Here is a 107137-nt window from a genome sequence, read left to right on the forward strand (position 1 = left end):
AAATGAGTGTTTTTATTATTACCATGCACAGACAATTCTAAACATCATCAGAGATGTTTTCCAGGTTCCTAGATCTTTTGTTCATTCAAGTTCCAGAATATTTCCAGAGTTAACTGTTGAGTTTTAATGATATATGTGAAGCTCCAAGTTCACACTTTTTATTATTCATTTTTTAATAAACTTTATATTGTACATGTAGAAGTTAGTTCTGCAAACTCCCACCCGGTTCAGCCCTGACATGCATATTTAGCTACAAGCGTCTGTTTCGAGAGTGAATTCCTAATGCTCCAGGACCTCTCCAGCTCATTCAGGTGCAGTTTCCGTCTCTAAACCTCTGGGTCTCATGTTCTTAGGTCCCAGCAGGATACTCAGAATAAGCAGCTACAGCCCAGAGGCTGTGAGGGCGAAAAGACAGAGCTTGAGTTACTTTCATCAGCACTTAGAGTTTTCGTTTTCACTTGGAGTTTCCATTTTCACTCAATATTTCTCTACAGTGAAGGCAATCAAAAACTGCTAGAACTGATCCCAGAGAAATAAAGACCTCGACAGTGTTGCCCATTCTGGAATGTACTGTGAAATGGGATTTTTAAAAATCTCTGCGAGGCCGGGTGCAGTGGCTCATGCCTGTAATCCCAGCACTTTGGGAGGCGGAGGCTGGCTGATCATGAGGTCAAGAGTTCGAGACCAGCCTGAGCAACATGGAGAAACCTAGTCTCTACTAAAAATACAAAATTAGCCAGGCGTGGTGGTACATGCTTGTAATCCCAGCTACTCGGGAGGCTGAGGCAGGAGAATCGCTTGAACCCGGGAGGCAGAGGTTGCGGTGAACCAAGATTGCACCACTGTACCCCAGCCTGGGCAACAAGAGCGAAACTCCGTCTCGAAAAAAGAAAGAACTCTACTAAAGTTATACCTACATTGAAGACGTTTTCTAACATTTTGTACCCATTGCTTCATCAAAAAGAAACTTTACAAAATTGAAGTTAATAAACAATGCTCATCCATTCCCTAGGAGAGAATATGAGCTGACTATTCAGCCCACTGTGTTGAAGCCTGGCTATTCAACACAAGTCCATGAGGAAGACCAATGTTGACAAAATCACTTGACACAACTGCAGAAAAGAAAGCTGAAAATAGAAACCATAATGTCATTATCCATTATCGTGACTGATCAACATGAAGGAAAGTTTTTATCACTTTTCTGATGCCATTTTTCCTCATCATGATTTCATACAGAAAGGTCATTGCAAGCAAATTCTCATCTGCATTTCCTTTTTTTTTTTGGAGACAGAGTTTTGCTCTTGTTGCCCAGGCTGCAATGCAGTGGCGCACTCTCAGCCTACTACAACCTCTGCCTCCTGCGTTCAAGCAATTCTCCTGCCTCAGCCTCCCAAGTAGCTGGGATTACAGGCGCCCGCCACCACACTCAGCTAATTTTTGTAATTTTAGTAGACACGGGGTTTCACCATGTTGTCCAGGCTGGTCTTGAACTCCTCACCTCAAGTGATCCACCTGCCTTGGCCTCCCAAAGTGCTTGGATTACAGGCGTGAGCCACTGCACCTGGTCTTGCATTCCTTTTTTAGTTATTAATATTATTCCTTTTGTTTCATGATTAGTATTGAATGTAATTTTGTCATGTAGAGAAGGGAAGTGTTAAAAAATGATCTGTCCCTGTGTGGAATACGCCAGGCATGTCACTGTTTCAGGAGAGTATTCCCCAGCCCTTCCTGGCTGTGGGTGCCAGTGGTCAGAGCAGGTCTGTGGGCCAAAAAGTGCAGATACGGTTGGAGCTGAGCTTGCATGCTCAGAAATGGGAAGAGTCACAGGTAGGGTTGCCAGAGATAAAGAGAGAAAATAAACACACACACACACACGCACAGGCACACAGGGCCTTCATAAATTAATAATTTATTAATTTTATTATTAAATTTCAATATTGAATAAACAATAAATAAAATTTTCAGATAAGCGTGTCCCATGCAATATTTAGTATGTATTTATACTAAAAAAAATCCAAATTTAGGCTGGGTGCCGTGGCTCACACCTGTAATCCCAGTGCTTTGGGAGATCAGTGCAAGAGGATCTCATGAGCCCAAGAGCACGAGGTTACAGTGATCTATGAAAGTAAATTAATAAATATCCCTAATCAGAGTTCACTGGCAACCTGTACAATCTGTATTTTTTAGCTGGGGTCTTGCTGTGTTGCCCAGGCTGGAGTGCAGTGGTGGGATCATGGCTCACTTGATCTGCATTTCATCTGGCAATCCTCGTGGTGGGGACACAGGCAGGGCAGTGACTGCCAACGCTGCACTACCTCCACTTAACATTCAGGAGTTTTCACAGGAGAAGTCCGAATCCCCATGGTCACCCGAGAGAGCAGTTTGTGGTATGGCAAGCCACATTCCTGCAGCACTTGGCTGGAGCTGAGACAAGGCTGCGGCCATCAGGAGGGCCTGAGCCTCTGCGGCCCACAGCTGCTTCCCCAGCGCCTGCCGTCAGGGGAGGACGGGGTGACCACAGCAACGTCAGGAGGAGTGGAACTCACCTGACCACTTACCACGTGCCAGGCACCACGGGACATGCCTGACACGGGAAGGCATCCTTAACCACTCACATCTCTGTGGTTCAAATGTGCTATTCTCCTACCCATTCTACAGATGAGGAAACTGAGGTTCTGAGAGGTTAAGTGACTTCCCTGAGAGCACACAGTGAGTGGTGGGGCTGGGAGTCAAGCCTGCAGCTGTCAGACCCTGGAGCGAGGCCAGAGGAGGAAGGAGAGGGACGGGAGAGACCGGGCAGGGGGTGGGCTGCAAGGCTCCAGGATCCCCGTTAGAATCCAAGAAGCACAGGAAGCCATTGTCTCCCCTAAGGCTGTGATTTCTTCCAGCCCTTCCATACCCCTGTGGGTCTCATGGCCCCCACTCCGTTGGCCATCTCCCCTAAATCCCCGAGGCCTTAGGGTCTTGATGTCGGTTCCAAGGGGCTGGTGTGAAAGGCCTTGAGGTACAGCCAGGTCTCAGAGGATTCCAGAAGCCCCGAAACCTTCCAGTCCAAAGGAGGTGCTCTGAAAGCGCAGGGGGGCAGCCAGGGCCAAGAGTGCGCATGTCCCGAGGCCACACACACTGCTGGGCTCCCCTGACAGCCTCTGCCCGGCCAGTCTGAGGTGTGGAGGATGTCTGGATAAGGCACCAAGGCCATTGGGCAGAAGTCACCATGCCAATCCCCGCAGACGTCAGCCAGCCACTAGGGGCTCACCCTTCAGGTGAACACCTGCGGGTGCCAGGCCTGTGCGCAGCCAGGAGGGAGCCCGCAGGTGGGAAGAGGCAGTGCAGGCTCCTAGCAAGACAGGAAAGCTGCGGAGTCTGAATGACAGCTGCGAAGGAGGCCGAGAGCCAGAGGCCTCAAGCCTGCTCCTGGAGCTGCTCTCTGCTCACACACAGCAGCTAAGGCCAAGCAGGAGCTCAAGGGGCCTGGTCCCTCTCCCACCAGAATCCCCCAGAGAGCAGGGCAGTCTGTCTTTCCAGCGGGGCTTGGGCAACAACTTCCTCCCAGGGAACTCACATTCTCACACGGCAGTCTCTTCTGGAGCCCAGAGCCAGCCGGTCCAAGCATGCACAGTCCAGCTCTCCCTCAGCTGGCCCTTTGACCTTGAGACCCATGAACCCCGTTCGCCCTGCTGCACTGCCTTCCAGAGGTAGAATTCTTGGATTCCAGCTTACCCACACACTGTTCAACCCAGCCCCTGATATCACAGACGAAGAACTGGAAACTCAGAGAGGTTAGGGGGTTTCCCAAACCCACACAGTGGCCCAGGGTCCAGACTGGGCTTCCCGCCAACCAAGGACCATTTGGTTTGTAGCAAAATGCTAGTGACACGTAAGTCCTGGATGGAATTCTGACTCCCTGACAGGGGGCTTCCTAGCAGTGCCACTCTCCTCTCCTCTCCATCTTGCCACCCGACCAGTCATGCTGAGCTCAGGACTTGAGGATGACTCATACCCACTGTCTTGCAACACCTTTACCTGAAACATCCCCACTCCCACCTTGCCTTAGCTCCAGCCCAGCCATAAAACACAAGATGCCCCTTTCATGAGAGGGTCACCTGCCTACTGTCCCTTGCAGACCGGGGAGCTCCCTGATCAGTGTTTGCTGTATCCCCAGTGGCATCCTCTCATTCAGTATGCAGTAGGAGCATAATAGCATTGAGTGAATGAATGAAATAGGATCTAAAGTCACTTTTGGTGGGAGTGGTCAGAGAAGGCGCTGGGGAGGGTGTGGCCTTGGAGCCAGGTGTGAATCATAGGTAGGATTTTAATAGCCGAGAGCAGAGAGGAGGGCATGTCAGGTGACGCACAGATGAGCAAAGCCCCAGCGCGGGAGAGCACAGGTGTTGCCAGGGAAATGGCACCCAGGGGAGGGCTTACTCGATTAGATGATGTCTATCAGGCTTCTCCAGTGCAAAGGTACTATTTTCCCCTTTGTCATGAATAAGTATTTTTGAGATTATGCCATTATTCCATTGCTCACCACATGTTCAATTGATTCATTCATTTGCTTATATCTGCAAGGACTTATGCTTTCCTATTCCTTCTTTGGATTACAGTCTGTTATTACGATTGTTTATGTTGATGCTCACAGCATCCCAATTTTGCCAATTCAGGGTGGCTTCTGGATATCTGTGACACGTCCCAACCCTTCTTTGAGGCCACCTGATTTCATGGTGCAACACAGGATTCCAGACGCTTCCTCCAAGGAGCCTGGTGGAGGACAGCATGAGAGGCCAAGATCTGGGTGGACACTGTGCTCATGGCTGCTGGGGGGACGCTGCTTGTGGCCCTCTCAGCGAGCAGAGCCACCTACCCACACATGTGTTTTTGTATCCACCTATGTGTGTGAGTTCAACCCAGGCCTCCCACGCCAAGTGAGCACCTGAGAATTCATCTGGTTTATCCTTTTCTGACTTTGCGATGCCACCCACAATGAGTGCTCTCATTCCTGGCACCCTCACTAATAATACTTTACCTGTTATTGGGCCCTGAATGGCACCATCTTGGGCTCAGCTGCTGCCCCTCCCTGCACAGACCCCCAGGCCTGGCTGTCCTGCCGCATCCCTGGGCCTGTCCACCCAAGGCACTTGGCCGGGTCCCTGGAGGAGCAAGCTGTGTTCCGTTTCTGCAGCTGCCATGGAATGCTGGGAACAAAAAGTCCCCAGGGGAGTTCCGCTTTGGGTGGTGAGTTTGGTCTTCCAGGCAGATCAACAGAGGACGGCGATGCTCCCATCCTGTGACCAAACAAGGGTATTAATTGCGGAGAAGACTCTCTTATTAACTCCTGCCATCCATGGGATACGCAAGCTGTGCAGATGAATCTCTCTTCTTTCTTCTCTCTCTCTCTCTCTCTCTCTCTCTCTCAAAAAGCAAACACCCCTCAGGGGTGGTAATTCTTTAAATAAGGAGAGGAAATGAAGGAGGTGCCAGGCTCCTCCCTTGGCTGTGGGTGGAGAGTCAGCTCTACCCTGGGCCTTCCCCGGGGGTGCTGAGATAGAGACTGGGGGCTGACTGCTGGAGGGGGACTGGAGCCCCCCAGACTCTTCGCCTACTTGCCCAGCTCTGCTACTGCCTCCTGGCGAGGCCTTAGGCATTGCCACCATTTGGCCTCTCCGCATCTGAACATGAGGGTGTTGAGCCCCTCAGAGCTCCCCTGTGACTGCTCATATTATTTTGGACACAAAGATGAGTCCGGCTCTTTCCCTGACACGGCCGGCTCGACTCTGCCACGCCAGAGTCTTTGAGGTCCTTGAGGTCAGAGGGCTTGGGGACTGCCAGTTGCTGTGTGAATGGCTTCTCTGAGAGCAGTTGTCCCCTCTGTGAGATGTGCCAGCTGTTAGGCTGTTGTGCGGATGAGCTGAGATAATGCAGATAGAAGCGCCCAGCATATGCTGACACAGGGATTATCAGCGTTCAACAAATGGAAGCCAGGATCATTTGAAACCCAGCCAGATGCTATAGGAGTCCATTTGGATGCAATGTCCAGAATAGACAAATCCGTGGGGACAAAAAGCAGATTGACGGTTGCCAGGGGCTGCAGAGGGGGGATGGTTAAAACGATACATTTCATGTGGCGTGTATTTTACCTCAATTCAAAAAAGAAAAATCCAGCCAGAGACAGAACGGCATGGTCCCCAGGAATCAATCTTTGTGGACTGAGAGGATGCTGAGGTCAGAGTGTCAATTCTCTAAATGGTTTTCAGCCATGTGTGAGGCTAACTGTCAGGGGCTCCTCCTGGCCCAGGGTGGGGACACACATCATCCTCTCTTCCTTACCTTGCTGGCAGGGCCAGGCCTCACAGTGTCTTCCCAACACACGTCCACACCTGAGTTCATCCAGACCTCCACTCCTGCACAGCCTGCACCCTCTCCAAAGCAGGGAGGGTGAGGAGGGGGTACAGTGCAACGCTCAGGCTCCGATGCAGGTTGCGGGTGCTGGTCGCTGCCCTGCCTGAGCAGGCTGAGAGCCCCTCTCTCGGCACTGGTGTTTCCAGTGCTAAAGTGGGAAATGGACGGATGTTTTCCAAAGTCACTTCTTGCACCTGAGTTCACCCAGGGCCCATGGGTGGCTCAGGCCTAATGACCCACTCCCCATGTACAGGGCATTAGTGCTGTTCTAGAATGTGCCCACACACAGCTTCGTGGGCTGGGACCTGTGCAGGTGGAAGGACCCCTGCTATCCCTACCTTCAAAATCTTTTACATTTTTGAACAAGGGGCCCTACAGTGTCATTCTGCACCAGGCCCTGGAAATTATGTAGCTGGGCCTTGGGGACCTTCTCAATGAGGACAAGTACTGTGTCCCCAGCCTGTGAACAGTACCTTGCCCACAGCAAAGGTTGGGTGTGTGTGGACTGGATAATAAACTTTCAGGTTCACTGCGAGGGGTGCCTCCCCACTGGTGCTCCCAGGCCTGGCCTTCCTGGTGACCCCATGGACCATGGGAGGGAGGTGAGGTGGGGTATGGATGCTGCCCGGGCTCCTGATGCCCTTAGCATGGGAGGTAAGGCAGGGTCCCGAGAACTGGGCATCGAGGTGTTCCCCTGCCACTTGCAAAGCCCTCTAGCCTGGCTGCATGTGGGATTCAGCCAGGAGGAGTGCTGGAACCCGGTCCCCAGAAGGGACCGTGCAGGGTCAACCTCAGAGGACTGCCCTGCTGGAGGAAGGTGCCCCAGGAGGTCAGGGATGAAGGAGAAGGAAGCTCAGTAACGAGCCCAGGTAGCCCCAAGAAGATGACCAGGTGTGGGAGGGAGGCTTGGCTTGGCAGGGGAGCGACTGTGAAAGTTTAGTGACGCTGGTTTTATCTTGTTCTAGTTTCTCTAAGACACCCACGGGCGTTGCAAAACCATCTTCCACTCAATCATCCATGTCTTCAGCTACAACCCCAAGAGTGCTCGAAAACAACCCACAGTTTGGCAGCTCCTCAAGAGGTTACAGGCCTTTCCGCTCGGCTGTTTTCCTGCGCAGGAGCCGCAGGGCCGTAGGCAGCCATGGCGCCCAGCCGGAATGGCATGGTCTTGAAGCCCCACTTCCACAAGGACTGGCAGCGGCGCGTGGCCACGTGGTTCAACCAGCCGGCCCGGAAGATCCGCAGACGTAAGGCCCGGCAAGCCAAGGCGCGCCGCATCGCCCCGCGCCCCGCGTCGGGGCCCATCCGGCCCATCGTGCGCTCCCCCACGGTTCGGTACCACACGAAGGAGCGCGCCGGCCGCGGCTTCAGCCTGGAGGAGCTCAGGGTGGCCGGCATTCACAAGAAGGTGGCCCGGACCATCGGCATTTCTGTGGATCCTAGGAGGCGGAACAAGTCCACGGAGTCCCTGCAGGCCGACGTGCAGCGGCTGAAGGAGTACCGCTCCAAACTCATCCTCTTCCCCAGGAAGCCCTCGGCCCCCAAGAAGGGAGACAGTTCTGCTGAAAACTGAAACTGGCCACCCAGCTGACCGGACCGGTCATGCCCATCCGGAATGTCTATAAGAAGGAGAAAGCTCGAGTGATCACTGAGGAAGAGAAGAATTTCAAAGCCTTCGCTAGTCTCCGTATGGCCCGTGCCAACGCCTGGCTCTTCGGCATACGGGCAAAAAGAGCCAAGGAAGCCGCAGAACAGGATGTTGAAAAGAAAAAATAAAGCCCTCCTGGGGACTTGGAATAAAAAAAAAAAAAAAAAAAAAAGAGGTTACATACAGCTTTCCGTCTAGCCCAACAACCCTACTTCTGAGTACATGCCCAGAAGAATTAAAGACAGGTATTCAAACCAAAACTTGCACACAGATGTCCATAGCAGCATTAATCACATTCACTAAAAGGTGGAAATAACCCAATGTCCATCAAAAGACGAAGGGATAAACACAATGGTGTGTATCTAGGCAACGGAACATTAATTAATCAAAAAAAGGAAGTTCTGGTACATGCTACAACATGGGCACCATATGGATGGATCTGGGAAACACAATGCATGGTGAAAAAAGTCGGTAGATTCCATTGATAGAAAATGTCCAGGAAAAGGGGCCGGGCACGGTGGCTCACACGTGTAATGCCAGCACTTTGGGAGGCTGAGGCGGGTGGATCACTTGAGGTCAGGAGTTTGAGACCAGCCTGGCCTGTAACATGGTGAAACCCTGTCTCTACTAAAAATACCAAAATTAGCCAGGCATGATGGTGTGTGCCTGTAATCCCAGCTACTTGGGAGGCTGAGGCATGAGAATTGCTTGAACCTTGGAGGCAGATGCTGCAGTGAGCCAAGATCGAGCTGCTGCACTCCAGCCTGGGCAACAGAGCAAGACTCTGTCTCAAAAAAAGAAAAAAAAAAAAAAGTCCAGGAAAGGCAAATCCACAGAGATCAGCCATACCAAGCTTCATCACTTAACTTGCTGTGTGACTTTAGGCAAATCATTGAATCTCTCTGTGCCTACAAAATAGATATGATGATAATAAAGCTATTTTGGGGGCTTGCTGAAAGAATTAAATGAGCTAATACTTGCAGAGCACTCAGAGACATGCCGGTTCATGGAAAGTCTCCTGTGAGTGTTGGCACTTTTCATTTTTAACTAGATTTTCAGGAAAAGCTTCACTGAGACGACATCAGACCTTGGACCTTGCAAGACAAATAGGTAGGGAGAGGGGCTCATGTTAGCCATGATCCACTGCAGACCAAGTTCTGGCCAGGGCTTCTACAGCCTTCCTCTTGGGGAATTCCCCCTAACAACTGTAAACTGGCTGATCTCATTGTTCTCAGTTTACAGAGGAAGAACTAAAGCTCAGAGAGGTTAAGAAACTTCCCTAGGGTCACACAGTTTACAAGTGGCAAAGCAAGATTTGCACTAAGTCTGTCTCAATGCCAAGCCTTCCTCCATAGCCTGTCGAGAACTCCTGGGGTGGCAGTTTCTTTGGAGCGATGATGGTTATTGTTCAAAGTTTCTGCAATCTGGTTACCTATGCTTTTTGCTTTTCCTTTACTTTCTTCTTCTCTCTTTTCTTTCTGTCTCTGTGTCTCTCTTTCATTCTTTCTTTTTCTTTTTTAATCCCATAAAAGGAGGAAGACCAGTAATTCTACTTCTAGGCATTTATGCAAGAGAAATGCAAACATGTCCACACAAAGACTCACACACAAATGTTCACAACAGTTTTATTCATAACAGCCTCGAACTGGGAACAACTCAAAGGGTCAACAGATCCACGGGTAAATGAGCAGGCTCTATTCATGCAGTGGCTTACTACTTTGCAATAAAAAGGAATGGACTACCAATACACAAGAAAACATGGATGAATCTCAAAATAAACATGCTTAGCAAAAGAAACCACGCCCCCCTCCCCCGCCAAAAACAAAAACAAAAAAACATACTGTATGGCTCTATTTACATGAATGTCTAGAACAGGCAAAGCCAAGCGATGTTGGAAAAAAAAGACAGCAGCTGTTTCTAGGGACTGGAAGGAGCAAGGGTGAACTTTCCAGGCAACGGTGACACCCTCTGTCTCGAAGAGCTTGAGCCTCACATGTGTGTGCATTTGTCAAGATGCATTGATTGCTACCCTTAAAATTTGTCCATTTCATTATGTATAAATTTCACCCTAAAAAAAAAACAGTTAACAAATACTGAACTCCAGTGAGTGACGTGCATGCTAGCCTGTCTCGGGGGTGCGGTGTCCATTTGCAACTTATTTTGCAATACATCAAAAATTTGATGGACAGATGAAGGGGTAGAGGGGCAGGGGCAGACGGTACAGTTGTAGGTGTTGGCTGCAAAGGTGTTCTCTGTATTATCCTTTCAGCTTTTCTCATGTTTGCAAATGTTCATGATATAGCACTGGGAATAGGGAAGGGAGGGGAAGAAAGGTGGGAAGGACAGGTTGTCCCATGCCTGGTCTCCTCCCTAGGGACCCAAAGCCTTTTCTCACACGCATAGGGGACCCCTGCATGTGCTCTAGAGACTCAGACCCTTAGAGCTCCCCAAGAGACTAATGGCACCTCCTTTGGGCTTGGCAAAGGCCCTGAGGAAGGGACCCCACAGGCTTTCCCCACGGGAGAAAAACACTCCTGGCAGCCTCAGGAGGCCGGTGGAGGCAGAGCAGCCCACTGTGGGGAAGCCTTCTTTCAACCTCTCTCCCCACTGCCTCCCCCTGTCCTGCCTGACGCCCGGGGTTTCTGCCACACAACCCTCAGGACAGAGGCAGAGACCATGAAGGCTGGAAGCGCACTCAGGGGTCTCCTCTTCTTACCCAACCTCCACATTTTGCAGATGGGGAAATGGAGGCGCAGGCTGGGGCCTCATCTCTCTTCACCTCCTGACGAATGGGGTCCCAGAGCATCTCCCTCAGTATCGCTGGGAGGATGACCAGGGCCCACAGTGCCGAGGGCGGCTGATGGAGCACGTGCTGTTGTTGCTGCCCATTTTGCAGTTGAGGCTCAGAGCCTTGCCTGAGGGTGCACACCAGGCAGCAGAAGCAGGGTCTGAACACTGAGCAGAGGTGAACAGGAGGGGGCTGATGGTGGAGGGTGAGCTGTGGGGAGTGCAGTACCCTACACTCGGGTTCTAGCCCAGAGGAGGGGGAAGGGCTGGGCCTGAGGACAGTGGGGAGCTTGTGCCCCCATCCTGGGGCTCTTGACGAGCCGTCAGCGCTGACATTTATAACTGTGCCTAATGTGCCGGCTGAACCCGAGGGAGCCTTTCCCTCTCTAATGTGCTGGCATTACCCAGCCTTGAAATGATAGCAATTACCCCCAGAGCTGGGTAAATGGCTGTGGGAGGAGGGGAAAGCTTCAGCCCTCTACTCACGGAGGTCGGGAGTTGGGTGGGGCAGGCACTCAGGTTCGCTCTCCCTCCTTCTCTCTTTCTCTCCCCGCCTTCCTCCTCCTGATCACCTCTCTCAGGCCCCTCTGGCTTTCTTCATTCTCATTCTGTCCTCAATACACAGCCCTTAATAGACTCATCATTTGTCTACTGGAGAAACTGAGGCTGAGGCTTACGTGTGCTGCCCAAGGTCCCCCAGGAAGGAATGGAGCCAAGATGCACATCCAGGAGCTCTGACTGTAAGTCCCAGAAACAACCCCATGGAAACAAGTGCAGCCCCTTCCACCTCACCTGCTGCGGCCCTGGGCCTCTGAGGTGGGCGGTGGGAGGCAGAGGCACATGGGACTGTGAGGCAGACAGCCGGCTGCAGCGTGCCCTGGTTAGGGACCTAGCCCAGGTGGCTGCCTCCGCCTCCACGTCCTCATGTGTAAACAAATGTTCATAGCAGCACTGTTCTCAATATCCAAAAAATGGAAACAACCCAAGTAGCCATCAACAGATGAATGAATAAACAAAGCGTGGTCTCCAGACAATGGACTATTATTCAGCCATCAAAAGGAATGCGGTTCTGACGGGTGCCACAAGGGCAGACCTTGAGAACATGTTGCTGAGTGAAAGAAGCCAGACACAAAAGCCCACATGGTGTGTGATTCCATTTGTATGAAATGTCCAGAACAAGCAAATACAGAAACAGAAAGCGGATAGTGGTTTCCTGGAGCTGGGGGGATGGGGAGTGAGAGGGCTGGCTGAGGGGAGAGGTTTCTGTTTGGGATGATGAAAATGCTAAAATGGATCATGGCAATGGTTGCACAAGTCTGTGGATATATCAGAACCCATGGAATTGTATGCTTTATTTATTTAGTTAGTTAGTTATTTACTTTTTTTTTTTTTTTTTTTCGAGACGGAGTCTCTCTCTGTCACCCAGGCTGGAGTGCAGTGGTATGATCTCGGCTCACTGCAACCTCCGCCTTCCAGGTTCAAGCAATTCTCCAGCCTCAGCCTCTTGAATAGCTGGGATAATAGGTGTCCGCCACCACGCTGAGCTAATTTTTGTATTTTTCGTAGAGACGGGGTTTTGCCATGTTGGCCAGGCTGGTCTCAAACTCCTGACCTCTCACCTAAGGGTGATCCCCCCACCTTGGCCTCCCAAAGTGCTAGGATCACAGGCATGAGCCACTGCGAAGCTGAAGCGAGATGAAGTCAGGTGATTTAGGGAAGATGAAAGGAGAGGGCCCAAGCTTGGGCTTAGTCCGGTGTCCGGCCTGCAGAAGGCACTTGATGACTCCACCTGCGACCTCGCTGCTCGGAGTGTGGGCCTGGGACCTGCAGCAGCACCTGGGACCTTGTTACAAATGCAGAACTGTGGCCCCAGCTCAGACTGCAGCCGAATCTACTTTTTTTTTTTTTTTTTTTTTGAGATGGAGTCTTGCTCTGTTGCCCAGGCTGGAGTGCAGTGGCACGATCTCGGCTCATTACAACTTCCACCTCCCAGGTTTAAGCGATGCTCCTGCCTCAGCCTCCCGGGTAGCTGGGACTACAGGCACACACCAGCATGCCCAGCTTTTTGTATTTTTAGTAGAGACAGGGTTTCACCGTGTTAGCCAGGATGGTCTCGATCTCCTGACCTCATTCGCCCGCCTTGGCCTCCCAAAGTGCTGGGATTATAGGCATGAGCCACCGCGCCCAGCCCCAGAGTCTACATTTTAATACAATGCCCAGATGAGTTCTGTCCATGTTAAAGTTTCAAAAGCACTGAACTGCAGTGATAATTCTATCACTATTCTAGCACAGTGATTCTCAAATTTGAGGGCTTGTTAAAACTTAGATGGCTGGACCCCACCTGCGGGATTCTAGTTCATAGGTCTGGGGCTGAGCCTGAGACTCTGCATTTCACCAATGCTGCCAGTCTGGGAACCTGCTTCAGGGCTCCTGCTCGAGGGTCTAAGAGGCTACCCAGGTGTCTCATTCAAGCATGGGGTCTAATAAGGTGCACCTGCCTAATTCCCTGTAGGGCCTGGCTAACCAGCAGAGAGGGCATGAACAGGACAGGCCTTGGGGACCAGTGGGGCTCAGCCCTGGGTGCACATGAGCCAGTGGGTGAGCTTTTACGGTCCCCATGCTGGGACCCCACTCCAGACCAACCGATTGGAATCTCAGGATCTTGCCTGGGCATCAGCATTTGGAAAGCTCACCTAGTGGCTCCCGCAGGCAGCCAGGGGTGAGACCCTAAGGTGCTGCCCAGAGGGTAGGTGATGTCAGCCATACTCTCGCCTCACCAGGGAGGGAGAGAGTAAAGGGAAGGGAACTCAAGGCACAGGGCCAAGGCCAGTGTCACAGACACATGCAGGCCTGGAGCCTGAACACCTGCTTCCAGTCCCCAGAACATACCTGATCTGACCACCCTGGGCGGAGGTGGAGATGCAGGTTACACCACAGCGGTGGTGCCCTTCTGGGCTCCAAATATGGAAGAGATTTGGGGGTAGGCGGAAGCCCTGGAACAGAGCTAACCAGAACAGGTTGGACTGAAACGCAACCGCCTCTGCCTCCACCTGCCCCTGCAGAGCACCTCAATAGTGCTCGGCTGCCTCCAGCCCACTTATAAGCTCCCACTAAGAACCGCTCTCTTCACCTGCGTCACCAGGCTGTTTTTCCCCATTAAGGCCCTACTTCCATTATGGAGACTCTCAACAGAGCTCTTTAAGACAGGATTTGGTTAAAGCCGTCCTGCGTCTAATGGGCTCCGGGCTGGGTAGGGGCACTCTGGTGCTAATTGCCTATTAGTCCATTTTGAGTCCACTTTGCAGCCAGGGACATTATTTTTGCGGCCGGACACAACTGGTTTCTCTGGAGCTCACTGCTCACTCGCCTTTGTCTGCCCCTATTTATCTGGAAGATCAGTGGCTCCGATGTTCAGGCTGCTGGGGAACTTCTCAGAGATCCTGTGTCTGCTGGTTTCTGCAGGCCTCTCTCAAGCCAAGGCACTTCCGTGGAAAGCTGCTGGCTTACTGGAAGGCAGAGAGCAACTCATAAAAAAGAGGTGCCCAGTGCCCCGGGTGGTAGAGCACAGGCAGGAGGACAGAGTCTCCTGTATAAATGAATAGAAATTGGGTTTAGGCATCACAAACTTTCTGTCGGGGAGTGGAGACCCAAGGAACCACTAGTTCATGCAGCCCCTTTGAACAAATTAGGAGACTCCTCTTTCTTGGGAGCACAGCTTGGTGGGAAGAACCCAGGCTAATCTCAGCTACCCTTGCTCCTCAAGGCAGGCAACTTTTGCAGTGCACAACCTAGACAACTGCACAGGGGGTGTTGTGGCCATTCCTGCCTCTTGTACTCCTGACACCACAATGGCACTGCAAACAGGCAGGTGGGACCATTAACATTGCTTGTCGACCAAGCATGCTCTTGTCAACCAAGCACTCCTCAATAAGTACTAATAATATAGCAGAGAAAGGTCTCTGCATTGCGGATCTGGTCTGTTGGCAGAAACAGATGAGAAAATTATCAGTTGTGAAGCAGACTGATGGGTGCAGTGCTTCAGGAAAAGCACTAACAGCTAAAACGTGCTGCACCAGGCTCTGTGCTAGGGCGCCAGCAAAAGTGCTCTTACTGAATCCTCTTGACAGCCCTGGAATGTAACACAGAACTTCCCCAGATGGCTCAGAGAAGACATATTTACAAAGTGACTACAGTCACACTTTAGAGATATTGCAAGTTTGGTTCTAGACTGACGCAATAAAGCAAATACACAATAAAGCAAGTCACACCAATTGTTGGTTTCCCAGTGCATAAAAGTTATATTTACACTATACTGTAGTCTACTAAGTGTGCAATAGCATTGTGTCTAAAAAACAAAGTACATACCTTAATTTAAAAATACTTATTGCTAAAAATGCTAGTGATCATCTGGGCCTTCAGCGAGTCATCGTCTTTTTGCTGGTGGAGGGTCTTGCCTTGATGTTGAAGGCTGCCAACCGATCAGGGTGGTGATTGCTGAAGGTCGGGGTGGCTGTGGCGACTTCTTACAATAAGACAACAATGAGGTTTGCTACATAGATCCACTCTGCCTTTCACAAAAGATTTCTCTGTAGCATGTGATGCTCTTTTACAGCATTTGACCCAAAGAACTTCTTTCACAATTGGAGTCAACCCTCTCAAATCCTGCTGCTGCTAATGTTATGTAATATTCTAAATCCCTTGTTTTCACTTCAACAATGCTCATAGCATCTTTACAAGGAGTAGATTCCATCTCAAGGAATCACTTTCTTGACTCATCCATAAGAAGCAACTCGGCTGGGTGCAGCAGCGAGCACCTGTAATCCCAGCACTTTGGGAGGCCAGAGCGGGTGGATTGCTTGAGCTCAGGAGTTCAAGACCAGCCTGGGCAATGGGCAAAACCCTGTCTCTACAAAAAAACACACAAAAATTAGCCAGGCATGGTGGCAAGCGCCTGTAGTCCCAGCTACTCGGGAGGCTGAGGTGGGAGGATTGCTTGAGCCTGGGAGGCAAAGATTGTAGTGAGCCAAGATCGCACCACGGCACGCCAGCCTGTGCAGAGAGAGACCCTGTTTCAAAAAAAAGGAAGCAACTCTTCATCTGTTCAAGTTGAACAGGTGAAGCAACTGATCATGAGATTGCAGCAATGCAGTCACATCTTCGGGCTCCACTTCTAATTCTCTTGCAATTTCCACGACATCTACAGTGACTTTCTTCACTGAAATTTTGAGCCCCTCAGTCATCCATGAGAGTCGAAATCAGCTTCTTCCAAACTCCTGTTAATGTTGATATTTTTTACCTCCTCCCATGAATTACAAATGTCCTTACTGGCATCTAGAATGGCAAATCCTTTCCAAAGGTTTTCAGTTTACTTTGCCCAGACCAACCAAAAGAATTGCTGTATATGGCAGCTATACCTGTTATGAAATATATGTGTTATGTAATAAGACTTGGAAGTCACAATTACTCCTTGATCCATGGGCTGCAGAATGGATGTCGTGTTAGCAGGCATGAAAACAACATTCATCTCTTTATACGTCTCCATCAGTGCATTGTCAATGAGCAGGAATCTTTCCTTTCTGAGCAGGAGGTCTCAACAGTAGACTTATAATAGTCAGCAAGCCACACTGGAAACAGATGCGCCGTCATCCAGCCTTTGGTTTTCCATTTCTAGAGCACAGGCAGAGTAGATCTAGCATCATTCTTAAGGGCCCTAGGATTTGGGGATGGTAAATGACAGTTGCATTAGCCCCTAACAAGAGTTATACTATCCTTTTGAAGCTTTGAAGCCAGGCATTGACTTTCTGTACTCTAGCTATGAAAGTCCTAGATGGCACCTTCTTCCAATAGAGTGCTCTTTCATCCTCACTGAGAATCTGCTGTTTAGTGCAGCCACCTTCATCGGTGATCTCCGCTAGATCTTCTGGAGAACTTGCTGTAGTTTTCTCCATCAGCACTTGCTGCTTCACCTTGCACTTTTATGTTATGGAGTGGGTTTCATTCCTTAATATGGAGTGGTTTCATTCCTCATGAACCAACCCGTGCTAGCTTCCAATTTTTCTTCTGCAGCTTCCTCACCTCTCTCAGCCTTTATAGAATTAAAGAGAGTTAGGGCCTTGCGTTGGATTAGGCTTTGGCTTAAGAGATATTGTGGCTGGTTTGATCTCTCCAGACCGCTCAAACTTTCTCCATACCAGGAATAAGACTGTTTCACTTTCTTATCATTTGTGTGTTCACTGGAGTAGCAGTTTAATTTCCTTCAAGAACTTTTCCTTCGCCTTCACAACTTGGCTAAGTGTTTGGCACAAGAGGCCTAGCTTTCAGCCTGTCTTGGCTTTCAACAGGCCTTCCTCACTAAGCTTAATCATTTCTAGCTTTTGATTTAAAGTGACAGACATCAGGTATGGTGGCTCATGCCTGTAATCCCCACACTTTGGGAGGGTGAGGCAGGAGAATCGCTTGAGCCCAGGAGTTCGAGGCTGCAGTGAGCTATGATCGCACCACTGCACTCCAGTCTGGGCAACAGACCGAGACCCTGTCTCAAAAATAAATACATAAAGTGAGAGACCCAAGACTACTCCTTTCACTTGAACACTTAGAGACCATTGTAGACTTATTAGTTGGCCTAATTTCGATATTGTTGTGTCTCAGATAATAGGGAGGCCCGAGGAGAAAAAGACAGAGAACAGCCAGTTGGTGGACTAGTTGGAACATATGCAACACGTTAGTTCACTTTCTTATTGGTTTATGGTGCCCCCAAACAATTACAATAGTAAGATCCAAGAGGACTGGCCACAGATCACCATAACAGACACAATAATAATGACAAAGTTTGAAATATTGTGAGAATTACCAAAATGTGACACAGAGACACAAAGTGAACCCACGCTGCTGGAAAAAATGGCACCGATAGACTTGCTGGATGCTGGGCCACCGCCAACCTCCAATCTGTTCTTGTTTTTTGTTTTTTTTGTTTGTTTGTTTTGGGGACGGAGTCTCACTCTGTCACCCATGCTAGAGTGCAGTGGCACGATCTCAGCACTCTGCAATCTCTGCCTCCCGGGTTCAAGCGATTCTCCTGCCTCAGCCTCCCAAGTAGCTGGGATTACAGGTGCCCGCCAACACGCCCGGCTAATTTTTGTATTTTTAGTAGAGATGGGTTTTCATCATGTTGGCTAGGCTGGTCTCAAACTCCTGGCCTCAGGTGATCCACCTGCCTCAGCCTCCCAAAGTGGTGGGATTACAGGCCTGAGCCACCATGCCCAGCCAAACCTCCAATCTTGTAAAAACAATGCAGTATCTGCAAACAGCAATGAAGCGAAGTGTAATAAGCAGGCCTGCCCACATTTGCACTGCCCTAGGCAGGGGTAAGGGAACAGCCAAGAGGCGTGGAGGCCCCCAAAGGGCAGCAGCAGTGGGCAGCTACTACCGCCAGGGCTGCCCCATTGTGACCCTGTGAGAGGCCGGTCCCAAGCAGATACATCCCCCTCCCTCCCATCCCCAGTCTGTGCTGGGAAGCCAGAGACAGGGAAATGCAGGCTGAAGGGGCAGCATCCAGAACAGCCTGGAGAAGGGTGGAGGCTGCACATGTGGTGAACCTGTGAACCAAAAACTATCTGAGACAGGTCTCAGTCGATTTGGGAAGTTTATTTTGCTAAGGTTAAGGAGCTAAGATGGTGCTATGATCACGCATCCCTGACACAGCCTCAGGAGGTTCTGACAACAAGGTGGTCAGGGCACTCTTGGTTTCATACATTTCAGGGAGAGAGAAGACGTCAGTCAGTATGTGTAAGATGTACATTGGTTCGGTCCTGAAAGCAGGGACAACTCGAGGCCGGGGAGGGACTTCCAGATCATAGGTAGATAAGAGACAAACAGTTGCATTCTTTGGGGTCTCTGATTAGCCTTTCACTGAATACACAATTTACCTGTGAGAGGAGGGTAGAGGAATAGTCACTGATACCTTAGTCTGGCTCAGTGAAACAACAGGGCAAAGGAGGCGATCAGAGGTGCATTTGTCTCTGGTGGGCAGAAGGATGGCTTTGAGCTCTGTCCGTCCCTCATCCAAGGAATTTCCTTGTGGGCAAGTTGTGAGGGAGGTATGTAGCTTTTTTTTCTTCAACTTTTATTTTAAGTTCTGGGGTACATGTGCAGGATGTGCAGGTTTGTTACATAGGTAAACGGGTGCCATGGTGGTTTGCTGCAGAGATCAACCCATCACTCAGGTATTAAGACCAGCATCTATTAGCTATTCATTAGGATAAAGAAAGTGGGCTGGGCCCAGTGGCTCATGCCTGTAATCCCAGCACTTTGGGAGGCCAAGGTGGGCAGATCACAAGGTCAGGAGATTGAGACCATCCTGGCCAACATGGTGAAACCCTGTCTCTACTAAAAATACAAAAATTAGCTGGGTGTGGTGGCGGGCGCCTGTAGTCCCAGCTACTCGGGAGGCTGAGGCAGGAGAATCACTTGAACTGGAGGCGGAGGTTGCAGTGAGCCGAGATCGCGCCTCTACACTCCAGCCTGGGCGACAGAGCGGGACTCCGTCTCAAAAAAAGAAAGAAAGAAAATGTGGCATGTAGGCTTTTTTTTTTTCAATCTTTGTAGCCATCTTATTTAGGAATAGAATGGAGGCAGGTTTGCCTGACACAGTTCCCAGCTTGACTTTTCCCTTTGGCTTAGTGATTTGGGGATCCTGAGATTTATTCTCCTTTCACAAACCTTATTTTATAAATGAAGACACAAAGATGGCCCAGAGAGATTCAGTAACTTGCCCAGGGCTGCAGAGCTCCTAAGTGTTAAAGAAAGTGTCAAAGAATGAGCAGGCAGCCACCATGCCGAACAGCCCCCAGAAACACAGAGGGCTGTGGAGAGATGACTACTCTGAGGGGAGGTTTGGAAATGACTTTTCCCAGAAGCTGAGAGCCAAGGCCAAGTAGGGGTGGAAGGAGGGAGAGAGTGGAGTAAAACTCCAGGTAGAAGCATCAGCTTGTGCAGGAGCCTGAAGACAGACAGAATGATTGCCACGTGGGGAGCCAGGCGAGTGTGCAAGGCTCCCAAACATTGAATGACCAGAGGTCACTCTTGTCGCCATTTTGGTTTTGGTGGGTTTTGGCCAGCTCCTTTACTGCAACCTGTTTTATCAGCAAGGTATTTATGACCTATATTTCATGCTGACCTCCTATCTTATCCTGTGATGATAAGCTGGTGACTGTCCTCCCCACCAGCTCCCATGTGCACATCTAGATGCAAGGGGCCCTGGGAAGTACGTTTCTGGCCCAGTATGAGGGAGATTCCTCAGACACACAAAGGGTGACTTAGAATGCCTGAACTGTCTGGGAATGCAGCACGGTAGGTTTCAGCCTCATTTTACCCAGCTCCTATTCAAGATGGAGTTGCTTTGGTTCAAACGTCTCTGACACTTCCAGAGCTGTAGAGGTAGGAAGCAGAGTTGTCAGTAAGACTGGGGGATTGGAACTGGGGAGGGAGAGAGGAGACAGGGTGACTGTTGGGCTTCACACTTGGGCAAGGGGAGGGATGTTTCCGCTGGAAACAGAGGAGGAGTAAGCTTGGGGAGGAGGCAGGTATCAGTCAAGATTCCTCCTTGCAACCCATGCCAGGCAGTTTAGGAATGTGAAGGATTAATGAAGGATAGAGTCAGCTCACAGGGTCTTCAAATGGCCCGGAGGGCAGGCCTGCAGCCAGAGGTCCATGCAAATCCCAGCCCAGAAGAGCATACCACCAGCACTGGGGCCAGATGCTGTGGTTGCCACCGGACCCTTGGCGTCTCGGCAGCCACCTGGCCAGGGCGGCTCACATGGTGTCTACAGATCCTCATGCAGGGCCAGTGACCGTCCTGCCTACCAGCTCCCGTGTGCACGTCTAGGTGCAAGGGGCCCTGGGAAGCACATTTCTGGCCCAGCATGAGGGAGATTCCCCAGACATACAAAGGGGTTCAAAAATGCCAGCCAGCCAAAAATCATGACTGGTGTTGACCAGACGAAAGAAGAGGCAAGTTCCACGTTGGCCCCATAGAGATGGAGGGGCCTGCAAGACCTCCAGGTGGAACGATTCAGTATTTCTAGGTGCATATACAGGAGAAGTCTGAGCCATGCCATCTAAGCCATTTTTCCTGGGAGATTTTAAGCAAAGCTTAAAATTACATGATGTTCTAACCCTCACTCAGGCCCTGGTTAAAAAGTATTGTGAGGCTCGGGTTTTGTGGATTTAGGAAATTGTGTATTCAGTTGTGGTCTGATTGATCTATTTTCTTAACTTTAAAAAAAAAAAAAAGTGGCCAGGCACAGTGGCTTATGCCTGTAATCCCAGCACTTTGGGAGGCCGAGGTGGGTGGATCACTTGAGGTCAGGTATTCAAGACCAGCCTGGCCAACATGGTGAAACCCCATCTCTACTAAAAATACAAAAATTAGCTGGGTGTGGTGGCACACACACCTGTCATCCCAGCTACTTGGGTGGCTGAGGCACGAAAATTGCTTGAACCCGGGAGGTGGAGGTTGCAGTGAGCCAGCCACTGCACTCCAGCTTGGGCGACAGAGTGACACTCTGTCTCAAAAAAAAAAAAAAGTTAGTCATGATTCACTGGCGTTTGGGTTTCAGTTGAGCTTGAGAAATTCAAATATTGATTCTTGGAGTCACAGAATTTCTCATGTGGGAAGAATCTTAGAGGGCCCCATTCATAACACAGAATCCACCACACCAAGGCCAGGGACCAGGGGGAAGGGGGCTGGCACAGCGTGGCCCTCAGAGAGCCTGGACATGCAGACTTGGCTCTGCCTCTGAGTTTGTCTCCTTGTGTGTAAAATGTGGGTGAGAGTCCTCCCTCTGTGAGCTGGTCAGGATCTAATAAAACAATTAAAAGAGAGAGAGAGAGAGAGAGAGAGACAGGGTATTGCTCTGTTGTCCAGGCTGGAATGCAGTGGCACAATAATAGCTCACTGCAGCCTCTAACCCCTGGGCTCAGGCAATCCTCCCACCTCAAGATCCCAAAAAGCTGGGACTACAGGCACTTACCACCATACCCAGATATTTTTTTTCTAAACTTTTTGTAGAGATGAGGTCTCACTATATTGACAAGGCTGGTCTCAAATTCCTGGGCTCAAGCAATCCTCCTGCCTCAGCCTCCCAAAGTGCTAGGATTACAGGTGTGAGTAGTTCTTTAAATCTCTGGCGGAATTCATCAGTGAAACCATCAATCCAGGACTTCTCTTTGTTGGGAGGTTTCTGATTACTGAGCCAATTTCCTTCCTAGTGAGGGGTCTATTTGGAGTTTCTATTTCTTTGTGATTTAGTTTTGATAGTTTGTGTATTTCTAAGAATTTCTTCATTTCATCTAGGTTATCCAATTTGTTGGCATACAAGTGTTCATAGCGTTTTCTTATAATCCTTTTTATTCCTGTAAAATCAGTAGTAATGTCCCTACTTTAATTTCTGATTTTGATAATTTAAGTTTTTTCTCTTTTTTTTCTTAGCCATTCTAGTTAGTTTTGTCAATTTTTGTTGGTCTTTTAAAAGAATCAACTTTTGTTTCATTGATTTTCTCTATTGTTTTTCTATTCTCTATATTATTTATCTCTGCTCTAATCTTAATTATTTCCTCTCTTCTGCTATTTGGGCTTATTCTGTTTTGTTTTTGTTTTTGTTTTCTAGTTCCTTAAGTTGTAAAGTTAGGTTGTTGATTTGAGATCTTTCTTGTTTTTTACCATAAGCATTTTTTTTTTTTTTTGAGACGGAGTCCCGCTCTGTCGCCCAGGCTGGAGTGCAGTGGCGTGATCTCGGCTCACTGCAAGCTCCACCTCCCGGGTTCACGCCATTCTCCTGCCTCAGCCTCCGGAGTAGCTGGGACTACAGGCACCCGCCACCATGCCCAGCTAATTTTTTTGTATTTTTTTAGTAGAGACAGGGTTTCACCATGTTAGCCAGGATGGTCTCTATCTCCTGACCTCGTGATCCACCCACCTCGGCCTCCCAAAGTGCTGGGATTACAGGCTTGAGCCACCGCGCCCGGCCTTTCCATAAGCATTTAACAGGTAGAAAATTCCCTTTTAGCACTGCTTTTGCTGCATTCCCCAAGCTTCAGTGTGTTGTTTTTGTTTTTATTCATACCTCTTTATTTTTTAAAAGTCATTTTATTTTATTTTATTTTATTTTATTTTATTTTGAGATGGGGTCTCACTCTGTCGCCCAGGCTGGAGTACAATGGCGCAATCTCAGCTCACTACAGCCTCCACCTCCCGGGTTCAAGCAATTCTCCCACCTCAGCCTCCCAAGTAGCTGGGATTACAGGGGCACACCACCATGCCCGGCTAATTTTTAGTAGAGACAGAGTTTTACCATGTTGACCAAGCTGGTCTTGAACTCCTGACCTCAGGTGATCCACCAACCTCAGCCTCCCAGAGCGCTGGGATGACAGGCGTGAGCCACAGTGCCTGGCCTGAAGTTATTTGAAATCCCATTTGAGCAGTCACTCACCCAGTCAGTGGTGTGGGATCTCCTGCCCTCTCAGACCCACAGAATGAACGAGAGCTTGGCCGTCCAGCACCACGTGGGTGAGTCCTGACCCTCCAGAGAGGAAGCCCAGCTGACATCACCCCGATCAGCACCCTAGTGTCTCTTGGCATTCAGCAGCATCAATCCCACAGTCTCCAAGGCCCCCAGAGCCCTGCCTGGCTCAGTCTTGGAGACACCAGAGCCCTATTCCTGCCTTCGCCATCATCTCGGTCAGAGGCCTCTCTGGGATGTCTCCAAGTACCTTTTCTTTTCCATCCCTAAAATCCAAAAACCTGATCGGGAGGGTGTAGATTCCCATCCCAGGGCAGGCAAAGTCCCTCCCTTGGGGGCTTCAAGCATAGGAGCAACTTCTCGGCAAGACTCTGTGCTCCGTCAATCAAAACGCATTTCTGAGCCCTGAGTTATGTGTTTCTATGCTTTTCATCCTAATTCAATTATACGTCTCTTTGAAGCCTCACTTGACTCCTCCTCCTGCAGGGCCTTAGAAGGTACTAAATAAATGTGTCCAAATGGCGGGTGATTAATGCATGGATGCCAGGGGGTCAATAGCAAACAGGGACTGGGGAAAGGAAACACCTCCAGGGACGGAGGACAGACAAGAGTGTGCCCCAGACCCCGGCCCCTCCGGCCTCCCTTCCCTCGCTGAGCCTTGGCAGCTTTGCCTGTCAGCCGTGCCGACTGCCCTACAGATTAGAACGCTGCGCTGATCCCGGCTCTGTGCTCAGTGGCTCCAGTACCTCGCATTCTACCCAGCAGGTCATCTGCTCTGGGCACAAATTCTGGGCAAAGCAGGGTCACATATTACAACCAGGGCCCAGAGAGGTCCCAGACTCACACAGCAAGGAATAGAGCCCCACGTCAAACCCTTGGGCTGCTGTCCAGCTGGCAGCCCACGAGGGTCCCTGAGAGCCCGCCTGGGTCTTGGGTTGCTCCCCTGCGGGACATTTCCACAGATGCAGAGGTGCTGGTCACAGCAAAAGAGACGCAGTCCCTTCCCACCAGGAGCTGAGACTCAGGACAGGAGGTCCCGTCCTGGTGTTCTATGCTTTTCCCACCAAGAGCCTCAGCGATCCAAAACATAAGCCCGGAAGTCGGAAGGGCCAGGGGTCATGCTGAGGCTGTGGCACAGATGACTCCCAAGAGCTCTCTTCCTCATCTGTAAAGTAGGATGCCTCCCCCGCACTCCCAGAGCAGGCAAAGTCTGTTCTCACCAACAGCTCCTCCCTGCAAAGCCAGGGCCTCTGCCCGAAGACTTCCCCTGGCCAAAGAACATGCTGCTGTGTGCCCAGGGCAAGCCCGAGGGCCTGCCTGGCAGCTGACATCCCAGGAGCAGCCCTCAACTAACAATTGATGGAAGCAGATGGGTAAATCCCCAGCTCCCGTACCTCTGGGCTGGGATCACCTGAAGCATGCTGTGCACAGTCTCCCAGAGATCCCCAGAAGGACCAAACCCCAGTTACCCACAGCAGTAAGCTTCTCATCCCTGCACCCAGTAATCAAATTCCTTCTCCTTCACCATCTCACTTCTCCACCTCACCATCAGTGCTTCCAGGAATCAGCTTCCAAACAAACTTCTTGCATTCAACTCCACATCTCAGGGTCTCCATTTAGACACAGGAATTGGAATTATAATAAGAGCTAATGCTTAACTGAATGTTCTCGATATCCCAGTCTCTCAACAATAAAATGGGAAACATTTCACTCTTATTATTTGTTTGTATCATGTATCAGTCAGGAGAGGTCACTTTAAGCTACAGTAACAAACAACCCCCAAATCTCAAGGGCTTAATACCACTAAGGTTTGGCTTGATGGGAATGGTTTCTCTCTTTGCAGATCTTCAGGGACCCACTCAAACTAACATGTTTCACCATCTTAAGACACCCCCATCTCAAAGGGAGGCTTCAAAGTTTGCCAAAGCAGGCAAGAGAGTAGCACACAGGCTTTTCCACCAGGAGTGGCATCGGTCACTTCTGTGCTCATTTCATTGGCCAAGCTACTCCACTCCAAAATCTCAACCCCAACTCTGGACCACAGCCAAGACTTCTGAGAGAAGAGCCATCCTTGGGTCTGCACCAACCATCTCTGAGTCAGTTACTACTTCTGTGTAACAAAGCATGCAAAACTTAGCAGCAGAGACAACACTATTGTTTCTCATAATTTTTGTGCCTAAGGAATTCCAGGAGGGCTCAGCCAAACAGTGTGTCGTGCGTTTGCGGTTCTGAGCCCCTGGCGGGGCATCTCTTCCTCCTGATGTTTATCTGTGTGGGCTTGTTGGACTTCCTCACAGCATGGCAGCTCGAGCAGCTGGCCTGCTTACGTGGCATTTCAGCAAACCAAGCAGAAGCTGCATTGTTTCTCACATTCTATTGCTCCTCAGCAAGTTACACATCCTCCCAGAATCAAGGGGAGAGACAGAGCCATGTGCAGAGGACGTATGGGCTAGACAGATTACTGCGGCCACCACACCCTGCCAAGGAGGAACCCTGTGCCACATCCTCGAGGTGCCCCCTCTGCCCCGTGATGGAGAACTGAGAGGCACCAGCGGCCTGCATGACAAACTGCTGTCCCTTGCTGGGACTAGCTCAGAAGTCACGTCGCCTACGTAGTTGGCCCCACCCTACATGTCAATAATGGGTTTTTTTTGGTACTGGTACATGTTCAGTTAGTATCTGGATTAGAGTACTTGAAAATTGGTGGCACTGAAGGAACTCCAAGTGTCATCAACCACATACATTTACCATGACATTAGATTCCTGCTACAGCTGTGTGAGGTGAGCCAGGAGGGCACTGCCACTCCCCCTTTTAAAAGATGTTAAGGCCGGGCGCGGTGGCTCATGCCTGTAATCCCAGCACTTTGGGAGGCCGAGGCGGGCAGATCACCTGAGGTCAGGAGTTCGAGACCAGCCTCAACATGGAGAAACCCCGTCTCTACTAAAAATACAAAATTAGCCAGGCGTGGTGGTGCATGACTGTAATCCTAGCTACTCAGGAGGCTGAGGCAGGAGAATTCTTGAACCTGGGAGGTGGAGGTCGCAGTGAGCCAAGATCGCACCATTGCACTCCAGCCTGGGCAACAAGAGCGAAACTCCATCTCAAAAAACAATAAATAAAATAAAATAAAATATTTTAAAACTGATGCCTGGCACAGGTGACCCTGAATGTGAGCTGCAGATTAAAGACGAGGGCTGCCAACTTCTGTTCCCAAGACCTCCCCAACCCCTTGCGAAGGGCTTGCAGGAGACCCTTACTCCTAGTTAGAAAGTGGAGCTTTCCAGGGGAATTAGCCAGATGAAATGAGAAGGAGCAGGTGGGGAACAGAGGAGGGAGCCTGCCCCCACCACACCCATTCCCTGCAGAAAAACGGCTTTTGAATCACCCAAAGTCTAATGAGGGGAATCCAACTCATCCCAACTTCTCTTTTCACATAGTGGAAACGGAGGCACAGGAGGAGAAGGAGGCTGGCAAAGTTCACTCAGAGGTAAGTGGCAAAGCTGGGGCCTGACTTGGGTTTCCTGGGACCCTGGCCTTGCTGCAAAACGCTGCACCCTCCCGGGGATGGGGGCAAAACACATGCCATCCTGCTTTCCGAACAAAACAGTGGCACCAGGCTTTTACATGTTAAACATTTGGTTTCTTTTTAAACGTTTTCGTCAGCTGTCCTCTGGGCTTTAAAAATAGAGCCAGTCAGACGCAGGCAGGAGCTAAGTCAGGGAGCCAGCCTGAATATTCAGCTCCAGGGTACAAGAGCACCACGAAAGGGCAAAGCCTGATTAATTAACCCATGTCCCCAAGCAGACACAGAGCCGGCGCCTCGTTCCACTTCCTGTGGCTTCCTCCAGGCCTGGGAATCTGGGGAAGGGAGGCCCTGCCCGAAGAGAAGCAGGGTACAGTGTCCAGGCCCAGCAGGACCTAGGCCGAGTCTCTGGGATCTGGAAGAAATGGGTCAGAATTTCCCCAGTGAGGTGAGATGGGCCAGCTACCTTGGGTTTGCCTCTTCCAGGAAGCCCTCTAAGTTTTCAAAGTGCTTCACTTCCCAGGAGAGCCATAGAGAACTACTTTCTCTTCCTTCCTGCTTGGCTCCTTTGAATACACCCTTTGCCCCACCCAAGCGGCTGCCCTACCCCTCCCTGGAGTTCAAGGCTACAAAAGGGCTACAGGGTCCTTGACCTTGCCTAACCCTGGGTTTCCCCTCGCTGTGAGATTGGCTGGTTGGTTCTCACAGCTGTTTATTTGCCCATCCTGCAGGTGCTCACTCTGTAGGGTGCAGACGAGGCTGAGAAGGGCAGGCTGTCACCTTGAGGGTGTTTATAATCACCCAGGAACAGGGGAACAGGGTGTGTGCATCACTGTGGCAGGAGGCTGATGACCCAAGATGCCATAACAAGATGAAGCCACAGGGGAGGGCCAGGCGGAGACAGGCAAGGCCAACAGAGCCCCTGCCACCTTGCCTGCTCTCTCACCTGCCCCGCCCCTGGCTGCTTGCACAGCCTCATGGACCTGCTCACTCCCTCCAAGGCCACCTCCCTCCTGCCCTGGGTTGTCACGCCCAACCCCCCTCTTCCCCATCACCACCACCTCCCCGGGCTAGCTGATTCCTACTGCTCCTTCATGTCCCGTTTAAATCTTCCTCCCTTCCTTAGGAGGTGGCAACGAGTGAGTCAACAAGGAAGGGCTCAGGAGAGGACAGTCCAAGTTTAAGCAGAAGAGGCTCTTTGAGAGACCTGAGACTTAGAGATGCCATGAGAGGGCTGAGCTTGCACACAGGGTCGGGAGGAAGAGTGTCTGGGAGAGGAAAGAACAGGCACAGGAGCTTGGAGGGGAGCACGGAGGCCCAAGAGGCGGTGCCAATGGACAAACGATGAGGACCACGGTGAGGACTTGGGCTTCTGCCCTAGTAAAGTGTGAGCCATGAGAGGGTTTTGAGCAGAGGAGGGAGGACAGTTGCCTTAGGCTGGAGGAGAACAGACCCTAGGGGGCAAGGGTGGGAGCAGGAGCCAGCTAGGAGCTGACCCAGGGCCACAGTGATGGCAGGTAGATCACTTGAGGTCAGGCATTCAAGCCCAGCCTGGCCGGTGAAACCCCGTCTCTACTAAAAATACAAAAAATTAGCTGGGCGTGGTGGCAGGTGCCTATAATCCCACCTACTTGGGAGGCTGAGGCAGAAGAATTGCTTGAACCCGGTAGGCGGAGGTTGCAGTGAGCCGAGATCGCGCCACTGCACTCCAGCCTGGGCGACAGAGTGAGACTCCATGTCAAAAAAAAAAAAAAAAAGGAAAGAAAAGAAAAGAAATCTTATTCAGCCACTAAAAGGAAAGGCCAGGCACATATTACCAGGTGAATGAACCTCGACTCCATGATCCTAAGTGGCAGAAGCCAGCCACGCAAACCCACAGAGCACCTGATTCCATTTATACGCAATGTCCAGAATAGGTAAACCTATGAATTAAGCAGGGTGGTGCAGGGCCTGGGGGAGGGGACAGGGAGTAAGCGCTGGTGGGTCTGAGTGGTGAAGTTCTGGAACAAGACAGTGGTGCTGCTCACACCACATTATGAATGACCACAATGCTACTGAATTGCGCATTTTAAAATGGTTCAAATAGTAAATATGTATTTTGCCACAATTAAAAAAAAATCAGCCCAAGGCACACCACCTGGCCATAGGCTGCATGAAGCCGTCCGGCCATGCTGGTGCTTTGCAGGCTTCTAGGTGGAAGGGTGCTGGCTCTTCCTTCCTGGGAGTCACGCTGTGGGGAGGAGAAAGGGGGTTTTCTCAGCCATGAGGGGCTGGGGGAGGGCCAGCTGGGCTGCCACAGCCAGGCAGCATGGGGTAGGACCATGGCAGGGGTGTCCGGCCTCTCCCTGGCCCAGCCCCTCAGCCACCCCCAGCTGCAGGACCCTGGGTGAGTGGCCCCCTCTCTGGGCTCCAGATGCCTGTCTCAAAAACAGTGTGGGGCCAGAGAGGGCAGCTCCAGGGGTCTCTCTCTTCTTGTCCGAGAGCCTGGAACCAGATGTCCTCTGCTGACTCATGGGAATGTTGGAACTGCCAGCACAGGCTATCCCAGGACCGTCCCCCGGGCCACAGCAGCCAGCGTCCTCCCCACGCCAGGCCCTCAGACCCCATGTTCCCAATGCTGGGATATATCCCAATGTGTGAGGCAGTGCTTCTTAATATTTCCTGGATCACATGCTTCTTTGAGAATTAGAAAAACCAACCACACTCTTCCCAGAAGAGCGCCCTGAGCAGAGTGAAGAGCCCGCTTATGACGTGGAGATTAAGAGCAGCTGTGCAGCGTCAGAGGGCCCAAAGCCCAAATCCCGGCCGTGCTGGGACTCACCGTGCCTGCGCATCTCAGGTTCTTCCATCTGTGAAGTGGGTGTGTTAATAGCAGCCACCTCAGGGATTAGATGAGATCATTCATGCACATCACTTAGGAGATGCTTGGCACTCAATGAATGTTGGCAAGCCCACACTCTGCAATCTTCCCAAAGAATGCCCCCTCCCAGCCTTCACCTCCCTCTCCCTGCCTCTCTTCTCCCCCTCCCTGCCTCTGTCCTCCCCCTCCCTACCTCTGTCCTCCCCCTCCCTGCCTCTGTCCTCCCCTCCGCGCCTGTCCTCCCCCTCCCTGCCTGTCCTCCCTTTCCCTGCCTCTGTCCTCCCCCTCCCTGCCTGTCCTTCCTTTCCCTGCCTCTGTCCTCCCTCTCCCTGCCCTGTTGCCCTGCCTTCCAAATGCCATCTCTCGTATCCATCCTCATCCCCATTTCCACTGCCAGGGAAGCAATGGCGTTTGCACCTTGTTCTTCTAATCCAACAAGCTTGCCAAGCTTGCCAAATTCTTCATTTGTCCTTTTTTTTTTTCTTTTCTAATGAGATAATCATACTGTCTACAAAACAACTAACTTTATCTCCTCTTTTTCAATATTTCAATATTGTAACCAGTCCATGTATATCTGAAAATAACTTTTTTGAACTGTTCAAGTCTGTCTATCTATCTATCTATCTATCTATCTATCTATCTATCTATCTATCTATCTTGTTAGAGGGTGGATATAGATTCTGATTAATTCTAGATGTTGGTAGAATAAGGTTAAGTAGGTGTGTGAAACTATTGAGGGAGGCCAGGCACGGTGGCTCACGCCTGTAATCCTAGTACTTTGGGAGGCTGAGGCGGGCAAATCACTTGAGGTCAGGAGTTCAAGACCAGCCTAGCCAACATGGTGAAACCCCATCTCTACTAAAAATACAAAAAATTAGCTAGGTATTGTGGTGCGTGCCTGTAGTTCCAGCTACTCAGGAGGCTGAGGCAGGAGAATCACTTGAACCCAGGAGGCAGAGGTTGCAGTGAGCCAAGACTGCGCCACTGTACCCCAGCCTGGGAGACAAGAGCAAAACTCCGTCTCAAAAAAAAAAAAAGCAAAAAAGAAAAGAAAAGAAAAGAATAGAAAGAAAGAAAGAAAATGTTAAGGGAAATCTCCAGAAAAATGAAAATAGAATGTATAACTTGTAAACTATTAGAGGGAAAACTGAAATGGGAAAAATGAAATCAACCCAACAAATATCAGGAAAGGGAAGAAAAACAAAACATGGGAGATAGAAAACAAAAACTTATATAAAAGGAATAAGTTCAAACATTTCAATAATCACATGTAATAAATGTGAATGGGTTAAATTCACCTATTCAGGAGTCTCCCTAGACAAAAAACCTATAGGACCTATATAGATTTGAACAGTTTGAAAAAGAAATTGTATTACATCTGTCAATTTCTGAGAAAAATATATGAAGGTCTCTCGCTCTAATTGTAAAATTGTCCATTTCTCTTTATAGTTCTATCAGTTTTTGTGTTAAATATTTTGAAACTATGTTAAGAGCATAAGATTTCATCACTTTTATTTTGCTGGTAGATTGTCTCTTAGCAACATGAATTCAGATTTCCTTTTTTAATCAAGTTTTTACCTTGAGCTCTGTTTTGTCTGATACTGATGTATGCTTACCAATAGCTTTTTGTTAGGATTTTATAAATTATATCTTTTTCTACTCTCCTATTTAGAACCTTCCTGGGTCATTAGGATTTATATGTGCTTTTTGAAGGCAGGATTTCTTTTCTTTTTTTTTTTTTTTTTTTTTTTTTTTTGGTCTAGGGAGACTCCTGAATAGGTGAATTTAACCCATTCACATTTATTGTATGTGATTATTGAAATGTTTGATCTTATTCCTTTTATATAAGTTTTTATTTTCTATCTCCCATGGTTTGTTTTTCATCTCTTTCCTGATATTTGTTGGATTGACTTCATTTTTCCCATTTCAGTTTTTCCCTCTAATAGTTTATAAGTTATACATACTGCTTCTATTTTTCTGGAGATTTCCCTTTACATTTTCACATATATACTTAACCTTATTCTACGAATATCTACAGTTAATTAGAATCTATATCCACTCTCTATCAAGACAAGAGCTTTAGCACACATTTACTCTCTACTGCTCCACAAACTCCTCAACACTTAAATTGATAATATCTAATATTTTAGTTGCAGATTGTTATTAATTTTCAAGCAATCAACACTTACTTAGATTTAATAAGTTTTGTTGGTTTCTTTGCTCATCATTGTTTCTTGTATTCCACTTCTTTTTTAAGACAGGGTCTTCCTCTCTCACCCAGGCTGGAGTGCAGTGGAGCAATCACAGCTCACTGCAAGCTCAAACTCCTAGGCTCAAGTGATCCTCCTACCTAAACCTCCCAAGTTGCTGGGACTACATGCAAACACCACCACGCCCAGCCAATTTTGCTACTTTCTGTAGACATGGGGTTTCACTATGTTTCCCAGGCTAGTTTCAAACTCCTGGCCTCAAGCAATCCTCCTGCCTTGGCCTCTCAACGTGCTGGGATTACAGGTGTGAGCTACTGCACTCACCCTCTGTTTCTTGGATTACTTTTTCTTCTTGCTAGGGCATATCATTTAACAATTCTCTCAAAAAGGAATTTTATCAATGCTAAACGTCTTAGACATTATTTTCCTTCAGGTTTTAAAGAAAATTTCTTCTTTTTTTCTGGCTTCTTGTATTCCATTATTTTGCAAGTTGTCTGTTTTCAGTCTGAAATATTTAGAGTCTTTTTTATCCCCAGTGTTCTGAAATTTCAACATGTCTGTCCAGCAGAGGCTCCCTCTTCATTTATCCTGATAGGCACTGGCAGAGTTCTGGGACATTGCCAGTCTCAGCTCTGGAAAATTTCTTCCCCTGCATTCTTTTGGTTATGTCTTCTGGGACCAGAAAATGAAACTTTGACTCTGTCCTCCATGTATCCTAACTTTTATTCTGTGCTTTCCATCTCTTTGTCCTTTCATGCTGCCTTCTAGAAGTCCTTAACTCAATCCTCTTACTCATTTCTTTGCTCGTCAGCTGTGTCCATTCTGCTATTCATCCCATTTATGGAGTTTTTTCAATGACCAGATTTTAACTTTCTAGATTCTCTAGTTGATTTTTTTGGGGATCCAATAGCCTATCCCATCTCTCCAGGGATACTGAGTACACCTTTCTAAGTCCTCATCCTGGTGCCTTAACTCCCTTTCCTTGGGTGTCAATTCTCTCATTGAGGAGTTTGCTGCCTGTCATTCACAGGCTCATCTCTGTGTCTGAAGCTCATGGTTAGCCAATCTGCAAGCATCACAGCTCTCTCCCACAGCCTGCCCCACTCGTGGGGTAGCAGAATGCACCACCAGCCGCTACCTAATGTTCTGTGCATGGGGGCCTCCATTCTCCCTAAACACACCAGCCTTCCAGGACAGTGCCTGCCCCTTCAAGCCTTGCACTCACATTACTTCTGATGACCACTCCCTCAAAACACAGATACCTGTGTTCTCTGCTTGGTCTGGGTGTGTGTGTGTGTGTGTGTGTGTGTGTGTGTGTGGTGGTGGTGGTCAGGAAGAGGGTTGAATTCACCTGTGGCTCCTACTGAGTACCTTGAACAATCATCCCATCAGGGCCCAGGGGCCTACAGTGGCCCCAACTTTTTGCAGCAGCCAGCCCTCTCCCACCATTGGCCCCAGCCTCTTCTGCCTTTAAGGCCTTCAGCATAGTGTCTGGTCAACCAAGCGCACCAGTCTTGTTTTCAATGTGGTTGTGAATTTTAAAAACATATTTTTGTCCCCTTAGAGGATTTGGGATGATGGGGGAGGCTTCAGTGTGAGTCACCTGCTACCCCATCCCTTTCTATTCCTTGCATGCCTCTGGGCATCTTAATCTCTGCAGCCTGAGGTGCTGGGCATCAGCCCTGGAGTCAAGCTGAGCCTGGACTGCACCTTCTCAGCGTGACTTTTCACAGAATTGAAAGAGTCTAGGCCAGGCGCGGTGGCTCACACCTGTAATCCCAGCACTTTGGAAGGCCAAGGCGGGTGGATCACCTGAGGTCAGGAGTTCGAGACAAGCCTGGCTAACACAGTGAAACCTCGTCTCTACTGAAAATACAAAAAATTAGCCGGGCCTGGTGGCGGGCACCTGTAGTCCCAGCTACTCAGGAGGCTGAGGCAGGAGAATGGTGTGAACCTGGGAGGCGGAGCTTGCAATGAGCCAAGATCGTGCCACTGCACTCCAGCCTTTGCAACAGAGCGAGACTGTCTCAGAAAAAAAAGAAAGAAAGAAAGAAAGAAAGAGTCTATGTGGGCCGGGCACTGTGGCTCATGCCTGTAATCCCAGCACTTTGGGAGGCCGAGTCAGGTGGATCACCTGAGGTCAGGAGTTCAAGAACAGCCTGGCCAACATGGTGAAACCCTGTCTCTATTAAAAATACAAAAATTAGCCAGGTGTGGTGGCTCACACCTGTAGTCCCAGCTACTTGGGAGGCTGAGGCAGGAGAATCGCTTGAACTTGGGAGGGGCTGAGGTTGTGGTGAGCAGAGATGGCACCATTGCACTCCAGCCTGGGTGACAGAGTGAGACTCCGTCTCAAAAACAAAGAAAACGTCTATGTGGACCTTATTTCATCCTCACCAGGAGGATTCATGACGTGATGAAGTGTCTGGCATCTGCTCAATATATGTAGGATCCTCTCCCCATTTCTCTCTTTCCACCGCCGTAGAAAGTCAACTCCTTCCCTGGTGTCTGTTTGCAGTTAGCAGTCTAGGCAGTGAGTGCTGTTGGGGACAGAAGAGATAGACTACCCGGGGGGCTGGAGTCGTCGGGGACCTTTTGGCGGAAGGGACAGGCAGGCAGGGCCTTCAAGGAAGAACAGGCTTGAAATAAGTGGTGAGGGAAGGAAGAGATTCAGGCTGGAGGTGGGGGCAGGCGGGAAAGACAGACCAAGGTGAGGTGTGGGAATGTCAGGGAAAACCATCGTCTGCTTTGTTTAGGCAGAGGTCAGGGTCTCAAATGCCATAGGGGGCCAGGAGGTGACAAACCTGTGACCAGGGCTGGGTCTGAGGGCGGGGGGACTGAATCCTGGGGCAGGATGCTTAGTCAGGTTACTGCCCAACCAGCCCAGCCGTCTGTGCCCACCTTCAGAGGACTTGCGGTGGAGGATATAAAAGTACCCTGAAAAAATACAGTGAGCCGCCAAAGTGCTTCTGAGGGCTGCCAGCTTGCAACCTCTGGTGTGTGTGGGCGCTCAGTGCTGGCACCATGGGAGGGGCCTGCAGCAAATGGAACCTACCATGAGAACAGGGACCCATGGATGTCTTTGGGCACCTGCCTTCCTCCTAGCCAGGCCCGTGCAAAACCCCAGCCACCCCCCAGTCTGTCTCTGGGGCCTCAAATGCCCACAGCACTTTGCTCTTTTAGGTGAAGTCACAGCTCAGGTGATTCATCTTGCCCCCCGGCCAACCAAGTGGTTGAGGTCCCCAGGGCCTGCCCACAGGAGCTTCCAGAACATGCCTGGGGTCAGAAAGAGATGCTGATCATTAGGAACATCCTTATGGGACCAGAACATGGGGCAGGTCTGGTCTGGGTGGTGACTGCAGGCCCCAAGGGAGGTCCCTCCAGGGAGGCAGTGAGGACTTAAGCATCCAGAGCCGGTCCTCTGGCATCATCCAGTGGCCATTTGTGTGAACTGCAGCCCCACACCGTGAACTGCAGCCCCACACCACTGCCTGATCATTCTCCAAGGAGCCAAAACTACCAGGAGTAGCAGAAAACCAGGGTGAGAATACAAGATTTCTGCCCACAGCCTGTTTGCATCTCCTCAGCCCTGCTTCTTTCTAAATTTTAAGGAGACTGATTATTGCTGGGTTCCTTTAGGCCCCGACCTGTGAGTACAAGCCAGCCTTGCCAAATCTAATCAAGGACTTTTTTTTTTTTTGTAATTTTATCCAAATTGCCAACTGGGCAGAGACGATTCCTGAACAGGCAATTTGGCTACTATTTGTACATATTTCTACCCTTAAGAGTCATCTTGTTACAGCCCTGGCATAAACTGGCTTAGGGCCTGTAAGAGCCCAGAGGAAAAGAGTCTTTTTTGGACTGTAGCGCGTGAAGACCCAGCCTCTCCCTCTCCAAAGCCGCAGGGCACCCTCAGCCTAGCCCCCCAGGCCTGGGCAGCTCTAGATAAAGGTAACACTGCAAAAGCTGCTGCTGACACAGCCCACACTGCCTCCCTGCTGCAGGGAAGTCAGAGCCAGGGCTTGTGCAGAAAGCGCCGGTAAAGACAGGTGAGCGGCAGGTGCAAAGCCGCGGGTGAGAGGCATGCGAAGAGCCCCAGGAGCCCCGAGCGCCGGGGAGATGGGGAGGGCCAGGTCCTGAAGGGTTTTCTTCCAGTGCTAAGCTAAGGAGATCCCACTTCATCCCCAATGTGACAGGGAGCTGTGGGTGGGCTAGAGGTGCAGCCCGAGGCCCAGCTGAAACCTGCACAAAGCCCTGGCTTGGAAGCAGAGCGACTTTCCTCTTCAGGCCTCCTTAAGGTCTTGCTGGTAGCGCATGCTTGAGGTTTGTGGCTGGAGACAAGAAGGTTTCTGCTGGTCAAGGGTGAGCCCCCTACCCTGGTAGGCTGCTCACGGGTCCTCAGTCTGGCTGGCGCCCTGGGCCCATCAGACATTTGTCCACAGCAGCCCGGGGCGTAAGGGGAAGAAGAGCTGGCCCAGGAGGGCAAGAAGAGCAGGTAGGGAATGGGGCCCTTCCCCCTTCTTTCCCCACAGCTGCCTGTACCCATGCACGCCCCATCATAAGCATGCACGAGCAGTCATTTGAAGGGGGCTGTGCTGCCACCTGGTGGCCACACCAGGACAATGTCCCTGGAAGGACTCCAAGTTCCTGTGGAAGGCCCCTCTTCCCCATTTAGGACTCCCTCCCCTGAGCCCACTGCCTTGCTTTACAGATGAAGTCAGTTCCCTCAATCGAGCAGCAACATTCTGGAATAAATGTCCCTATTTCCTTGAACCCTTTCTCATGGATGCTGACCCACTCTCATTTGTCAGCAGAGGAAGTCGGCTCAGAGAACAGTCACACAGCAAGTCGATGGCAGCGCCAGGCCCTGTCCTGCAGACTCCTTTCCCTCTCTCCTCTGAAGCAAACTCTGGGGGCTGAGCTCCCACCCCAGCCTTGCTTGCTGTGTGGCTTGGGGCTTGCCAATGAGCCTCTCTGAGTCCTGGTTTCCTGGGGTTGACACCATGATGCAGGGTGTAGGAAGGGTTAAATGAGGCACAGGTGTAACAGAATCGGGTGCACATGCAAAAACTCAGATGTGCAAATAACTGTTCCCTATTAACTACAACTAATCACTTTTTTAAATTGCCAATTAAAATGAACTCACTCTTTCCATTAAAGTGGTCTTTGGTTGAACTCAGGCTCTTTTGGGGAAGCATTGAGTCTGTTCAAAGTTTCCCTGCCCTGGAGGGGCTGATGATCCCTCTGCGCTTGAGAGGGTCTCCCTCATTTCCTTCCCTGCCACGGGGACATCTGGATCCAGGAGCTGGCTTCTGCTTCAGGGCCTGGCCGTGCTGCCTTGTTTCGCCGGGTGGGCCTCCGCCCTGCCTGCTGAAGCTCCTGAAGCTCGGCGAGGGGCCTGCTCCTGAGGCCCAGCCTGGGCCCCAGGGGTGCTCTGAGCCCCTCAGGTCTGGCCGCAGCTCCCATCTGACCCCAGACTGCATGGTCCCCCGCAGCCCTCAGCCCCAGCTCACTTCGCCAAGCAGGCAGTTGCCCACCAAAGTTCTTGACCGTGGTTCCTCTACAAGCACACAGAATCCCCTGGATTTTTCCTTTCCAGGCTGAGGAAGAGCAGGGCACCTTGGGGCTCTACCTGGGGCTCACCTGCTCAACCTCTCTCATGCCATGCAGAACCAGCCTCTCACCAGCTGGGGTTTCTGTGGGATTCCTGTTCTCTTGCTCATACCCCCCAACACATACAACTACTATTGAACCAAGACAAATGGGGGTCACTTCCCAGGGCCCTGGCTCATCCTCCAACAGCGTGGCCCCTCCGAGGCTCTCCTCCCACCTAGGACCAGGGGCAGATTACAGTCTAGTGGGAACTTTCCCCAGGTCATCTCCTTCCTCCCTACCCCATGGACTTCCTGTCCTGGATGACACCTGCCCTACCTTCCCATGGGGTGGTGGGGGTCATCACTTGGCCTGATTGGCAGGAGTGCAGGGAAGAAAACTGAGGCAACAGGAGTTGTCTACAAAGTGCTGTCTCCATTGCATATGTAAGCGCCAGGCCAGTCACACGGTGGAAGATCAATTCGCTCACATCCCCTTCTCCTCACCCTCCTTGGCCCCAAGACTGACAACTGAGGCCACCTCAGTGGTTGGGCCTGCCCCTCTGGCCTCTAAGAATTGGCCTGCTCTGGCCTGACCCTTTCTGCCTGTCCTGTGGTTTTGCTGCAAGCTGAGCATCTGGCACCCACCTCGGATGGAAGCCCAGCTCCTGACCCCAGGCCCTGCTTTACCCAGGAACACCTGGGCCCCAAGAGAATGCCAGGCCAGACGACAGTGCCAGGAGGCCACAAGCACAGCCCCAGCATGGCCACCGCCTAGGGCAGCCCCAGCAGGCCTGGCCACGCAGAGATGGTTCGTGCCATCCCTAACCAGGAACAACTCCAGAGGGTGGTTCTGTGGCTGTGAAATGTGCTGATCACAGTGGCGGGACACAGTAAGCACTAAGGAAACAGCTATTGTCGGATTAATGCTTGATGGGGTCCCAACAAATGGGGAATCCTGACCCAGAAAACTAAAGAAACCCCATGGTCTTTCTGCCTTCAAGCCCGAGGCCAGCCTGGAGGGCTCCAGTCCGCACCACTTCGTGTGTGTGTGTGTGTGTATGGTGCACACACATGTGCCCCCTTCATCTCTGCCTCGTCATCCTCATCCCGGCTGCCATCCTTTGAGCCGCATCTATATGCCGGACACTCAGAGAGAGATGCCCTTAAAATGTCCATTTTGCAATTTAAAAAAACACCCCCACTAAAGCTCAGGTGAAGAAGCAGAGCATAGAGGTCTGCGGGGGGGTTGGGAAGGGAGTTGGGGGGGCAGCCACCCTTCCTCTGCCCTGGGCTGCGGCTCCTGCCGCCGAGCTTCCCTGCCTGGCTGGGCTGCCCCAGGCCTCCCTCCCTCCCCAGCCTTTGGGCCCCTCGTGAATGAGGACATATTTTACAGAGTCATGTGACCCCCCCGCCCCGTGACCACCCAGCGGCCCATGTAAGAAGACCACGTGATGGAACCCGAGGGCTGAAAAGTGCCATTAGTGCCACCCCAGGTTGCACGGGACGCAGAGCAGGCCCTGCCGCAGTACTCGCCACACAGCAGCCTCTGTCGCCTGCGGCAAACAGGCCACATCCCCAGCCCATCTGTGCATTGGAGGGTTTAGACCCAAATGCTGGAAGTAAACTTAATCTGGTGAGACTGCTCCCACGCCTGTCCTCCAGGGCACTGGCCATAGCCCCTCCAACATGAGTCATCGCCAGCCTGGGGCCGGCTGTTATTGACCTGGATGTCCTGGTGCGAAGCCTGTTCTGCTTATGGTGACTTCAGACCAGGCCACCCGCCCCCTGAGCCCGCTGTGAGGCGTCACTGCACTTGTCACAGGCTCTGCTGCCAGGTTTGCCGCCACCACCACCCCTCGCTATTTCTGGGCCCTTTCTACGACATCATCTGCAACCACTGTGGGCCACAGCTCAGCTGCTCGCTTGGAGCATGGGCATGGTGTGCCAGCTGCTCTGCCCTCCAGGGAGCGTCCACAGGCCGGGAAGCAGAAGCGGACAGTGCAGTGAGAGAGCAGGAAGGACGAGAAAGCCTGGTCAGACTGTGTGACCCCCTGGGGGTGAGCATGCCCTGGGCCTCCCAGGCCAATGAGCTTTGCGCACGTGCACATGGGTGGGTTTGAGCTGTGTTTCTGACACATGCAAGTGGAAGTCTGGAACCTGGAAGGGGGCCGAGGTGGCGGGGGGCAGGGTGGGCAGCGAGGACCCCACCCAAGCTGGGTAGGGGCTGCAGTGGGGAAGCAGCCAGGGACTTGGGCCAATTGCCCACTGAGGCTAAAGCTGAAGGGACCCAGCACAAGAACGTCTCGTGCTGGGACACGCTGGCCCACATGCCACCTGCTAAGGCTCATTAAGGGGTTGCCCTCCGCCGGGGCGGGCTGCCCAAGTGCAGCAGAGACCGGCTCCCCACAGCACAGGTGCAAATGGACTGATGAGGGATCCCCAGCGACACATGTGCCCTGGGAAGTGTGTGGTCTGAAGTCCTCACATCCCTCGGAGCCTGGAAGGGGCTGACAGGACAGAGGCTCAGCAACGCTGGCCAAGGAATCTGTCCTTCCTAGGCATGGGACACCCCGCTCAGTGTGGGGGTCCCCATCAGCAGCTTGCGCAGCCCCTGGGCCCTCTGGGGTGGAGACGGGTAGAGGGCCCAGCCAGAAGGGCTCTGCCACATCGTCCTTCACAAAAACGTCTGAGGAAAAGGCCACGTGGACAAAAGGAGGGCCTCCTGAGAAACACTGAGCAAGGCTGACCCAGGTCGAACGCCGCACGGCCTCGGGAACGTCACTGCACCTCCCGAGCCTGCCTCCTCCCCCCACAGGTGGGAATGGCACTGCCGTGGACTGGAGAAGGATCAGAAGCTTTCCTCACATGCATGGCCTCATCTGGCCTGACGACCCCACGGGGTGAGGACTCACAGCCTACATGTGTCAAGAAGAGCTGGCCTAGGGTGGGGAACCTGGGCCACTGAGCCCTGGACAGGCCCGGGCTGCTCTCCCGCTGGGCTCAGGCACTCGAGGAGTCCATGCGGGAGATAACAAGGGTCCCTCAGAAGGTGACCTGTGCTCAGCCCACCCCTGGTCAGAACCCCAGGCTCGGGGAACCACAAACCCCAGAGAGGTCTGAGGGCCAGGAGCAGTGTCCCCATCCTCAGCAGGGTCCCCAGGGTGGGGGCGAGGCCAGGCAGCAGTGGCCCCTTACCGAGGACAGATGGACACCCTGCACGGACAGGGATGAAGGGCCAAGGGTGAGCAGCATGGGGACAACGACAAGGCCCCCCTGCTAGAGGCCCCCCTGCTGGAGGCCCCGCTGCTGAAGAGCAGATAGGGGAGTCAGATTCCTCCACCCTCTGGCAGGACAGAGAAACAGGGGCACATTCCCCACATACCTGAGCGTGCGGAAACGATTCCTACATGCTCCACAAACCTGCTTTCCCAGCACCCTCTCCACCTGGGGGATGTCACCCCTTCCAGGGGCTCTGGTCCTAGAGCTCTGAATCTTTCCAATATTTTCAAATGAATCACAACTTTCACCAAGAGCTGAGTCACTGAGAGGCCAGCCTGGTGGATAAGGGAGGAATAGAGCTGACGTGCCATGGGGCAGAACCAGGCCTAGCTCTCCTAGCGGGGGTGGATCTTCTTTTCTGGGGTTCAAAAACTGGTTCTGAGGCAAAACACAAGCTTCCCAAGCTTCCAAGAAAGTGACCTTCCTTTCAATCAGAACTTTTTTGTTGTTGAGATGGAATTTTCTCTGCCACCCAAGCTAGAGTGCAGTGGCGCGATCTTGGCTCACTGCAACCTCTGCCTCCTGGGTTCAAGTGATTCTCCTGCCTCAGCCTCTCGAGTAGCTGGGATTACAGGCGCCCGCCACCACGCCCAGCTAATTTTTGCATTTTTAGTAGAGACAGGGTTTCACCATGTTGGCCAGGCTGCTCTTGAACTCCTGGCCTCAACTGATTCATCTGCCTCAGCCTCCTAAAGTTTTGGGATTACAGGCGTGAGCCACTGCGCCTAGCCTCAATCAGGAGACTGTTGACACGATCATGAATTTGGGGTCTCAGCCAAGGTCAGTGCAATGGGGACGGCAGCAGCCGGCTGAGCATCCAGGTGCAGACGGCACCTCACTCATCAATGCCTGCTTCCCATTTCCACCTCAGCAAGCTCCCCCAAGCCCTGGGTTTCTGCAGGGCGCCTCAGCCAGGGGCTGGCCCCTTCTTCCACATAGGAGACCGTGCTGGGACCTGAGGCCCCCGGGGGCTCCTCCTGCTGCTCCACAGTGCCTCGGCAGCCCCAGTCACCCCTCGAAGTGCTTGTTAACGTCACAGCAAGTTGCTTTGAGACCGTCGGGTGGGGTCATGTTCTGAAACATTTTTGCCCCTGCAATTATTTTTTCTTCTTTAAATAAATTATGTGGCTGAAGCAGCTGCCCACCTCGGGGTGAGTGATTGATAACAGCAGAGAACAAATGCGGCAATTTGGAGCATGGAGTTCCTAAACTGACCTTTAAAACTGATGGCAATTATCAGTCTAAAAGGTTTCGGAACAGTCCGTCTCCTGAAGGATTCAGAGCATGTTACTCTTGCGGACGCTTGGTTAGGAGCTGACGGAGACTGCCCAGCCCTGCCCTGCCCTAGACTCAACAAAGATTCCCTGGTTGGTGTAAGAGGCAGGAGGGAATGTCCCCCAGTGGTACCCCACCAGGCCCTGCTCCCCTCTTTGTGGACAGAAGGCCTCAGGGCCCCTCCACAGCTCCCTCGGGGTCCATGAACACCGCTCTCAGCAACCCGACCCACACCCCTGCACCAAGTCAGCCCCCAGGCCCGGGGCTCTCCCTGGGCAGGAGGAGGGAGGGAGAAACCAGGATGTGGCTGAGAAAATCTGGACAGGATTGAGTTTCTGTCATCAGAAGGACCCCCAGGATGGAAACAAGCCAAGTTGTTTTCTGCACCCCAAGCTATAGTCACAATGTTTTCAGGGTGTGGCTGGCCCCAGGAGAGTCTCTGTGACTCGAGTCTTCTGATGGGGCAGTCCCTCTCAGGACGGAGGGCGTGGAGCAGGTGGACAGGCCCTGCTGGGGACAAGAAAGGAGTTGCACATCACACATTCTCCTGGCCCTTCATGAGGAGGGACTTTCAGGGCCCCACAGGTGAGACCAGACAGCAGGAAGAGGCAGAGGGACTCAGGAGCAGCTGGGCAGCCAGCACCCCAGGGTCAGACTTCCCTCCAGAGCCATGTGGCAAGACAGCCAGGACTCTTCCAACCACCACCCTGCCTGGACCAGATGGTTTCAGATCATGTGATGCAACCCCAAATATATTCCTGGTTCAGCCTCTCCCCTTCACCCCAAAGAAAAATGTCAGTTCAGCGGGTAGGGGGGTGGGGGTGCCGTGGAGATCTGCCTTTGGCCAAGCCTAGAGTTCTTCCTCCCTAAGCTGGGGTGATGGAGCCTGGAGGAGTCCTCCCTCCCTAAGGTGGGTGATGGAAGGTGGGTGATGGAGCCTGGAGGAGTCCTCCCTCCCTAAGGTGGGTGATGGAAGGTGGGTGATGGAGCCTGGAGGAGTCCTCCCTCCCTAAGGTGGGTGATGGAAGGTGGGTGATGGAGCCTGGAGGAGTCCTCCCTCCCTAAGGTGGGTGATGGAGCCTGGAGGGATCCTCCCTCCCTAAGCTGGGGTGATGGAGCCTGGAGGGGTCCTCCCTCCCTAAGCTGGGGTGATGGAGCCTGGAGGGGTCCTTCCTCCCTCAGCTGGGGTGATGGAGCCTGGAGGGGTCCTCCCTCCCTAAGCTGGGGTGATGGAGCCTGGAGGGGTCCTCCCTCCCTAAGGTGGGTGATGGAGCCTGGAGGGGTCCTCCCTCCCTAAGCTGGGGTGATGGAGCCTGGAGGGGTCCTCCCTCCCTAAGCTGGGGTGATGGAGCCTGGAGGGCTCCTCCCTCCCTAAGGTGGGTGATGGAGCCCAAGCTCCTGAGACTATAAGAACAGGAACATCAAAAAGCTCAGCCAACCTTGGGCCATGGGTGCCTTCCCCTTGTCTTCTCTCCTATCTGACCCTGCCTCCAGGGCAGCCCAAAGCATCTCTGTCATATAAGGCAGAGAGGCCTGCCAGGAGGGCCCCAGAGCTGGGGTGAATTAGGGGCATGGGCAACCCATGTTCCCTTCAAGGGCCATGATGGGAGAGCAGCCAGAGCAGTAAGGGGAAGGGCATAAGGACAAGAAAGTGGTCCCAAAACCTCTCCAAAGGGTAGTGGGGAGGTGGCTGGTTCAAGCTGTCACTTCCCAGCGGGTCAAAAGGAACAGAAGCTGAGACTCTGGAACACCAGCCTTCCCCACAGGGCTCCTGCGATCCCATAGAAACTTGGCCTTGGGAGAAGAGCAGAGGACGGGGGGACAGGGGACCCTGCTCTGAAGCACTGGGGCAGGTGCGGGAAGGAGGCACTTGAGAGAGCAACCGAGTGTCTGGAGCCCATCTCCTAAACCTCACCAATGAGAGTGGCTGGGTGGCCCGAGGAGACCACCACTAGGACCCACCCTGCGAGGCATGGGCTGAAGTCATGCCTTCCTCCACCTGTCTTCAATGCAGTGGAACTGCCCAGACACTTACAAGACCTGAAGCTGGGTCCCCAGTGGGGGCAGACGCTAGAGGATCTTAGGGCAGGCCACAGCCTTGAGCTACACACATGAACAGCATTTATTTTTCATGCACTCAACACATGTTCAAGCCTACGGACTCTCTGCTGGGCCCTGAGCGGGGCCCTGGGAACAGAGGTGTGAGAAACCTCTAAGCTGGTCGAGGCCAGAGCCAGTATCGTCCCCCAGCACAGAGCCTGGTGGCCGCTGTCACCTAGTGAGTGTTTGCTGAATACACAGAAGGTCATGTGGGGTGAGCAGGTTGGGCAGGGCAGCTGGAATAAGGGGTGCTATGGCTGAGACCATGAGGGGCTTGTCCCCACCTGGAAGCACCTCAGTCGCCGGGTTCCTGGTCCTCCTTGCTGATGGCTGCAGACTCTGGGAACAGGGAACCCCCTTCTGCCTCAGAGAACTTGCCTAGGGAGTGGAGACGGCCACCAGCCCCCTGAACAGTGGCCTCAACTCCTCCCTGTCCTGAGCCCCTGGGCTTCTGGCAGCTTGGAGCCTGCTGCCTGAGGTCAGGCTGAATGGCCTGGGACCACGTGTCTATGTCCAAGCGCCCAGAGGGCCCAGCCCTGCCCCGTGATCAGGTTAAGGCCTGGCAGGGCTGGGGAAGGGAAGGGACATGCAGCAGGAGGTCATGGGGCCCAGGAGTCTAGGAGGGACTCCCAGACCAGCATACTGGCCCCACAGGCCCCGAGCTGGAAGCCCTGAGGTCAGAGCCCCACAGAGGAGCCCGAAGCACAGTCCAGCTCAGCAGGGCCGCTTGCTGTCCAGAATGGCCTTCCAGTCGTCCGCCCACGAGTGCAGCCTGCGGCGGGGGGGCTGCAGCTGCAGGTGCTGGTTGTGGCAGGCGGTGAAGAGGACATGCTCCCAGCTGGGGGTTGGCTCGGCCCCTGTGGGTGGGAAAGCGGCATTCAGCTCAGCAGTGGAGACCTGGAGCGCAGCCGCCTAGGGTGGAAATCTGGGTATCCAGGCAGGCATCTGGCCTTGCCAAAACTTGTTTCCTCTGTAAAGTGGTGACTGCACGCACACCCGCCTTCGCAGCGGGTGTGAGGATGGCACGAGATGCGGCAAGGAGGCCCTCAGCACGCGCAGCCAGTGCTCAGTCAACAGGGACTGACTGCGGGTCACTGTCACCACCAGCACTGCCAAGAGACATGTGCCCCGCCTCCTGATGGCTTACACCACATGGTGTTCCCCTGACTTCCCTCTCCATGCCCCGCCATCCTGATGGCTTACACCACACGGTGCTCCCCCAACTTCCCTCTCCGTGCCCCACCATCCTGATGGCCTGGTGTGGGAAGGCCGGGTGGCACCAGCTCTGCAGCTCACCAGCCGCTGATCACAGGCCCCTGCAGCCTCTCCAGGCCTCAATCCCTCGTGTCCACACTGGTGCTGCTGGTGACGCCACCCCTTTGGGTTATACACCCGCCCCCAACAACCTGTGGCTGGAGATGGAGGCCAAGCCAGCCTTTGGGCCCTCAAGGTCACGGCCCCCCACAGACCACTGTCTGCCCTGACTCTGGCGGGAACCCACGAGGCTGGGGAGGGTGGGGTGGGGCGGGTACACTCGTGGAGTCCACCCTCTGGACACAGTGATGGAGGTGGGCATGTTTCCCAAGCCAGTTCTAAAACAATCAGGGAAAAAATAGAATGTATATTCCCACTGGGGTGTCCAAAAGACTCGACCTGAAACTACTGACGGCTACCAGGAGGAGGATGTCGAAAACCAGGCCAGGGCAGAGCCAAGAGGCAAAGAAACAACACTCACAGGCAGTTTCAACGCCTAGATTCGGCCAGCCGAAGCCCTCCTCACCCCTCTTTCCAGTTAGGTAAACCAAAAAACTTCCCCTCTCCTGTGCTGTGTTGTATTTTGTTTTGTTTTCTGGAGACAGGGTCTTACTCTGTCACCCAGACTGGAATGCAGTGGTGCAATCACAGCTCACTGCAGCCTCCACCTCCCCAGCTCAGGTGATTTTCCCACCTCAGCCTCCAGAGTAGCAGGGACCACAGGCATGCGCCACAATGACCAGCTAATTTTTTTGTGGTTTTTTTTTTTTTTTGTAGAGACAGGGAGTCTCACCATGTTGCCCAGGCTGGTCTCCAACTCCTAGGCTCAAACATCCTTCCACTTCAGCCCCTGAAGTAGCTGGGACTACAGGCATGCACCACCATGCCCAGATAATTTTTGTATTTTTTGTAGAGAGAGTCTCGCTATGTTGGCCAGGCTGGTTTCACACTCCTGGGCTCAAGCCATCCACCCACATCAGCCTCCCAAATTACAGGCGTGAGTCGCCACGCCCATCTCCCTCTCCTTTCTACGGCAGTTCAAGGTTGACTGGCTTGTTTGGTTTTTGGGAGGGGGGTCTTCTGTCCCAACCCACCTTCCCTGCAGGAGCTCTGCTCTGCCCTCCTGTCATTCATTGCATCAGTTCACATTGCTTTTGGGGGAAAAAATGGGTTTTGTTGCTAAAAACAAACATTGGAAACCAGAGTTGAGTCCCCATGTTACATGAGGAAGACAAGGCTTTGAAGCTGAAGGGACTTCCCCAAGGCCACCCCTCAAGCTAACCCTAGAGCTGGCACCCACTCCTCCCAGCTCCCAAGAGCACCAGGCCACAGCCCATACAGAGGGGGCCTTGTCTTCCCGAAGGGGAGGGGCTCAGTGCCTGGCAAACAGCTGGTGACTAAGTGGGGCAGGAAGCAACTGAGTGCTCACTGCCCAGGAGAAGGGGGCCAAGGCTGGGGCCCTCCCCACGTGCTCCTCACCTGTCGCAGGCCACTTGCCTGTGATGTCCGGCCGGTCGTCTATGAGAAGGTCAGCAGAGACCACGGTCTTGTCTCTGGTCAGCACAATCTGCTCCAGAAAGTCAGGGCCAAAGTACTTCTCCACCCAGGCATACTGGACGCAAACAGACAAGGGCAGGTGGTGAGAAGAAAGTGACATCAGACCTGGGAGCCGACCAAGAGCCGAAGGCAGGGGTCAGCCTAGACCTTAGCTAACAGGCAGGGAGGGACAGAGGCCTGACACCAAGGCCCAGCGCCAGGCAGTCAGTGCTGGGAGGGAGTCCAGCCCAGGACGCCAGCACTCAGGGAGCGCACATGGCTGGTCCACACCCCAGTAGCTAGAAAGCAGCAGAGTCACGACAAACCCAGCCCTGTCCCCTCTTCACACCCAGCGAACACTGTACAGCATAACCCAAACACAGGGAGCAGAGGGCGGCCGTGTGTGCCACCCCTGCCACCTGCTGGGCCACTGCCACCTCCTGCCCCACATGCATGTGGGCAGTGCGTACTGTTAGGCACTGAAGAAAGAAAACCAAGACAAAAAGCAGTTCCTACCCTCAGGGAGCTTACAACTGAGGAGACAGCGGTCAAGGCCCTCTTAAACGATGGTTACATAACACCTGGCACAGGCCTACAAAGAAGCCACAGGCTGCCCAAGGAAGGCTTTCTTCAGGACAGGCAAGCTGACCACAGGGGCACCCCTAGCACACAGCGCATTCCAGGCGCTAACGGACATGGGGCAGGGTGTGTCTGGGCCGATGGATAGCAAACTGGGGTGCTGGTGCTCCCCGGGGGGCAGGGAGCAGACCGGGGCCTGGCAAGCCACCGGCATCCTCTCGCCACTGGTGGGCTCTCGGCATCCTTTCCCTTTGCCTCGATTCCCTGGGGAAACTGACTTTTTCCTATAGGGTAGCAGGTCCTGGCTGCTCTCACCACCCCAGTGCAGCCAGGGGTGGGCGCAGCCTAAGCACGGCACCTGCTCTGGCCCATGGGCCCCAGGCACCCTAACTGAGCCCTGCCCAGCTCCAGGCTGTCTCTACAGCCATCCAGATTCCAACACCCTTGTTGATTTCTGACATTGGCAACAACCCTTAACTCACAGACCCTGTTACAACTACAGAGGTTAACCAGCAGCAGATTTTAAGCAGAGGAGGGGCAGGACTGGATGCACTTTTTCCCAAAGCTCCTCTGGTTCCTGCATAAACAAACAGAAACACTGAGTGGCCCAGGCTGCGCAGGGAGCTCAGGGCTCTGCCACCCTGGGGCAGAGCCGGGCAGGTCCTTGCCCTCCCAGGGACTCCGTTTTTCCCTGTGTATGACAAGGGAATGGGACATGGGTGCCTTAGGGTGGCTTTCTTCCAGTTGGAGGTCGCTTCAGGAGTCCCACTTCACAAAGGCAGACACCGCATGACCCTCTGCAACCGGCCAGCACACGGGACATGGGAAAAGGGCCGGATCTGCAGAGCAGACCAGCCCTACCGCTGTCCCAGCGCCACCTTTCCCTGTGGCCACCTCGCTTGCCACGCCCACCCACAACAACCTCCTCTCACTGCTTGACTGTATTATGCTTTTTCCTGCTCAGAGCCTCACATGTGCCATTTCCTCTGACTGGAACATTCCTTCATGGACACGTGTGTGCACACACACATGCACACACACACACATATGCACAGGGCCCTTCTCCTAGCCCAGTGAGCACCTATCCTTCTAAAGCTGCCACCTCCTAAGCCTTCCCTGAGCTCTCCCAGTCTAATTGTCCTTCCTAGCAATGTCACAGTCGGAGCTACACATCTCTATAACTTACTTCACATCTTCCCCACAGGACTGTAAATCGCTGGTGCAGGCTGGATGGGGGGCAAGGGCCTGGGGCTAATGTTTTTAGCAGGCCCACTCCACAGGCATGCAGTGTCCGTCATCGTATCTAAGCCTCACGGCAACATTCCAAGTAGCCAGACTTTCCTTACTTGTGTAGTAGTTTAGCCAATATTGCATGAGGTACAGTTCCAGGAACCAGAGAGACGATGGTCAACAGGAGACCCATGGAGTGCACATAGCAGGAGGAGGCACACAGGCCACAGACAACGCTAGCCAGGGGGCAAGGGCTCTGCAGTCAGCACAGAGCTCCAGCCTCACACAGAGGCCTCACTGCAAAGGCAGCATCTTCTCTGGACCCGACTGACAAGGCGGCTGGCTCTCCACAGGTCGGCAAGAACATTCCAGGCAGAGGGAAAAACAAACACTGATGTTCCAAGGCAGGCCGGTGCTCAGGTGTTTGAGGAATGGGGAAAACCCTGGAGTGTGGCTGGAACATGGAAAATCTGGGAGTGTGGGAAGAGAAGGGTCAGGTTTTGTTTTTTTAATTTCCACTGCATTGTGACCAATGCTTTTGTAAGATATGAAATCAAATAATGTGCCTGAACACTGCATCAGACAAACTGCCACGAACGTTTCCAATCACACACACCCAGTTTCCGTGTTTCATCTCGGACCAGCGCCACTCTGCAGACAAAATACGGAGCTGCTCTGCAGAAAGGGTTTGCGTGGGAAAATGATGTGCCACGATAGTGGTGACGAGATCCCGTACAGATGAAGAAATGGAGGCTCAGAGAGGGTCTGTGACTTATCAGGGGTCACATAAACGGCAAAACAAAGTGGGCTGTTTGTATTGAGTTGTGAGAGTAGTTAATGTATTCTAGAAACCAGTCCTTTATCAGACAATGCATTTTGCAAATATTTTTTCATGATCTGTGATTTGTCTTTTCATTTTCTGAACAGTGCCTTTTGAAGAGCAGAAGTTTTATACTTTTAGCTTTTATATGTATATATGTATTTATATGTATTTAACCCATTTGGGGTTAATTTTTTTTTTTTTTTTTTTTTTTTTTTTTTTGAGACAGAGTCTTGCTGTCGCCCAGGCTGGAGTGCAATGGCACAATCTCGGCTCACTGCAAGCTCCACCTCCCAGGTTCAAGTGATTCTCCTGCCTCAGCTTCCCAAGTAGCTGGGATCACAGGCGCCTGCCACCATGCCTGGCTAAGTTCTTTGTATTTTTAGTAGAAACGGGGTTTCACCACGTTGGCCAGGCTGATCTCAAACTCCTGACCTTGTGATCCGCCCACCGTGGCCTCCCAAAGTGCTGGGATTACAGGCGTGACCCACTGCACCCAGCCAGGGTTAAATTTTATATATGGTAAGAGGTAAAAATAGAAGAGGGCATGGGGATCCCCCTGAGCCTCCTGGAGCCCAGCCATGAGCACTTATGTGGCCACTGCGCATAGATACCACCAGCTTCTCACGTGAGTATCTCTATCCCTCAGCAGGTTGTCTGGTCCCTGTGTGGTGACACAGGGATGAGGACAGCATCTACCTCGTGAGTGCCTTTGGGGATTTAGTGGAAAATTATGCATCAGAGTCTCAGTACTGCACCTGGCACACAGAAAGTCTTCAGAAAAAGGATTCTACCTTTTTGTCTTACCCTCAAAATTAGGCCCTAAGTCTGGTTCTGATATATACGAGCTGGGGACCTTGGGCAAGCCAGTGACTTCCACTGTGAGGTCAGTTTCCTCACAGTGTTGCTGGTATGATCAAATAAAAAACTGTGAGGACACCTGAGTAATGCCTGATACAGACGTACTAAATAAATGTAATTATTATAACTAGACTTTCATAGCCCCAAATCATCTACATAAAGCAACTAGAACTATTAATTTGGCAAACTAACAGGATACAAGGTCAATATAAAAAAATCACGTATTTTTGGAATAAAACCAGAAATCAATAACGAGGAATTTTGGAAACTATACAAACACAGAGACATTAAACAACATGCTCCTGAATGAAGTCGGTCAATGAAGAAATGAAGGAAATTGAAAAATTTATTGAAACACATGATAATAGAAGCACAACATACCAAAACCTATGGGATGCAGCAAAAGCAGTACTAAGAGGGAAGTTTATAGCTATAAGTGCCACATCAAAAAAGAAGAAAATGCTTTTGTGGGGGCCTGAATTTAAAAAAAATTAAAAAAGAAGAAGAAAAACTTCAAGTAAACAACTTAATGATGCATCCTAAAGAAACAGAAAAACAAGAGCAGGCCGGGCGCGGTGGCTCACACCTGTAATCCCAGCACTTTGAGAGGCCAAGGCGGGCAGATCACAAGGTCAGGAGATCAAGACCAGCCTGGCCAGCATGGTGAAACCCCATCTCTACTAAAAAAACAAAAATAAGCTGGGCATGGTGGCACCTACCTGTAGTCCCAGCTACTCGAGAGGCTAAGGCAGGAGAATCGCTTGAACCCAGGAGGCAGAGGTTGCAGTGAGCCGAGATTGTGCCACTGCACTCCAGCCTGGGCGACAGAGCAAGGCTCCATCTCAAAATTAAAAAAAAAAAGAAAAGAAAGGAAAGAAAAGAAATAACAAAGATCAGAGCAGAAATAAATGAATATGAAATAAAAAAATACAAAAGATTGGTTTTGTGAAAAGAAGCAAAAAGTTGGCTTTTTGGAAAGGTAAACAAAATGACAAACCTTTAGCCAGACTAAGAAAAAAAGAGAGAAGACCCAAATAAATAAAATCAGAGATGACAAAGGAAACACTACAACTGATATTACAGAAATTTAAAGGATCATCGGTGGCTACTATGGGCAACTACATGCCAATACATTAGAAAATCTAGAGGAAATGGACAAATTCCCAGACACAGGCAATCTACCAAGATTGAACCATGAAGAAATTCAAAACAAACAGACCAATAACAAGTAACAACAACTGAAGCCATAATAAAAAGTCTCCCAGCAAAGAAAAGGCCGGGACCCAATAGCTTCACTGCTGAATTCTACCAAACACTTAAATAACTAATACCAATCCTACTTAAACTATTCAGAAATATACAGAAGGAAGGAATACTTCCAAACTCATTCTATGAAGCCAGTATCACCGTGATACCAAAACCAGACAAAAACACATTGAAAAAAAGAAAACTATAGGCCAATATCACTGATAAATATTGATTCCTAAAATCCTCAACAAAAGATTAGCAAATCGAATTCAACAACACATTAAAAAGATCATCCAGCATGACCAAGTGGGACTTATCCCAGGGATTCCAGGATAGTTCAGCAAATGCAAATCAATTAATGTGATATATCATATCAACAGAATGAAGGACAAAAAACATATGATTATTTCAATTGGTGCTGAAAAGGTATTTGATAAAATTCAATATCCTTTCATGATAAAAACCCTCAAAAAACTGGGTATGGAAGGAACATACCTCAACATAATAAAAGCCATATATGACAGACCTATATATGGCTAGTATCATACTGAATGGGGAAAAACTGAAAGCCTTTCCTCTAAGACCAGGAACATGACAAGAATGCCTACTTTCACCACTGTGATTCAACATAGTACTGGAAGTCCTCGCTAGAGCAATCAGACAAGAGAAAGAAAGAAAGAGCATCCAAATTAGAAAGGAAGAAGTCAAATTATCCTTGTTTGCAGATGACATGATCTTATATTTGGAAAAACCTAAAGATTCCACCAAAAAACTACTAGAACTGATAAAGTCAGCAAAGTTGCAGGATACAAAATCTGAAAAAAACAGGAACAATCTGAAAAAAAATTAAGAAAGGAATCCCATTTAAAATAGCTACAAATAAAATAAAATACCTAAGAATTAACCCAAGTGAAAGAGCTCTACACTGTAAACTATAAAACACTGATAGAATAAATTGAAGACACAAAAAGTGGAAAGATACTCATTCCATGTCCATGGATTAGAAGAATAAATATAGTTAAAATGTTCATACTACCCAAAGCAATTTACAGATTTAATGCAATCCCTATTAAAATACCAATGACAGGCCAGGTGCGGTGGCTCACGCCTGTAATCCTAGCACTTTGGGAGGCCGAGGCGGGCAGATCACGAGGTCAGGAAATCGAGACCGTCCTGGCTAACACAGTGAAACCCCGTCTCTACTAAAAAATACAAAAAATTAGCTGGGCGTGGTGGCGGGCGCCTGTAGTCCCAGCTACTTGGGAGGCTGAGGCAGGAGAACGGTGTGAACCTGGGAGGTGGAGCTTGCAGTGAGCGGAGATCACGCCACTGCACTCCAGCTTGGGTGACAGAGTAAGACTCCATCTCAAAAAAAAAAAAAAAAAAAAAATACCAATGACATTCTTCACAGAAATACAAAAAAAAAAAAAAAAAAAAACCCTAACATTTACATAGAACCACAAAAATTCCAGAATAGCCAGAGCTATCCTAAGCAAAAGGAACAAAACTGGAAAAATCACATTATCTGACTTTAAATGATACTACAAAGCTACAGTAGTCCAAATGGCATGTTACTGGCATAAAAACAGACACACAGATCAGTGGGTAAGAATACAGAACCAGGCCAGGCGCAGTGGCTCATGCCTGAAATCCCAGCACTTTGAGAGGCCGAGACGGGCGGATAGCGTGAGGTCAGGAGTTCAAGACCAGCCTGGCTAACATGGTGAAACCCCATCTCTACTAAAAATACAAAAATTAGCTGGGCGTGGTGGCACATGCCTGTAGTCCCAGCTACTCCAGAGACTGAGGCAGGAGAATCACTTGAACCCGGGAGACGGAGATTGTAGTGAGCCGAGATGGTGCCATTGCACTCCCGCCTGGGCGACAGAGTAAGACTCCGTCTCAAAAAAAAAAAAAAAAAGAACACAGAACCCACAGATAAATCCATATATCTACCTTGAACTCATTTTTGACAAAGGTGCCAAGAACATACATTGGGGAAACGACAGTCTCTTCAATAAATGGCACTGGAAAACTGGATATCCATATGCAAAAGAATGAAACTAGACCCCTATCTCTTGCCATATACAAGAACTACTAAAAGAAAACATTGGGGAAACTCTCCAGGACATTGGTCTGGACAAAGATTTCTTGAATAGTACCCCAAAAGCACAGGCAACCAAAGCAAACACGGACAAATGGGATCACATCCAGTTAAAAAGCTTCTGCACAGCAAAGGATACAGTCAACAAAGTGAAGAGACAACCCACAGAATGGAAGAAAGTATTTGCAAACTATCCATCTGACAAGGGATTAATAACCAGAATATATAAGGAGCTCAAACAACTCTATAGAAAAAAATCTAATAATCTGATTTTAAAATGGGCAAAAGATCTAAATAGACATTTCTCAAAAGAAGACATATGGTGGCTGCGTGTGATGGCTCACACCTATAATCCCAGCACTTTGGGAGGCTGACGTGGGCAGGAGTTCAAGACCAGCCTGGGCTACATAGTAAGACCCCGTCTCTACAAGAAATACAAAAATTAGCCAGGCATGGTGGCACACGCTTGTAGTCTCAGCTACTTGGGAGGCTAAGGTGGGAGGATTGATTGAGCCTGGGAAGTCAAGGCTGCAGTGAGCCATGATTAAACCACTTGTACACCAGTCTGAGAAACAGGGCAAAACCCAGTCTAAAGAAAAAAAAAAAATTAGGCTTGGTGGCACACACCCATAGTCCCAGCTACTCAGGAGGCTGAGGTGGAAAGATAGCTTCAGTCCAGGAGGTTGAGGCTACAGTGAGCTATTTTCACACCACTGCACTCCAGCCTGAGCTACAGAGCAAGATCCTGTCTCAACAACACAAAACAAAAGACATACAAATGACAAACAGGCATATAAAAAGGTGCTCAGTATCGCTGATCATCAGAGAAATACAAATCAAACTACAAGGGAATATCATCTCACCCCAGTCAAAACGGCTTTTATCCAAAAGTCAGGCAATAACAAATGCTGGAGAGGACAAGAAGAAAATAAAACCCTTGTACACTATTGGTAGGAATATAATGGCAGTTCCTCTGAAAATCCAGCAGTCCCACTCCTAGGTATATACCCCTAAAAAAAAAGGAAATCAGTATATGGAAAAGATACTCGCACTCCCATGTTTATTGCAGCACTATTCACAATAGCCAAAATTTGGAAGCAACCTCAGTGTACATCAACTGATGACTGGATTTTAAAAATGTGGTAAATATACACAATCAAGTACTATTCAGCCATAAAAAAGAATGAGAGCAACCCAGCACTTTGGAAGGCCGAGGAGGGTGGATCAAGAGGTCAGGAGTTCAAAACCAGCCTTACCAACATGATGAAACCCCACCTCTACTAAAAATACAAAAATTAGCCAGGTGTGGTGGTGCATGCCTGTAGTCCCAGCTACTCAGGTGGCTGAGGCAGGAGAATCACTTGAACCCGGGAGGCGGAGGTTGCAGTGAGTAGAGATCACGCCACTGCACTCAAGCCTGGGTGACAGAGAAAGACTCCGTCAAAAAAAAAAAAAAAAGAAAAGAAAAGAAAAAAGAATGAGAGCCTGTCGTTGTCAACAACATGGATGGCACTGGAGGTCATTATGTTAAGTGATATAAGCCAGGCACAGAAAGGGCTATACATGTTCTCACTTACCTATGGGAGCTAAAAATTAAAACAATTGAACTCATGGAGATAGTAGGAGGATGGTTAGTAGAGGCTGGGAAGGGGGAGTGGAGGAGTATCTAGAAGGAAAGTGAAGAGAGTTAATGGGTACAAAAAAATAGAAAGAATGAATAGGCTGGGCGCGGTGGCTCATGCCTGTAATCCCAGCACTTTGGGAGGCCAAGGCGGGTGGATCACGAGGTCAGGAGATCAAGACCATCCTGGCTAACACGGTGAAACCCCGTCTCCACTAAAAATACAAAAAATTAGCTGGGCATGGTGGCAGGCGCCTGTAGTCCCAGCCACTCAGGAGGCTGAGGCAGGAGAATGGCGTGAACCCGGGAGGCAGAGTTTGCAGTGAGCTAAGATCGCGCCACCGCACTCCAGCCTGGGTGACAGAGCGAGACTCCATCTCAAAAAAAAAAAAAAAAGAATGAATGAGACCTAGTATTTGCTAGCACAACAGGGTGACTATAATCAAAAATAATTTAATTGTTCATGGCCAGGCGTGGTGGCTCATGCCTGTAATCCCAGCACCTTGGGAGGCCAAGGCAGGTGGATTACCTGAGGTCAGGAGTTAGAGACCAGCTGGCCAACATGGCAAAACCCCGTCTCTACTAAAAATACAAAAATTAGCCGGACATGGTGGCACATGCCTGTAGTTCCAGCTACTTGGGAGGCTGAGGCAAGAGAACTGCTTGAACCCAGGAGGCAGAGGTTGCAGTGAGCAGAGATCGCGCCACTGCACTCCAGCCTGAGTGACAGAGCGAGACTCCATCTCAAAAAAAAAAATTGTTCATTTTAAAACAACTAAGAATATAATTGGATTGTCTATAACACAAAGGATTGAATGTTTAAGGTGATAATGGATACCCCATCTGCCCTGATGTGTTACACATTGCATGCCTGTATCAAAACATCTAATGTACCTCATAAATATACACATCTACTATGTACCCACAAAAATTAAAAATTAAAATTAAAAAATCACTTGTATTCCAAAAATTAGCTGGGCATGGTGGCGGGCGCCTATAGTCCCAGCTACTTGGGAGGTGGAGGCAGGAGAATGGCATGAACCCAGGAGGCGGAGCTTGCAGTGAGCCGAGATCGTACCACTGCATTCCAGCCTGGGCAACAGAGCAAGACTCCATCTCAAAAAAAAAAATCACTTGTATTCTATATATTTGGAAATTTCAATTAAACAAAGTTTATAATAGCATTAAAAACGAAATAAGCTGAACTGTACACTTGATAAATTTTATCATGTGTATTTACCATTATAAAATATTTTAAAATATATTTATAAAGATAGTCTCTATGCCAAAAAAAAAAAAACATGAAATAGAGACAAATTTAACACAATATGTGCAAGACTGGTGCACTGAAAGCTACAAAACATTGCTGAGAGAAGGTAGAGGTGGCCTACATAAATGAGGATGTGTATGTGCTTGTGGATCAGAGGACCCAATATTGTTAAGCTTTATAGCTACAATGCACTTGCAATCAAATTCTCACCAGGTTCTTTGTAGAAACTGACCAGCTTGTTCTAAACATTCTATAGAAATATAAAGGACCCAGAATAGCCAAAACAATTTTTAAAATGAAGAATAATTTTGGAAAACTCACACTGCTTTCAAAAGTTACTATAAAACTACAGTGGCCAGGCACAGTGGCTCACGCCTGTAATCCCAGCACTTTGGGAGGCCAAAGTGGGTGGATCACAAGGTCAGGAGATCAAGACCATCCTGGCCAACATGGTGAAACCCCGTCTCAACTAAAAATACAAAAATTAGCTGGGTGTGGTGGCGCCTGTAATCCCAGCTACTCGGGAGGCTGAGGCACGAGAATCACTTGAACCCAGGAGGAGGTTGCAGTGAGCTGAGATCACACCACTGCACTCCAGCCTGGCGACAGAGCAAGACTCCATCTCAAAAAACAAAAAAAGAAAAACTACAGTAACTGAGACAGTGTGGTATTTACATTAGGTGGGACACTTAGATCAGAGAAGCAGGATACATTCCAGAAATGGACCCCAGGCTACCATGACACTTCAGTGAGAAAGGGTGGCCTTTCCAACAGAGGCACAACTGGATCCACATGCAAAAAAAAAAAAAAAAAACCTCTCCATTTTTACCTCCTACAATATATGATAATTAACTCAAAACGAGCCAGGCATGGTGGCTCACGCTTGTAATCCCAATATTTTGGGAGGCCAAGACAGGTGGATCACTTGACGTCAGGAGTTTGACACCAGCCTGGCCAACATGATGAAACCCCATCTCTACTAAAATACAAAAACATGCCAGGCACGGTGTCTCACACCTGTAATCCCAGCACTTTGGGAGGCCGAGGCGGGCGGATCATGAGGTCAGGAGATTGAGACCATCCTGGCTAACACGATGAAACCCCGTCTCTACTAAAAATACAAAAAATTAGCCAGGTGTGGTGGCGGGTGCCTGTAGTCCCAGCTACTCAGGAGGCTGAGGCAGGAGAATGGCATGAACCTGGGAGGCGGAGGTTGCAGTGAGCCGAGATCACGCTGTTGTACTACAGCCACGGAGACAAAGCAAAACTCCGTCTCAAAAAAAACAAATGGATCATAACCTAAATAAAAAATCTAAAAGTATAAAACTTCTGCTCTTCTAAAGACTCTGTTGAGAAAACTCACCTGTAACCTCAGCACTTTGGGAGGCTGAGGCAGGAGGATTGCTTGAGTCCAGGGGTTCAAGACCAGCTTGGGCAACATAGCAAGACCCCATCTCTAAAAAAAAAAAGTGTTTTAAAAATTAGCTTGGCATGGCGGCACACACCTATAGTCCCAACTACTCAGGAGGCTAAGGTGGGAGGATCACTTCAGCCCAGGGGGTCACAGCTGCAGTGAGGCGTGATCATGCCACTGTACTTCAGCTGGAGTGACAGAGCAAAACTCTGTCTCTCAAAAAAGAAAAAAAAGAAAAAGAAAATTAAAATACAAATCACAGACTGGGATAAAATATTTGTAAAACACATTATCTGATAAAGAACTTGTTTCTAGCATATCTAAAGAACTCTCACAACTCACAAACAACTCAATGAGAAACGAGGCAAAAGGCTTGAACATATCATTACAGAAAATATACAAAGGGCTACTTGCTTAAAAACATGTCCAATGTCATTAATCAAGGAAATGCAAATTAAAACAACAATGAGACACCACTACATGCCTATGAGAATAGCCAAAATCCAGAGCCCTGACAATACCAAATGCTGACAAGGATAGGGAGCAAGAAGGACTCTCATTCACTGTGGTTTTTTTTAAGAGACTTTATTTTTTAGAGCAGTTTTAGGTTTACAGCAAAATTGAGCAGAGGTACAGAGTTCCCATATACCCTCCACTCCCACACAACGCACAGCCTCCCCGATTACCAATACCACAGAACGCAGGATACCGGGAGTGAACCCTGACGTAAACTATGGGCTCTGAGTGACCATGGTGCACTGAGGTAGGTTCAACAGCTATAATAATGTGCACACTGGTCGGGGCATTGTGCCTTTAGCTCAGATTTGCCTGACAAGGGTCTGTTAGGTTTATAAGCAGCTGTTTGGAAGAAGGGCTGCTCATCACCTGATTACCATTTTGGTTCCTGAAAGCTCTGGGGAGAAAATAGTTCAGCCCAGATGAATGTAAAGGTATCCAAGCATAAAGCGGTGCTGTTGTTCTAAACCAGAATCAGGAAAAATGCCTGCCATGGAACCTAAAACTACATGTAGCTAAAGAATTGCTGGCAGGACTCCCAGGGGAGGCGCTCTCTCCAAGACCTAGGAGTGCAGGCAGGAAGTCCATGAACCACCTCAAGAGCAAAGAGTTCAGTGATTACCAAGAAGACACAGAAGTAAAGGGGGATGCTGGCAGAGGACAGTGCTGGAAAAGATCAGAGGGGCAGATGGCTGGCAGCTCTCGACCCCACCTCCCTGCCCTGCCTGCTCCGCGTGGCTCACAGGCCCATGACCAAATGCACACATCAGAAATAAGAGATCTATGAGCTAGACACGGTCCCTAGCAGGCAAAATGTTGGAAAGGACAGAGTCCTGCTCCACTCAGATGAGCAGATCCCAAGACAGGCCTTAAATCAAGGAGGGTGGGGTATGCAGGTGTGGAGTTGGGTGAATGACACTGTTAGAAAAATAATACCATAGGCCGGATGCGGTGGCTCACACCTGTAATCCTAGCACTTTGGGAGGCCGAGGCAGGTGGATCATGAGGTCGGGAAATCAAGACCATCCTGGCCAACACACTGAAACCCTGTCTCTACTAAAAATACAAAAAATTAGCCAGGCATGGTGGTGGGCGCCTGTAGTCCCAGCTACTTGGGAGGCCAAGGCAGGAGAATGGTGTGAACCCAGGAGGCGGAGCTTGCAGTGAGCAGAGATCGCGCAACTGCACTCCAGCTTAGGTGACACAGCGAGACTCCATTTCAAAAAAAAAAAGAAAAGAAAAAGAAAAAGAATACCATAAAACTGGAGGTTTTCAAAATGAATGGCTTGATCTAGGACACTTTAAAGGTATTATGACCAGGCACGATGGTCTGGGAGTTAGAGGCTGCAGTGAGCTATGATCGTTCCACTAGAATCCACCTGGGCAACAGAACGAGACCCTGTCTTTAAAAAAAAAAATTACATAAATAAATAAAGGGATCATGCACTTTTGTCTACAATCCCTATTACAATGATGAAATGGCCAGATCTAACTAGAAGGAGTGAGTTAGCTTTGGAATTATTAGCCATCTGAACAGCCAATTTTATTTTATTTTTTGGAAATGTAATTCACATATCATAAAATTTACCAATTTAAAGTGTACAATTCAATGGTCTTTAGTGTATCAACAATGTTATGCAACCACTACCACTATCTAAATTCCAGAATGTTTCCATCACCCCTAAAAGAAACCCCATGCCAATTAGCATGAACAATTTTTAAAATAAACACGGTATGGGCCAGAAACACGCCAAGAAAGACACCATGAGCCCCACTGAGATGGCAGGGGTGAGACTGGGGTTCAGGAGCTCCAGGGGAAGCTCCTGAATGCTGGCAGTGTGGCCGTGCCATCCCCAAAAGAACCTAGGGTTTCTTTACATGCCAAGAGAAAGTGCCAAGTCTTTTAGCCTAAGTCCTACAGGGAGTAACTGGAAAACGTACTGGAGCAACTGGAAATTTAATGTAAAATATGCAAAGAAGGCCGGGTGCAGTGGCTCACGCCTGTAATCCTAGCACTTTGGGAGGCTGAGGCAGGCGATTGCCTGAGCTCAGGAGTTCAAGACTAGCCTGGGCAACACGATGAAACCCCATCTCTACTAAAATACAAAAAATTAGACGGGTGTGGTAGCATGTGCCTGTAGTCCCAGCTACTCGGGAGGCTGAGGCAGGAGAATGGCGTGAACCCGGGAGGCTGAGCTTTCAGTGAGCTGAGATCACACCACTGCATTCCAGCCTGGGTGACAAAGTGAGACTCCGTCTCAAAAAAAAAAAAAAAAAAAAAAAGAAAGAAAGAAAGAAAGAAAGCAAAGAAATGTAATTCATTATCTTAAGTTAAAAAAAAATGGTCTATGTTGGCCAGGCGCGGTGGCTCACACCTGTAATCCCAGCACTTTGCAGGGCTGAGGCAGATGGATCACCCGAGGTCAGGAGTTTGAGACCAGCCTGGCCAATGTGGTGAAACTTTGTCTCTACAAAAAATACAAAAATTAGCCGGGCATGGTGGCAGATGCCTGTAATCCCAGCTAGTCAGGAGGTTGAGGCAGGGGAATCACTTAAACCCAGGAGGCGGACGTTGCAGTGAGCTGAGATCACGCCATTGCATTCCAGCCTGGGCAACAACAGCAAAACTCTGTCAAAAAAAAAAAAAAAAAGCCTACGTTTTTACGTTTTTATTTCAGGTTAGAGGAAGAGGCTCAATTAAGGAGTGGGTATTTTTTTTTTTTTTTTTGAGACGGAGTCTGACTGTCATTCAGGCTGGAGTGCAGTGGCACCATCTCAGCTCACTGCAACCTCTGTCTCACGGGTTCACGCCATTCTCCTGCCTCAGCCTCCCAAGTAGCTGGGACTACAGGTGCCCGCCACAACGCTCGGCTAATTTTTTGTATTTTTAGTAGAGACGGGGTTTCACCGTGTTAGCCAAGATGGTCTCAATCTCCTGACCTCATGATCTGCCCACCTCGGCCTCCCAAAGTGCTGGGATTACAGGCGTGAGCCACCACGCCCAGCCAGGAGTAGGTTTTTGTTTTGTTTTGTTTTGTTTGTTTTTGTTTTTGTCTTTTTGAGACAGGGAATTACTCTGTCACTAAGGCTGTAATGCAGTGGCATGATCATAGCTCACTGCAGCCTTGACCTCCCAGGCTCAAGCAATCCTCCCACCTCAGCTTCCCAAAATGCTGCAACTACAGGCACACATCAGCACGCCTGGCTAATTTTTTTTTAGTACAGATGGGGTCTCATCATGTTGCCCAGGCAGGTCTCGAACTCCTGGGTTCAAGTGATCCTCCTGCCTCAGCCTCCCAAAGTGGTGGGATTACAAGCATGAGCCACTGTACCCGGCCTGAAGTGGGAATTTTTGACATTTATTCTAAAAATCAACGTCGAATCGGGCAGACATGTCATCTGGAAACCAGACTTCAAATCAGAAGAGCACATTCCCCTTCGCACCCAAGCCCCTCCCTTAATTTGGCTTGTGATTACTCCCCTTGTTGAACTGGAAAATCTCAGAGTAAAATGCCATGCCTGTGGATGAAGAACCTGACACGGATTTTCAAATCTCTCTGGGGGGTGAAAAGGTACAGGTCATGCTGCTTAAGTTTCAAGTCAAGGAGTCCGAGAAGAGGCAGTGAGGCCGAGGAGCAGAGCATGGGCTCTGAAGTCTGACTCCCCACTTTCTGGCCGCTGACCCTGAGCTTCAACTGTCTGTGCCTCAGTCTGCCCATCTGTAGAACAGGGATAATAAAGATACCTATTTTAAGGCCAGGCGCTGCGGCTCACGCCTGTAATCCCAGCACTTTGGGAGGCCGAGGCGGGCAGATCACGAGGTCAGGAGATCGAGACCATCCTGGCTAACACAGTGAAACCCCGTCTCTACTAAAAATACAAAAAAATTAGCTCGCCGTGGTAGCAGGGATCTGTAGTCCCAGGTACTCGGGAGGCTGAGGCAGGAGAATGGCATGAACCCGGCACGGGGAGCTTGCAGTGAGCCGAGATCACGCCACTGCACTCCAGCCTGGGAGACAGAGCGAGACTCCGTCTAAAAAATAAAAATAAAAAAATAGAAATACCTATTTTGTAGGGCTACTATGAAGGCTAAATGGATCACTACAGGGAAAGCCCTTGGAGACGTATACTAACAGCTTGGCTATTGTTAACTATTACCGAGCAATCTGGGTTTAGAATGTTGGGAAACCTTCTTTCCAGCCAGAAAGAAGGTTCTGGCAACCTGAATGTAACCCAATTCCACTCCCTCCATGTGGTGATAAAGTGAGAGACCTCACAGCAGTCAGGTTCCCATCCTCTGACTGGGTCTTGAAAGAAAATCAACCAAGGAGAAAAGTTTCCACTTCTAGCAACAAAGGCTGAACCTACTCAGTGGACAGGAGCTGGGGAAGGAACTGTGAGTGCTCTGGGGCTTAAGCCTAGACCGGGGCTACCGTGGGAGACCTCTGTCCTGTGCAGATGTGCCCTGAGACCCATCTCCAGCCCTTCCTTGCCTCCCCCAGGCATGGAACACAGGAACCATTAATACCAGCCCGCCCTCAGCCAGGGAAGAAGTACCAGTCCATAGGGTTGGGAGGGGCACAAACGGTGGGTGAGGGGGTGCTTGGAGCAACCTTCGCCTTACTTCTCACCCGCACTTCTCCCCTTGTCTTAGTTCTAGGGTTAAAGGTGGTGGTGTGGCTAAACCATGAGGACAGCTGGGAGATTTGGATAAACTAATCCATTTCACCTGGCCCAACCCCGCTCCCAATCAGCCTCTGTAGCCACTGGCCAACAAAATTCACCCTGAATTCCTCAAATCTGCTGCGCACTTTCCTGTCTTCATGTGTTTGTTCAATGGCCTGCTTCCTCTATTGACTGACCCTATGTGGTCCAGCCTAGCCCCTGGCAGGAGGAAAGTACCCTGCCCACGGCTGGTACAGTGGAAATGAATACAAATTTCTGTGTGATATATACCCGAACCCTACCTTTCCTCGCGTGACCCAGGAATTGTATTTCTTGGAATTCACCCTAAGAACATGACCATACAAAGGCTTACTCACTAGACGTCTTCAGCTATTAACAATCATGTTTCTGGCTGGGCATGGTGGCTCACACATGTAATCCCAGCACTTTGGGAGACCGAGGTGGGCAGACTACTTTGAGGCTAGGAGTTTGAGACCAGCCTGGCCAACATGGTGAAACCCCATCTCTATTAAAAATACAAAAAAATTGGCCGGGCGTGGTGGCTCACGCCTGTAATCCCAGCATTTGGGAGACCGAGGCAGGTGGATCACAAGGTCAGGAGTTTGAGACCGGCCTGACCAACATAGCGAAACCCTGTCTCTACTAAAAATACAAAAATTAGCTGGTCATGGTGGCACGCACCTGTAATCCCAGCTACTTAGGAGGCTGGGGCAGGATAATCACTTGAACCCAGGAGGTGGAGGTTGAAGTGAGCTGAGATTGCACCACTGCACTCCAGCTTGGGTGACAGAGCGGGACTCTGTCTCAAACAAAACAAAACAAAAATATAAAAAATTAGCCAGGCATGGTGACACACACTTGTCCCAGCTGCTTGGGAGGCTGAGGCATGAGAATCACTTAAACTCAGGAGGCGGAGGTTGCAGTGAGCCAAGATCGTGTCACTGCACTTCAGTCTGGGCCACAGAGCTGGACCCTGTCTCACAAAAAAAAAAAAAAAAAAATCATGTTTCTGAAGTGTTTGATGACAGAAAAAAGGCTAAAAATATATTAATAAGCAGAAAAGGATAACTATGTTGGATGAAAGCTTTGTTAAAATACATGTATTATATTTAATACGCATCAAAGAAAAACGAGGGCTGGGTGCGGTGGCTCACCTGTAATCCTAGCACTCTGGGAGGACAAGATGGGTGGATCACGAGGTCAGGAGCTAGAGACCAGCCTGGCCAACATGATGAAACCCTGTTTCTACTAAAAATACAAAAAAAATTAGCCGGGTGTGGTGGCGCACACCTGTAATCCCAACTACTAAGGAGGCTGAGGCAGGAGAATCACTTGAACTTGGGAGGCGGATGTTGCAGTAAGCCGAGATCGCACCACTGCACTCCAGCCTGGGTGACATAGTGAGACCCTGTCTCCCCTACTCCCCCACAAAAAACTAGAAAGAACCAGATCAAAGTGCTAACAGCATCTCTCTCCAGGTGGTGGGATTGTAGATGTGGATTCTTGTTGCCTTTGCTCTTTCGTTTAGTTTGATCAGGACATCCACTATGAGTGTGACCCTTCTTCTGGCAACAGCATCTCAACTCCTCTGGGAAGCCACGCCTCTGCCACCAACTGCAGCCTTTTAGGACAGTCCATCAGGGCACCCAGGGCTGGGTGTGGGACCCAAGCTCAGCTGATGGGCCTCCCTCTCCTGGGGACTAGGAATCTTGGGCAATGAAACCCAAGGATGGAGAAAGGGCGCTCCAGCGTCTTGGGCTGTTTGCTGGAGAGACGGTCTGCGGGCTCTGCCCCTACGGCCTCAGGACTGCTTCCGCGGGCTTCCTTTTGATTCCCTGAGCAAGGCAATATCCTTCTAATCAGTCCTGCCTTTGTTCAAGTGAGCCAGAGCCTGTTGATGTTACTGTGACTGGGGTCCTGACATCCCTTTCCTCTTAAATATGCGCGGTTTCCAAATCCTCTCCAGTGAATGCAGGCTACCTCCAGGGGAACACACTGGCGGTGGGCACAGGCTCTTGACAGGCAGACCCGGAGCAGGCTTCACTGGCTGGCCAAGCGTCAGACCTGGTAAATGAGCTGCGTCATCCCTCTGAGCCTCAGTTTCTTCATCTGTCAAATCAGAAGAGTTTTCTTGTTTCACAGGCAGCTGTTGTAAACCTCAAAAGTGAGAATAAAGGGACATTGCCTGGCATATCAAAGGTGTCAAATGAATGGCAAGCACTGTACTCGCCAATGTTTAATAACTCTCTGTTGGACAAATGAATCTACTCATTTAACAACAAACGCTGAGTCCTCCCAGTGTGCCACCCTGCGCTGGGTGCTGGGCTTGACAGTGGGCAGGAGGGTGTGAGCCCAGCCTGCACAGGTCCCAGCCCAGTCAGGAGATGGACCAAGAACAAGCCACAGACGAAAACACAAACCCATTTCAAGTGGTGGGAAGTGTCATCCAAAAAACAAGATGGAGAAAGAATACACTTCAATATGACGGTCACGAAATGTGGGGAGACTTCTGGGCCGAGGCCTCGTGGACAAGAAGGCACCAGACCTAGGGGTGGGAGGAGAACATTCCAAGCCAAAAGCTGCTGGAGAAGCACACAGAGAGGGGGGCACAGTGGGTGGAGAGGCAGGCAGGCCCTGCAGGTCATGCTCAGGAGGGTGTATGTGGTTTTTAAAGGGAAACTATTCAGAGGTTTCAAGTCAGGAGCTGCCATGATCTGCTCTGTGAGGGCCTTGTCAGCCTGCATGGAACTGAAAGGAGCAGGCAGTTTAGGAGGCCCTGTCAGCTGTACTGGGAGTAAATGCCAAGGTGCTGGCAATGAGAAGAGACAGAAGCAGACAGGTGCCAGGCGCGTTTTCGAAATCGGTCCCACGGGACATGGGACTCACCAACAGGCTGGAAGTGAGGGCTTAGAGGAAGACATCAGCACGGCCCCTGATTTCCGAGCTGAGGCCACCAGACAGCACTGCCATGCACAAGGAAATCAGCACCCCAGGGACAGATACATCGGGTCTGAGTGTCTGGAGCTCAGAGGGCAGTCCCGGGCTGAGGCAACACAGGTGGGACAGCTGGCACAAAGACAGTATCTAAATCCCCAGGAACGGATGAATGAGGCCATGTCGTTCATCTCACTCCCACAACTGCTGGTCAACCACCATGGCCACCCAGTGAAACTCCAGCTGAAATAGTGACTCCAGTCCCGCAATCCTTAAACTTGAGGGTGCATGAGAATCACCTGGCGGGCTCGTAAGACCCACATTGCTACTCCCAGAGTGTCTGATTCAGAAGGTGTAGGGTGGGGCTGAAAAATGTCCACTCCTAAGGAGTCTCCAAGGGATGCTGACTCTGGTCTCAGGACTCACTTTGGGATCACTGCTCGACCTGAAACAGTGGGCCTGGCCCACACTCTGAATCCACATTGACTGGCTGCAGGTAAGATACTCCTCTCTCCTAAGTATAAGTGAACTCGTGCTCCTAGCGTGTTAAAAGGGGGTCAGCGAAGGCCGGCCATGGTGGTGCGTGGTGCGCAGCTGTGTTCCCAGCTACTCAAGAGGCTGAGGTGGGAGGATCACTTGAGCCCAGGAGTTCGAGGCTGCAGTGAGCTGGGATGGCACCTGTGAGTGGCCACTGCACTCCAGCCTGGGTGACAGAACAAGACCCACTCTCTAAAAACATGAGGGATGTCAGGGTAACTAGGGAACAAGGTGTCATGAGGACATGATGAAACAGTGGGCACTAAGCACCCACATAATGCCAGAGCAACTGTTCAGCAAGTGTGATTCCCACTGAGCACACAGACGGCACGCTATGTTGGCTGAATGTGTGAATTTCTTTTTTTTTTTTTTTAATTAAGTTTTTTTGTGAGGGGACAGTCTCGCTCTGTCACCCAGGCTGGAGTGCAGTGGCACGATCTTGGCTCACTGCAACCTCCACCTCCCAGGTTCAAGCAATTCTCATGCCTCAGCCTCCCAAGTAGCTGGGACTACAGGCATGAACCACTACACCCAGCTGATTTTCGTATTTTTAATACAGATGGGGTTTCACCATGATGGCCAGGCTGGTCTTGAACTCCCAGCCTCAGGTGACCCACCTGCATTGGCCTCCCAGAGTTCTGGGATTACAGGCGTGAGCCACCGCGCCTGACCATGAATTTCATTTAAATATGGAATCCAGGCCAGGCACGGTGGCTCACGCCTATAATCCCAGCACGTTGGGAGGCCGAGGCAGGCACATCACCTGAGCTCAGGAGTTCAAGACCAGCCTGGCCAACATGGCAAAACCCCGTCTCTACTAAAAATACAAAAAAAATTACCTGGATGTGGTGGTAGGCACTTGTAATCCCAGCTACTCAGGAGGCTGAGACAGGAGAATCGCTTGAACCCAGTGATCTTGGCAGTGAGCCAGGATCGTGCCATTGCACTCCAGCCTGTGCAACAACAAGAGCAAAACTCTGTCTCAAAAAAAATGGGAATCCAGAGCAGAAAGGTTATGTGAAGAACATGAAAGAACTCATGCCTGAAGGTTTGATGCCCCCAGAGCAGGAGGGGCTCTGGACTGAAGATCTTGCCTTCCTCAGCTCGGGAAGAGTTGCTCCGACGTCCCCAGGGAGGGCTGGCCCTGACCCCTCCGGCATGAGTGCTCTCCTCCAGGGCCACAGACCTTTCCTCTGGGTTTGGCAACTGCAAGTTCCCAATTTCCAGAAAGGTCTCAATTTCATGCAACTCTAATTCTTTTCAATAAAGATAATAAAGTGAGTATACAGCAAAATGAACTTTACCCACCTCACCTTTTTAAGACTTTTCATGTTAATGCATCCACGTGCCTTCAGGACCTCCCCAGGCATGGTTCTCACCCTTCAAAGGCCTGCTCTGGGCCAGGCTAACCTGACACAGTGACAGGCACCCTTCCTGGAGAACCTGCGTCATAAGAGGCCCCATCTAGAGCCTCAGGCTGGAGAGGTCCTTGGGGAGCAGAAGCCGCTGTCACAGAGGTGGGGGAGTGCTGTGAGGGTCCATCCCCTTTCCACAGGCAGGCTGAGCCCTGTACCCCTCACCTGTGACGCATGGGGTAAGGGCTCAGCTGAGCAGACGCACGCCTTACCTTCTCATAGGGACAGTACTTGAACATCTTGATGGGGCTTGTGCAGATGAAGACGTCAGTGCTGTCAACAAGAGAAAGGAGGTTGAGCCTGCAGCCCCATGACTTCACCACCCCGAGGCCTTCACCACCTGCCCTGCCTTCACAGGGCTGGACCCTCTGAGTCTGAACCCTTCCCCTGCTGTGGGAGACCCACTCCCCTGTACTATACCCACACCAGAGGTGTCGGCCTATCCCATGGCCCTGGGCAGCCACATGACCCTACCCAGCCACAGGCAGCCAGCTCTGGGCTGGACATCTGACTGGAGGGCCTCCTGCAATGCAGAGTGGTAAGTCGAGAAATCTATGAGGAAGAAGGATTCTGGCATGCAAGTCCCCTGGCCTGGAGAACACAGAGAAGGAGCCTACTCCATGCCAGGCTAAGCCCTGCAGTGATCGAGTCCCTGAAACACAGGCTTGGCCTTGGCTTGGCTCCGCGTGAGGAGCGCCACATCCCCAAGGTCGTAGCTCCGCGGGAGAGCTGACCCAAATGGCCTCCCAGGTGCCTGCGCCCTCATGCCCACAGGGCCCCAGCCCTCACTAATGGAGCCACCTGGTCCCAAACACCCTCATGAGGCTGGCGTTCGCCACTGGAGCCTGTGCCTCCTGCACGTCTTGCTGAGCCTCTGGAAGATGGCACTTTGCTGACGCTTTCTCTCTGGCAAACGCGTCCCTCAACAGGCAGAGGTGAGACTCCCGGGTCCCTGGGCACAGGGTGTGCCCTCTCATTACCTGATACTTGGCACTACCTCCACCAACCACGCCATCCCCTCTCCTAAAGACTCAGCCTCTCCCCGGCATCCTCACTCCTGCCCCAACCAAAACTGGCCTCACACGAAGGGAGCACCTCCCCAACTCGCCTCTGAGTGACAGCTGCCTCTTCCTCATCCCCCACAGACTTCAGAGATGGCAGGTGAGGGCAGCGTCTGCCTTCTCCACTGCTCCTTCCAGATCCCTGATGCCAATGCCCACACTCGACAGCACACCTCTAGAGCCCTTCCTACCCACTGTCACCTACCATTGCCAGTTACTGTCCCTTATGCACCTCACTCGCTGGCTCGCCATCCTCTCCATTCCTGCTCTATCACCATCCTCAGTGACTTGACACACACATGTCCACATATATGTGTGTGCATAGGTACAGGTCCAACACCTTGTCGCTCAGTTCCTAACCCTCCCCACCTCCAAACAACTTCCTCTCCGCCTCCAAACACCCAACCTCCAATACCTCTCCTAGTGTCACCCCCGGAGCTTGGAATCACTTCCCCCCGAAACCTTGTCTCAGGCTTTGCCTCCCTGGCCACCACCCACGACGCTTCAGCAAATGCATTCTCTCATTCTGTACTCAACTCTTCAGCCTCGTGGAGACACCCTCCTTGTCCCAGCTTAGCGGCCTGCCTTCATCCAGCTGGGGCCCAGCCTTCGCTGCCATCCTCTGCTTGCGCTTCTCATCCTCCACCCAGGCCTGTCTCGCCAGGCCCTGAAGGAGCCCAGCTATCCCCACTGCTCCCACCTGCACCCAAGCAACTGAATGTTGCCGGAGAAGAAAATTCACATCATCAGTTGGACTTGTTTCACCTTCAATTCCTGACACCAAGCCAGGGCCTGCAGCTGCCTGGCAGCTCTCTTCAATGCCCTCTCTGGTGCTCTGGGCACAGCCAGGACACACCCGCCCCATTTCCTCAACCTTCTTGTGGGTGAGACTCCAAGCCCACCTAATCATGGATCTGGAGACTCACCTGCCGCCGGGCTCACTTCTTCCTCCCTTCCTGCTGCACAGGAGGAAGCCACACCACTCCCCTCTCCTGGGCTCCACCTGTGCCCTGGATCCTCCCCCTCTGCCCTTCACAGACACTATGCCCTGCAATACCCGCTTGCTATCCTTCTCCACAATCCTTATTCAAACGCGTGCTGGCACCTCCCGAATGCCCGCTTGCTATCCTCCTCCATGACTCCTCATTCAAACGTGTGCTGGCACCTCCCGCCTTAGATATATACACACACAGCCTTGACCCCCACACTCCAACTGCTCCCTTCAAAGCAGAATGTCCCCGACAAGCTGCCTCCACCTACCGACCCCACTCCCTCGCCTCCTGCTCCTGCTTCAATCCACTCTCGACTGGGCCTGCCCCTTCACTCCACAGAAATTGCTCCTTGTCACCAAAGACCCTCGTGTCCCTCTGTCCAATGCCCATCTCACCATCCTCACCCACAGGTACTCAGCCCAGCTGGCCACGCCAGCTCTCCTGGGCTCCCCTATCCTGGGTCCTAGCCTGCGCTCCTGGCCTCCTAATCCTCGCCAGCCACCCAGCCCAGACTCCCGTCTACTCCTCTCCTGACCGCTCCAGGTTGGGTCTAGGCCCTCGGGGGCTCTCAGCCTGCACTCCTGCTTTAAACACCATGTGCGTGCTGATGCGTCCCAACCTCTCCCAGCACCAAGTTTCCACCCACCTGGACGCCTCACACACCTCACACAGGATTTCCAACGTGGGAAACGTGATCCCCTACTCCTAAAGTGTGTCTCTCCCCGAGTCTTCCCTCAGTTCCTAGTCTATTTTAGATAAACAGAGATGATAGAGACGGAGCTCTGCTCAAGCAAAACACCTAAAAATCACCTATTTTTCCTACCTTTATTCCACCCCCAATATCAGATCCATCCCCAGGTCTTATGGGTCCCGCCAAAGCACACGTCATCCACCCACCTCTCTCCACGGACCTCACCCCAGTCAAACTGAGTCGTCTCCCACTGAGCGGCTGCAACCACCTCCACTGACTCTTCAACTTCCAGTTCTCACCCCTCCAAGCCATTTCCACCCAGCATCCAGACCCACTCTTTTTAAACAGCTTTACAGAGGTATAAATAATATAATAATCAACATGCAATAAACTGCACATATTAAAAGGGTACAATTCAATAAATTTGAACATAAAGACATACATGGGAGGCTGGGCATGGTGGCTCACGCCTGTAATCCCAGCACTTTCAGTGGCCAAGGCAAGCAGATCACCTGAGGTCAGGAGTTCAAGACCAGCCTGGCCAACACGGTGAAACCCTGTCTCTACTAAAAATAGAAAAATAGCCGGACGTGGTGATGAGCACCTGCAGTCCCAGCTACTCAGGAGGCTGAGGCAGAAGAATCACTTGAATCCGAAAGGCGGAGGTTGCAGTGAGCCGAGATCACACCACTGCACTCCAGCCTGGCGACAGAGCAAGACTCCGTCTCAAAATAAAGAAAGAAAGAAATATTTAAAAAAAGTAAAAGACACACATGGGAAACCCAGATCACCACAATCAAGAAATAAACACGCCTGCCACCCCCAAAGGTTCTCCTTTGTTATCTCTCCCAGCTGTCCCTCCCGTCCCTCCCTGCCTCTGGGGCCCTAGGCAACCACCCATCTACTTTCCATCAGTACAGATTGGATAGTATTTTCTAGAATGTTACATAAAAGAAAGTATAGTCTATACTCTGTTTTGCCTGGCTTCTTTCATCCAGCAAAACTATTCTGATATTCGCCCATATTGTTAAATAAATGTATCAACAGTGTGTCCTAATTGTTAAATAAATGTATCAATAGTTTGTCCTAAATTTTTAAATGTTTGAGTAAACATTTCTTAAAAGTTTTACTGAGATAGAATTCATATATCCTAATATTCACCTATTTTAAGTGTATAATTAAATAAATGTTAGTATATTTACAGGGTTTTACAGCCATCACCACAATCGAATTTAAAGACACTTCCATCACCCCAAAAAGAAGCCCCATTCCCATTAAGCAGTCATTCCCACGGCCCCTCCCCACAGCCTGGGGAACCAGGGGCTGCCTAGCTCTAAGGATTTGCCTCTTGTTCAGAAACTTTTTTTTTTTTTTTCTAAGACGAGGTCTCACTCTTGCCCAGGCTGGAGTGCAGTAGCTCGATCTCAGCTCACTGCAACCTCTGCCTCACGGGTTCAAGCAATTCTTCTACCTCAGCCTCCCCGCAAGCAGCTGGGATTACAGGCACCCACCAACACGCTCAGCTAATTTTTGTATTTTTAGTAGAGGTGGGGTTTCACCATGTTGCCCAGGCTGGTCTCGAACTCCTGACCTCTGGTGATTCACGTGCCTCGGCCTCCCAAAGCACTGGGATTACAGGGGTGAGCCACCACGCCCGCCCCACAATATTTCACATAAATAGAATCCTACAATACGTGGCCTTCTGTGTCTGGCTTCTTTCACTCAGTATCACGTTTTCAAGGTTCATTCATGTTGCCACATGAATGGGTAGGTCATTCCTTTTTTTTTTTTTTTTTTTTTTGAGACGGAGTTCTGCTCTTGTTGCCCAGGCTGGAGTGCAATGGCATGATCTCGGCTCACTGCAACCTCCGCTCCCCAGGTTCAAGGGATTCTCCCGCCTCAGCCTTCCGAGGAGCTGGGATTACAGGTATGTGCCACCACGTCCAGCTAATTTTGTATTTTTAGTAGAGACAGAGTTTCTCCATGTTGGTAAGGCTGGTCTCAAACTCCGGACCTCAGATGATCCGCCCGCCTCAGCCTCCCAAAGTGCTGGGATTACACACTTGAGCCACTGCGCCCAGACTTTTTTTTTTTTTTTTTTTTTTGAGACAGAGTCTCGCTTTGTTACCCAGGCTGGAGTTCAGTGGCACGATCTAGACTCACTGCAACCTCCCGTTTCCCCAGTTCAAGTGATTCTCCTGCGTCAGCCTCCCAAGTAGCTGGGATTACAGGTGCCTGCCACCAAGCCTGGCTAATTCTTTTTGTATTTTTAGTAGAGACGGGGTTTCGCCGTGTTGCACTGGCTGGTTTCAAACTCCTGAGCTCAGGCAATCTGTCCACCTCAGCCTCCCAAAGTGCTGGGATTACAGGCATGAGCCACCATGCCCGGCAGTCATTCCTTTTTATAGCTGAAACATATTCCATTGTGTGGCTACGTCACATTTTAAATATCCATCCATCACTTAGTGGATACTTGGGGTTGCTGTGAATAGTGTTGCTGGGACATTCGGGTACTAGTATTTGTTTGAATACCTGTTTTCAATTCCGTTGGGTATATACCTATGAGTTGAATTGCTGGCTCATACAGTGAGTCTATGTCTAACTTTTTTTTTTTTTTTTTTTTTCTGATCATGGAGTCTCACTCTGTCACCTAGGCTGGAGTGCAGTGGCATGATCTCAGCTCACTGCAACCTCCACCGCCTGGGTTCAAGCGATTCTCCTGCCTCAGTCTCCCAAGAGCTGGGATTACAGGTGCCTGCTACCATGCCTAGCTAATTTTTGTATTTTTAGTAGACAGGGTTTCATCATGTTGGCCAGGCTGGTCTCAAACTCTTGACCTCAGGTGATTCGCCCTCCTTGGCCTTCCAAAGTGCTGGGATAACAGGCGTGAGCCACCATGCCCGGCCTAACATTTGGAGGAAATGTTTTTCAAGGTGTTTTTCCACACTGGCTGCACTATTTTATATTCACACCCACAATGTGAATTGTGGTTTTTTTAGAGACTGTCTCACTCTATGTTGCCCAGGCTGGCCTTCCGGCCTTCTGTTGCCCTTCTCAGCCTTCTGAGTAGCTGGGAGCACAGGTGAGCGCCACTCACCCAGCTCCTCCTTGTGGTTTTGACTTGCATTTCCCTAATGACTGATGATGTTTTCAGGTAGTTACTGGCCATCTGGATATCTTCATTGGAAAAATGTCTATCCAAATTCATTGCCCCAAATCCACATTTTAAAAACCTAAATTAGCCAGGAGCAGTGGCTCACGCCTGTAATCCCAGCACTTTGGGAGGCCGAGGTGGGCAGATCACGAGGTCAGGAGATCGAGACTAACCTGGCTAATACGGTGAAACCCTGTCTCTACTAAAAATACAAAAAATTAGCGGGGCATGGTGGCAGATGCCTGTAGTCCCAGCTACTTGGGAGGCTGAGGCAGAATAGCATGAACCCGGGAGGCGGAGCTTGCAGTGAGCTGGGATCACACCGCTGCACTCTAGCCTGGGTGATGGAGCGAGACTGTCTCAAAAAAAAAAACCTAAGTTAGATCACATCAATCTCTCTTCAACTTCACCCTCCACCCACCCCCGCTGCCCCCAACATGCTTCCTAAGTTCCAGTGCCAGCTGTCCAGTTCCTTTATGTTACTCAGACAAACAAAGGCCTGGCCCGGCTCAGGCATTGGCACCTGCTCCTCTCCTGGCCTGCAAGGCCTGTCCCGACTCTTCACTGGCCCGTTCATTCTTACTCTTCAGGTCTGATGTCAATTCTCAGCTCCCTAGAGCCAGCTTCCCATCCTACCCAAAGCAGCCCCTTCCCTGTTTCCTCTGCAGCACAGCCCCTTGTTTAGTTCCTTCACTAAGCTTATCACAGTTGGAAATCATTTTAGTTTATATGTTGTCATCTTCCCTGCTGTGAGACCTGCCCTGAAACTGGAGACCTTAGGTGTGTTATTTACATATATATCCCCAGTGCTAGCATAGTACTGGGTGCATATTAAGTCATAAAATGTATCTGTTTAATGAACCCATGAATAAACTGCCTCTTACTCTAGGCTTCACGACAGTGAGCACCATGTTAAAATCAGGTTTAAGTTCTTATCCTTCCAAATGAGTGGTTTCCTCCAAAATTGTTAAAAAAAAATTTTTTTTTAAATCAACAATTACTGTGGGATTATGCACATGAAGTTATTCATTTGGCAAATGTTTTGAGTGTGTGATGTGCCAGGCATCATTCTGGGAACTGAGAATAGAGCCAGAACCAAGACAATCCCTGACCTCAGGGAGCTGACACTCGAAAGAGGAAGGGACAGACACAGACATGCAATTTCAGCTTAGAGTACACACTCAGGGTCATGGGACAGAATGACCAGGAGGGGAGGGCAGAGACCTCAGCTGCAGTGGTCAGGGAAGGCCTCTGTGAGGAGGCAACATGCAAGGTTCTCAGTTTGAAAGAGAAAAACAATCTAGCTGTGTAAAGAACTAGGGCAGAAACATTCCAGGAAGATGCAACAAGAACAAAGGTCCTAAGACCAGAAACACGTGTGGCACATCCAAGGGGCAGGAAAGAAGCCAGCGTGACAGGAGCAGAGGAAGACAGAGGTTGGAAAGGAAGGCAGGGTCAGATGGCAGACAGCCTTCCCAGCCTGGCCAAGGGACAGCGGGATTTTACCACAAGATGAAGCCAGCAGAGGGCTTTCAGTGGGGCTAACATCATCTGAATTTGGTTTAAAAAATATCACTCTGACTGCTGGGTGGAGCATATAAATTTGTAAATCTATATTTAAATATGTAGGGGGGTGCACTTCAAAAGGTCTGGAAGCATACACACCAAATTCTTAACTAGAGCAAGAAGAGTGGGCCAAGGTGGGTATATGCAGGGAGAGAGGTCAACTGACACATTTTCACACACGCTCATGCTATTGGAGTCTTTTATAAGAATATATTCGGCCGGGCACGGTGGCTCACGCCTGTAATCCTAGCAGTTTGGGAAGCCGAGGTGGGTGGACCACCTGAGGTCAGGAGTTAAACACCAGCCTGACCAACGTGGTGAAACCCCGTCTTTACTAAAAATACAAAAAATTAGCCGGGCGTGGTGGCGGGTGCCCGTAATCCCAGGTACTCCAGAGGCTGAGGCAGGAGAATCACTTGAACCCGGGAGGCGGAGGTTGTAGTGAGCCGAGATCGCACCACTGCACTCCAGCCTGGACGACAGAGCAAGACTCCATCTCAAAAAAAAAAAAAAAAAGAATATATTCATATATTCCCGAACAATAAAAAGAATGGTCACCCCTGAAGATATTCCAAACCAAGCTCCTCAGAACCTGAGGCTCTGCCCAGGGAAGCCCTATCTCACGCGCAGAGCTGCTGGAACAGGGCAGGACGTGCCACAGAGGCCATCTCAGGAGAGTCCCCTGGGCGTCTGCTCAACTGTTCCCCTCCTACCTGGAGTCCCCTTGCCCTTCACTACCTGGCAGGTTCCTTTTCATTCCTCAAGATGGCAGCACAATGGCGCGGCCTCCCGGGGAGAAGCAGTTCCTGCCTGCCTGCCTGAGCCCCAACACCACGATTACTTTAAGATCTATGTTCCAATGTCTGTTTACCAGGGAACTCTTTGAAGGTAAGAACTCTCTTACCTATTTGTGTCCCCGCAGCCCCTGGGATGAGGCTGAGCATGCAGCAGATGCTGGATAAATAGTCATGAGGGTGACTGATGAGCCTTGGTCTCTGCTGCTGGGCCCACATCTCTTGTACTCAGTGCCCACTTCAGCACCAGATACACAGTTATCCACTCAGTTACTGACGAGTCCCTTCGCTTTGTCTAGATACTGGGCACAAACTGACCATAAGAATCTTCTACCAAGTTAAGAGCCAAATGGAGATAAAGGACCACTGGGTATGGTCTAGATTTGCATTCCCAAACGGGAATTTCTGCAAAGGTATTAATCGAGAAGCTATGAAAAAATGTTCCAGGCTAGAATACCTTTTTTGGTTTTTGGTTTTTTTTTTTTGAGACAGATTTTCACTCTTTTTACCCAGGCTGGAGTGCAATGGCGCAATCTTGGCTCACCACAACCTCCGCCTCCAGGGGTTCAAGCGATTCTCCTGCCTCAGCCTCCTGAGTAGCTGGGATTACAGGCATGCCCCACCACGCCCACCACACCCAGCTAATTTTTTATTTTTAGTAGAGACAGGGTTTCTCCATGTTGGTCAGGCCGGTCTCGAACTCCTGACCTCAGGTGATCCGCCCGCCTCAGCCTCCCAAAGTGCTGGGATTACAGGCGTGAGCCAGCACCCGGCCTAGAATATCTTTTTTTAAGAGACAGGGTCTTGCTCTGTTGCTCAGGCAGGAGTACATGGCGTGATCATAGCTCACTGCAGCCTTGAACTCCTGGGCTCAAGTGATCCTCCTGCCTCAGCTTCCCAAGTAGCTAGGACTATAGGGACAGGTCAGCATGCCTGGCTTCTTTTTATTACTATTATTTTTTTTTTTTTAGTAGAGACAGGAGCTTGCTGTGTTGCCCAGGCTGGTCTCAAACTCCTCGGCTCAGGTGATTCTCCTGCCTCAGTCTCCCAAAGTGATGGGATTACAGGCACGAGCTACCAAACCCCACCCAGGCTAGAACACTTTTTTTTTTTTTTTTGAGATGGAGTTTCACTCTTGTTGCCCAGGCTGGAGTACAATGGCGCGATCTTGGCTCACTGCAGCCTCCACCTCCCAGGTTCAAGCAATTCTCCTGCCTCAGCCTCCCGAGTAGCTGGGATTACAGGCATGCACCACCACGCCTGGCTAATTTGTTTGTATTTTTAGTAGAGACGGGGTTTCTCCATGTTGTTCAGGCTGGCCTCGAACTCCTGACCTCAGGTGATCTGCCCACCTTGGCCTCCCAAAGTGCTGGGATTTCAGGTGTGAGCCACCGTGCCTGGCCACTAGAATACTTTTGAAGAAAGCTGCATCCCTTACTACCCCAGTGCAGTGTCACAAAGCACACAAGCAGTTAAAAGCTCTGAAAAGTACTACGGTGAAGAAGCCAATCTAATCCATTGTTTCCCATACCATGGTGGCTTAAGGATGCCTTTCTTGCGATATGCCTATTAAATCTTACAGAGCGGCAACAGCAGCAGCTAGCATTTGCTGAGCACCTGCTATGTGCCAGGCACATATACTGAGGACTTTCTCCTTATCTCCATTTTACTGAAACCCAGAAAGTTTAATAACTTGCCTGACATCTGGGAATGAGATTCTGGGGAAGTGAGGATGTGAGCCTGGGCAGCCAATGTCCAGAACCCCACTCCAAACCACTGTGCCCTGCAGCTCCCCAGGACACAGTCATGTGGCTGCAGGTCAGCACATGCTGATCCAGGCCACGAGCAGGGTTTTGAAAGCTTAAGTGTGAATGCTGTACACATATTCTTTGCCTCTCAGACTCTTGCTACAGGAACACGATACATCAAGTTCATACCATAAACCAGAATAAAATTCACTACTCTGCAGGACTTGGACTCACATCCAAAGATAAATTACTACCAAATAAGGTCTACGATTCAACTCAAACTCTGTATTTTGTGTTTCTCTGACACCTATTTATCATATTAGAACTTTAAAAGTTGACAATTTTTAGAGGCATTTATATGACACAATGAAGGCCAAATCATACCTTACATTTGTCATTCAGGTTGCTAAATTCAAGCAAAAATGTGGCCAATAAAAGTTATCTAAGTCTAGAAATAAATCCTTATATTGATGCTCAATTAATTCTCAGCAAGAGTGTGAATACAATACAGTGGGAAAAAAGTAGTCTTTTCAATAAATGAAACTGGGACAACAAGATATCTACATGCAAAAGAATGAAGTTTGACCCCCTACCTCACACCATATACAAAAATTAACTCAAAATGGATCATAGGCCTAAATGGAAGAGCTAAAACTAAAACTTTTTTTTTTTTTTTGAGACAGAGTCTCACTCTGTCGGCCCAGGCTGGAGTCCAGTGGCGCAATCTTGGCTCACTGCAAGCTCCGCCTCCCAGGTTCATGCGATTCTCCTGCCTCAGCCTCCTGAGTAGCTGGGACTACAGGCGCCCACCACCACACCCAGCTAATTATTTTTGTATTTTCAGTAGAGACGGGGTTTCACCATGTTAGCCAGGATGGTCTCGATCTCCTGACCTCATGATCCACCCGCCTTGGCCTCCCAAAGTGCTGGGATTACAAGCGTGAGCCACCGCGCCCGGCCCAAAACTAAAACTCTTAAAGAAAACACAGGGGCAAATCTTTGTATTTTTTGTATTTTTAGTAGAGATGGGGTTTCACCATGTTGGCCAGGCTGATCTTGAACTCCTGACCTCAGGTGATCCACCTGCCTTGGCCTCCCAAAGTGCTGGGATAAGAGGCGTGAGCCACTGTGCTCAGCTGAATCTTTTTCTTTTTAGACAGGGTCTCGCTCTGTCACCTAGGCTGGAGTGCAGTGGTGTGAACTTGGCTCACTGCAAACCCTACCCCTCCCCCCACTCTCTCCACCCCCTTGAGGTTCAAGTGATCCTCCCACTTCAGCCTCCCAAGTAGCTGGGATCACAGGCACGCACCACTATGCCTGGCTATTTTTGTTGTATTTTTAGTGGAGGCAGGGTCTCCTCATGTTGGCCAGACTGGGCTCAAATTCCTGAGCTCAAGTGATCTGCCTGCCTTGGCCTGCCAAGTGCTGAGATTACAGGCCTAAGCCACCACACCTGGCCTCAAGCATCTTTTTATGTGCTTATTGGACATTCTAAATTTTCTTTAAAGAAATGTTCATTCAATCCTTTGTTGAGGTTTTCAATTGGTTTGTCTTTTTTTACTGTTAGCTTTTGGACAAGGTCAGGCACAGGATAACTTACTTTTGGGTATAACACTACATTTTTGTATTTTTTGTAGAGACAGGGTCTCACTATGTTGCCCCAGCTGGTCTTGAACTGCTGGCCTCAAGTGATCCTCCTGCCTTGGCTTTCTGCTGAGATTACAGGCATAAGCCACTGTGCCTGGCTTTTTTTCATTGTTAACTTGTAAGAGTTCTTTATATATTCTAAATACAAGTCTCTTATCAGATACATGATTTACAAATATATTCCCTCATTCTGTAGACTTTCATTTCACTTTCTTAATTTTGTCCTTAGAAACACAAAAGTTAGGCCAGGCGAGGTGGCTCACGCCTGTAATCCCAGCACTTTGGGAGGCTGAGGAGGGTGGATCACGAGGTCAGGAGATCAAGACCATCCTGGCTAACATGGTGAAGCCCCGTCTCTACTAAAAATACAAAAAATTAGCCAGGTGTGGTGGTGGGTGCCTGTAGTCCCAGCTACTCAGGAGGCTGAGGCAGGAGAATGGCATGAACCCAGGAGGCAGAGGTTGCAGTGAGCCAAGATTGTGCCACTGCACTCCAGCCTGGGCAAAAGAGTGAGACTCCGTCTCAAAAAAAAAAAAACAAAAACCACAAAAGCTTTTACTTTTGGTGTAGTCCAATTTTTGTGTATTTCTCTTTTGTCACTTGCATTTTTGTGTCATATGAAGAAGCCATTGCTGACCCAAGGTCAGCAACTCTGTCTCAAAAACTCTGTCTCAAAAAAAAAAAAGATGCTTGAGCATCATTAGCCAACAGAGAAATGCAAACCAAAATTCACAAAATCACTTCACACCCACAAGGATGGCTAAAGTAAAACAGAAATTAACAAGTGTTGACAAAGATGTGGAGAAACTGAAACCTTCATATGATGCTAGTGGGAAATGTGCAATGGTACAATTGCTTTGGAAAATAGTTTGACAGTTCCTCAAAATGTCAAACATAGAATTATCCTATGGCCTAACAATTAATTCCATTCCTAGGTATAGTCTCAAAAGAATTGAAAACATCTGTAATCCCAGCACTTTTGGAGGCTGAGGCATGAGAACTGCTTGAGCCTAGGAGTTTGAGACCAGCCTAGGCAACATAGGTAGATCCTACCTCTACAAAAAATGAAAAATTAGCTGGGTGTAGTAGTGTGCATCTGTGGTCACAGCTACTCTAGAGGCTGACGCAGGAGGATCATTTGAGTCCAGGCGGTAAAGGCTGCAGTAAGCCATCATCATGCCACTGCACTCCAGCCTTTTTGAGATAGGGCAAGACCCTGTCTCAAAAAAAAAAAAAAAAAAGAATTGAAAACAAGATTCAAACAAATATTTACACGAATGTTCATAGCAGCACTATTCCCAATAGCCCAAAAGTGAAAACTGCCCAAACATCTATCAACTGATAAATGGATCAATACATGTAGTCCATACATTAGATCCATACATATCCAATGGCTGGAATATCATTCAGCCATAAAAATAGTAAGTATTGATAGATGCTGCAACATGAATGAACCTTGAAAACATGTGCTAAATGAAAGAAGCCAGACCCAAAAGACCACATATTATATGATGCCATTTATATGAAATCCCCAGAATAGGCAAATTCCTAAAGACAGAAAGTAGATTAGTGGTTGCCAGGGGCTGGCAGGGAGCACAGGAATGGGGGTGACTGCTGATGGGTACAGGGTTTCTTTTGGGGATGATGAAAAAGCTCTGAAGCGGATATGATGATGGTTGCACAACTTTGTGGATGGTTTTGTAAAACCACTGGATTATATACTTCAAATGGGTGGACTGCATGGTATGTCTCTTTTTTTTTTTTTTTTTTTTGAGACAGAGTTTCACTCTGTTGCCCAGGCTGGAGTGCAATGGTGCAATCTCGGCTCACTGCAACCTCCGCCTCCCAGGTTCAAGAGATTCTCCTGCCTCAGCCTCCCGAGTAGCTGGGATTACAGGCACCCGCCCCCACGCCCAGCTAATTTTTGTATTTTTAGTAGAGATGGGGTTTCACCATGTTGGCCAGGCTGGTCTCGAACTCCTGACCTCTTGATCTGCCCGCCTCGACCTCCCAAAGTGCTGGGATTGTAGGCATGAGCCACGGCGCCCAGCTGGTATGTCATTATTATATGTCAATAAGGCTGTTTTTAAAAATCTCTCAGGGAAGCACATCCTCTGTAATTGTCAACAGGTCACTGAGTGGGGGCTTCAGTCCATAAAACTACTCATTTCACCAGAACAAAACAGAAATATCTCAAGCAGTACTACTTCTCTTTCCTTAAACACTTTTTCTAAATAAGGTTTCCCGCTGAACCTCTTTTCCTTCAGCTCTTTGGACAATCTGCAAGTGTCTTCACTTTGTGATTCTTTTTTTGAGACAGAGTTTCACTCTTGTTGCCCAGGCTAGAGTGCAACGGAGCGATCTCAGCTCACTGCAACCTCCACTTCCTGGGCTCAAGCGATTCTCCTGCTTCAGCCTCCTAAGTAGCTGGGATTACAGGCGCCCACCACCACGCCCAGCTAATTGTTTGTATTTTTAGTAGAGACAGGGTTTCTTTTTTTTTTGGAGGCGGAATCTCGCTCTGTCGCCTAGGCTAGAGTGTAGTGGCGTGATCTTGGCTCACCGTGCAACCTCCGCCTCCTGGGTTCAAACAATTATCCTGCCTCAGCCTCCCAAGTAACTGGGACTACATGTGCATGCCGCCACGCCCAGCTAAGTTTTTGTATTTTAGTAGAGACGGGGTTTCACCACGCTACCCAGGCTGGTCTCGAACTCCTGAGTTCAGGCAATCCACCTGCCTCAGCCTCCCAAAGTGCTAGGATTACAGGCGTGAACCACCGTACCTGGCTGAGGCAGGGTTTCATCATGTTGGCCAGGCTGGTCTCGAACTCCTGACCTCAGGCAATCCACCTGCCTCAGCCTCCCAAAGTGCTAGGATTACAGGCGTGAACCACCGTACCTGGCTGAGGCAGGGTTTCATCATGTTGGCCAGGCTGGTCTCGAACTCCTGACCTCAGGTGATTCACCTGCCTCAGCCTCTCAAAGTGCTGGGATTACAGGCGTGAGCCACCGTGCCCGGCCATTTTGTGATTCTTTAATGTCTGCTCTGTCTGGACTGGAAGCTCCATGAGGGCAAGGACTATACTTTGCTCATTGCTGAAACACTGGGGCCTGCAGTATCTAGCACAGTCAGTTCTGAGATATTTGCTGAATAAATGAGCTTTGAGATGGAGTTTCGCTCTTCTTGCCCAGGCTGGAGTGCAATGGCACGATCTCAGCTCACCACAACCTCCACCTCCTGGGTTCAAGCGTTTCTCCTGCCTCAGCCTCCTGAGTAGCTGGGATTACAGGCATGTGCCACCATGCCTGGCTAATTTTTTTATTTTTAGTAGAGATGGGGTTTCTCCACGTTGGTCAGGCTGGTCTCAAACTCCCGACCTCAGGTGATCCGCCCGCCTCAGCCTCCCAAAGTGCTGGGATTACAGGCATGAGCCACCACGTCCGGGCATTGAATAAATGAGCTTTGAACACCCAGGGAACCAGATCAAATTAAACTCGGTATTTCCTCAAGTTCCTGGATCAAAACATCACAGCCTACAAACCGAGATCATTGTATTTGGTAGTTTTCCCCAGGCTCAGCAATGACAAGGCAAGTGCAGCCTTGCGCAGGGCCAAGGAGAGAGAAAGGAGAAGGCAGAGGAGGGAAGAAGCAGGAAGGAGGTACAGGGCTGAGTGGCTGCTCAGACAAACTTACTGAGTGGCTGGGAGGACAAACTTACTTTTGTAGGCTGGCCATCTCCTTGACAGCTTCCACGGCCCCTGGCAGAGGCTCAAGTTCAAAAAAGAAATTCTTTGACTCCCAAATGCTGATGGCCTTCTCCTGAGAAGTTGAGAAAAGCAAGTTACTTCCAGGGTCCTCAGCACCTTACTGCCCTCATCTTGGGGAGTATGGCCAGGCTATAGGGGGAGTGGTTCTGCATTCCTCTCACTCCCCCAAACACACACCCAAGGACGTATTTCCTGGGGGTAGTGCAGAGAGTATGTGGACTTCGAACCCCTTTCCAGAAAGGACCTGACTTCGTCGGGATCCAGCAGAGACCAGCAAAGGTGTCAGGCCCATGGACTCCTACACCTGCTGGAGCTCTCTGGGACCTGAGGCCAATCATCAGGAACTGCGTGCTTGCTAGGCTGGATTCGAGTGGCCAAAAGCATTGTGGAAACTGAGGCTGGACCAGCTCTTACCATGGTAGTAGAGTCCTTAAACTTGAGAACTGGAGGGACTCAGAGATCTTTAAGGTGCCATGAGGGACAAGGGGGAGGGGGAGACAGGGTAAAAGGACAATTCAGGGAGCTTGAGGATCCTCCCCACATTAACCAGAAGAGCTCTGCTTTTATCGGTTTTATATGTTGAGGTGCCAATAAGTACATTTTTAAAAAAAGGATTCTGCTGCTTTTAGAGTTGCAAAGCAAAAATGCAGACTCTCATTTTACATGTCAGAAAACTGAGGCTCAGAACGGGGAAGAGATCCACCTGATGTCACACAGCGAAACAGCAGCTGAGCTGGGAGGAGAACCCCCAACACCAACCCTCTCCTCCCCACTCCCCAACCCCCGCTGCCTTTCTCCTTCCCCTGTTCTGCTGCAGGGCCAGAATGCAGCACCTTTTCTAGGGTCAGGCAAGGGGAAAGTGACAACCAGAGGGGAGACACATCTCGGCCTATGAGCAGGAGCCTAAATCCCACGTGTGCAGTACAGGAAGCGCCTCTACCAGCTGTTCTGCACACTACAGAAAGACAGCCACCCTGTCACATGGACGGCCGGAGGATGCCCTGACAGCATACCAGCAACACTCTCAGGAACCACAGGGACTAGGCAAATGCGTGCTTATTACTGAAACACATTTGATCCTCACATCCCACATAGGGTACTGTGAAGACCAAAGGGAATACAGACAGAGCAGAATTTTGAAAAGTAGAAATGCCTACATACACATAAGGAGCCACGTGTGTGTGTGCGGGGCGGGGGGGCGGTTGTTTTAACCACAGATACTGGGCCAGCTTGGGGTAGGCCCAGGGATGTCCACAGCAGCAAGCCGTGCCTCAGGAAGGGAAGTAGTGGAAGCCAGCAGATTACTCTCAAGGCACCCTCCTTACTGCCCCGTGCCTTTGCCTTGTGCTTGGAAACCAGTAACCCCACACGTACAGAGCCTACATATTTGCACAAAGAACTGGAAAGGCTGCTGCACTTTTCAGAGTTGGGGGTGGGCTTGGTTTCCACGTTAATACACTCCCAGGCGGATATATGGTGTCCAGACTCCCCATGCCGAGCGCTGCCTATAAATGAACACTCGCCACACACTGGAGCCTATTCCTGAGGCTGCAGAAAGTACCAGGGCATTTTCTCCAGTTTAAAGTTTATCATTAGGCATCCGCTGTAGAAGAGCTCAGCACACTGGGCTCTGTGAAAGTCACCTTCTGAAGTGCCTGGTGTTAATGGAGACAAATGGTACTTGGTTTCCTTTTTTAACACCTGTCCCTCAACAAACCACATTACTGATGAGGCATCTTTCTGATGTCAGAAGAAATGTCACTTGTTAGAGACAGTAGTACAGAGAACAGGACTGTGGAGTGGGGAGCACTAACTGTGCTTGGGAGGCAGACAGACTTGGGTTTGAGTCCTGACTGAGCCCCTGAGCAGCATGTGACTCGGGGCAAGTTTCCTCATCTGGAAAACAGAGTTATATAATAATATCTACCCAACAAAAGAGAGGATGCAGTGAACTTGTGGCTAAAAAACGGGCTCTTGTAACTTCCTTCTCCTCTTTATCAAACCCTCCAGCAGCAACCCTAGTGGCCAATCAAGGGATGCCAAAAAACACTCAGCCTCTTTAATTTTGTGCATACCAAAATCCCCTGTTCCTTTTGCAAAATACTTCAAATTTACCAACCAAGATCTGTGTGTAAACGTCCCTCCTTGGATCTTTCCCCTCTATCCATCCTGGACAGAACACCTCGGGAGTCGGATGGTAGGGGTTGAGCTCAGGTGTTCAGCAAGGCCAGCTCTGCAAGGGGATAAGACATGAGGTGGATCCCACCTCACCTGGACCACTGACTCACTGTGTGACCCCCAGAAAGTCACACAACCTCTCTGGGCCTCAAATACCCCTGGAAGCTATGCTTTCATGGACAACAGTAAAAAAGATGGGTAAAGACACCCATCAAAGTCCTGGGGACAAAGAAGTGGGAATGTGACTGCGGTCGGGGTGAAAGAGGACAACTTATAACGTTTATTTTTCTAAAAATTTAACAAACGACTTCAGGCCAAATATGCCACAAATTTTGAAGTCAGCTTTAGATGCAGAGTTAGGTATATTAACACTTTGTACTCTCCCGCATTTTCAGAAACCTTGGATGGCAGCCAACAGATCCTGAGCGCGGGGCCGCATCTTCCCGGTGCGCTGTGGCCCCTAGTCCCCCCCAGACCCTATTCTATCAGAGGGCCACCCCGAGGCTGGGGCGCTGACCGTCCAAGGTCACCCGCGCAGGGGCGGTGTCTGGGGCTCGGGGCGAGAAGGAGGCCCGGCGCGGGGCGGGGCGGGGACGCTCACGCTCAGCCCTGGCCGCAGGCGGCCGTACTGCTCCGACACCCAGAAGCCGCGCCGGTCCTCCAGCGCGATGAAGGGCTGGTCGGGAAAGCGCGCGCGGAACTTCCTGAGGAATCCGCCCTCGAAGTCGGCCAGCACGCCGTCCATGTCCACCAGCACCCGTAGGGCGCGGCCTCCCGCCAGGCCCGGCCCGCCCGCCGCCCCGCGCCGCCCCGCGGGAACCGCCGCGCTGCAGAGCCGCGGCGCACACCAGCCGCCCAGCCGGATCATGGCCCAGCGCGCTGGCCCGTCGTGGGCGCGGGGACCTGGGCCGCGCCGTGCTGCCGGGGCCGGCCAGACATTCCCGCCGCGGAGGAGAAGCCCCCAACGCTGGGGCGCGCGTGGAGCGCGGGACGGGGAGCGGGGCGGGGACCGCGGCGCGCGGGCGCGCAAGTACCGGCCCCAGAGCGAGGCCGAGGCGCGCGCGGTCCTTAAAGGAACACGCGCCGGCGGAGGCGGAGCCCCGGGGCGGGGCTTCGAGGACGGACAGCGGTAAGCGCCGCGCGCCTCCAGAAGGTCCGCGCTCCCGCGCTGTCGATTTGCGTCTTCTCCGTGGACCCTGGGCCCGGGCTGCCTCCTCCCACTGCACAGACTACCATGGAGGAGCAGTGCAAACCGAGAAGCAGGCCTGTGTCGTTAGACATTTTTGAGCACTAACTGTGTCGAGTGTGAACCAAATAGACAAAGTTCCTGCCATCCTGGAACTTACGTTTTAGAAGGGGATCCAGACAACAGGATGGAGGAACCAAAACAGGGTGCACTCTGAAAGCCTCTCTGCTTTATTTACAGCAAGTGTCTGCGGAGAGACTGATAGAACCAATATCTGCTAACATCATACAGCCTTAGTAAAACTGATGATTCTCAGGTAAATATATGAATAAATATTATGTACCCCTGTATTGCTTTTTTTTTTTTTTTTTTTTTTGGAGACAGGGTCTTGCTCTGTTACCCAGGGTGGAGGCAGTGGCATGATCTCGGTTCCCTGCAGCCTTGAGTTTCTGGGCCCAAGGGATCGTCCTGCTTCTGCCTCCTGAGTAGCTGGGACCACAGGGGCCTGCCACCACACCCTGGTAATTTTTTTTTTTTTTTTTTTTTTTTTTTGAGACAGGAGTCTTCCTATGTTGGGCTCAAACGATCCTCCCACCTCAGCCTCCCAAAGTGCTGGGATAACAGGAGTGAGCTACCACGCCCAGCCCACTTTTTTTCTTTGCAAGAAAAAAAAAAAAAAAAACCACACGGCGATGGGATGGTGGAGAGAGGTGGAGGGATTAGCAGGGGTGGGCAGGGAGGGCCTCTCCTAGGAAGTGGTGCTGGAACAGAGACATGATGAGGAGAAAGCAGGCAAGAACCAAAGAGACAAGAGACCCCATCCACAAGGGCAGCAAGCTCAAAGGCCTGAGGGCTCAGGAGGGAGAGAAGGCCAAACAAAGCACAACTTTCTTTTCAACTTTTAAGTACAGGGATACATGTGCAGATTTGTTATATAAATTGACTGTCTTGGGGGTTTAGTGTACAGATTATTATTACCCAGGTAATAAGCGTAGTTCCTGATAGGTAGTTTTTCCATCCTCACCCTCCTCCCACTCTCCACCCTCAAGTAGGTCACCGTGTCTGTTGTCCCCATCATTACGTCCATGTTTACTTAATGTTTAGTTCCCGCTTTTAAGTGAGAGCATGAGGTATTTAATTTTCTGTTCCTGTGTTTGCTTAGGATAATTGTCTCCAGCTCCATCCATATGGCTGCAAAAGACATGATCTTATTCTTTTTTTATGACTGTGTAGTATTCTATGGTATATATGTACCACATTCTCTCCCCCTTTTTTTTTTTTCTTGATAGGGAGTCTTGCTCTTGTTGCCCAGACTGGAGTGCAGTGGCAGGATCTCGGCTCACTGCAACCTCCACCTCCCAGGTTCAAGCAATTCCCCTGCCTCAGCCTCCCAAGTGGCTGGGATTACAGGCGCCCACCACCACACCCAGCGTTTTTGCATTTTTAGTAGAGACAGGGTTACACTATGTTAGCCAGGCTGATCTCCAACTCCTGACCTTGTGATCTGCCCGCCTCGGACTCCCAAAGTGCCGGGGTTACAGGTGTGAGCCACCGCACCCGGCCGATTTTTGTATTTTTAGTAGAGACAGGGTTTCACCATGTTGGCCAGGCTGGCCTCAAACTCCTGACCTCAGGTGATCTGCCCCACCCCCCTCGGCCTCCCAAAGTGCTGGGATTAAAGGCGTGAGCCACTGCACCCAGCCTGTGTTACAGCTCTTTTAGCCCCACCATTTGGCAGGTCCCGAGTTCTTGTCCTGCATCCAGGAAGAATGGGGTAGGCAGACAAGTGGAGAGTGAGCAAGACGAAGAGGAGCTTTATTGAGCAACAGAATACTTCAGAAGAGACCTGCAGTGGGCAGCTCCTCTCCATAGCCAGGGTTTCCCCACAAGTGTTCAGCTTTCAGCAGAGAGGGTAGCTCCTCTCTGGTAGGCAGCTCATCCCAACAAGTGTCCAGCTCTCAGCAGAAAGGGTAGTTCCTCTCTGCAGCTGGTTTTCTCCCCATCTACCCGTCCTCTCTTTGAGTCTGGCTGAGTCCAGGGTTTTTTATGGACCTCAGAGGGGAAGAAGTGAGTGCTGATTGGTCCATGGGCGGCCATAGGTGGCCATGAGCAGGCCTGGGGAAAAGCACCACAAGTTCCCCGCTCTGGTACTGGGACTGGTGACCTGGCCCCCAGGCTTCAGGCCCTTCCAGGATTGAAGGTGGGGCTTCACCAGGGACCCGCCCCCTTCCACCGAGGAGCTGTCTGCATCCTGCTGCTGTTCATGGCACCCAGGCTGTTCATGCCAAGGGGTACCTGCAGGCCAACACCAGGCTGTCCTCATGCCCCCCTCGGCCGTTCTCCGATGCTTGTTGGCGCCCAAGTCCGGAGGGGGCCAAGGAGGCAGGGGGCTGGCGTGTCAGTGCTGCCCCGAGCGTGTGCACTCCCGGCCGGGCTGTGACGGCGCCCTGGCTCGGCCCGACTTTGCTCCGAGATTGAAGCAGGCACCAACAGCAGGGAGAAGCCAGGCAGCAGGAGCAGGCACTTCCGAGCCTGCGAGGGGCAGTGGAGCCTTCCCAGGTTCCCAAGAGCACAGAGATGCTGGGCCAGAGCCGCAGCAGGGCAACTGCAGCGGCATCTGGGGAACTCCCGCCCCGCCAACTCAGAAGGGGCGGGGCTCCTGCTGTGCCTTCTATATTGAGTTGCCGTTGCAGTTTTTTAAAAACTCCATCCATCAGGCCGCGCACGGTGGCTCACGCCTGTAATCCCAGGATTTGGGAGGCCGAGGCGGGCGGATCACCTGAGGTCGGGAGTTCGAGACCAGCCTGACCAACATGGAGAAACCCTGTCTCTACTAAAAATACAAAATTAGCCGGGCATGGTGGCGCATGCGTGTAATCCCAGCTACTCGGGAGGCTGAGGCAGGAGAATCGCTTGAACCCGGGAGACGGAGGTTGCAGTGAGCAGAGATCGCGCCATTGCACTCGAGCCTGGGCAACAAGAGTGAAACTCCGTCTCAAAAACAAACTGCATCCATCCTATTTCTGTGGATCTATTTCTAGACTCTCCTATTCTGTTCCATTGATCTGTATGTTTCTCCCTTTGCTATTAGCAAACTGTCTTGATTACTTTAGCTTCATAGTAAGTCTTAATATTAGGTATTGTGAGTCCCACAACTTCTTTTTCAAAATTGTTTTAACTATTCTAGTTTCATTGACTTTCCATATAAATTTTAGAATGAGCTTGTCTATATCTACACACACACACACACACACACAAAACTTCCTTGGTTTGGTTGGAAGTGCACTAAATCTGTAGATCAATTCGGAGTGACTTGACTTCTTAATTATGTTTACTATTCCAATCCATGAACACAGTATATCCCTCTTTTCTTTGGCTTCTTACACCAATGTTTTGTAGTTTTCAGTATACAGATCCTGCATGTGTTTTGTTGATTTATACCTAAATATTTCACTTTTTGGTTTGTTTTGTTTTGTTTTTGTTTTTTGAGACGGAGTTTTGCTGTCGTTGCCCAGACTGGAGTGAGTGCAATGGCGTGATCTCGGCTCACCGCAACCTCCACATTCCAGGTTCAAGTGATTCTCCTGCCTCAGCCTCCTGAGTAGCCGGGATTACAGGCATGCACCACCATGCCCGGCTAATTTTGTATTTTCTTTAGTAGAAACGGGGTTTCTCCATGTTGATCAGGCTGGTCTCGAACTCCCGACTTCAGGTGATCTGCCTGCCTTGGCCTCCCAAAGTGCTGGGATTACAGGCATGAGCCACTGCACCCAGGCAATATTTTTTAAATTTAAATTATTTTGTTTGGGAAAACTAAGACACATCATAATCAAATTGCTCAAAGCCAGAAATACACAGAATCTTAAAAGCATCCAGAAAAATAAAGACACATTATATACAAAGGAACAAAAAAAGAAAAGGATGGGTCAGGCACGGTGGCTCATGCTTGAAATCCCAGCACTTTGGGAGGCCAAGGTGGGCGGATCACAAGGTCAGGAGATCGAGACCATCCTGGCTAACACGGTGAAACCCCGTCTCTACTAAAAATACAAAAAATTAGCCCGGCGTGGTGGTGGGCGCCTGTAGTCCCAGCTACTCGGGAGGCTGAGGCAGGAGAATGGCGTGAACCCAGGAGGCTGAGCTTTCAGTGAGCCGTGATCGCGCCACTGCACTCCAGCGTGGGTGACAGAGTGAGACTCCGTCTCAAAAAAAAAAAAGGATGACAGCAGGCTTTTTGTCAGAAACAATGCAGATTACATTAAAAATGAGCAACAAGGCCAGGCACAGTGGCTCACGCCTGTAATCCCAGCACTTTGGGAGGCCGAGGCAGGTGGATCACCTGAGGTAGGGAGTTTGAGACCAGCCTGGCCAAGATGGTGAAACCCCATCTCTACTAAAAATACAAAAATTAGTTGGGCATGGTGGTGCGCACCTGTAATCCCAGCTACTTGGGAGGCTGAGGCTGGAGAATTGCCTGAACCCGGGCAGTGGATGTTGCAGTGAGCCGAGTTTGCACTACTGCACTCCAGCCTGGGCAACAGAGTGAGACTCCATCTCAAAAAAAAAAAAAAATGAGCAACAGATTTGAATAGGCACTTCTCCAAAGACATACAGATGGCCAATAAGCACATGGAGAGAAACTCAACATCACTATTAACTAGGGAAATGCAAATCAAAACCACAGTGAGATACTACTGCATACCCATTAGGATGGCTATTATAAAAAAACAAAACAAAACAGAAAAGAACAAGCATTAGTGAGGATGTGAAGAAATTAAAACCTTTATGCATTCTTAGTGGGAATGTATATGGTACAGCAACTGGGAAAAACAGCATGATGGTTCCTCAAATAATTAAACATAGAATTACCATTTGATCTAGAAATTCCACTTCTGGGTATATACCCAAAAGAATTGAAAGCAGAGTCTTGAAGAGATATTTCTATACTCATGTTCATACCAGCATTTTGCACCATAGCCAAGAATTAGAAGCAACCCAGTGTCTATGAATGGATAAATAGATAAACAGAATATGACATACATAATGGAATATTATTTAGACTTAAAATAGAAATGAAATTCTGACACATGGTACAACATGGATGAACCTCGAGGATATTATGCTAAGTGAAATTACTCACAAAATGACAAATACTATATGAGTCTTAGATGAGGTATTTAGAGTAGTCAAAGTTATAGAACTAGAAAGTAGAATTGTGGGTCCCAGGAGATGAGGGGAGTGGAAATGGAAAGTTATTTAATGGGTAGAGTTTCAGTTTTGCAAGATGTGCTCCAGCCTGGCGACAGAGTGAGACTCCATCTCAAAAATAAATAAATAAATAAATAATTAGGCCAGGTGTGGTGGCTCACACCTGTAATCCCAGCACTTTGGGAGGCCGAGGCAGGTGAATCACCTGAGGTCAGGAGTTTGAGACTAGCTTGGCCATCATAGTGAAACCCTGTCCCTGCTAAAAAAATACAAGAATTAGCTGGGATGGTGGTGGGCACCTGTAATCCCAGCTACTCCAGGGGCTGAGGCAGGAGAATCACTTGAACCTAGGAGGTTGCAGTGAGCCGAGATTGCGCCACTGCACTCCAGCAGCTTGGGCAACAGAGAGAGACTCTGTCTCAAAAAACAATGAAAAAATAAATAAAATAACAGTTAGAAATTAGCCAGGCTTAGTAGTGTATGTCTGTAGTCCTAGCTACTCAGGGGTCTGAGGTGGGAGGATTACTTGAGCCCAGAAATTTGAGGCCATAGAGAAGTATGATCATGCCACTGCCTTCCAGCCTGAGTGACAGAGTGAGACCCTGTTTTTAATAATAATACCAATAATAATAGACTTCAATACCTTCCTTCAATAAGCAGTAGAACAACTAGGCCACAAGGAAATAAAAAACACAAATAATACTAAACCAACTAAACATAATAGACATCCACATCTATAGAACAACGCTCCACCGAACAACAGCAGAATACATGTTCTTCTCAAGCACATATGGGACATTTTCCAGGATAGGCCATATGCTAGTCATAAAACCAACCTCTATACATTTTAAAGAACCGAAGTCATACAAAGTAAGTAGTCCAACACATTGCTTACACTGGAGAGCAGTAACAGAGGAAACTTTGGGGAATTCACTAATATGTGGAATTTTAATTACATACTCCTAAATAATAATGGGTCAAAGGAGCAGCCACAAGAGAAATAAGAAAATCATTGGGGAAAAAAATGTAAATGAAAAAACATCATCCCCATATTTACACAATATAGCCAAAGCAGCTCTTAGGAGGAAACTTATAGTTGTAAATGACTATATTAAATAAGGACCTCAAATTAATAACCTTTCACTTGAAGAATCTAGAAACAACCAAATCCAAAGCAAGCGAAAGTAAAGAATAACAAAGATTAGAGCAGAAATACAGGCAATAGAGACTAGAAAAATCAAGGAAAGCAGAAGCTGGTTCTTTGAAAAGACCAACACAAATTGATAAACCTTTAGTTAGACTTACTAGGAAACAAAGAGAGAGGACTCAAATTACTAAAATCAGGAATGAAAGAGGAACATCCCTACCCACCTTAGAGAAACAAAGAAAAATATATATATGAAAATATTATGAGCAATTGTATGCCAAAAATTATATAACTTAGATGAAATGAACAAATTACTAGAAAGATACAAACTGCCAAAGCCCATGACTCATATTCATATTTTCTTTTTCTAGTTCAAGAATAAAAAGAAAAAGAAAATATGAATATGCATATAACCATTAAAGAAGATTGAATGAGTAATTTTAAAAAACTTTCCCAAAATAAATGTCTAAGACCAGATGGCTTCACTGGTGAATTGTACCAAATATTTAAGAAGAAATAATAGCAATCCTTCACAACTCTCCCAAAAAATCGAACAGAAGGGAACATGTCTCAACACATCCTGTGAGGCCAATTTACTCTGACACCAAACCAGAGAAAGATATCATAAGAAAAAGAAATCACATAGTAAGAACTCATTTCTAAAAAAAAGATTTTTTTGGCCGAGCTTGGTGGCTCATGCCTGTAATCCCAGCACTTTGGGAGGCGGAGACAGGCAGATCACCTGAGCTCAGGAGTTTAAGAGCAGCCTGGGCAATATGGTGAAACCCCATCTGTACTAAAAAAATACAAATATTAGCCGGGCATGGTGACGGATGCCTGTAGTTCCAGCTACTCCGGGCGCTGAGGCAGGAGAATCGCTTGAACCTGGGAGACGGCGGTTGCAGTGAGCTGAGATCATGCCACTGCACTCCAGCCTGGGCGACAGAGGAGACTCTGTCTTTAAAAAAAAAAAAAAAAAAAAAAAAGCCCGGGTGCAGTAGTTCACGCCTTTAATCCCAGCACTTTGGGAGACCGAGGCGGGCGGATCACGAGGTCAGGAGATCGAGACCATCCTGGCTAACACGGTGAAACCCCGTCTCTACTAAAAATACAAAAACAAAATTAGCCAGGTGTGGTCGTGGGCACCTGTAGTCCCAGCTACTCAGGAGGCTGAGGCAGGAGAATGGCATGAATCCGGCAGGCGGAGCTTGCAGTGAGCCGAGATCCTGCCACTGCACTCCAGCCTGGGCGACAAAGACTCCATCTCAAAAAAAAAAAAAAAATTTAATTAGCCAAGTGTGGTGGTGCACACCTGTAGTCCCAGCTACTTGGGAGGCTGAGGTGGGAGAATCACTTGAACCCAAGAATTAGAGGCTGCAGCGAGCTATTATTGCCCCACTGCACTCCAGCCTTGGTAACAAAGCAAGACCCTGTCTCAAAAACAAACAAACAAACAAAAAGGTGCAAGCAAGCCAAGTATCCACTGATAGATGAATGGATAAATACAAAGTGGTATATACGTACTATGACCTTGAAAAGGAAGGAAATTCTGGCACATGCCACAACATGGGTGGACCTTGAAGATGTTTTGCTAAGTGAAAGAAGCCAGTTACAAAAGGTCAGGTCTTAAAAGATTCTGTTTATATGAAATGTCCAGAATACAGGCAAATCTATAGAGGCAGAAAGTAGATTAGTAGTTGCCAGGTGTTGTGGGAAGGGTGAAATTGAAACTAATTGCTAAGAGCCTGGGCAACATGGTGAAACCCCATCTGTACAGAAATACAAAAACTAGCCAGGTGTGGTGGTGCACACCTGTGGTCCCAGCTACTTGAGAGGCTGAGGAGGTCGAGGCTGCCATGAGCCATGACTGTACTACTGCACTCCAGCCTGGGCAACAGAGTGAGGCCCCGCCTCAAAGAAAAAAGAGAATGAGGCCGGGCGCGGGGACTCATGCCTGTAATCCCAGCACTTTGGGAGGCCGAGGCAGGTGGATCACGAGGTCAGGAGATTGAGACCATCCTGGCTAACACGGTGAAACCCCATCTCTACTAAAAATACAAAAAATTAGCCGGGTGTGGTGGTGGGTGCCTGTAGTCCCAGCTGCTCGGGAGGCTGAGGCAGGAGAATGGCATGAACCCGGGAGGCAGAGGTTGCAGTGAGCCAAGATAGTGCCACTGCACTCCAGCCTGCGCAACAGAGTGAGACTCCATCTCAAAAAAAAAAAAAAAAGAAAAGAAAAGAAAAGAAAAAAGAAAAAAGAGAAGGGGAGGGAAGGGGAGGGGAGAGGAGAGGAGAGCTAATAAGTGTACTGTTTCTTTCGTGGGTGATATAAATGCTCTGGAATTAAATGGTGATGGTTGTGCAACACAGCTTTAACATGGGTGAATTGTGTTATGTGAATTATATATTTAAATTTAAATAGTATTGTATTATATGGATGTATATAGTATACTCACACTTTAACATAGTGAATTTTGTTATGTGAATAATATATTTAAAATGACTATAAAAGTAGAATAAAAGGAAACACCATTTTATAATATATAAAACTGCAAAGGGAAATAGGCAAATTCACAATTACTGTCAAATATTTTAATATTCCAGCTGGGTGCGGTAGCTCACACCTGTTATCCCAGCAGGCCTTTGGGAGGCCAAGGTGGGCAGATCACGTGAGGTCAGGAGTTTGAGATCAATCTGGCCAACATGGCAAACCCCATCTCTACTAAAAATACAAAAATTAGCTGGGCATGGTGGCGCATACCTATAATCCCAGCTACTCAGGAGGCTGAGGCAGGAGAATCACTTGAGCCTGGGAGGCAGAGGTTGCTGTGAACCGAGATCATGCCACTGCACTGCCGCCTGGGCAACAGGGCAAGACTCTGTCTCAAAAAAAGAAATTAATATTCCTATCTTAATAATAGAACAAGTAGACAGAAGGCAAATAAGGATATAGAAGCCTCAAAGAACACTGTTAACCCACTTGACCTAATTGACATTTCTATGACATCCATACAACAGCAGAATAGACATTATTTTCCCGTGCATATAAAACATTTAAAAAGATAGGCCATACTCTGGGCTGTAAAAATATCCTCAATACATTTTAAAGGATTCAGAGTACACAGAGTATGTTCTTTGATCTCAATAGAATTAAATTAGGCATCAATAACAGAAAGGTCTCTGAAAAATTCCCAAATATTTGTAAACTAAAACATACTTCTAAATAACCCATAGATCAAAGAAGAAATTAAAAGAAACATTAGAAGGTGATTTGACTTGAATTAAAATAGAAATACGGAAAAAAAAAAAAAAGAAATACGGCAGGGTGCGGTGGCTCATGCCTATAACCCAGAACTTTGGGAGGCCGAAGCAGGTGGATCACTTGAGGTCAGGAGTTTGAGACCAGCCTGGACAACATGGTGAGACCCCATCTCTACTAAAAATACAAAAATTAGCTGGGCATGGTGGCACACTCCAGTAATCCCAGCTACTCAGGAGGCTGAGGCATGAGAATCGCTTGAGCCCAGGAGGCAGTGTTTGCAGTGAGCCGAGATGGCGCCACTGCACTCCAGCCTGGGACACAGAGTGAGACTCCATTTCAGTAAATTAATAAATTAATAAATTAAATAGAAATACAATGCATCAACATTTTTCGGGTATCATTAAAGTAGTGGCAGTTATTTAAACAGACATTTCACCAAAGAAGATGTACACATGGCCAATATGCACATGAAAAGATGCTCAATATCATTAGTCCAAGGAAATGCAAATTAAAACCGCAGTGTGATACCACTTCACACCTACTAGGAGGATTAAAATGAAAGAGACTGACCATAGAAAATGCTGGCAAAGATGTGGAGGAACTGGAATTCTCACACACAGCTGGTGGGATGAGAAATTAATTGTGCAAACACACTTTAGAACACATTTGGATGGTTTCTTAAAAAGTTGAAACAGGCCAGGTGCGGTGGCACACGCCTGTAATCCTAGCACTTTGGGAGGCCGAGGCGGGCTGATCATGAGGTCAGGAGATTGAGACCATCTTGGCTAACACAGTGAAACCCTGTCTCTACTAAAAGTACAAAAAATTAGCCGGGCATAGTGGCGGACGCCTGTAATCCCAGCTACTCAGGAGGCTGAGGCAGGAGAACGGTGTGAACCCAGGAGGCGGAGCTTGCAATGAGCCGAGATTGCACCTTCCAGCCTGGGCAACAGAGTGAGATTCCATATCAAAAAAAAAAAAAAAAGTTGAAACATATACCTACTGTATGAGCTGGCTATTCCACTCCTGGATGTGTACCCAAGAGGAAAGAAGATATGTTTATATAGAGACCTGTACATAAATATCCTTAGAAGCTTCCTTTGTAAGAGCTAAAAGGTAGAACAACCCAACTGTCCATCAACATGTGATAAACAAATTGTGATACATCCATATAATACAATACTATTTAACAATAAAAAGGAACTGGCGGCCGGGTGTGGTGGCTTACGCTTGTAATCCTAGCACTTTGGGAGGCCGAGGTGGGTGGATCATTTGAGGTCAGGAGTTCGAGACCAGACTGGCCAACATGGTGAAACCCCCCCTCCTACTAAAAATGCAAAAATCAGCCAGGCATAGTGGCAGGTGCCTGTAATCTCAACTACTTGGGAGGCTGAGGCAGGAGAATTGCTTGAACCTGGAAGGCAGAGGTTGCCGTGAGCCGAGATTGCACCGCTGCACTCCAGCCTGGGTGAAAGAGTGAGACTGTCTCAAAAAAAAGGAGGGCCAGGTGCAGTGGCTCACGCCTGTGCTCACGCCTGGGTGCAGTGGCTCCCAGCACTTTGGGAGGCCAAGGCGGGCAAATCACAAGGTCTTGGAGTTCGAGACCAGCCTGGCCAACATGGTGAAACCTCATCTCTACTAAAAATACAAAAAATTAGCTGGGCATAGTGGTAGGTACCTCTAATCCCAGCTACTCGGGAGGCTGAGGCAGGAGAATCACTTGAACCCGGGAGGCGGAGGTTGCAGTGAGCCAAGATTGCGCCACTACACTCCAGCCTGAGTGACAGAGTGAGACTCCATCTCAAAAAAAAAAAAAAAAAAAAAAAAGGAACAGGCGCAGTGGCTCACACTTGTGATCTCAGCACAGCATTTTGGGAGGTTGAGGCAGGAGGAGTGCTTGAGCCCAGGAGTTGAAGGTTGTAGTGAGCTATGATCATGCCACTGCACTCCAGCCTGGGTGACAGAGCAAGACCCTGTCTCTAAAGAAAATGAAAAAGAAACAAACTAAGGACAAATGAAGAATATAGATGAGTCTTAAATTAATTATAATGAATGAAATAAACCAGATAAAAAAGAATATCTACAATATGATTCAATTTATATACCTTTCTAGAAAATGTTAACTAATCTATAGTGACTGAAAGCAGATGGGGGATGTGGGGGATGAGAGGTATTTGCAAAGGGGCTGGGAGAACCTTTGAGGAGTGATGGATGTATTCACTACCTTGATTGAGAAGATGGTTTAACAGTGTGTACATAAGTCAAAATGTATCACATTTTACCAACAATCTATCAAATTTCTATCAAACTTTAAATGTATGCATTTTCTGTTGGTCAATTATACCTCATTTTAAAAACAGAATTCAGGCCCAGCGCAGTGGCTCACTTTAGGAGGCCGAGGCGTGCGAATCACCTGAGGTCAGGAGTCAAAGACCAGCCTGGCCAACATGGTGAAACCTGTCTCTACCAAAAATACAAAAATTAGCTGGTCATGGTGGTGCACACCCGTAATACCACTACCCGGGAGGCTGAGGCAGGAGAATCACTGGAACCCAGGAGGCAGAGGCTGTAGTGAGCCGAGATCGCGCCACTGTACTCCAGCCTGGGCAACAGAGCGAGACTCTGTCTGAAAAAAAAAAAAGGTAAAAAATAAAATGATAAAATAAAAACAGGATTCAGCCAGGTGTGGTAGCTCATTCCTGTAATTCTAGCACTTCGGGAGGCTGAGGTGGGAGCACTGCTTGAGTCCAGGAGTTTGAGACCAGCCTGGGCAACACAGGAGACCCCACCTCTACAAAAGAATTTTTTTTTTTAATTTGCCAGCCTAATGGTGTGTGCCTGTAGCACTAGATACTTGGAAGTCTGAGGAAGTCGAGGCTGTAGTGAGCCCTGATGGTGCCACAGCACTCCAGCCCAGGCAGCAGAGTGAGACTCTGTTTCTAAAAACCAAGCAAACAAACAAACAAACAAACCTCAAAAGTTTTATCCAAGAAACGGAAAGAAAAAAGACAAGTGAAATTGAGACAGTGTTCACATTGCTACATTGCCAAATCCATCTTTTCCTGAAGCTGTAGTCGCTTGCCAGTAACATGGGCTGGTAAATTCGCCTTGTAATTAAACCAGTCTAAATTGTGCTTTCTGCCACTTGCAACTGAGAATCCTGGGTAGTACAGTCCAGATCTCCGAGGGGTTGAGATGGAGGCTAGAATGGAAGTTGTGCATGGGTGCAAGGAATCAGAGGCTTCACATATCTTAAAGGTAGAAGTGGCCGGGCATGGTAGCTCACGCCTGTAATCCCAGCAATTTGGGAGGCAGAGGCAGGTGGATCACAAGGTCAGGAGTTTGAGAGCAGCCTGACCAATATGGTGAAACCACGTCTCTACTAAAAATACAAAAATTAGCCGGGTATAGTGGCTTACGCCTATAATCCCAGCTACTCAGTAGGCTGAGGCAGAAGAATCGCTTGAACTCAGGAGACAGACATTGCAGTGAGCTGAGATCGTGCCACTGCACTCCAGCCTGGGAGACAGAGCGAGACTCTCACAAAAAAAAAAAAAAAAAAAAAAAAAAAAGGGTGGAAGTGGCAGGAAAGGATAGCAGATCCTCCAGACAATAGGGAAAAGGGCTCTTGCTTGGCCTCCCAGCTGTGGGTAATGTGCTGCTCATATGGATGCACCAGTGTTGTTGGCCTACGAAGGATGTGGATACCTGCTTGGTTGCCACATGCTGTCATGAAAAGAGGTTTGGATGGGAACGCTGGCAATGTAGTCCTACCTCTGCCACTGGTTGCTGTGTGACCTTGGGTAAGTTGCAGTCTCTCTGCCCTTGAGGGACTCAACAGTCATAGGAAGGGGTTGACAAATGGCTTCACACACGTTGTCGCTGGAATGTATCCATCCTCTCAAGAAGCAGATTCTGCACGTGGCTGTGGATGGAAACATGGACCTGCTAAGCTAACAGAAGAATGATTATGAATATATCTGGGAATGTGGCTGTATTGTAGGAAATGATTACAAGATTGTGGGGTGTGTCCTTGTCTGTCGTCCTCTCACCCCACACAGTCAATAGGCCCTACCACATCAAAATGTGTCACGTTTTATCAACAGCTGCTATGAAGGGTTGCTACTGTCCCATGGACTGAAATTGAATACTTTTCCTATCCTCATGTTTCCCAGTCGCCCAATACATATAGTGAATAAAAGCTCAGGACCTGGAGGCCAGGCAGGGTGGCTCACATCTGTAATCCCAGCACTTTGGGAGGCTGAGGTGGGTGCATCACTTGAGGCCAGGAGTTCAAGAACAGTCTGCTCATGAGCTGAGATGGTGCCACAGCACTCCAGCCTGGGCGACAGAGTGAGACTATGTCTAAAACGAACAAACAAACAAACAAACAAAACTCAGGGCCTGAAGTCAGACAGATATAAGTTTTAATCCTAGTGCTGCCAATACCTGGCTGTGTATCTTTGGCCAAATCCCTTAATCTTTCTGAGCATCAGTTTCTGAAGGATGGGAGATAAACATTGTGTCAGATGACAGGCTAGGTTATGTTGCAATACCAATGCCAAAATCTCAGTGGCTTAACAATGGTTTATTTCCCACTTATTGTGGTAGGCGGCCTCTAAAATGGCTCCCAGAATCGCTTGAACCTGGGAGGCAGAGGTTGCAGTGAGCCAAGATTGTGCCACTGCACTCCAGCCTGGGTGATAGAGCAAGACTCAGTCTCAAAATAAAGAAATAGCTGGGCTCATGCCTGTAATCCTGGCACTTTGGGAGGCCAAGGCGGGCAGATCACCTGAGATCAGGAGTTCGAGACCAGCCTGACCAACATGGAGAAACCCCGTCTCTACTAAAAATACAAAATTAGCCGGGAGTGGTGGCGCATACCTGTAATCCCAGATACTCGGGAGGCTGAGACAAGAGAATCGCTTGAACCTGGGAGGCAGAGGTTGCGGTGAGCCGAGATCGCTCCATCGCACTCCAGCCTGGGCAACAAAAGCAAAAACTCTGTAAATAAATATGGTGGCTCACGCCTGTAATCCCAGCACTTTGGGAGGCCGAGGTGGGCGGATTATGAGGTCAGGAGATCGAGACCATCCTAGCTAATATGGTGAAACCCTGTCTCTACTAAAAATACAAAAAAAAAAAAAATTAGCCAGGCAGGGTGGCATGCACCTGTAGTCCCAGCTACTCAGGAAGCTAAGGCAGGAGAATCATTTGAACCCGGGAGGTGGAGGTTACAGTGAGCCGAGATTGTGCCACTGCACTCCAGCCTGGGTGACAGAGTGAGACTCCATCTCAAAAATAAATAAATAAATAAACAAACAAAGAAAATAAAAAATAAGATAAAATGACTCCCAATAAACCCTGCCTCCTGACATGCTGTTGGAACATCCCTGCTCTTGAGAATCAGCTACACCTAGCAACTCACTTCTAATGGATACACTATGGCAAAAGGGATGGGACATTAATTCCAAGATTAGGTTACAAAAAGCCTATGACTTTAGCATTACTTCTCTTCCCTTTCCCATCCCCTTCAGCATCCTCCTCCCCCTCCCCCTCCCCCACTCCTCCCCTCTCCTATTTTCTCTTTCTCTGAGAATCCATCTGCCATGTTCTGAGCTCCTTTATGGAGAAGCCCATGTGGCAAGCAACTGAGCAAGGCCCCTGGCCAATAGCCAGCAAGCAACTGAGGTCCTCAGTCAAGCAGCCTATGAGTAGCTGAATCATTCCAGCGACCATGTAAATGAACTTGGAAACAGACTATTTCCAGTGAGCTTTCTGATGAGACCACAGCCCTAGATAATACCCAATTGCTGTCTTGTGTGAGACCTTGAGGGAGAGGCAGCCAGCTAAGCCATGGCAGAATTCCTGAAACACAGAAATTGTGACATAATAACTGAGAAATAAAAAATGTTAAGCTTCTATGTTTGGGGGTAATTTGTTTTACTTTATATATATACATATAAAATAAAATAAATATATATAGAATAAAACATGTATATATATACACAAATATATATAAAATAAAACACATATATATACACAAACAGACACACATACACATTTCCAGTGTGGGTTCAGAAGGGTGGTTGGTGGCTTGCCCATCCTATCCTGATGCCCTGACACTTAAAGCTCCCACCCAAAAGTGAAACATGCCACTTCTACTTGTGTTTCAGTGGCCAAATAAAGTCACATAGTGATAACAAAATTCTAAGGGTGTGAAAGGAAAATAAATGGAATATTTGCGAAAAGCCTGGAGGATTCTACAATAGCACCTGCCTGGAAGGATTATTGTGGAGACAAGGCCTACAAACTGCTCTAGAGCTAGGCACGGTAATTCACACCTGTAATCCCAGCACTTTGGGAGGCCGAGGCAGGCAGATCACTTGAGGCCAGGAGTTTGAGACCAGCCTGGCCAAAATGGCAAAACCCTGTTTCTACTAAAAATACAAAAATTGGCTGGGCAGCTAGGCGCAGTGGCTCACGCCTGTAATCCCAGCACTTTGGGAAGTCCAGGGCGGGCGGATCACGAGGTCAGGAGATCGAGACCATCCTGGCTAACACGGTGAAACCCCGTTTCTACTAAAAATGCAAAAAAAATTAGCCGGGCTTGGTGGCGGGCGCCTGTAGTCCCAACTACTCGGGAGGCTGAGGCAGGAGAATGGCGTGAACCCAAGAGGCGGAGCTTGCAGTGAGCCGAGATCGCGCCACTGCACTCCAGCCTGGGCGACAGAACAAGCCTCCGTCTCAAAAAAAAAAAAAAAAAAAATTGGCTGGGCATGGTGACTCACACCTGTAATCCCAGCACTTTGGGAGGCCGAGGTGGGCAGACTGACTGCAGTCAGGAGTTTGAGACCAGTCTGGCCAACATGGTGAAACCCCGTCTCTACTAAAAATAAAAAAAGAAATTAGCCAGGCATGGTGGTGTGTGCCTGTAATCCCAGCTACTTAGGAGGCTGAGGCAGGGGAATTGCTTGAACCAGGGAGGTGGAGGTTGCAGTGAGCCAAGATCGTGCCACTGCACTCCAGCCTGGGTGACAGAGCAAGACTCCATCTCAAAATAAATAAATAAATAAATAAATAGAAATGGAGAATGTGGAAGGTGTTTACAACAGTGCCTGACACTGTTCCTGCCCCTCCCCAAGTGCTATCTACTATTCCTTTTTTACAAGTCATCACTTGAAAAAATTTGTAGACATTACTGAATCCGAAAATGTTTTGCATTTAAAAATCTGGACAAATCTGAGATTGCTATAGACAAGCATTTCTCAAGTGAGACATACCAGGATCCTCCTCACTCCCTATATTCTAGCTGCACTGGCATTTTTTTCTTTTCCTGAAACACACCAAGCTTGTTTGGATTTTAAGACCTTTGCCCACCATGCATATCCCTCTGTCTCCAACTCTGGCCCCACATCTCTCTTAACTGGCTCTTTCTCATCCTTGAGGGCTCAAAGAAGCATTTCCTGACCTTCCTATACCCCCATCGCCATGCTTTATTTTATTCATAACACATATTACAATCCAAATTACGTATTTGCTTGCTTATTGTTTTACTCTCCAAACCAGAACTTCATGTGACCCGGGACTTTCTGTCTTGTTCACAGACATATTCCCAGCATCTGGCAAAGCCTTGACACATATTTGATACAAAGTAAATGTGTGTTCAAAGAATAAAAGAACAAAAGATTAAATGTATCATATCCACCCACTGCTGAGCCATCCTTCCTTGTGAGGCATTCTCAAGTAATTGCCAGATTTTACAAAAGTCTGGCTTAAAAAAAACTACAGGTGAGAGGGCTGGGCCCGGTGGCTTATGCCTGTAATACCAGCACTTTGGGAGGCTGAGGCAGGTGGATCACGAGGTCAGGAGATCGAGACCATCTTATCTAACACAGTGAAACCCCGTCTCTACTAAAAATACAAAAAAAAAATTAGCCAGGCATGGTGGGGGGGACCTGTAGTCCCAGCTACTCGGGAGGCTGAGGCAGGAGAATGACATGAACCCAGGAGGCGGAGCTTGCAGTGAGCCCAGATTGCGCCACTGCACTCCAGCCTGGGCGACAGAGCGAGACTCCGTCTCAAAAGAAAAAAGAAACACGAGTTAGAGGCCAGGCACAGTGGCTCATCCCTGTAATCCCAGCACTTTGGGAGGCCGAGGTGGGCAGATCACCTGAGCTCAGGAGTTTGAGACCAGCCTGGCCAACATGGTGAAACCCCATCTCTACTAAAAATACAAAAATTAGCCAGGCATGGTGGCACACACCTGTAATCCCAGCTACTTGGGAGGCTGAGGCAGGAGAATCACTTGAACCTGGAAGGTAGAGATTGAGATGAGCCAAGATCATGCCACTGCACTCCAGCCTGGGTGACAGAGAGACTCTTTATAAAAAAACAAAACAAGGCCGGGCACAGTGGCTCATGCCTGTAATCCCAGCACTTTGGGAGGCCGAGGTAGGCAGATCATGAGGTCGGGAGATCAAGACCATCCTGGCTAACACGGTGAAACTCCGTCTCTAATAAAAATACAAAAAATTAGCCGAGTGCTGTGGCAGGCACCTGTAGTCCCAGCTACTCGGGAGGGTGAGGCAGCAGGATGGCATGAACCCGGGAGGCAGAGCTTGCAGTGAGCCAAGATAGCGCCACTGCAGTCCGGCCTGGGCGAAAAAGTGAGACTCCATCTCAAAAAAAAAAAAAACAAACAAAAAAAAACAAGTTAGAATATATTCAGGTTTATCCCTATAATCACGTCTCTTTCAGTCATTTGTTTTTGAGAGGAAAGAGAAGGGTAGAATTACTTTTAGCTGTTTTGAAATGTTATTTGCATGCTGGCTCATCTGGAGGCCACAGTCCAGATGCTCTCAGAATTTAGCACCATCAGAATTACCTGCAGGCTTGTTAAACTCAGATTTCTGGGAATCACCTTTTTTTTTTTTTTCGAGACAGGGTCTCACTCTCTCACCGAGACTGGAGCGCAGTGGCATGATTTCAGCTCACCACAACCTCCACCTCCCAGGCTCAAGCGATTCTCCTGCCTCAGACTCCCAAGTAGCTGGGATTACAGGTGTGCACCACTACCGCCTGGCTAATTTTTATATAGGCGTGAGGGTCCATGCCCAGTTTCAGAGCTCTTGATATAGGAAGTCTACAGTGGGGTCCAAGAATGTGCATTTCCAAGAAGATCCCAAATGACGCTGACGCTGCTGATTGGTGGAGTCACAGTTTGAGAGCAGCTGCCACAACCTAAATAGGCAATAATAAATAAACAATCAAAGTATTATTAGTAGCTGTGGCTACTTTGAATTATTGTAGTGCTTTACTTATCTTCAACATTTTTGGCTTTCACCAAAATCCATGTATATCCATGGAAATGTGTCCCATAAGTCAAAATGTCTGTCTTGTGTGTTGCAAATGATCAAAGATTAAGGACCAATTGCTTCCATAGAACATTCAGGAGCATTTCCATCTTAGAGTACAAGTGCTACAGTCATTCATCTAAACATGTCTCAAGTTCACCAATTTATCCTGGTGAATTTATCTACACTTTCGAAAGAACTATTATTATTATTATTTATTTGAAAGAAACAGGGTCTTACTCTGTCACCCAGGCTGGGGTGCAGTGGCGAGATCATAGCTCATTGCAGCCTTAAATTCCTTGGCTTAAGTGGTCCTCCCACCTCTGCCTCCAGAGTAGCTGAGACAACAGGCATGCACCACCACAACCAGCTAGTTTTTAACATTTTTTTTGTAGAGACAAAGTCACGCTGTGTTGTCTAGCTGGTCTCGAACTCCTGGTAAGAGTAAAACTATTAGCATTCAAGGTATAATTGTTTAAAGTATAATTATTACTATTCTATTTTATGTTGACTATTGCAATAGCTTCCTGTCTCCCAAGTTATCCATGTGAAGCCAGACAAATCTTTTTAAAATGCAATTTTTGTTGTTGTTGTTTTGTTTTTTGAAGTTGAGTCTCTTTTTATTGTCCAGTCTGGAGTGCAGTGGCCTGATCTCAGCTCACTGCAAACTCCACCTCCCTGGTTCAAGCGATTCTCCTGCCTCAGCTCCTGAGTAGCTGGGATTACAAGCACGCGCCACCACACCGGGCTATTTTTTGTATTTTTAGTAGAGACAGGATTTCATCTTTCTGGCCAGGCTGCTCTTGAACTCCTGACCTCGTGATCCACCCACCTCAGCCTCTCAAAGTGCTGGGATTACAGGCGTGAGCCACCACGCCCGGTCCTAAAACGCAAATTTGATCCTGCCACCTGCTTGCATAAAACTCTCCAGTCCTCCCAATCTTCTCAGGAAAAAGTCCAGTACCTTTAACACAGCTTACATGACCTGGCTCCTGTCCACCTTACAAACTACTCCCCTCCAACCACAAGGACATTCTTTCAGTTCTTCATTCTCAATTAGCATGCTCCTTTCACATGCAGGGTCTTAGCACCATACTGTCCTCTCACTCAGAAATATTCCTTCCCCCTTATCTTATTAACTCTTCCTCTTTCTTCGTTGCTCA

At 49.4% G+C, this 107137-nt stretch overlaps 1 protein-coding gene and 1 pseudogene across 5 annotated transcripts; one reads left to right on the forward strand and one right to left on the reverse strand.

Moving 5' to 3' along the window:
* Positions 1 to 7487: 7487 nt before the first annotated feature.
* On the forward strand, positions 7488 to 8216 carry LOC744101 (large ribosomal subunit protein eL13-like; annotated as a pseudogene).
* Positions 8217 to 44189: 35973 nt separating this feature from the next.
* Positions 44190 to 86863, reverse strand: NT5M (5',3'-nucleotidase, mitochondrial). Of its 5 annotated transcripts, XM_063799695.1 has the most exons (7): positions 86417 to 86863; positions 83589 to 83689; positions 68429 to 68489; positions 58078 to 58170; positions 46925 to 47057; positions 46540 to 46624; positions 44190 to 45048 (listed from the first exon to the last, which is right to left on the reverse strand). In XM_063799695.1, exons 1-6 carry the CDS (start codon positions 86681 to 86683, stop codon positions 46584 to 46586), a joined length of 696 nt encoding a protein of 231 aa, XP_063655765.1. In that variant the 5' UTR covers positions 86684 to 86863; the 3' UTR covers positions 44190 to 45048; positions 46540 to 46583. The 5 variants fall into 5 exon arrangements, with proteins under 5 accessions (XP_063655765.1, XP_054526986.1, XP_054526985.1 ...); XM_054671011.2 differs by lacking the exon at positions 46540 to 46624 and having other exon boundaries at positions 46943 to 47057; XM_054671010.2 differs by lacking the exon at positions 46540 to 46624.
* Positions 86864 to 107137: the final 20274 nt, after the last annotated feature.

This window comes from Pan troglodytes, chromosome 19 (genome assembly GCF_028858775.2).
Source record: "Pan troglodytes isolate AG18354 chromosome 19, NHGRI_mPanTro3-v2.0_pri, whole genome shotgun sequence".
Taxonomy (NCBI): Eukaryota; Metazoa; Chordata; class Mammalia; order Primates; family Hominidae; genus Pan; species Pan troglodytes.

Coding starts and splice junctions, on each gene's coding strand:
- NT5M (XM_054671010.2), bottom strand. CDS start 86,683: ATGATCCGGCTGGGCGGCTGGTGTGCGCCGCGGCTCTGCAGCGCGGCG. Junction 68,490..83,588: donor GAGATGGCCAGCCTACAAAA/GTAAGTTTGTCC, acceptor TCTTGTTGACAG/CACTGACGTCTTCATCTGCA. Junction 45,049..46,924: donor AGGCAAGTGGCCTGCGACAG/GTGAGGAGCACG, acceptor TCCCACCCACAG/GGGCCGAGCCAACCCCCAGC.